Raw genomic sequence first — 144,179 nt, 5'->3', positions numbered from 1 at the left:
CCAACTATGCACCCATTGGAGCAGCTAAAAAGCATAAACGTTAATTTCTTATACTGAGTTAATATAGTGCCGAATTGTGATTTTTTAAAAAGAAAATCATGGTCAGAAACATGGGTTCTTGTGCCAATGTAATATTAGAATGGAAGAGGATTACAGAGCTCAGGAGCTTGTATCAGTGTGTTTGTGCTTCAGCAGTGATGGGAAGGAAGGGAAGGCACTCGTGTTACACTAAAGTGGCAAGATTCCCAGGAACTTTACCCTCCGAAAAAGACCCAGGCATGCAGACAATCCCCTTTCCTCATTTTCTCCTACAGAGTTTTAACTAGTATAACTTGGCAGCTGCTCCAAGGTTAGGATGACACTCAAGCTGCATCAGCACAAGCAAGTGTCATTTGACTGGTCCGAACTCTCACAAGGTGGGGGCATAGGGCAGTGGTCAAATACATGCTCTAGATGCAGAAAAGCCCAGGTTTAAACTGAGCTGTCAAAGCAGTTTGCCTCTCTGACCAATTTTTGCCATTTAAAAAAAAAATACAGCATTTTACTTTCTACTCGTGCAGTGCTTATAGCACAGTAACTTGACCTGCTCCTCATATAATGGGAATAAAAACTGTAATAGATGCATTGTAAAGAAGCAGGATTTGGGCTGAGGATGTCTGTGCTGTTCTGGAGAAAGAGAGCACAAAATGTGTGGGAAATTGGTTTGAAAATGGGAACGATTACTGGAAATATGAGGAGCTGCTCAAAAGTGGGGGATGTCATTTAAAACTCTGCTCAAGTGGTTCAAGATGGCAGGGCAGACACATTTTATAGAGTTGGTAATGGATGTATTTAAAGTAATCAGTTTAAAAGAGTCCACAATGGTCTTCTAGAGAGGAAATTGTATTCCTCAATACTGTGATTAAATGGGCACCTCCAGCAGAAATTGTGACTGCAATATGACCAGAGTTAGCAGTTATTAAGATAATTAGTTAGCGTCATCACTTATAGAACGCCAAATACTACCTCACTGGCTCCTAAGATCACATGAATCGCTAAACTGAAAAGCAGCAGTCCACTCTGTGGCCATCTGCAGATGAGACATTGCAAAGCCACAGAGACTGGTCAGCAATGCTCTTAACCTTGATAGAATCATACAAATAGAAGGAGACATTTAGGTCACTGAGTCTAACCCCTTGCTCAGTAAAGGAATCTGTCTAATCTCTGGCTAAACACATCAAGTGAAGGGGAGCCCTCCACCCCCAGGTAATTGATTCCACAGTTGAACTCCTCTGGATGTTAATACCAAATCTGCCTTTTTGTAACTTAAATTCATTATTCTATGACTTGCACTCTGGGGTAATGTGACCTTGTTTTGTATGACATCCTTTCAGTTATTTGGAGAGAGTAATTATATCCTTCCAAAGTCTTCCCATCTCAAGACTAAGCATACCTAGCTTCTTCAGTCTTTCTTCAGAGGCATTATCATACTTGTTGCCCTTTTTATGAACCTCTCCAAATTTCTCAAAATCCCTATCATCCCACAAGGCATACAATGACTGGATTCTGCTGTGAAAATTTATGTATGCCAAGAAAGGGAGGGAGGGAAGAAAGATAGATGGATGGGCAGGCTTTCCAAGGCAGGAACATCTACCTCACTCTGTCTACTAAGCAGGATGAAGGTGGAGACCTTAAGATGACTGTTGTTGTTTATTCGTTTAGTCGCTTCCGACTTTTCGTGACTTCATGGACCAGCCCACGCTAGAGCTTCCTGTCGGTTGTCAACACCCCCAGCTCCCCCAGGGATGGGTCCGTCACCTCTAGAATATCATCCATCCACCTTGCCCTTGGTCGGCCCCTCTTCCTTTTGCCCTCCTCTTTCCCTAGCATCAGCATCTTCTCCAGGGTGTCCTGTCTTCTCATTATGTGGCCAAAGTATTTCAGTTTTGCCTTTAATATCATTCCCTCAAGTGAGCAGTCTGGCTTGATTTCCTGGAGGATGGACTGGTTTGATCTTCTTGCAGTCCAAGGCACTCTCAGAATTTTCCTCCAACACCACAGTTCAAAAGCATCTCTCTTCCTTCTCTCAGCCTTCCTTATGGTCCAGCTCTCGCAGCCATATGTTACTACGGGGAACACCATTGCTTTAACTATGCAGACCTTTGTTGTCAGCGTGATGTCTCTGCTCTTAACTATTTTATCAAGATTTGTCATTGCTCTTCTCCCAAGGATTAAGCGTCTGCTGATTTCCTGACTGCAGTCAGCATCTGCCGTAATCTTCGCACCTAAAAATACAAAGTCTTTCACTGCTTCTACATTTTCTCCCTCTATTTGCCAGTTATCAATCAAGTTGGTTGCCATAATCTTGGTTTTTTTGAGGTTTAGCTGCAAGCCAGCTTTTGCACTTTCTTCTTTCACCTTCATCATAAGGCTCCTCAGTTCCTCTTCGCTTTCAGCCATCAAAGTGGTATCATCTGCATATCTGAGATTGTTAATGTTTCTTCCAGTGATTTTAACTCCAGCCTTGGATTCCTCAAGCCCAGCTTGTCGCATGATGTGTTCTGCGTACAAGTTGAATAGGTAGGGTGAGAGTATACAGCCCTGCCGTACTCCTTTCCCAATCTTAAACCAGTCCGTTGTTCCGTGGTCTGTTCTTACTGTTGCTACTTGGTCGTTATACAGATTCTTCAGGAGGCAGACAAGATGACTTGGTATCCCCATACCACTAAGAACTTGCCACAATTTGTTATGGTCCACACAGTCAAAGGCCTTAGAATAGTCAATAAAACAGAAATAGATGTTTTTCTGAAACTCCCTGGCTTTTTCCATTATCCAGCGGATATTGGCAATTTGGTCCCTACTTCCTCTGCCTTTTCTAAACCCAGCTTGTACATCTGGCAATTCTTGCTCCATGAATTGCTGAAGTCTACCTTGCAGGATCTTGAGCATTACCTTACTGGCGTGTGAAATGAGTGCCACTGTTCGATAGTTTGAACATTCTTTAGTGTTTCCCTTTTTTGGTATGGGGATATAAGTTGATTTTTTCCAATCTGATGGCCATTCCTGTGTTCTCCAAATTTGCTGGCATATAGCATGCATTACCTTGACAGCATCATCTTGCAAGATTTTGAACAGTTCAGCTGGGATGCCATCGTCTCCTGCTGCCTTGTTATTAGCAATGCTTCTTAAAGCCCATTCAACTTCACTCTTCAGGATGTCTGGCTCTAGCTCACTGACCACACCATCAAAGCTATCCCTGATATTGTTATCCTTCCTATACAGGACTTCTGTATATTCTTGCCACCTTTTCTTGATCTCTTCTTCTTCTGTTAGGTCCTTGCCATCTTTGTTTTTGATCATAACCATTTTTGCCTGGAATTTACCTCCAATGTTTCTAATTTTCTGGAAGAGGTCTCTTGCCCTTCCTATTCTATTGTCTTCTTCCACTTCCGTGCATTGCTTGTTTAAAAATAATTCCTATCTACTAAGTCCAGTCCCTTAAATCGATTCTTCACCTCCACTGCATATTCCTTAGGAATATTAGTGAGCTCATATCTAGCTGATCTGTGGGTCTTCCCTAATCTCTTTAGTCTGATCCTAAATTGTGCAATAAGAAGTTCGTGATCGGAACTACAGTCAGCTCCAGGTCTTGTTTTTACTGACTGTATAGATGTCCGCCACCTTTGGCTGCAAAGGATGTAGTCAATCTGATTTCGGTGTTGTCCATCTGGTGAAGTCCATGTATAAAGCTGTCTCTTAGGTTGTTGGAAGAGAGTGTTTGTTATGCAGAGTGAGTTGTCTTGGCAACATTCTATCAGCCTATGTCCTGCTTCGTTTTGTTCTCCCAGGCCATGCTTACCTGTAATTCCAGGTGTCATTTGACTGCCCACCTTAGCATTCCAGTCTCTCGTGATGAAAATAACATCTCTTTTAGGCATGTTGTCCAGTAGGTGCTGCAGATCCTCATAGAACTGCTCTACTTCAGCTTCTTCAGCATTTGTGGTTGGGGCGTGTATTTGGATCACTGTGATGTTAGAGGGCTTGCCCTGAATTTGAATTGAGATCATTCTGTCGTTTTTTGGATTGTATCCAAGCACTGCTTTAGCCACTTTACTATTAATTATGAAGGCTACTCCATTTCTTCTGTGGTCCTCTTGTCCACAGTAGTAGATCTGGTGGTCATTTGATGTGAAGTGGCCCATTCCAGTCCATTTCAGTTCACTGACGCCCAAAATGTCTATCTTTAACCTTGACATCTCACCAATAACCGCATCCAATTTGCCCTGGCTCATAGATCTTACATTCCAGGTTCCAATGGTGTGTTGATCCTTAACATCGGATTTGCCGTTCACCACCAGCACCGTTGGCCGCTAGCCGTCCTTTCGGCTTTGAGCTGGCTGCGTCATCACGTCTGGGGCTCGTTGAACTCATCCTCCATTCCTCCCCAGTAGCATTTTGACCATCTTCCGACCTGGGGGTCTCATCTTCCGATGGTATACCGAGATATCTCTGGTTGTACTGATCCATTTAGTTGTCAAGGCAAGAATACTGGGTTGGGTTGCCATTACCTTCCCCAGGTATTGCATTTAGTATGACCTCTCTGTCATGACCTTCCTGTCTTGGGTAGCCCTTCACGTTTTAGCTCATGGCATCATTGAGGTGCTCAAGCTCCAGCACCACAAGAAGGTAACGATCCTTTGCTGAAGTAAGATGACTAGAAAGAACCTATTTCTTCCTTCCTTGATTCCCTGTTTGGGAACAGAAACGATATGGAAAGAAGCAACAGCAGCAGCAGCAACAACACATTAAAAGAGGGCATTTCATTCCATCTGACAGGTAGGAGACTGGTACTGAGGTGAAACATCTTCACATTTGGACTGCCAAGTCCATGTTGTCAACCCAAGGATAGCCACTTTAGAATTGTTCTCTTATCCTGCCTTCCAGCTGGGGTAGGTCACTGACAGGCAGGAGATATCAAGCAATCCATTGGGTTGCATTGTTTAGTCATAGGTGGGATGTGGCTCATTCTCTCATAGGTGTATATTATAGAGGTCATAACAAAATATAAAAACATGAGAAAAATAAGTCATTGTTGTAATTAATACATAATTATTTTCTTACCATGGCCTAACATCGTAAGTTGTATGAAAACCTTCTGTACCTTGTTTCTTTAGAAAAAAGAGCAAGTAGCTGGAAAAAATAAAAATAAAAACCAGCAGCAGAGCTGAATACTGTTTTTCCCCCTCATAATGAAAATACATTTTCCAATTTCTTCTTCCTCTTCTGATAACTTACATTTTTTTTTCTCACTTGGAGGTAGTAAAACATGCTGGGTGCTTTATGAAACCATAACTTTAATTTCTGGTTCTTTTTGTTTTTCTTTTTTAATTCTCCCCTTTCAGTCAGCCAATGGCCTTTTCTAGTGGCACGCCAAGCATATTTAATCAGGCTGTTTACTGAAGATGATTCAGAGGAGAGCTATGGGTGACTCATTGCTTCTGGACTCACAGCCTGCTGAACGTCTCAGGGAGGGGGAGCAGTTGGTGTTTAAATCTGAACTAAAGTCAATTGAGACTAAAAGAACTAAAGTCTAAATTATATTGGTTGATCAGTTTTGCCAAGCACACCCCGAGTAACCCAAGTAAGGACAAACTTCAGAGTTGGAGATTTGCCCCATTACAGATTTTCTCCCCACTTCATTTCACATATCTGTTAGAAACAGTAACAAGACTGAATGTTGTCAGTGGCTAATGTTGCCGATAAGGTTAAAAGGTGGGAAAAGCTAGGAGTTTTCAAGTCACTAGAAAAATACTACAACAATTAAGTGTTCTAAATGCTTTGATGCACTAAACTTCAAATGCAAAAAAAGTTCAAGAGACAACAGGCCTTCCTTTTACTGAATTGCAAAACAAATACTAAATAAAACGATGGTATATCAAAAGCACTGCCAGCTTGCAGAATGCTAGCTGATTCATCATTTGCTGTAGATTGCAAGAACAAAACACCATATATGAAGCAAAGGTTGCAGTGCTCATTGTGAAAGAGAAAGGTGAAAGGTCACCTGTGCAAGCACCAAGGCATGTCTGACAAATAAATTATATCTGCCATCAAAATATACTGTATTGTAACTTAGAAGTTTTGTTGGTATATTAATATGATTTGATTACATAAATGAAATATATCTGGGGCATAGCCTGCCCCGAAGAGTTAAATTTAATTAGTAGTCACATTCACTTATTTGGTACAGATTCTACATATTATAATTATAGTACTATTAACTACAGAGAAATAAATTTAAATGTTAATTTCATATGTTTTAATCATTTGTATTTATTTTAAATGTTTAACAACACATAAACAAATACCTATATTCAAAAGTAAGATGTAATGGTTTCACTGTAAGTAAACCTACATAGCAGGGATAATATATATGTTAGGTTTTACTTAGCCTTTGAGTGGAATCATGGAAGCCGTACTCCAGAAAAGAGAAGGTGACCTGAAACAAAAATTGGATTTAATTCAATCTAATTAATTTACTTTTAATTAAGAAGATATAAGAGAGCTAGTTTGATATAGAGGTTAAAAGTACCAGGCTAGGAACTGAGAAACTGTGAGTTCTAGTCCCACCTTAGGCATGAAGCCATCTGGGTGACTTTGCGCCAGTCACTCTGTCTCAGCCTTAGGAGGAGGGCAAGGCAAACCACTTCCAAAAATGTTGCTAAGAATATTACAGGGACTTGTCCAGGCAGTCACCAGGAGTCAAGACTGACCCAAAGCTGCACACATGCACGTGCACACACACACACACTACCCCTAGTCATGTATTTTTAAGTATTTCCCTTCTGTCACATGAAAAATTATACTAAATGACTTTTTGAGGTTACTGAGAGATTTCAGGAACCTATGCATGGTGACTCCTGACTCAATTCTAAGTTAATAACAAAGTGGCTGCCGTTGAAGCTTTTTGGGATTTTTTTCAGCTGCATGGCCTCTCACCCAAGTACTAACCAGATCCAACTACTTAGCTTTTTGAGTTTAGCCAAGATTAGCTGTGGAATTGCAGAGAATTACACATATTTATTGAATGCATAAATAGAGCTGTTTTTCCTATAAAATTGCAGGTTCAAGTATTTCTCACATTATGAAAAGCAATGCCTTCCTTAATGTTTTCTATTTATTACCCATTTCTGATGCCATATGCACTAAGACCCTGCAGTTGCTCAGTGATCATATTTGCTGCACTTACTTTTATTCCAGCTTCAAAAGTTCATTGCTCTTTACATTAACTAAGGAACAAATAAAATGGTGAAATAAACATTTAAGATAGAGCAGGGACTCTTGAATATTGCTTTTGTGAGAATCTCTGGAGTCCCATTCATACACTGGAGTAATTGGAATGTATGAAATGGCCATAGTAAATGCCACCAGTTGGAGGTTATACTGCATGGTGGGCTATTCCAACATAGCTGCTCATTAGACCAAATGCTTACTATGTCACAGAGGTTTTGAGGCAACATGTCTTCTGGGAGATGCTCTACTATGATAACTTGCCAATTCAAGATTTGATGCTGCCTGAAACAAAGCACAACTGACACTGATCATTCTATGCATTTCCAGTTCATTGTCAAGTCAGCCCAGAAAAAGAAAATGGTGACAGGAAAGGGATTTGTAAAACTGTACATAGTGTGGAGAAATGGATCATCTTCAGATACAAACCTGGATCACCCAATGATGCTGATGGCTGAGAAGATCAGGACAATAAAAGAAGTACAAGTCAATCCTGATTTCCTGGTATCTGATTGACTAACTTTGCACAGAGTGCAAAATGTATTTATGCATTTATTTATTCATTCAATTTATATGCAGCTCCATTTTCAGAAATGCTGATCTTTAGAACTCTTTTTATATTAGAAAGTATTCTAACATAGACTTTCTTAGCACAAGATATAACAGTGAGAGTCAACAACTTGAATGTCTTTCAAAGGGGATTAGACAAATTCATGGAGGATAAGGTTATCAGTGCTACTGTTTGTGATAAATATAGAATGGCTGAGTTCCTTTACTGCATTAACTCATAAATCGTGGTTTACAAACTAAAGTGCCTGGAGTCACACATTGTGCTAAGCCAAAATGAAGCAAACCACATTATGGCTTAACACAGTGTAGAACCACAGCCGCCACCTCTAGAGTTGCAGGGAGCCTAAGCTGGAGAGGATTATTGTTTTTGTGTCACCTTCCCATAAGCATCTGGCTGGTACCGGGAAAACAGAACACTGCACATAGGCCTTCAGTCTGATTCAGCGTATCTTATACCTTTGTCATTTTATGTAAAACCCATAATTTTCGATAAATTAACATCCTTTGCAGTTCATGTTTACCTCTTTAAGGTCACACAGATATGGGTGTGGCATGAGAACAAAGGAAGCTGACAATTGTTCTAGGTGTACATGTTAGGAATTTATTGCCTTAACCTTGTGTGATTTGGCTGGTGAAACCGGTAGTTGGTTGTATTGTTTTTACCTAGCTTGTACAATAAAAGATACTGTTGGAAATATTGTCTTCATCTCTTGTTTTCATTAGTGGCTCTGAATCTGAATTATTGAGGATAATACATCTGTCTAAATGTTGTGTATTACCTTGTAAATGTTGTGTATCACCTTGAATATCAGTAATTAGAGAGGCAAATTATAAATATGTCAAAATAGTGGGCTGATTGATTATGATTACTGATCATAATGTAAAATTTGTAATAAAATTATTTGTGATTACTGTTCATAGAAATTTCATATCTTTGTACAGTTCTTAGCATTTATCTTTCTATTTATTTCTCTGCTAAAACATGGTTTAGATACACTAGGAGATGACCATTCTGCTTTATGATGGCTCCAAATCCATCTGGACATGCACCTACAAATTCTACAGAGAGTGGCTGGGTTCGTGCATCACAGTAAGCCATACTTTTCTTTAACCATAATTTGTAAACTACATCACAATGACTTTCAGTATAAGGCTAAGCTATCAATCATGGTTTATATATTAAAATGGTCATATTCACTCACTTTGCTAAAACCAAATCCAAACCCACCGCATTATGGATTAGAATAATAGGTGAACCCAGCCAGTTTCAATATATGTCATCAGTACTGAGCTGGTTAAATTTTTTTATTCCGCCTTTATTATTTTTTATAATAATATAATATAATGTATTTTTATATAATTCTTTTATTCTGCCTTTATTATTTTTATAAATAACTCAAGGTGGGGAACATACCTAATACTCCTTCCTCCTCCTCTTTTCCCCACAAGAACAACCCTGTGAGGTGAGTTGGGCTGAAAGAGAGTGACTAGCCCAAGGTCACCCAGCCGGCATTCAGGCCTAAGGCAGGACTAGAACTCTCAGTCTCCTGGTTTCTAGCCTGGTGCCTTAATCACTATGTTTGCTTTAGCCTGATTCCGCCAAACGTGGGTTTAGATATATTTGCAATGATATGGTATGTAGTAAAAAAAAAGCCTATGTCATAATAAATTCATCACCAGAGGGCTATTCAAACTACTTCTAGCTCCTAGCAGTTTGTTTAGAGCAGAGTTTTAATGTTTTTGGAATTCTGAGAGCTGACCTAAATATGCTATACTTTGCAAGTATGTCTTGCTAAGGATATAAACTGAATATATTATGATAAATATAAAGCTTGATGTATAATATTTGTATTGGAAATTTTTGTAGGGCCCGTAGGCAAACAATTGTTTCCTCATGTAGTCATAAGTTCTCTGTATGACAATGTATGACATTATTAGGTCTGGGCAGGTCTTCACAGTTTGCTTCCAATCAGTCATGCAGATAAGAATCAACTTATATTATATTATATTATATTATATTATATTATATTATATTATATTATATTATATATTACATTTATATTTTATGCATTATTTATGGCTTTATTGTATTTTAAATCTGTTAACCTTTATTGTAAACCGCCTAGAGTCCCTCCTGTGGGGGGAGATGGGCAGTGGCAAAATTTTATGAATAAATAAATAAACTTCCCTGAGAGTCCCACTCCTTGTTGTGCAACTTCTGCTAAGAATGGCTATGCAGGATGTCACCTGAAACTGATATGTCTAGAATATATAGGTCATCTCTGCATCTCTTCAGTTCATAAACCCCTGTATGGGCTGTAACTCCTCTAGCCCACTCATGCATATAATACATTCAGAAAACAGTAAGTTCCCTTCACTGTAAGCAGCTTGGTGCTGTTTTAAACAGTGAGACAAAAGCAAATAATGCATTTAAGTATTCTTATAGCATTGCTTACCTGATTAAGTATACAGCTTATAAGAAATAGGCAATAGCAAATAAAATTAGAAGCAAAGCATATACCAACATGCAGATCCATGAGTCAGTCAGCCAAATATGCTCTCTATCCAGTAAGCCTAGCTGGGAAAGAAAGATTGAAGCAGCAGCAGATGAAGAAATGAGGAAGCATTGAATGTCTATTTGAGAGGACAAGATGCATGTCAGGAGGTAGATGGTGAAGTCCCTCTGCCAGACAGGATGCACTTTTGCATCCTCAAAATTCTTTATTGACTTCAAAGCCTCTTGGTGCTGATTGGCTCAGTTCCATTCTCAATTTGGTTGTTCAGCTACTTCAGATTGGACTTTCATCACTTAATCCAGTTTGGGTTTGGCTTGGCAAAGAGGATGCCCCATCTTGGCATTCCAAGTGCCCATGCTCTATTGGCCTCAGTTTACTAGCCCTTTATGGATGTAAGTCAGGCTCCTTATCATTCCTTATTTCCAGGATATTATTTCATTCCCTTATTTATGTTCATGAAAGGGACCCAGGATCATAAACAGAACATATTAACCTTATTGTTTGTTTCTGTTTCATGAAACCACTATAATAATAATGCCTGTCAATCAGTATCTCATATCATGATTCCACAGTCAGCAGAAATAACACAAATCTAATCAGTCCAAGTAAGTATACAGCTTATAATTACCAAATAGGACCAGAAAAAAAAGGAAAAGAGAGAGGGACCTAATACAATACTACCAAACAATACATAACAAATACAAACAGGCCTAACTATATGATTTCCTTTATCATCAAATCCAAATTCACTTTCAATTATATTTTCATTTTTTTCACTTTCTTGACAGGTTCCTGGTATCTTTCAGTCATCCTTCTGCAGTCCCTATTTTCTTTTAAAGTGATAGAAAGCTAATGGTGTTTACATCTAACTAAAGAAAATGTGATTTATCTCAAGCCAATTAGCTTTTAGTGAATAAAAAATGTTTCCTTACAAGGAGATCAAGACACTCCCTTCTTATACAATGTTTGGAATTCAGACAGGCAACACCCAGCTAACTTGTCAAATACAGTACAACTCCCTTTTGAATTTCAAAGTGAACTCTTTCTATACATTATAATTTTTACCTGCCTCACATGTTACTCAGGGCTTCTTCTCAGTATGTCTGCTTGTTTATAGATTGTCGGGATATTTTGGTAAGAGGAACAACATCAGTGGAAAACATGATCAAACAGGTGTGAAAAAAATCCTATTGCTATGGCTGCTAACAATATTATATCAAGCAGAATAGGAATGAGTAAGGAAAGGAATGAATAACAATTGTACAGAAAATAAATAGGCCTTAATTCATTCAAGAGTCTAATTTCTTTTTCTTTAAGAATTTGTATTGAAGAAGTTTTTCAACAGAATTAAAAACAGTACAAATTTTGAATTAAAGAAGAATAAAGAAAAGTAATAAGAAAGTGAAAGAAATATAGAAAAAGAAATAGAAAAAAAGGAAAGAAAAGGAAAAGGAAAAGGAAAAAGAAAAGGAAAGAAATTATAAAGAAGCGGCTTCCGATCTTCTTGACAGCAGTTATAGATACATTTATATTTTACCCTCTCTATCTAAGGTTACATCATAATTTCTTTCTTTCCATAAGCTACCCTTTCTAATCTTCAAACCCATAAATCACAAGTTTGGTTTTCTCTTTCAGCAAAGAGTCCGTAAGGAGTTTCCAGTCACTAATAAACATAGTTATTGAACTTTCTCTAATCAAACAAGTTAATTTTGCCATCCCTGCTACTTCTACCATCTTCACCAACCAATCCTCTGATGAGTATTTCAGAGTCTTTCCATTTTTGCACATATTATAATATATTGCAGCAGTACTCATATATAAAAAATCTTCCATGGCTCTTTTCTAATTGACTGTCCATTAATCCCAGTCAAAAAAAAGTTCTGGTTTCAGTTGAACGTTGGTCTTTAAAATTCTTTTTGCCATTATATGTATTTGAACTCAAAATTTTCTGGCTTTTTCTGGTCTAATTTCTGAAAGACCTGACATTATGGATAAAGTTATCTGCCCACCTTGACTATGACATAATAAATGGAAACATCAGATTAATAACCAAGTACATGCTCACGAAGATTACGTGCCACATCGCTTTATGGAATGGATGGAAGCACTTTAGAGTCCACATGGAGGATCTCAAGATGAATTGAAATTTAGGATATATGGAAATTTACTGTTGTTCTTTGCAAATGCTTGCAGAAGACTTTCCATCACACTGCCTTGCGATAGGTATCTGGTAGAAGCCACAATGAAATCATCCATGTCATGGCATCATCTTGTGATGTTAGTTGCATAACATGACTAATGCAAATTACACAATTCACATCATTTGCATGATGATGTTACGATGTGCATGACATCACTTTTCCCCTTGCCCCCTTTCTTGATGGCTATGTGCTTTCCGGCTTGTTTCTGGAATGGGGCAGACAAAAGCAATTGTTCAATATATTTGATTTACAGGAGGTATGTGCTAAATTGAGTGAATGTAGAAGTGGGGGGATCTCCCATAAAATATTAAGAACAGGGCTTTTTTGCTGTCCTATTTGAGTCTGCTTAACATAATGTGATTGCCTTGGTTTTAGCTTACTGTATTGTGTGAACCTAATCGTCGTGATTTTGTTAACCCATGCTTTATTTTATATTTACTTTGTTTCAGTTTATGGCTTAGCCAGTTGGGATTGATTCAGTAAATCATCATCAGGCAAACTCAAAATACATTGTATTCATGATATGCAAATCTAGCGTATTCTTTTTTATTCTTTTATGTCCTATTTTATTCTTCTTCAAACACTTCTTTCAAATATTGTATGATTGTAGTTCCAGTTCAGAATTGCTCCCAGACCTGTGCAGTATTGTGCAGTGTTCACTGGTATTGGATCTGAGCTGATTTATTTTTTTAGGTTAGCTGGAGCAGAGCTTATGGACAGCCTTTTTTTCTGTTGGCATGAAGCCACTGTACCTCCAGCACATTATCCCACAGGGCAGCTTCAGTGCCCTGATTCTGATGGCTGTCTGCAGATGTTTTTAGAATATAGCTTCCCCTCTCTCCTAGTCCATCCACCAAGGACAATATGGATGTCCTTGGCTACAGCTATTGGGAAAATTGCCTGTTTACAAAGCTGTTGACATGCTACCCTTTTACCATCACAGCTTCCAGTAGGGTTTTAGTACAGAAGGAGAGATGACTTTGTGGCCAGGCAGCTCCCCTCATAGTCCCTGCCGACTGTTACTTCCTTTTACTAACCGTCAGACACATACACACCTGTGGGGACATGGCGGGGGACATTCTAGCATTTCAGTCTATTTCCTTTTTGTGTGGAGTGGGTGAAAGAATGTTTATTGCTTCATGACCAGTGATGGCTAAGGGCTTAAGGCACTAGCTGAATTGTTCTTTTAATTAGCTGGAGGGAACACTGATTGGCCCAGAATGTTCTCATCATTGTAACAATAGCCGACATTATGAGAGTTTTGATTCCAGCACATCTGGATGTACTCACTTAGGGAAGGCTGACCTATTTTGATACAGGTCACACTATTTGGAAATAGCTGATACCAGCAAATAAGTGTTCATAAACCACAGCAAGGCCTGGTCTATATAGCTGATACTGTATGCTTTCATCTTGTTCTTCTCCCTACCACACCTGTTTTTATGTCAGCCGCATAACTGATTCATGTTCATTAGGAGCCCTGCCTGGAGAAAAATAATTGGCAATCCTACTTGCACTATACAAAGAAGTTAAGATAATCTAAGGCCTCCAAACTGCTAGGGGCAAATCCAGAAAGGTAAGCCTATCATCACATTCATGCATGCATGGATAAATTAATGCTGTGTCTGGTTTCTGGTGTCATCTGAAACAAAGTGAAGTATGTATTGTTCATCCTTTATGGAAAAATCAAGAAATGTGCACCAGTTCTCAAGCACTAAGCTCACAGTGGCTATCACCAAAACAATTTCTAGTAATCTACATTCTGATTAGGTATATTGTGGATTATGTCCCACTAATATACTTAACAGTTTGTGCACCCCACCCTGGCAATGGCATTAGGGAACAAGGTTTCATTTTTTATTGGCTGTCACTGGATGAGTGCATGACAGTAGCTCAACCATCTATTTCTAAGCAGCAAGATACAAAGCACTGGAACAGTCTATAAAGATAGATTACTGGAAGTATATGCTATGAAAGAACATCTTATAGCACCATGGTGAACACCTGTACCCCAGAGTCAGTGGGGTTTCTAAACCCCTCTTTTTTATAACCCTTGGAGCCTTTTCAATGGTGCCACTAAATTTATGCAATGAAATTGCTGGAAATTGGAAGCACAATTACCACCCTTGAGGTAGGAAGACATGAACATTAGTATAAGTCCTAAAATAGACTTGAAACAGAAAATAAACACTGTCACTCTCCCTACAAAGAAAAAACAGCATTACCATTCAGACTTGCAAATAAGCATTTAAATGTGACTCCCAGCTACCAAAGTTTGCCCAATTCTGCTGTAGTCCGCAAAGGTGATTGAGGTTAGTGTAGCATACCATAAAGGCTTTTAGAAACCACAACCCAGCAAATGGCTGTTAAGAAAATATTTTGGGGTGGTGGGGTGGGGTGGGGGACAGAAAACTAGTTTGAGTCATGAGAAGTTAGTTGGTATGGAAATACTGTAATTAACTAATTTATTAACTCAACAATAATAAAGAAACAAACAATGATTGTCACAGCAAATCTGCTTACAAGGTTTCAGCATATGGTATACACCCTAAACTGGTATATACCCTAACTGTCCACAAGGTAGGGGTTTCCCATGAAGAGATGGCAAATTTCCTTGTGCCCACACCCAACAGGGCTTCCCAGTCACAATCCATACTTGCTTGTCTTCATGCCAGTAATTTTATTCCAGCACTTGGGGCCATATCTGAATCTTTAAATGTTCTTTATTCCAGAACCTTTTAAGAATTCTATTTTTGTTCATAAAACAGAAAAAAAGCATCAACATGCAGAGGCAGTTTAAAAAGGAAAAACAATAGGAAGATACATCTAACTTTGTAATTAACTCTCCATTGATGGCCTTATGAGTAATTGGGCCTCAGATTTAATTATTATATTATCTGTATCCCCAGAATTCATTGTCAAGTTAATATTGGCAATATGTTCTGAACTAATAGTATGTGACTTGGTATACAAAGTGCGAAAAACTCATAGTTCAAGCTTCCCTAGAATTTTATATCCTAATCAAATATCCATTTCTCCTTGCCTGACAAACACTGCCTGTGGGCTCCACTGTTATTTTCAGTGGAGGGTTCACAATTTTTTTCAAAGTGAAGGAAACTAAATAGGAATCCCTCTCTTGGCATGCCATGTAAAGTTGACAATGGAGTAAGAATGATGATGCCAGGAAAGATCAATATGGCATCTGTAGTATGTTTGTCTATCTAGGGTTCTATTGGTGGTGGCATTCTTTTTTCATTAAACAAATTCACTTCCAATAAGTTGGAGTTCATGATGACTCTTCATAAAGCTTAGATATAACATTCTTCTTCAATAGTGCTTTCAGATTCCCAGAGTTTCTGCTCCTCTCTTTCTAAATATCATGAAATGTGGCTCTTGATTTGAAAGTGCACACAAGGAAAATATATGCTGTAGCAATTATACAACTATATATGCAAAATATAGTTATATAACAATGGCAGCTTTGCCTCAGTCATGGAAAATTTCACATAGATAGCAATGTTTTCTAAGTACTTCACATCCTGATCTACCTGAATCAGAAACTGGAACCATGGATCTTTGCCTACCTCCACAAAGGGAGGCAAAACATACATTGCAACAACACAATGCAATTTCACTGTTTACAATACAAACTTGCACATAATGTCATGGTGCAAATACCAAGGGTCAGGGCTTTTATCATGACTTCATGATACACATATTGTCATTTGGTGTTACTATGGTTAGATACAGACTCATATAGAACTATGTGATCAGCAGTGTTGCTCTACCTCCATCTATCCAGGATGGCCCTCCACTACAGGAAAAGCTATAATAGATGACATCTGTATAGCTGATAGTCTTTGTGGCCATGGTCTGCTTCTGTCTTCTCCAGCTGTCTCTCTTAGCTTGGTCTCTCAGTTCCAACCTCCCTCCCACATGGGCCTGTGGGTCACCTGAACGATTGGAAGAATATACCACACATGGCCAAAGCCAGAAAAGCTGCCATTTGCTCCTGCATATATACATCAGCAAGGCTCCTTGCTTTTTTATGGAGCAACAATTTGCATAAGTTAAGAATGACTCCTCCTGGTGATCTCTATTGTATAGATAAACTGGACACCATATTTTTGTCATTTTGTCAATGGATTCACACTGCAGTCTCAAGTTGGATCATCATGGTTAAGTAAACAGTGACTTGGCACAATATGCAGCCTCCTACCACATAGGTGGTAAAGGTCTAGGACTACTTAAATCTAAGTTCTAGCTACTAGAAGATGCTTCCCCTTTTCTTTTGCTTCAATAGATTAACATAGGCACCTCTCTCAAAATGTTTAAAGTCAAGTATACTACAAGGCGACAGCCAGTTTGGTGTACTGGTCAAGGCAGCAGGCTAGAAATGTGAGTTCTAGTCCCACCATAGGCACAAAGCCAGCTGGGTGACCTTGGGCCAGTCACTCTCTCTCAGCTCTAGGAAGGAGGCAATGGCAAGCCACTTCTAAAAACCCTTGCCAAGAAAACTGCAGGACTTGTCCAGGAAGTCTCTGAGAATTGGACATGATTGAAGAGATTTTAAAAAAAATATTACAAGGCACTGGAATCAGAAGATCAATCATGGGAATATATATTTTTATAAAATAATTTGGGGTAGGGTTGGCATCTTGCCCATAATAGATAAATGTATATGTTCTAATATCTTGATCCTTCCAGAACCTCACTGTTTTGCTTATCAACCTTTTTGTAGCAGGGAGTAGTGCTCTGTGTGGTGAACCCTCAGGAATGCAGTACAGTCTGTCAGACCTGTTGGTTGACGAGGTTCAGGTATTGTTTAAGATTAAAAGTCACAAAGAGAATCCCATGAAAAAATTGTGTTTCAGGAATGATGCTCCCTTTCATTTGCCTGCTTCCTCTGTTCTTCCTTTCTAAACATATAATAGGTTAGTAGTTAGGAACATGACCTAGGAGCTGAAACTCTCAGTTTCAAATCTCAGATTTTAAAATTCACATTCATTCACTCTTAGTAGGTGTACAAGTTCAATAGCCATCTACTACTGGGAGATATATTATGACCTAATATTGAATTATTCTTTCTCTCTTCTCAGTCTGCTTATTTTTGTATTCTGCAGATGGATATATGGGCTAGATTGGATTAGTGTCAGTTTAAGGTCTTATATGAGCATGTGTAATATTTGATGAATGATCTCAATTCGAATTCAGGGCAAGCCATCTAACATCACAGTGATCCAAATATAGGCCCCAACCACAGATGCTGAAGAAGCTGAAGTAGAGCAGTTCTATGAGGATCTGCAGCACCTACTGGACAACATGCCTAAAAGAGATGTTATTCTCATCACGGGAGACTGGAATGCTAAAGTTATGGTTTCATACAGCACCTAGCATGTTTTAGTACCTCCAAGTGAGAAAAAAAAAATGTAAGTTATCAGAAGAGGAAGAAGAAATTGGAAAATGTATTTTCATTATGAGGGGGAAAAACAGTATTCAGCTCTGCTGCTGGTTTTTATTTTTATTTTTTACAGCTACTTGCTCTTTTTTCTAAAGAAACAAGGTACAGAAGGTTTTCATACAACTTACGATGTTAGGCCATGGTAAGCAAATAATTATGTATTAATTGTCATTAATATTAATATTAATGACTTATTTTTCTCATGCTTTTATATTTTGTTATGACCTCTATAATATACACCTATGAGAGAATGAGCCACATCCCACCTATGACTAAACAATGCAACCCAATGGATTGCTTGATATCTCCTGCCTGTCAGTGACCTACCCCAGCTGGGAGGCAGGATAAGAGAACAAATCTAAAGTGGGTATCCTTGGGTTGACAACATGGACTTGGCAGTCCAAATGTGAAGATGTTTCACCTCAGTACCAGTCTCCTACCTGTCAGATGGAATGAAATGCCCTCTTTTAATGTGTTGTTGTTGCCGCTGCTGTTGCTTCTTTCCATATCGTTTCTGTTCCCAAACAGGAAATCAAGGAAGGAAGAAATAGGTTCTTTCTAGTCATCTTACTTCAGCAAAGGATCGTTACCTTGTTGTGGTGCTGGAGCTTGAGCACCTCAATGATGCCATGAGCTAAACCGTGAACGGCCACCCAAGACGGGAAGGTCATGACAGAGAGGTCAGACTAAATGCGATCCCTGGGGAAGGTAATGGCAACCCACCCAGTATTCTTGCCTTGACAACTAAATGGATCAGTACAACCAGAGATATGTCAGTATACCATCAGAAGATGAGACCCCCAGGTCGGAAGATGGTCAGAATGCTACTGGGGAGGAATGGAGGATGAGTTCAACTAGCCCTAGACATGATGACGCAGCTAGCTGAAAGCCGAAAGGACGGCTAGCGGCCAACGGTGCTGGTGGTGAACGGCAAATCCGATGTTAAGGATCAACACACCATTGGAACCTGGAATGTAAGATCTATGAGCCAGGGCAAATTGGATGTGGTTATTGGTGAGATGTCAAGATTAAAGATAGACATTTTGGGCGTCAGTGAACTGAAATGGACTGGAATGGGCCACTTCACATCAAATGACCACCAGATCTACTACTGTGGACAAGAGGACCACAGAAGAAATGGAGTAGCCTTCATAATTAATAGTAAACTGACTAAAGCAGTGCTTGGATACAATCCAAAAAACGATAGAATGATCTCAATTTGAATTCAGGGCAAGCCATCTAACATCACAGTGATCCAAATATATGCCCCAACCACAGATGCTGAAGAAGCTGAAGTAGAGCAGTTCTATGAGGATCTGCAGCACCTACTGGACAACATGCCTAAAAGAGATGTTATTTTCATCACAGGAGACTGGAATGCTAAGGTGGGCAGTCAAATGACACCTGGAATTACAGGTAAGCATGCCTGGGAGAACAAAACGAAGCAGGACATAGGCTGATAGAATGTTGCCAAGACAACTCACTCTGCATAACAAACACTCTCTTCCAACAACCTAAGAGATGGCTTTTTACATGGACTTCACCAGATGGACAACAACGAAATCAGATTGACTACATCCTTTGCAGCCAAAGGTGGCGGACATCTATACAGTCGGTAAAAACAAGACCTGGAGCTGACTGTAGTTCCGATCACGGACTTCTTATTGCACAATTTAGGATCAGACTAAAGAGATTAGGGAAGACCCACAGATCAGCTAGATATGAGCTCACTAATATTCCTAAGGAATATGCAATGGAGGTGAATAATCGATTTAAGGAACTGGACTTAGTAGATAGGGTCCCGGAAGAACTATGGACAGAAGTTTGCAGCATTGTTCAGGAGGCGGCAACAAAATACATCCCAAAGAAAGAGAAAACCAAGAAGGCAAAATGGCTGTCTGCTGAGACACTAGAAGTAGCCCAGGAAAGAAGGAAAGCAAAAGGCAACAGCGATAGGGGGAGATATGCCCAATTAAATGCAAAATTCCAGAGGTTAGCCAGAAGAGATAAGGAATTATTTTTAAACAAGCAATGCGCGGAAGTGGAAGAAGACAATAGAATAAGAAGGACAAGAAACCTCTTCCAGAAAATTAGACACATTGGAGGTAAATTCCAGGCAAAAATGCGTATGATCAAAAACAAAGATGGCAAGGACCTAACAGAAGAAGAAGAGATCAAGAAAAGGTGGCAAGAATATACGGAAGACCTGTATAGGAAGGATAACAATATTGGGGATAGCTTTGACGGTGTGGTCAGTGAGCTAGAGCCAGACATCCTGAAGAGTGAGGTTGAATGGGCCTTAAGAAGCATTGCTAATAACAAGGCAGCAGGAGACGACGGCATCCCAGCTGAACTGTTCAAAATCTTGCAAGATGATGCTGTCAAGGTAATGCATGCTATATGCCAGCAAATTTGGAAAACACAAGAATGGCCATCAGACTGGAAAAAATCAACTTATATCCCCATACCAAAAAAGGGAAACACTAAAGAATGTTCAAACTATCGAACAGTGGCACTCATTTCACATGCCAGTAAGGCAATGCTCAAGATCCTGCAAGGTAGACTTCAGCAATTCATGGAGCAAGAATTGCCAGATGTACAAGCTGGGTTTAGAAAAGGCAGAGGAAGTAGGGACCAAATTGCCAATATCCGCTGGATAATGGAAAAAGCCAGGGAGTTTCAGAAAAACATCTATTTCTGTTTTATTGACTATTCTAAGGCCTTTGACTGTGTGGACCATAACAAATTGTGGCAAGTTCTTAGTGGTATGGGGATACCAAGTCATCTTGTCTGCCTCCTGAAGAATCTGTATAACGACCAAGTAGCAACAGTAAGAACAGACCACGGAACAACGGACTGGTTTAAGATTGGGAAAGGAGTACGGCAGGGCTGTATACTCTCACCCTACCTATTCAACTTGTACGCAGAACACATCATGCGACAAGCTGGGCTTGAGGAATCCAAGGCTGGAGTTAAAATCACTGGAAGAAACATTAACAATCTCAGATATGCAGATGATACCACTTTGATGGCTGAAAGCGAAGAGGAACTGAGGAGCCTTATGATGAAGGTGAAAGAAGAAAGTGCAAAAGCTGGCTTGCAGCTAAACCTCAAAAAAACCAAGATTATGGCAACCAGCTTGATTGATAACTGGCAAATAGAGGGAGAAAATGTAGAAGCAGTGAAAGAGTTTGTATTTCTAGGTGCAAAGATTACTGCAGATGCTGACTGCAGTCAGGAAATCAGAAGACGCTTAATCCTTGGGAGAAGAGCAATGACAAATCTCGATAAAATAGTTAAGAGCAGAGACATCACACTGACAACCAAGGTCCGCATAGTTAAAGCAATGGTGTTCCCCGTAGTAACATATGGCTGCGAGAGCTGGACCATAAGGAAGGCTGAGAGAAGGAAGATCGATGCTTTTGAACTGTGGTGTTGGAGGAAAATTCTGAGAGTGCCTTGGACTGCAAGAAGATCCAACCAGTCCATCCTCCAGGAAATAAAGCCAGACTGCTCACTTGAGGGAATGATATTAAAGGCAAAACTGAAATACTTTGGCCACATAATGAGAAGACAGGACACCCTGGAGAAGATGCTGATGTGCTAGGGAGAGTGGAGGGCAAAAGGAAGGGTGGGGCGACCAAGGGCAAGATGGATGGATGATATTCTAGAGGTGATGGACTTGTCCCTGGGGGAGCTGGGGGTGTTGACAACCGACAGGAAGCTCTGGCGTGGGCTGGTCCATGAAGTCACGAGGAGTCGGAAGCGACTAAACGAATGAACAACAACAACATTTGATGAAATGCCTAACACTTCATCCAACCAAAGTGAAGCAGGAATTATTTGGGTCCACTTTCTTTTATATTAATGGTGGAAATATGTCCCAACCTCACAGCGCAGGTGCAAGGCTATTTCAATTATAGTGGTCAAAAGCAAGGAAGTGTGATATGCAGCAATTCTGTGATTAAGCAAGAAACACTGTAATTTTGCACTATGACAGAAGGCAGTTAAAAGATTGTATCTTTGTAATCCTTTGTTGAAGATAGAAACATATTTCAAGATGATGCTTTATGTTTATGTTTCCTTAATTTATTAGACCTCCCACCCATGCTGGAAAACACGAGCCAAAGTTTAGGTTTTATGTGGGCACATTTCTCTCTTTTGGCACAGACATCCCCAAAATGGCCATGGAGGGCCCAACCAGTAACCACAGAGGAAGTTGGTCTGCTGGCAGCTCTTACAGCAAGCAATAGGAGCACAGACTTTGTTAGACTGAATTAAGCACAGGAGAGAAACCGCACATCCAGTCCCGTGCTGGCACAAATCTGAACGCACCATTTTTGTAGCAGAGCAGGAAAGCATGATTGCAGGTTGCCTCCATGAGGATGGTGAACTAAGGCCAATGTCATCCGTTCAAGCCATCTCAATGTGATTGTGAAAATATTGCCTGTGCTCAGTTAGCAGGTCATGCAGAAGAGCTCTTAATTCTGGGTAACAGCTTTATCTCTCCAGATGTTTTGTATGGCTAATGATGAGCCAGCATGCTGGGACCTTAGTGTGGAAATGTCTGGAGAACCAAACTGTTCAGCTGCATAGGATTGGGTCCTAAATCTGAAAGGTCCAAGGGATTAGAATATATAGTCTTATAACAATTTGTCTGCTTTTTTGGTTGTCTTTCAAGCCCCTTCTCTAAGAGGCATTTTTCAAAATTAAGATGGCAATGAAGTAAAGACTGTTTTTTGCACAGATATTGTAGTTAGAGAATAATTCCTAAGGAAACTTGGCTGGCATCAATGGTCTTTTCATTTGTATGCCAGGCAAAATTATTTGACCAGTCCTTTTCACTTGAAATGTTCTTTTTAACTTGCATTTATCTAATGTAATTATTGCATGCCTGTTTGTAATTGTATAAGTTGTCCTGGAATCTCTTTTGAGTAAGATCAATTACGTTTTAAATAACCTTGTTTTGCTGTTCTTGTTGACTCAGGAATGCCTATATAAGATTTGAACTCAGGAATGCCTATATAAGATTTCAAGTAAATTACACCAAGTTCAGTGGGAGAGGCTTCCTGATGAGTATGTAAAGGCCTGTCATGCTATAACAGCTGGACTCTCTTCCATCTGGATGGCATACCTGGAATTGCCAGATAATTGTTTTTCTCATCCAAGCACTGACCAGAATCAAACTTTGACCCTGTGGCTTCACATCTGGGTTTTAAGAGGAGAAGAAGGTAATATTGGTTTGTGCAGATTAAGTACCAAGATACTTAAATTTTTGAAAGGCAAGAAGAGGCCTTGCTTATACCAGGCCAAGCCAGTAAGAAACTGGACCAATAGATGGGGGTGGGGAGTGGGGAGGATGCTGAGCACCTTGAAACCTCGGCCAGATTTTAAAAAGAGGCTCACTTGAAACAGGATAGAATGGAACATCGCCCAGCAGGCTGTGTTAGCAGCCTATAAAGTCTACAAGGCATAGCCGGATCCGGGAATAAAAGAACGTGCCACCCAGCACCTTTCACTGAACCTCCTCCCCGAGAAATTCGGATTCCCAGTGACTGAAGCGGCGGCGGCGGCGGCCGCAGGAAGAGGAGGGACCAACGGTGCCACAGCTGCCTGACTTTGGCACGGGGTCCGTCGGAAAAGCTGTTTCGTAGCTCCCCGCCGGATCCTGCTCTTCCCCTCTCTTCCTTGTCCTGGAGTAATTGCCGAGTTCCGTCAACACGCCGCGGGGGTAAAAAGCCTGCGAGGAGCGAAAGCGTCTCCTCTGCTGTCATGTCGCAGCCAACGAAAGGCAAAAAACACCCCGCCAAGGGCTCCAGAGTGGTAAGTCGCGGGCGGGCGAAAACTAAACTAAACATCGTGCCTGCGAGTGCTCTCTCTACTTCCCTTTCGAATAAGAGGGGTGGGAAATGCAGCCCTGCGGCGTACAGTCGGGGGAAGGGGCTGAAGCGTATGTGTCAAAGCCCAGCAGGAATTTGCCAGCGCCCAGCGCGGCGAGGAGCCAAAATCGGCAGCGCGCAGAGGCGCGGGAGAGCTGAGCAGCAGAGCTAGGAGCGGTGGATAGGACTGGGTGGGGCGAAGCAGCTGCTGGATCGAGGGAACTTGGGGTGCGCGCGCGCGCTCGTTTGCGTAAGCAAAGGCTGCCTCCCTTCATGACGCCGCCTTTTTCAGTCTCCCCTTCCAGATGTGCTGGGCTACCGCTGTACTTTCCCCCTGGCAGCTGGGGGTGATAAGCGTTGTAGCCTGTCATCTCGAGGGCGCCCGCTTGAGGAAGGTTGGCTAGTGGACTTCAAAGGCCAGAGCCCCTCCCTATGGACGTGTGAAAAAACGGTGACTGTTATGCGAATTGCCCCTTTTAAATCGTTCAGCAGGCATTTTGTTCTACTTTAAATCCGGAGATGAAATCCCTGACAGTTTATGTGAAAGTGACTCTGTGTGTCCCGAAGTCTATCTGGGAGCGGTTTCTAAACTGCGAGGATTCAAAGCTGTCTTTGACTTGGAAACTCTCCCGTCCCAGGTTGTGTTCATGCAAGATGCCAAATTATAAAGCCATGATTCTTAAAAGTACAATACCAAATCAAATTGACTTTGTAGTGACAAATCGGGAAGCACATTTTAGTGCAGCACCTTCTGCAAACATAGCCTTACGGTTATGATTCAGTGCATCATGTGGACCCAGAAATTTGGGTAAACTGTGATTTAAGTTAACATAGATTGGTATATTGTGCAAACAGCCCAATATTGTATGTACCAGGCCATTTAAAACACAATGGGCTTTGTTTTGGATGAGCACCTTGTGCAAATACATTCATTATGGCTTGATTGTTTACAATTCAGTGTGTTGTATGAACACAGGCTCTGAGCCTCTGTATGTTCAACGGCATTCGTCTACACTGCCATCATTAAGTTCCATGTTATTCTCTGGTTTAAATGAAATCCAGTTGGTATCCTCTACTGGTTCCAATAGAAATCAGGGATTTCGTTAACAGATTGTCTTCAAGATTTTGGACACACCCCTTCCCCTTTAATGGAGAGAGGCTCTTACAATTTAGACTTCTCTGCCTAGAGAAGAGATGACAGGTGGATATGAGGTCATTGTTGATAAAAGACCTATATCTTATTTCTAATACTGGTGGGTGCCCCCCCACTTCTGTTTTGCCTTGCAGATGTTCCTGCTATGAAGTAATAGATACTAGAGTGGAGTTTCAGTTTGGAGCAGGTTTGATTCCTACCATTAACTGCCCAGTTAATTTATAGCGCCTGGGAAAGTATGGTGTTGGGCGACTGACCTTGCAGCCATCTTGTTCTTGGGTGCCAGGGCCAATGGCAGGTGGAGAGTCCTTGTACACATTCACAAAATTGGGGAGTAAATTGTTCCTAGTTGTGCCTTCTCCACACTGGTGCCCATTTTTCTTTTTATGCTGTTTACAATTCAGGTCTGTGGGGAAGTCAAGATATGGGGAAAGGTGTGTGCTGAAGATAAACCTCTGTGTGTCCCTTGACAGTGTCCTATTAGGTGCCCCAAGAAGAATAAGGCCTGTTTGTAATATCCCTCTCATAGTTTACAGTAGCTGACTTTAAACACACTTCAGGGCTCTCAAGCCATTGGCTACAAAATGATTCAGTATTCTGTGGGAACCAAACTAGTGTGGTTAGTTTATGGTCCACTGTATTGTGCAAACCCAGGCAATTCAATAAACCAAGATGCAGTTAACTCTAGGTTAGCATCTGTGGGAACATAGCCAGTTTATGGTAGTACTTAATTTCTGTCTCAGGCAAAGTGCATTTCTTTACCTGTGAATGCAACCCTGGGGTAAAATATGGCTTCTTGGCTAGCCTTTTTAAAAAAGATATTTGGGCAAAGCAGAAGGAGTTTTACCCAGAAAATGCTAGGGATTTAGAAAGAAAGGGAATGAGTGGAGACACGCCTTCCTTCTTCCAGGAACTGGGTCAAAGCAATGAAATCACCCTTCGAGGGCTTAGGGCGGTGCAGCTGGCACCAAGGGAAACTCGATCGAGACATCATTCCTGTCATTCCCTTCGTCTATCCTGGAGTAAAAAATGCCACCTTGGTTGGTTTGACTCGTGCGTAGTTTGTCCGCAGAGAGACGAGAACTTCTAGGCAACCCCTGCTGCAGTTACTTCAGAGCAGAAAGGCGTGGCTCCAGCAGGCGGACGCCAAATTAACCCGGGCCGTCCCCTTCAGGTTCGCTAGTCTGCCGTCTGTTTGGGGGCGGGCCGGCTGAAGGGAAGCCACAGCCTCTCCACGTCCCGCTCTTTACTCGCACATCTTCCCAGCCCTCCTGGCAGAGAGTCGCAATACCTTGAGCGCCTACCCCGGAGTTTCGTGCGCGCTCTTGGGACGCTGAAGCCGAACTTGGAAGGAGAACTGGGAGAGGCCCGGGCGATGGCGTTTGCGAGCTGGTGGTACGCGACGGTAAATACACGTGGAGTTGATCTCACAATAGTTGCTGCGCTTTTGGGAGATCCGGTATTTGATGTAGTTCGAGGGAGTGTCGGTCGCTAATACTCCCCCCAAGAAGGCTGAATGAAAACCCTTCCTCCTCTTGCTGAGGGCGTACCTGCGCGCTTTGCACCAGGGATGAATTGACGCAGGGAACCAGAGAGTTTACGCCTTTCTGGTATGCGCAGAATAGCTGGCCTGTTCTTGTGAACTTTTATGCTGTCTTTCACTATCTGACATGGAAGTCGGGGGCTTGATTAGAAAAGGAAAGTGGGCCTAGTTCTGAAGAACAGGATTATACCCTCCTTTGTTGAATAAATCGGATTGAAAGAGACCAATACCTTTTAAACAACTGCTTTATCTTGGAATGTATATAATAAACCAGATTTGGGAATAACAAAAGTAGCTACTTCTTCTAATTAAAGTTTCTGAAACATTTGGGTAACTCAGTTGATGGTTTAAGACAATGACATGCAAAACTTTTCATTTAAAGTCCATAATTTTCAATGTAGATTTGGTGATTTCTGTGTTTATGGAGGTTGGATCTGCAGCTCTTATCTAATTAAAATTAATATTAATTCTCCTGCCAACATTTATGGTTATATTATTGCATATGATTATTACAAAGTTGAATGGCTTTTCAAAAAGTCCTGTATGTTTTTCCTCCTCTCCAGTTCGTCATTGGAAAGGAATGACCAAGGCTTCTGAGATAAAGTAAAAGCTATTGAGGCTTTTTTTCTGAACAAGTGAACTATATTTTTGCTTTTAATGTCTTTATCACAGTGTATTTCTGGCTTATCAGAGGCTTTCTAAAAAATAGATTAAAACACTTTTTAAAAAAATTTGGCAGTCATTGTTGCGGCAGCTTCTGAATTAATCTGCAATACATTACAGAAGTCATCCATTCTATTGGCTGATCCGTCAAACTTTGAGAAGTGATCATAAACTTGCCAAAGGGATGGAAGGGGTCATGCAGCCCAGGTGGTATGTGCATAAGTATGTATCAATATATTCCACTACATAATGTGACCAGGTTGCTGAGTGGGGTACCTGACCACATGGTCAGTATTGAGCGTTACTGAGTATACCAGTCTTGAAGCAATTAATAAGTATTAATTAGTTAACTATTAGTTATCCAGCCAGTTTATGGTTTTGCTTTTAGCATGAAAGCCCTTAAACAGTTAGGGACCAAGAGACTTAACAGATCGTCTTCCTCATTTTAGACTTGGTTGATCACTAAGATTGGTAAAGGTCTGGAACTACTTGTGCTCTGACTGATAGACTGCTACGTTAGGGTTGCTGAAAACTAGGCCTTCTCTATGGAATGCTTTCCCCCTGATGTTTGGGAGGCCCTATCATAGTTTCCTTTTAGGTTTTCAAAAGGCACCTATGTGAATGTCGTGTATGCTTTCCTTCCTTTTTAGGCTGTACTGTAATTTGTTGTATTTTAATATTTTTTTCTTCTGTGCACACCATTTGTAAACATTTTGAATGTAAGAATGTGGTATTAAATGTATCACATGAACCATGATGCTCATGCATTGGCTGTTTCTTGTAGTACCCATGGCTCCTGAATGTGACATAAATCACATAGGCTGTAACTGGGTGGGGTACATAGATAAGAACCTACTTATCTAATGGCACACTGATTTTAGTAGTTTGGGTCGCTTAGGAATTTTTTTTAAAAAGTGTGTCCATATAATAGGAATTATCACTTTTTAATTGTGTAATGCAGTGAAGGTTACCTTTTCATCAATAAATATCATTCACAGCATATTCCCAAGCATAGCTACTAAGAAGTAATTTCTTGTAGGTTCAGTGAAACTTCCAGTGGCCACAGAGTTGCAGCTGTAATAAAAGAAGACATTTGAGCAAAGTACTGGAGTAGTCTTCGGCAAAGGATCGTTACCTTGTCGTGGTGCTGGAGCTTGAGCACCTCAATGATGCCATGAGCTAAACCGTGAAGGGCCACCCAAGACGGGAAGGTCATGACAGAGAGGTCAGACTATATGCGATCCCTGGGGAAGGTAATGGCAACCCACCCCAGTATTCTTGCCATGAAAACTAAATGGATCAGTACAACCAGAGATATGTCGGTATACCATTGGAAGATGAGACCCCCAGGTCGGAAGATGGTCAGAATGCTACTGGGGAGGAATGGAGGATGAGTTCAACTAGCCCTAGACATGATGACGCAGCTAGCTGAAAGCCGAAAGGACGGCTAGCGGCCAACGGTGCTGGTGGTGAACGGCAAATCCGATGTTAAGGATCAACACACCATTGGAACCTGGAATGTAAGATCTATGAGCCAGGGCAAATTGGATGTGGTTATTGGTGAGATGTCAAGATTAAAGATAGATATTTTGGGCGTCAGTGAACTGAAATGGACTGGAATGGGCCACTTCACATCAAATGACCACCAGATCTACTACTGTGGACAAGACGACCACAGAAGAAGTGGAGTAGCCTTCATAATTAATAGTAAAGTGGCTAAAGCAGTGCTTGGATACAATCCAAAAAACGATAGAATGATCTCAATTTGAATTCAGAGCAAGCCATCTAACATCACAGTGATCCAAATATAGGCCCCAACCACAGATGCTGAAGAAGCTGAAGTAGAGCAGTTCTATGAGGATCTGCAGCACCTACTGGACAACACGCCTAAAAGAGATGTTATTTTCATCACAGGAGACTGGAATGCTAAGGTGGGCAGTCAAATGACACCTGGAATTACAGGTAAGCATGGCCTGGGAGAAAGGACAAAGCAGGACATAGGCTGATAGAATTTTGCCAAGACAACTCACTCTGCATAACAAACACTCTCTTCCAACAACCTAAGAGACGGACTTCACCAGATGGACAACACCGAAATCAGATTGACTACATCCTTTGCAGCCAAAGGTGGCGGACATCTATACAGCTGGTAAAAACAAGACCTGGAGCTGACTGTAGTTCAGATCACGAACTTCTTATTGCACAATTTAGGATCAGACTCAAGAGATTAGGGAAGACCCACAGATCAGCTAGATATGAGCTCACTAATATTCTTAAGGAATATGCAGTGGAGGTGAAGGATAGATTTAAGGAACTGAACTTAGTAGATAGGGTCCCGGAAGAACTATGGACAGAAGTTCGCAACATTGTTCAGGAGGTGGATGGAGAGGGAGGGTGGAGGGCAAAAGGAAGAGGGGCCGACCAAGGGCAAGGTGGATGGATGATATTCTAGAGGTGACGGACCCGACCCTGGGGGAGCTGGGGGTGTTGACGACCGACAGGAAGCTCTTGCGTGGGCTGGTCCATGAAGTCACGAAGAGTCAGAAGCAACTAAATGAATAAACAACAACTGGAGTAGTAATTTATCTGGGATGGATTCTGTAGGGCATTAGATTATAACTATCGTCCATTCCATCAGTACTTAATTTTTGCTTTAATTGCTATCTTATAGAAAATATGGGATAGATTAGCAGGTATAGATGAAAAGTGCTTAGCATTCTTAGCTAGGGTTAAGAATTCAAACAAGAACAATGAAGCAGCTGTGAAATGAAATACACAAAAAATGCTTAGGGGTAGTGGTTTTTTTGTTTTTTGTTTAAAGAACTATCCAAAGAGTTTCAGTATGTAAAAAGAACTGAATTTGACATCTCTTACTAGCTTTAAAATGTCCAGGTATGCATTTAAACTGAATAAATTTTGTTATAGAAGACTTCATAAGGAAACTCAAATGTTGGGCTTCTATTTACCTAGCCAAAATTGGCTGCTTAGGTTCTTCTTAATCTATTTTTTGAGTATTATTTTTTGAGGATTCCTTGTTGAAAGAGGGCATAGGCCCATCTAATTTAGTATTTTTGTAACATGCATGAACCAATTGAATGCATTTGGGATGCTCACAAGTCTGGATTGTAGAGTGATAGCCCTGATGCACTGCTGCTTCCCAGGAACTATATTTAAGGAATGCTCCCTGTGATTCATGGGACAGTTTGCAATCCTTAGTACAGTATTAGTAACTTGATAACCTGATCTTCCATGAATCTGTTCCTTTTAGAATCATGCAAACTAGGTACAAAACCACAGTTTAATTATGTACTGTTTGAAAAAGTATTTTCGTATGTCACTCTGCAATCTCCCTGTGTGTGGTTTCAGTAAATGACCTTGAATTGTAACACTGTGAGAGGGAGATTGTGATGAACGCCTACCCAAGTTTCCAACCAGACTCACACAAGCAGCTTATGGATATCTGATTTATTATTGGATAGTATGCAAGTTCAAGAGCAAAGCTGAGAACGGCAAAAACGCAGGTCTTTCAAACAATTAAAGCTTAAACAGTTCCAATTCCTCCCCCCAGAGTCAGAGTCCACTCCCTGCAGCCTGCAGGTGTTCCTAATGGTTCCGGCTGGTCTTTGGGAAAATGTCCTTGAACAGGCGAGATAACCCAAATAGACATTCCAGAGTCTCTACATCAGTGCCTGGTACAAAAGAACAAGAGCAGCCCCCTCCCCAACAGTAACATGTGTCAACACCAAATGGCATGGGAACTAGTTACGATGTTCACAGGAACATTGAAACAGGAACCATGACAGAGATAAATTCTTGTTAGGTATGATTTTATGTACCTCTGTCATGCTCCCTCCCCCCCAATTTTACTGCAAATTAAAAAGTTTAGTTACCCAGAGGGGAGTTACTATAGCCCCCTAATCATTTTGGGTTGTTCTTTCTTGCCCTTTTTTTAACTTGACAATATCCTCCTTAAGATGCAGTGCCCAGAACTGTCTCCAACACCAATTGTGTTTCACTATAGATATGTGTAAAGATCATTATTGTATCAGCGGTTTTGGAATCAAACACTTAAACCAGTGTTTCTTAACCTTAACAACTTTAAGATGTGTGGACTTCAGCTCCCACAGTTCCCCAGCCATTCAAAGACAGCAGAAGATAATAGAAGCCCAAAGATAATGGGAACTTTCTTGTACAGCAGAAGTGCATTGACATCCCAAAGTCTTGGGTGCAGTTCCCAGATCCTCCAAAACTTCTATCAAGTTCTAAATTTAAGATAATCTAAAACACATGGAAAGTTAACATTTTGATTTTAATTAAATGTTACATCACATTTAGTTTTTATCTTGTCCCCACTTACTGGAGTGTGGACCTAGCATACCTCTCAAAGGCCCAGATCTGAAGAAGTTGTGTACTATTGCCACATCAGAAATTGCATGGATCAGATTCCAAGTTTTTTCCAATTAACTTCAGTGTAGCTCAGTGTAATCTAACTGTTTCTGCTCCTGCTAATCATTTATTTAGAACCTAATCCCTTTTGTCTTGTGGGGGTTGCCTTGGAGAGCAGGTCTCAGAGCTGAAGCATGTGGCCACTAAACATGCTTTTGTGGCATTTTACTGAACTTCACTAAACAGGAGTGAATACTCTGTTCTCTTGCATGCTGAACAGCTAATTTCTATATGTGTGTGTTAAGATCTATGTGGTTTTACGGAGTAAAAAATTACATTCCTCTACTCATACTAATATTTATAGTTGTCCATTTATATATCTCTTTACTTTGATATCTTCAGAAAAATGACTCTGATAAAACATTGCATAAGATCCTACTCCAGATGGAAATAATCATAACGAGAATTGGACAGATGCTGGACTTTGGATTTGTATTGTTACTTTGCATTTTTCCTACCCAAGGAGAACTTAGTATAGATTACATGTATGTACACTTTTATCCCCCCCCCCGCCACCACCAGAACCCTATGTAACTAATTGGAAGGGGGCATTAAGCCACCGCTTGATGCTGGAATCCAATTTAAAGCTTCTACAATAGATTGCTAGTTTCCTGTGTTTGAACATGTCCAGTGAAAGGGAGTGTAATAGTATGTGGGAATGACCTTGGGAGACAGGAGGAAGAGCCACACCCTAGACAATGGTCTGATAAAATTTGAATCTGAAGGAGGAGGGGTGCCAAAAGTGTCTCAGAAGGGACCCTCCCCAGTTTTCAAGAGAGTAAAAGTGAGGGACAGGAGAGGTCCTTTCAGACTTGCAAGATTCTCTTAATGTATCCTTACAATAAAGATAGAGCTAGTACTCCTGCTTGTACTTCTTGTCTGGACTACCTCACAAGGCTGACAAAGGAGTCTACTAGTTCTCTGGGTAACTGTTGCCATTATTGAACTGCTGTTACTATTACAAAGTCTTTTTCTAACATTCAGTTGAAATCTGCTCTCCTGTAATTTAAATCTATCATTCCTTGTCTTGCACTCTGGAACAATGGAGAGTAGGTCTTGATTTTCTTCTGTGTGATATCCTTTCAGGTATTTTGACAGTGCAAGGTAGATGGACTTGATCACAGTGGTGATGGATGCACTGTTGGAAGACCTGGGGACAGATCGTCCTGGAGACCTATTTACGTGGTTGCTAAGAGTTGACACTGACTTGATGGCAATAATCAATCGATCCCTGAATATCAAATAGCTAGCTGCAGTTAAGAATAGCAGCCATAAATAATCAGGCAGCCTTCACTGAAGTTTATTTTATTTATTTATTTATTTAATTTATAATGGATGAATAAACTGGAGATAGATGGTTTCTCAGCCAGGCCTTTCTAAAGAAATAGGTTTTCACATTGCCATGAAATGACATGTGAAAGGAATATGTCAAGCTCTTTACAAAACAACTTGAAGGGTTCATACTGAAGAAGATAATGTTTCAGAAGTCCTGTTTCAGTTATTTTCAGATATTAATATATGGCCTAGTTTACGTTTTGCCATCCCATTAAGGCATTTTGTTCTGGAAGGCATCTTCCCTGAATCTTTCCCTAATCATTGCTCTCATATGAAATTATTGTTATTCATCACCACCTTGTGTTTTATATTTGCTTCTTTTTTTTACATATTGGAGTTTTTAATATTCTAAATTTTAAGTGGTTATCTGTTTTGTTGGAATTTCTGGTAGTTGTGAAAGAAAAATTAAGAACGCTGAGGTTTTAGGTTCTTGTGGAAACATTCAGTATTGAAAGAACTTACCAAAAAACTTCCTTGTGATTTTTTTTTTCTTCTGTTTCATATCTTCAAATAGGAAAAGTTAGTTTCCCTTTCAGTTGTGCAAGGATAGTTAAGTTGAGCAATAGTCAGATAAACAATGCCTGTTGGTTTCTTTCCCTTCCTCCTGCCTTACTACAGTTTTGTGATAGGCAGATAATTTATAGGTGCCTGTTTAAACATTTCAAAATTACTTTCTCTACAGCCAGAGTAAAGCTTACCCTGGGAAAGTTAAACCTGGTAAAGTGTACCCTCTTATATATCTCTTTCTAAGAGCAAAATAAGTGCATGAATTAAGCTTGGCTGGAAATTTGTCAGGCTGGCAGGATGTTATTTTCCTTTATCTTCCTCTAGAACAGAATTCCTTGATGTAGATGATCTCTCCCCTTCTTTATCTCATTGTGGTCTTTGGGACTAAAGGGATCTTCTTCCAGGCCACCGTGGAACAAAACACCCTTCAACCGTTCCAAAGCTGCCTAGTTCAACCTGATCTGTCCACCACTTGCCTCTTTCTCCGCTAATTTGTCAGAGTGCTAGAAGGAGTATATGTATGGATGATTGTGTGACAGGATGGCAGACAGTACTGTACTCAGATGCTGCATTATGTCACACAGTAGGTTGGGGAAGAGAGTTTAAGTATAAATAATATAATAGTAAAAAAACAGTTCTAGCTACTCTCATAAGGGCTTCTTGAAGATTATGTCCTTGTAATGGATCATGAATTTTTGGAAGTAAGCTGCGTAATGGCGGCTGGGAAGTTGCTGTTCAAGAAACAGAAGTCCAGAGGTCCAGTGAGCTTACAACAGAGTGACATATCCTAGGTTCCCAGGGCCATATGTGGCCTCTCTTCTCTGTACTATGGATTACATTAGTGCCAGACAGGAAGTCCTTCAGAGGATGAAGGATATGGAGTATCATTTAGGTTAGTAGGATCCTATACCACAGTAGAACCTGGATTTCAATGAGTCCCAGCATGCTGGCCAAATACCTGACATCTCTAACTTTTCCTTGATTGAGGAAGGACTTCTTTTTGGGCACGGCATAATACTCTGCCATCCACTGTCTTGCTGGGTAGATACTCAACCCCTCCTTATTTGAATGGACTTGTCTATGCAGTTCAAGAAAAATTGAAATAATCACTCACGTAGTGCGGTATTGTAATTTGTATAGGGATTTAAGGAACTCATTTATTTTATCTTGCAACAACATCCCGGACAGATATTTGGTATACAAAGTTAATTGTGGCCAAATTTTCCATGACAGCAGTCAAGACACGTAATCAAATAATGTATCCCTGATGATCATATACTGTATTTAATTGTTTTTATATTTTTATATGTCAGTGTAAGTGAATCATTGATCATAATAAAGAATGTATGTATATGTGGCCTCTAAAATTTTGGATATGGCTAGCTATTGTTATATTGTAAATTTTAATGTGACAGAAGAGGAGAATGAATTAGGGTAAGAGAGAGGAGTACCTGTATTTGTTATATTTTGGTTTATTTAATTCAATTTCTATAGCTGCCCATCTCAGAAGTGACTCTGGGTGGCAACATTTCAATTTACATGAAAGGAAATACAATTTTGTCTCAGACACATCCCCTAGCTTTTGGAGCAAAACCCCTGGTACAACAAGGGGTGATCAAGTATGACCTGTGTTCCAGAAAAAATTGGACCTCCCTGATGTTGGACCAGGGGTTATGCTCCAGATATTAATGGATGTAGAAGAACAAAATCTGTATTGTATTTCCTTTCATTTAAATTTAAAGGATAAGCAACTTTTTGAAGCCAGTAAGAACATTTGGAATTTTGTAATTATATCATGTGAGCTCTTAATAAAGGGAGGATGGGGAGAAGGGAAGCTGTAGTAGGCCTGTTCAGTATAAAATCCCAGTTGATAAAGAGAGTCAGATCGGACATTTCCTTTGTCCTAGTGTGTTATTATCTTCATTGTAACTACCCCGTCCTTTTTAATTTCTAAATATGTCTGTGCAACCTATTGTGGGAGCTGGTAGAATTCTTGTAAAGGCAATACTCGAAGTCATTGGTGTGCTTTGCAGCCTGTTCTTGTTTTCTCTTTAGAGTGGGGCAAAAGGTCTAGTGAGTGCAAAGGGAGAGGTTTGTGGGCATGTTGCTTTTGAGAATTACGTTGCCTATTCTTGATGTAGAGAATATTGTGTGTTGTTTCAAATGAACGTTTGACATTTTAAACATTTCTTACAGCATGGTGATAAAAATGCAAGTGGAACCTCAAGAGAGAAGAAAGGAGCAGAAGCAACTGAGGTAAATTATAGCTATAATTTATAATAAGTTATAACTTATAAAAATGAGTCATTATTTAACTTCTGTACATAAGTTATCATTCACAGCTTTTATGAAGAAATTCTAGATGGTTAACAAACTTCATTAATGATTGTGACTTGGGTGAAAATAAAATGTTATTATTAGCCATCATTTGGGACTGCAGGTGAGTGATTGAGCACTCAGCTAAAATCTGGGCTGCTGTAATGAATAGTAAAGAGGTGTTGTGCTCATATAAGGTCTGAAATTATTCTCAAATCACATGAATCCCTTTCAAGCAGTATTGGGTAGGAATGGTTACACTATAGTGTACAACAACTTTCATCATCTGTCATTATCATCTCTGAATTTAATTTAATTTAGAGTCCTGTTCAAGCTGTTTATCAGGACTATTCACCCTAAGGCTGCAGACCCGCAAACAGTTTCCTATAATCCAGAATCTGTCTAAATATTGCTCACAACTTTGTTTTTGACAAGATAGTAAGTTATTAAACACACACTCAGTGAATTGTATTGTGTTAACTACATGTTAATTCAATTAAACCAAATGTAGTTTTTGTCATAGCCCTGCCTACTTTTAGGAGATTGCATTCTTCTGTGTTATACATAATGCATTGTCTGTTTGAGCTGCACGATATAGGCCTGACCCATCAGCACTGAAGGGATACAAACTGGCTTTTCTTTATGTCTGTGCAAATAGGTATGAGGGGGCTTTCATGAATACAACTGTAAATGCAGAGGCTCCTGCGTGCATAGGAATCCTGTAGTATTCTTGTTCTCACTTACATGGGAGCTTAATAGATCTCAAATAAGGCCTTATATCTCCCTTGATTATCCTGGAGAAGGTCTTTCTATGTTCTTGTTAAGAGTCAACACCAAGTGGATGGCATACAATCAATCAATCTGCCCTTGAATATAATGATCTGAATTTGATTTGAGCTGTAATGTTGAACTCTGTGTGACAGATGTGAGGAATTTAGGCCAGCATGGTAAAGATCAAGAGTGGTGGGAGTTGGTCTTCACAACACCTTGAGAGATATAGGTTTCAGTACTCACTTAAGATAATAGGTATAAGCTAAACAGAATTATACCTGATACCATGATCAGCTTAGTTCTTGATATATGTCATTTAATTCATAGGTTAGATACTAAGCTGCAAACTTATTTACATTAACTTATTTAGCACAGTGAGGCTTCCCTACTGAATCAGCATATATAAAATTATGCATTTAAGGCAGTAATTCTAAGCTATCTATCTGGATAACTGGAATATATAGGTGGATCTCATTTAGTGACTGCCTCGTTTAGCAACCATTCATAGTTAAAACAGTGATTAAAAAATAACTTTATGACCAATCCTCACATTTACAACCTTCACAGGTCTATAAAGCAAAGGAAAGCTGAAATGAGATCATAAACACAGTTGTGGTTTCACTTCGCTTAACAACTGAGTTGCCATTCCCAAGTGTGGTTGCTAAACGAGGACTACCTGTAATCACTGTTTGACCAATCTCTGTAAGAAAATTATGTTAAATTCTGACAGGTACTATTCAAAACAGGTATCCACCAATTTTTGTACCACCCAGCAGTATTCTAAGAGATGATTTTTATATAACCCAGAGCCTTAGGAGTGAGTCAGTTGGTGGCATTCGAAGTGTTATGTTCCTGCTAGGTGCAAGAAGACATACTGATGATGTTATATTGATGTTGTCATCAGAATGGAAATCATTAGCAGGCAGCAACTTTGGACTAATATCAGTTCATTTGCTATCTCTAGGACTGGCTGGACTTGCAAGCTGGAGATCTTGGTTAGGATGTACTCTTGATACAGCAGCTTCCTTTTGTCCTCTTTTCTGATTTAGGCCCTCAGAACAGAATGAGGTAGATTATCATTATCTGAAACTGAACAAGATGGAATCAGTTTTGGCTGTTTCAGGGTAGAAGGAAATCTGGGCTTGCTGGGGTATAGGTTGTTTTTCTTCTTTGGTGGAGTTGTTTGACTGCAGGATTCAGAGAGTTTATAATATTTTTTGTGTAGTTGCTATCAGATGAGAGGTCAAAAGACATCAGATCAATTAAGGTTTGGCTGCTGCTTGGGTTAACAGTGTTTGTTTCAATTCATCCAGTCTTCTCAGTATTTCTTCTTGTTTACAATTTGGTAGAACTTCAAAAGAGTTAATTAATCCTGTTTCTACAGCTGCATCCAGGCCAATTTTTTCTTGCATCACCTCAGTGTGATTATTTGAGCAAAGTTTTGTCAAGGATGCTAAAAGTGCTGGGTTGCTGTGGTTTTTATCATTTGGCATGCTGCCTGTAGCATGAGGCAAGGGAGTCTCTGCCTGAGATATTAAACCAAAGAGTGCAGTCCTTTTTCCATCTTGGAAAATGTGCAGTGTGAATATTTGAAAAGTAGAAAGAAAGGATTTCATTTTGAACAGCATGCAGGGGATTGTGGAATGGTTAAAGGATAGTAGAATTCATTTATGTCATGCTAGGAAGCCATTCAGCAGCACTTAGGTCAGTCATATGACACTGGCATCAAAGAAGAGTGCTAAATGATAGAATGGTAGACCAACGTCCAATATTAGTTCTGTTGAGTGTAATCCTTAAAGCAACTTGATTTGTTTGGCATGTATGCTTGTACTTGTTTGGATTTATCTCTTTGGTGTAAAGTGAGGTTGTAAGTTTTGCCTGTATTTGGTTGTCCTTTCTAATTTTAATTTGTTCTCCTGAGCAGTTTTGTTTCCTTTGGCTGTCCATAAACAGATTGGAGTTGGTGCCGGTGTTTTGATTTACTGTAAAAGCTGCTAGCTTATCTGCATAACTTTGCACAAAAATTTCAAAATCCACCTTTGTGTTTATAGAAGTAAACATAACCTCTGTAATTGAAATTATAGTTTGTGCAGTCAATCTCCTTAGTGGGGAGATGCGGCGCCGTGGATTTTGTAGATATGGGTGAGGAACAGGCGTGCCAGCTGTTGCGCAGAGGGGATGGATGCGCAGGGTATGAAGTGTGCCTGCTTGGAAAAATAGTCTTTTACCACCCAGATTACGGTTTTCCTTTGGCTGGGTGGCAGGTCGACTATGAAGTCCATGGAAATCTCCTCCCAGGGACGGGAGGGGCTTGCTACTTTCTGCAGCAGTCCTTGGGGTTTCCCCACCTTCCGTTTTGACCTTGCACATGTGGGGCAGGCCGTGACGTAGTCCTTGATGTCTCTTCTCAGGGTAGGCCACCAGAATTGCCTCCTAATTAAGTGTAAGGTTTTAACGAACCCAAAATGTCCAGCCGTTTTATCATCGTGGGAGCGGTTTAAAACCTCCGCTCTCAATGATTCGGGTACGTATAGGGTTTTTTGTTTCCAAGCAAGCCCGTTCGTAATAGATACATGGTGTTGGTTGTTTTGCAACCATGTATCCTTTTTGAGGGCTTGCGTGAGTCTTTGTTGCCAGTCCTGTGAAACTGACCTGCGTCTCCCTCCGTTTGCCAGTGGTTGCGCTGAGGCACGTCGGGTTTTAGTCTGGCTGCGTGTGACAGCAGGGCAGCCCAGCTGTGTGTCTGTCCACACAGTTCCCACAATGTCCGGTGCCTGGCCAGCATCTTGAGGTCGTTGTGAAAGGGCATCCGCCAGGAAGTTCTTTCTCCCTGGGATGAACTTAAGTTTGAAATTAAATCTGCTAAAGAATTGCACCCAGCGTACTTGCTTTGGGCTGAGGCGTTTCGGGGTGCTGAAAGCCTCCAGGTTTTTGTGGTCAGTCCAGACCTCGAAGGGGCAGGAGGCCCCTTCCAGGAGGTGCCTCCATGTTTCCAGGGCTGCCTTGACTGCGAATGCCTCCTTTTCCCACACATGCCATCTCCGTTCCGTCTCAGAGAACTTTCGGGAGAGGTTCGCGCAGGGCTTCAGCTGATTGTCAAAATCGCGCTGAAGGAGGAGCGCTCCTATAGAAAAATCTGAGGCGTCTACTTGCACAACAAAGGGTCTGGTAGGGTCGGGATGCTGTAATACTGGCTCTGCCGTGAAGAGGCTTTTTAGGCGTTCGAAAGCCATTTGACAATCAGCTGTCCAGTTTAATAGCGCCCCCGGGTTTCGTGATTTTCGGGTGTCTCCCAGGCCCTTTGTCCGGAGGAGGTTGGTCAGCGGCAGTACAATTTCTGCTAGCCCCTGGATGAAACCCCTGTAAAAGTTCGTGAACCCCAGGAAACTTTGAAGTTGTTTCCTCGTGTGTGGGCGCTCCCACGCTAGTATAGCCTGGACCTTGCTGGGGTCCATTTCGATTCCCCTTGTCGAGATCCGGTAGCTGAGGTAGTCGATTTGCTCTTTGTGAAACTCACACTTGGAGAGCTTGGCATATAGCTCTGCCTTGCGGAGTTTCTTGAGCACTGACTTTACAAGGCGTTCATGCTCGGCTTCATTCTCAGAATAAATCAAAACATCATCAAGGTAAACAAGCACCCCCTTAAACAAGTGGTTGTGCAAGACCTCATTGATTAGCTGCATGAATACGCCCGGTGCCCCTGCCAACCCAAAAGGCAGGACCCGGTATTGGAACGACCCCAGCGTGCAATTGAAAGCCGTCTTCCATGTGTCCCCCTCCTTTATTCGAATCCGGAAGTAGGCTTCCCTGAGGTCTAACTTTGTGAATATTTTGCCCTTTGCTAGGTGGGCTAAAATGTCCTTTATTATTGGCAGGGGATATTTATTTGAAACGGACGCGGCATTGAGCCCGCGGTAATCTGTGCAGAGTCGGAGGGACCCATCCTTCTTCTCCCTGAAGAGAACTGAGGCTCCGACTGGCGAGTTAGCCGGCTCGATAACCCCCCGCGCCAAATTCTTGTCAATAAAGTCCCTTAATGCTGCCAACTCCCTCTGAGTCATAGCATAAATTTTAGGCTTTGGTAAAGTTGCCCCTGGGATCAGATCGATGGTGCAGTCTGTTTTCCTATGGGGGGGAAGTTTGTTGGCCTCCATTTCACCGAAAACGTCGGCAAAGTCTGCGTATCTGGCTGGCAGGCCCTCCGGGGTTGCTGCCTCCAGGTGCATTGAGGTCGTTGTCGCCCTCCCCATTGCAGTGCGGGGAACTCGGCCCCCTGTGGGTGCTTGGTAACGGCCGTCCAAAAAGGTGATTTCTCTGGTCATCCAGTTTATTTGGGGGTTTTGATGCACCAGCCAAGGGATCCCTAAGATGAGTAGAGGTTGACTCACCGGTGCCATGATGAAGGGGAGGCTTTCCTCGTGGTCGCCGAGCCTCATCGCAACTCTGTCCGTGTAGTGGGTGACTGGGCCCCCTCCCGCTACTGATCCATCCAACTGCGTGAACACCAATTGGTGCTGAAGTGGATAGCAGCGGAGGTTAAGCGCGGCCACCAGGTCCGGGTGCATGAGGCATTTTGAGCAACCCGAGTCTATCAGCGCCCAAACCTTCTCTGCTTTCCCCCCGTGGGCCAGGGTGACTCTCACATATAGGGTAGGACAGTTGTCACTCACCCCAAAGTCGTTGCGCCCTTTGTTATTGTCCACCTGTCTTTTGGCGCTCTTCAAGGCAGGTGGCTGGCGTTTCCCGCCGGTTCATTGCTTCCACTTTCCTCATCATCGGTGACGTCAGGGAATTCCCTTGCCGAGGTTTCCCCCTTCGAGGCTGGCCTTTTCTTTGGTATTGGGGTTGGTTTGTCAGGAACCTTTCCCAGGCTGTCTCTTGCCTTTGCTTTCGGGCAAGCCGCCGCCTTGTGGTTCGCCTCTCCACACTTGAAGCACTGCCCCTGGGCAAACCGGCGCTCTTGTTCCTCCCCCCGGGGTCGGGGTGCCGGTGTCGCTGGAGCACCGCCAGATCGGGGTCCTCTTGCTGTTGCTGCAGGTTGTAGGGACCTCTGGACGTGCCGAAAGGTTTCTTGAGCATTCTCCGCCTTTCCCGCGAGCCAAATCCATTCGCGGAGGGTGGTGGGGTCATCCTGGTTTAGCGCCCATCTTAAGACGGTTAAATTAAGCTCCTCCTTGAATTTTTCCGTGAGGGTGGATTGTGACCAGTCCTGCACTTTGCCCGCAAGCACTTGGAACTCGCTGGCGTAGGCAGCCACGGAGCGCTGTCCTTGCCTGATTTCCCGTAGTGCTCTCTTCGCCGTTTCAGTCTCGAGGGGGTCTCGGAAATGGGAGTCCAGAGCACCCAGGAATGCGTCCACATGCTTGAGCTCTGGGGCGTCTGCCTGGCATAGATGGACGTACCAGTCAGCCGCCCTCCCCCTGAGTCTGTTTGCAATAGCGTTGTTCTTTCCCTGTTCCGTCCGGAAGCAGGGTCCGTATTCAGCCATGTAGTTCCTCGCGTTGATCAGGAAGAACGACAACGTGGCTGGGTTGCTGTTGAATCTTGCCGCGAGGTCTCACTCCCATCGCGGGTGGGCTCCAGGGCACCTCCGGACGCGTGGCCCTTCCCCCCTCCGGTAGAAAGCTGTAGTCCCGATGTGGGGATTCCCTCAACCAGGCTCCGGGTGGCATCGGCTCTGCATCCACTCGTCTCCAGCCTCTCCCCAGCTGATGCCCTGCGGAAGAGGGGGGGGGAACCCTCTCCCAGGCAACCCAGTGCGGTGTGCTCCGGCACGGTCGGCTCCCTCCTCCCGTGCTGCGCCCTGCCGCTGCAGCCACCATGCTTTGGGATCAAGCGGGGGTGGGGACGAGCTTCTCGCGCTCCGTTCACACTCACCCCGGTCGCTGCCTCCGTGCTCCAGCGCTAGTTCCACGAGTAGCCGCTCGATCCTTGCCAGGCGCGCTTCCGTGGCTCTGCAGCACGCGTTCTCCGGGGCGCCTCCCGCAGCTTGCCCGCTCCGCCGGCGATCTCCGCCGCTCGCTGTGGGTGCATGCCATTGCTCCCACACTGCTCCGACCATCACGGGCAGGGATTCCCCCGTTGCGTCGAGGGTGACCCATTCCGCCTGCGACTCACCGGTGGTCACCCAGGTAACGTTGCGGCTTGGTTCCTCCTCCGCTGGGCATCCGCTGGTTCTTTCCGCGAGGTTGCGGGTGCTGTCGCCGGTTCCTGGGTCGCCGCCGCATTGCACCGGGTGTCGCCTCATCGCTGCGTTGTTCCCTCACAGAAAAAGTCTGGAAAGGTGCTAGCGAGAAAATTTTTTTTGGGATTCCCGTCTTTATGTCAGGGCAGCCACGCTCTAAATAAAACACAGACTCACTTAGAAGGTCTAAGGATTTCTGGCTTTATAGAATGGAGTGCGTGCAAAGAAAAAGACGGGAATCCTTATGTGTTGACAGGGTGTCCTGTTTATACTTTGGTGGCGGACGTTGTGCTTCTCCACCCTCGAGCCATGACCGGATGGGTGCTTGGGACTGTGATGCGTCAGCTGATGGGTGATTCCGGCGATCTCCTTTGTCTCCCTGCCTTCGTCCGGACCAGGTGCGTGCCCTGGGGAAATGGGATGGCGTTCCCCCGATCCTCTGATGGGTGTTGAGTCTGGTCCGAAAGGTGCTCTCATTGTGTTGGAGATTCCTCTATGGATATGGGTGCTTGAGGGATAAGCGAGTGCATCCCCTGGGAAGGCGTTCCCCCTATCCCTTGATGGGTGCCAGTTCTGGTCTACGGGCTTTTCTATTATGTTTGTGATTCCCTTCTGGATATGGGTGCTTGGGGGATATGTGAGTGATTAAGGGATTATGCTTATCCCTTCCTCTTACCTAATGTGCGTGTTCCCCGTTGTGATGCACAAATGCCTTGCAATGGGGAACATGACAGGTGGTAAAATTTGACAAATAAATAAATAAATAAATGGACATTGTCTAGCAGCAAAGCCTGTTATGAATTCCTTTGGTGATTGCTTGACTTGCTCTTCCCCCTTCAGAGATATATTAACAGCAGGGGAGGCTAATAGAGGCAGGGATTCAATCAGTTGGTTCAGTTCCTCATGCATAGTAGGGAAGACCTCTAATAGTTGTTGTATTTCTTTTCTTTTTTATAATTTTATTAAACATTACAAATAAACAGATAAAAACTAATACAAACTACAAAAAGAAAAGAATAAAAAGAAAAATTAGAAAGTGCAGAAAAAAGAAAAAATAGAAAAGAAAGAAAAAATAAGAATGTGGCAGAGAAAAAGAAAAGAAATATATAACGAAATGACTTCCCACTTCGTTACAACAAGTATAAACAATTTTAACAACATCACCTTCTTTTAAAACACAACAAATGATCTCTTCTTCCCATATCTCATTTCTTATCTATAAACAGATCATTAACACCTTGCCATTCAGTCCTGATCAGCAAAAGCCCTTTAAGTGTTACCAGAAATAACAACGTATCTATCTTAACCTTGATCAAATAAACCCACTTTATATTCCTTCTTTTTACTTTTAACAATCTTGATCTTTAAGCCCTTCAAATAATGTCCTAAAGCTTGTTTTCTTTTCATTTTTTCTTTGTCCCTTTGCAAAAAATTCTTCAAAGCTTTAACAAGCCTGTTTTGTACATCCAATATAAAAAAAGTTATCCAAGTCACGGTTTAGGTTTGCCATTTGTATATCCCTTTTAATTATTAAGACATCAGCTGGTTTCTTTTGTATGTCCAGCGAAGCATCTTTTTCCATATCATTCTTGCAGCTTGTCATTTTTTAAAATCCACTTTCAAATCTTTCTCAGATTTGCCTGGTAAAACTTGTTCCTCTTCCTTAACATGTGAACACAGTCTATCTATAATGGCAGACACTTTTAAAATTAACTTCTGATCCATTGCTCAAATATCCTTCAATGCATCCAATGTTAAAGTATTTTGCTCCATTCTGTGTGAGTAAGTCAAATTTAAGTGTTATGGTTGGAATGATGTATGGATCCAACCATCTTTGTAGCAGTTTTAAGGGTATCTATAGGCACATACTCTATGTATGTGCCTATCCCAAGAAACATAATCTAAAAGACAGTCTTGTGGGAAGGCAGCAGGAACAGGAAGTGGGAAGGAAATAGGGACACAGGAATACTGAGTGATGCAGTGGCACTCTGCTTCAGTTCATGGTAAGAGAATTGTACTCTCTGAGTTCAAAAGAACAGGAATCTAACCTTTCAGTCAGAGTAGATGACATTTCTTCTAAAATTTGGTTGTCTTTTGTGTTGTCCTGGATGATGGCAATTTTGCTTGTAATCTTATCTTTTCTGCTTTTTTATTAGACAAATAAGTATATATCACATTTCTAGAAGAATAAGTGCTGCTGTAATATATCTCCTCTGACTCTGTCAGTTCACTACTTTCTTGCCTAAAGTTTTTTTCTTCCTGGCCTACTGGCATAAAGGAAGGTATTGTGTTCACTTTCATGTCCACAAAGATGCAGAGAGCAGAATGCTTGAATGAGTGTTCATAGACAGTGCTGGTTTGTTACATCAGCAGAACTGCGCAGTGTTTTTTGTCAACTACATAAATATATATGTGCATGTGGGTTCTTGGAATGCATTACAGTACTTGGTACACATGGTTAAGTAGTTCTTAGATCCTACTTTGCTGCTCTTTCATTCTGGAAAAGTAGACAGCTGTCTGATAGGAATGGTGGGTTTAGTATAGAATAGATGATATATTTACAATAAAAGTAAATATTACTCTCTTTCCTGTTCCACTTTCAGACAGTTTTCACAACTTTCATTTTACATTCCTTATTACATTTTTAGTAACCTTAACCCTTATTATATTTTTGGTAAGAGTTGTGCAATGATAGAAATAAGTATTCATAGCCTTAAAATAAATCTGTTTGAATAATTTGGGCATTTTTTTTTTTACTTCTCAACTCATCTTTCCTATTTTGTGCCAACTGTTGTTTCTTGATTTGGAAAGTAAACATTTTGTGGTATGAGCAAAGGCATCAATTTAAGTTAGGTTGTTCCTTTTTTGGGCCCATTTCTGAAAAGACAGATTTCTAAGTTATCAGTAGCATTATTATTTTTAAAGAAGTTGGGTCTTGTTTTTAAAAGATACTTTTTTTTCATGAGAAGTTTTATAATGAATTTAGCCTTTTTTTTAAAAATAAAAAACATTTAAACTCATGTTTCTTATTTTGGTATGGTCTTGCTAAAACACCAATTGTCAAGTTATAGCAATATATTTGTTAATATTCTTGGCCTTGCTGTGGCAATTTTTAGAATTAAAGTATGTTAAGTTAAAACAACTATATAATATTTATCATATTATACACACACAGATATAATGTTATCATAATGATATAAAAATGTAAGTTAGAAAAATAGAAATTTAATTTTCTGATCACTGCATTCTGTTCTGATGGGAGGATGGAAAAGAAGAATCTACAGCTAATTCATAATCTCAAAACAAACCTGTGATTCATCTGTGATAGGAGTATCATAATATGTGCATGCATATTTGAATCCTGAGAATATTATTGCTTGAGAAATCTCTATTCATGTTTCCAAATGGTGCTCCAGGCACCTCTTTTGGAACACTGTCTAATGTAATTGCATGAATATATTGCTTATAGATGAGTATTTTTGCAATATAGCAGGGAAATAAAGTTTTGGAAATAGGGTTCCGTGTCACTATTGAAGCATTTCTCCCAATGCTAATTTTTAATTATTTAATTCCTTTTTTTCCTTTATAGAAGAAACCTGTAAATACTAGCAATACTGAATCTCCTAAAACCCAGACAAGTGGAGTTTCCTCAGTCAGTAAGGTAATTTAAATGTTTGTAGACCTGTGAAACTTCCCAAAAGCAAAATGGCTCCCTATTGTTGTCAACTTCAATGCTTATGCTGCTGCCACTGTAACAAGTTTGTTGTTTTTGCAAAGAGGTAGAGAACTTCTGAGCTCACTAAAATTAAGAAAAGGGCAAAAACATTGTACTGCAATCAATAAATTAAACTATTAAACTATCGTTAGTAGGATTAATATTCACAGATTCTAAATGCTAGACTTTAGTATTGATGTTTGGGGGTTAATTTATGATTTGTAAATGAGGCTTCGTGTTGGTCATATTTCTGTCAGTGTATTGCTTCGTCTCAAATAGATATCTCCAAATATATTAATGTTGCAACCCTCCTGCCTTTTTCCACAAGGTTCTTTTATTTTGGGGTGCTTCTTAAAGTTTAAATGATTTTGATCTAATTTCAGTCAGCAAGTATCCTAAGATTTTAATGTTCTGCTCTCCTGCTTTTTAAAAATAACATAGAGCATATTAAGAAATGTACCTAAGGTAGATGTAACTCAGATAGTATAATGTAACTAATTTGTGTTTACCTAATTTACATCGATTGTTTTATAGAAAGCAAGAAGAGATGGGAGCTTAGATATGTCACCTTTGATCCTTTCTGCCTCTCCAGTGTTTCTCAACCTCGGCAACTTTAGGATGTGTGGACTTTAACTCCTGGAATTCCCCAGCCAGCATGGTAGCTGGGGAATTCTGTGTGTTGAGGTCCACACATGTTAAAGTTGCCAAGGTTGAGATACACTGCTCTATGCTAACAAACACCAAAACTCAGGGGTTTTCCATGGGACTTTTGGCCACCCCTTGTAACTGTATTTTTGGTAGAAAGGCAGGAAATAAATTCATTGAATACATAAATGCTTACATTTACTTTAAACAGAGATGTTTGGGATCTCTTGTGTTCTGAGACTTAGATATAATCCCTCCCAAAATGGTTACATTTGAATGTCACTAAACCATGATTCCTCATAGTGAAAATGAACCTAAGTTGAGCTCTGAGTTTGTTCTTGCCCTGTTTTCTTTCATCTGATGTAACAGAGATCAGACACTTAGGCTTCCAGTTACTATTATTCACAGCTTAATACGATACTGAAGTCCTAAATAGTGGTTAATACTAGCTATGGTTTGTTTAAACAAAGGTTGGGCATTAAGGGGTTATGAAGCTGGTTCAGTTTGTAGAAAAATGGCAGCCGGTTATTGTTTCTTATTGTATTTTACTGCTAGGAAGGTGGAAAGTTGCTTGTGAGATGTTCTGGCTCAGATGCCAGAATAATTTGGCTGGCTCTGATAGTGCTGTGGAGCTTGAATATCTGCAGAAAGGAGATTAACATTTGCTGCTTGGCCTCAGTATTTTGAGACAGCCTGCAGACAAATCATAATTCACATTAAAGGTAAAGGTTTCCCTTGACATTAAGTCCAGTCGTGTCTGACTCTAGGGGGCGGTGCTCATCTCCGTTTCAAAGCCAAAGAGCCGGCGTTTGTCCATAGACACTTCCGTGGTCATGTGGCCAGCATGATTACACGGAACGCCGTTACCTGCCCGCTGAAGCGGTACCTATTAAACTACTCACATTTGCATGTTTTCGAACTGCTAGGTTGGCAGGAGCTGGGACTAGCAACGGGAGCTCACCCCGTCATGCGGATTCGAACTGTGGTTGTTGTAAAGAAAGAAAAAATTCTAATTTCTTCTTTGTATCTCATCTAGATTGAATTCAAACATCAGCTGAGCTGATATGTTTAACCTTTCTTGCTGAGTAACTATACGGTGGCTGGGCTCACATAGCATACCAAACCAAAACCAAATAAATCATTCTATTTATTTACTTACTTATTTAGCAGATTTTTATAGCTGTCCATGTGTGAAGGTAGTTTTAGACTCATTTTTGTATTGATAATCTGAACAATAATTTAGCTTCATGTCTGAAAATCGTCAGTGGTTGAAGTTAGCATTCTCTAACCTTGGGCCACAAGGACTGCTGTAAGAAACATGTTATATATGACTTACTGCTTAGCATGCATTTAGGTTTATTGTGTTTCTAAAATAAAATGATCTTATGTGCTCTGGATTAGGATAAATATCTGATCAAATTCAACATATGCAGATGATATTCTTCTTTAAATATCTACAATATTTGTTTTAAAAGGCACTTGATAATGGTATATACCCCAGTATCATCACCTCGCTTTAAGTACGAAGTGAGGAAGAATCATGGTAGAAAGACCGCAAGATTTTTGTGTCTACAGCTTCTTCCTGATGAATGACTAAGAAGTGCTGAGAACTGTTTTGTGCATTTATAGAAGTGGAAGGGGGTTGAGGTCAGAATGAGGTCTGAATGGACTGTGCTCCTCTTGCTTTTAGAAAAACAAAAGAGTTGCAAATAATTTATTAGTGCTCCCACTTTAACCATTCCTGGTGCATTTGGTAATTTTGCTATGTTTAGAAATTACAGTGGCCTCTGTAAATTGTACAAACTAAGCAACAGTAATATCTAGAAACAACTGCAGTCTTTTTGCACTAGAATGACTGGTGTGAAGTAAGCACACTTGACTTAGGTAACGCTTTCCTTTCTATTTGACTGTGCTAGTTTTTGGGACTTTGCTGTCCTGGCTCTGTGGGCTGCTGTCAAGCACACAGCCTCTTACGTATTCATAGGGAGGTGGAGCAGAAAGGCAGTTTGGAGACTGTGCTGTTTGGCTTCACTCTACCATTCTGAAATGTCCCAGAGACTATGTTAAAAGCGCAGTCATTGGCAGACCTGATAAGTGGCGCAACGAAAACAAAGCTGTGCTAAGGATCTGAGGGGACTACGTCAAAGACTTGGAGTAGAGTAGATGAGCTGCGCAGAGTGAGTGCTCTTTTTCCAGAATGTTTGTGTGATTGTCAGTGTTCTGGGCCAGTTCTAGTGTGTACTTCCTCTTTTCTCCTCTGAGACTGCACTTCTCTATATTATAGAAACACGATCCTTCACTTCATAGGTTTGAGACTCGCTTAGTGAGTTGAAACACTGCTTTCCTGGGGTCTGTAACAAATTTGTTTTAAACTCTGGTTGGGTCTCTCATTTCATAACAGGAATAGTCTTTTCAAGAGTTGCTTGACTGTTTTCCTTAGCCCCCCAGAAAGGGTGTTACAAAAATAGTGGCTTGCAAGCTTTTAAAAGCAGAACAAAAGCTTTACAGATCTAAATATTTTTACTAGTAAGTCAATTCTGTGGAAGTCTTATAAATTTAAGCACTCATTTCTGGTTCTCAATATTTAGTGCATTTTTCAGGGTGTGGTAATCTCTGTAGCAGGATATGTTTGTTGAGACATGCCTAAGTAACTATTGCCCTTATAACCCATAGGTAGCATTTACTGCGATGTTATTTGCTGTTGTTCCTTAACAAAAGAAGTTGTTGCTAAACGAACTATAGCATATTCTCTGTCCCCATTAATTTAATAAATGTTTGTCATTGCAGATGTTAGAATATGATTTTGTTTGATTATGAGGTTTGGAGTTAGTTGACTTAAGTTGGGATTTAGTCCTGAGGATACTTATGTAGAAGTCAATCCATTAAATACAGTGGGATATAGTGCTACTAAGTAGATACACATAGAACTGTGATATCAAACACAAGGGGTACACAAGGGGTTTTATTGACATAATTTCCCCAGTTAAGTGAATTTAAAATGGTAATTTCAGAGAGTTGAGCCCAGGATTGCCAAAGGGATGGTCTTTATTGAAATAAGATTTGTTACAGTTTTCGTTTTTCGCACCATATATTTATGCTAAACAAGTTGAGAAAATGCTTCCAATAACTACTTTCTAAGGAAGAGTTGTTTTGAAAAATTGGATTGCTTATGAATTGCAAGCAATTTTATAGAATTATTCCAATGGAAAGTCATAGAAATTAATATGAGTGAATTTGAAAGTGAAATTTCGTCAGAGACAAATTTGTGCCTTTCTTCAGATTAAAGGATTAAAATTATTTTATTCTGAATTGTTTTATTTAGCCAGTACAGCAAATATGGGGAATCTATGGCTCTTGAGTAGTTCCTGAACCACAGCTCTCTACAGCTCTAGGCATTATGGCCATTGGTGAGATCATGCTCCATTAAGAGAATAAAGAACCAGCTTGAATGCCAGAGTGATGCCCTGAATCCTGAATTCAGTGATGCACAAGTTGGCTTTTGAATGGGATCCCACACCCAAGATTCAGAAGGCATCATGTGGCCCTGGGGCTCAGGGATGTATATTCTGCTCTGTACCCATTGGATGGTTTTCCCTTTTAGTTTTATTAAAATGTACAATTTGGCAATATTTTTTTGGATTGTGCCAAATTTTTTCTTGGGCTGTGTGTGTCAGTGGTAACTCAAGTTGTACAGTTTTGATCTAAGTTTAAACCAAAGGCTTACATAATTAGCATTATTTTCCTAGATCCTATGTCAATTGATAGTTCAATAATATTGCCTCTCTAATTACTTTAATTATGAACTAATTAAAGAATTAGGTCCAGTAATACTGAAGTTGCAGTTCCATGTAAATCCTGTTTGAATGCAACACAATTGTGTTGCAAGATTGAGGCACAATTAAGTTGTTCCATTGATTCATTGGGATCAAAATATCACTCTCTCTTGTTGCACTGGGGCCCTTAATTATTTTGAAATTGTGGCTCTGATCTGAAGTTCTTACAGGTGACAGAGTTTTTACTGCTCTGCCCTTTTCTTTGCAAAATTTCTCTCAAGGGTTATGGAACTGTAGCATGGTGTGGGAAAAGATGCTCTATATCCAACCTCTTTATTAGCCTTTTTGAATCTCATATTCTCCAGGTCTCTTGAGACTACAAGTTTCAGAATTCCCAGAAAGCTTGGATTATAATCCCAGTGTGTCTGGATACATATCTAGGATGCTGCATATTCTTAAAATACAAGATAACACATCAGTAAGAGGTCTTATATTTTAAAGAAGTCACCTGGTGTGTAGTAGTAGAAAAATAAATGTATTTAGCTGATGTGTGTGACATGTTATGAGCTGGAAGAAGCTGGGAAATTGATTCCTGTGATTTCAAATTTCCATGTACTGGACATACTCCATGCAAGGAAGGTTAATTGGTAAATTTTAAAAATGCAGAATATTTTTTCTTTCTCTTGGTATTACTGTTGGCCTGATGTAGCATAGTGAATAGAGTTTGCAACTCTGTGTCACTGTAGGAAAGAGCAACATTTTAAAAAAATTGTGGAAGTTTATATGCTCATGACAAGGTGGGTAATAGGATTGAAAACAATACTGTTTAAATTCTGAGAGCATGTTTAAGTGGGGGGAGAATTTATATTTATATTATTTATATTCACCTTGCTCACCACAAATCACAGTGGCTATATGATATAAGAGATGCCAGATCTCATCTGGTGGTATTTTCAATTCTTCCCCGCTCTACTTTTCTCACAAATAAATAAAAAAAACTTCCAGTGTTCTTGCTGCCACCAGCATGGGAGAGATAGTTCAGGGGTATTCCTATTAATTTTCTCTTTATGGAAACTGCAGGATCTTTGCTTGTCCCAGGTTCCACCCTTAAGATATCCTTTGCATGTGACGGTAGGCCACAAATTCTATTTAGGGTAGTCCTTTTCTATGCTGAAATTAAAAGAGCAGAAGGCTTTCTTTTCCTACTTTATTTATTAGCTTGAATCAAAGGAATAGTAAATTTATCGAGTTATTTCCTTAGATTGAAATTTCCCAGAGCAAGACAAGGATGTTTCAGTTTGAGCAAAAACGGTAAAGTAAAAATTCAACTCAGAATTCTCAGTCAGCATTAATGGCAATTTCAGGAGTGGTTCCAGTTCATGTGGAAAGGATCAGGTTGGGTCATGCTATCTTACATGCAGGAGGCTGCATTCTTTTGAGCACAGTTACAGTCATTTCATTTGCTACTAAGGCTTCTTTTGGGCAGATCCTAAAAAGGCCCAGCCAACCACTTTTGGGGCTCAGTTTCCTTCAGTATCTCAGAAGGGATACATGTAGGGATGTGCAAAATGTTCCAAGCTCACAACTTTTGTAGCTTAGGACAGCTTATTCAAATATTTTAAATTCAGAACAAAACAGTCCACTTTTTTTGAATTTTGTTCTAAATGTAGAACAAAGCAGTTGCCTTTGCTCCATAGGATGGAATGCTTGTTAGGATTTTCAGTTTTAGCCAGTTGGAGCCTAACTTACTTGACATGTTCTGATGGAACAATCCAAGGGAGGCTGTTATACCAGGCTCAATGTAAAACCTTTTTTTTTTTCTTTTATGCATCCTGATAGTGATATGTGCAGAAGCTAATGAGGCTTCGGGGAGAGTCCTTTTTATTTTTATTTGTTTGTTTGCTTGCTTGCTTGTTAGTTAGGCTTTTCTCCCCCCTTTAATTTTGGTCAATGCAAGGCAATGTACATACCTAACGCTCCAGCCTCCTATTCCCCCCACAACAACAGTCCTGCAAGATGGGTTGAACTGAGAGAGAATGACTGGCCCAAAGTCATCCAACTGGCTTTCATGCCAAAGGGAGGACTAGAACTCATAGTCTCCTGGTTTCTAGTGGCTCCAGCAGCTGGCCTGTGGAGTTGATAGAAGCCTGTACTTCTTGACTCTCCTCACTACCTGTCTGTCATTAGCTAATGCAAAAGTGGGTAGGTTGTATTAATATGCAGTTTTTACCATTGGACACTCCTGCATTTCATACTATGGCTCATTCCTACAGTGTACATGAAATCCCTTTCTTCTTTCAATGCAATCAGGAAGGGTTTTTTTCCTGTTGTCTGGGTGTGAATTCCTTAAAACATGCCAAAATCTCTCCAAATTTTATTTAGCTATGAATCATTCAGCTATTGTTGGTTACCAGGCAATACTTTAATATTTGCTTTGTGTACTCCTCAAGGGTCAGAGCTTTGATTTCTTCTGCTTATGAAATCTATGGCCAACCAAACAATAATTTTTTAAAAGAAAATAGTGGAGAACATTAAGTATTGTGTAAAGTGGTTTGTTTCACTTTGGAACTTTACATAGTTGGTCATCAGTCATATTGCTTTATCATTGCTTTGGTATTCAGTAAAGCTGGAATATCAAGCCCTGCTAACTTGCATAGTGAGATTCCCATGCCCTTATCTATCACCTCAGGAACAGCAGGTTTACAGAGCATGCAGAATTCCCAAATGTTAATAAAATATTTCAGTAATCCCTTTTTGCAATCTTCCTATCATAAGGTCAATGTTTTAATGAATTTACTTTTGAATTATATTTGAAAAATCTGGATCTTATATGAAGAATTGTATATTTGGAGGAAAGCAAAAAAAGATAATTCTTCTACATCAGAAAGATAATTTGATCCCAAATTTACAGTCTTGAAATGTGTTTGTGAGCAGGCTCTCTATCAATGTAGCAGAAATATGCTACAGTTAACATCATTTCATGTGGTTTAACAATGTGTTTAAAAATTAGGCTGAATGATAACGGTTATGATGCCAGCCTGCATTCATAAGAATGGCAGCCAGCTTCCTAGACTACTCACTCATACTCATTTCTTCATCTGAAGCAGAATAAACATTGGGAGAAGCATAATGTCTGTCATGAAAAGCAAAGGCAGATGCCCTACCCATCTCTCAGGAAAAAGCTTGTTCTTTTAAAATCAGATGCAGTCTTTAAATTTGTATTGTTTTTATTCTGTAAAGAATCTCTTTAATAAAATTAATTAAAAATAAAATCAGAGACAGAACTTTGGTGAAAAGAAAAAGATGTTGTTGTACCATCTCCCAAATAAACAACTGGAGGACTCAGAAACCAGGACAGGTCCAGGAAAAAGAAGTAGAGGACTTTGCTTTGGGAGTCAGCTTATCTCTAAGACGTAGACAAGTATTTTAGATAGAAGCTATGTTAAATTTTAATTTCAGTCTGTGTGTGCTTAAGTCCTGTGTGTGCTTAAGTGTTCTTCGTATTTCTGTACAAACTCAGTGACTGTATATACTCCAGTCTTTGTGTGTGTATCAGGTTGTTCAAGATGATACTTCCTTTCTTTCAAGTGTCTTGAGATCACAATTTTTTTTCCTGAGAAATCCTTTGAGATCTGTAAAACTTAGAGTCTAGGGGGTTTGTTAACAGTAAGTGCCATCTTGGGGTATTTGGGATTCTTAATTTAACTAATGTGCCAGCTGCTCTATATTGCAGATTTGGCAGCTCTAGTAGCTCATGCAGGGTTGCATAATTACAATTTTAAAGTTAGAAAGCAATTCTTTTCTCTCTTAAAGTTTGTTTTTTCTCATGAGATTGGTGGGGGAAGAAGAGCTGATACATCTAGTCACATAACTCAATGCCATATGGCTTGTAGTTACTTCATTTTGATCTGTCTACTTGCCAGAAAGACAGCATGGTGTGGTAGTGTGGCAAGGGCTTCATGAGTTCATGAGAATTGATTCCACAGACCTTCCTGTCCTTTCTTTTTCTCTTTGTATTAACAAAATAGAAGAAATTACTAGTTTCATTTTCAGGCATGTAAAGCACTTCGTAATGTATAACAGCTGAATAACAGCTGAGCAATAGTTAAACAGGCCAGGTTCTTTCCTTCCACTCCGATCTCCCTCCAGTGTTTGTGGTGAGTAGTAGCGAAGCAGCAGTAAATCAGTAAACATTTTTACTATTTTATATGCTTCTGTTCAAACATTTTAAAAGTGAACTCTTCTTCTACTGGATAGGCTTGTAGCTTACAGTGTTAACTAAATGTATCCATTGCTATTTTTAGATTCTCTTCCTACTTAGAGTTAAGTAATAGGGTCAATTATGCTGACTGGCTGTCTTCCTTGGACTGACAGAATGTGCTTTTCCTCTCTTCAGACTCTCTTGCAATCTTATTTATTTATTTGTCCAGTTTCAAGGCTGCTCAACTCCAAAAAAATTAAAGGAAATCCTTCACATCACTGAGAGATACTCTAACTTGAAGCCTGAGGCCAGAGCCATGTTTTTTGGGCTCTGTTGAAGGTGGATAGGGTGGGAGTTGAGTGAATCTCAAGGGAGGATGCTGTCACAGAGGGCAGGCACAGCAACAGGAAAAGGCTGCCTCCTGCGTCCTGCTAGATTATATTCCTTAATCAGCAGGACCCTGAAGTGAGCCAGTATGTCTCAGTGTACAGAACAGGCAGAAACCATGGAAGGCAGAATGTCCTTCAGTTAGCTAGGCCCTATGCCATGTAGGGCTTTCTAGTAATAATACCACCTTGAATTGCACCCAAAAATATACTGGTAACCAGTATAGCTCATGAAACAGATGTTACATGGGAATAGGGAGGCCTGTACATCAGTGCTTGTGCTACTGCATTCTGGACCACCTATACCTTCTGAGTGGCCTTTAAGAGCATCACTATATTGTGCATTGTAATAGTCCATTTGCAAGGTGACCAAAGCATGAATAACCACTGCTGCCACCTGCTTCTCAAGAAGGAGCTGAGAGTCCAGGAAGATTCTTAGATTATGTACTAGTCCTGAATGGGGGAATGCGATCTCATTTAGAGCCAAGGATGGAAAATCCCCTGCCAGCCTTCCCAAGTAAACCAGACAGGAAACATGACCAGATAAGTTACTTCTATTTTATTGTTAGGCTACATTAACACAATCTTGCAAGTCTGAAAGTACAAATCTCCCGCCCTCCCTATTTACTGCCTGATCAGTTAGGGTGGATCCTTTCTAAGTTTCTTTCTCTGCTGTTACTCAGTTGGAGGCTCCTCACCCTTTTATCTGATTGTTCCATAGGCAGCATCTCTTCCCCCCTTCTTCCAAGGTCATTCTCACATTCCATTACAGTTTCAGAGGGATGAGGGAGGGTCAGGATGTCTGCACCGCCCCTCTCGTAGCTTTGCCACAGATCATCAGTAAGTACCACCAAGAATGTCTCAGTTCTGTATTCTGGCCTGAATTCCTCCAGGGCCATCTGTAGCTTTAATGTGTAATTAACATGACCTGCTTTTAATTTTCTTAGGAGCTCACTGTTTACCCTGCCCTTCCAAATAATGATTAGGTTTACACATTGCATTAAGTGAGCCTTTCTCAACCTTTTGACCCTGGAGGAAACTTTGAAATATTTTTCAGGCCTCGGGGAACCCCTGCACACTTATATCATATTTCAGGCTCAAATGCAGGCCACAAGTTACAAAATTATTATATTGATTTCATGTGTAGACCTATATATATGCATTAACAGTGTTCTTAAACTAAAAATAAAGAATGAAACATCCCTCTTTAATGTGAAGTTGCCCATTTGAAATAATTTTTTAAATAAATTGTGATCTCCCAGGGAACCCCTAGTGACCTCTCATGGAACCCTAGGGTTCCACAGAACCCTGGTTGAGGAACACTGCATTAAATGGTTAAATAAGTGGTTTAGTGCAGTGCATGAACTCAGTTGCCGTTTGATGTGGGCTTGTTTAATTAAATAATAATAAAATCTATCTGGGGTTGTACAAGTGATATGCAGAATTTCCCAAATCTAATGTGCTTCAATTTGACATGTATTCAAGTGTCAATCTGTTCTGTCAAATTTTATGGAAGTGTTTAAAATGCATATTAAAAAAATGTAGGTACCATATGTGTCATTCCGTTAGGCATGCTTCAACTTTCCTTTAGGAATGGGCTGAGAAATAATCATTAGCAGAGTTGAACTGCACATGTATTGCATGGTGATGGATTCTGTTCTGGCAGATCATGCTATTTTCTTTGCAAAGTAATCTCTGGCGGATTTTACATCCTAGCAAAAATGTCTAAACTTCTCCTTGCAAATGCAGTATTTTTGAGTGTTATTGTTTGGGAGCCCAGCCAACTGGAAATGTTCTGATGGAATTTTTCAAGTTAGGCTGTTTGTTTTTTTTCTGAACTCCATACAAAATGCATTTTCTGTTTTGTTCATACCCCAGTGGATTAAAGTTTGTCGCACAGCAGTAATAAATGTGACTCATGTAAGAAAAGCATGGTACAGGATACTTGCTAATCCTATATCAAGAAAATAGGTGACTTTATGCAAGTAACTTCATGTGCTTATTAAGAGATGTAGAATGAAACTATGATGTAATTGTCTAGGGTTTTTTTTTGAAGAGATGATAAATATGTCTAAATGTTAATGAAAATCTTCTAGTAAGCTACTGAGTAATAATAAAATTGGGTCTGCCCTTCACAACTGTATAGAATTTGTGTGCCAAAACCTGTATTACAAAAGTCAAAGGTAACTGATCTTAGACTAAGGAAATAGGAATGTTAGGCAAATAAAGGAAGCATTTAGCAATGGCTGTTCCACAATCTAAAACTCCCTTAACTTTGACTCACCAAAGATAGAACCTGCATTTTTTCAAGACAGACTTTGGAACATTTATATTATGATTGGATTGTAAATGTGTAATTATTATTTAAGTATAAAACAAACCCTAACCATACTAGTTATTTACAAATTTATTTTTAAAAATGTATTTTCACTGTAGTTATATCATTCAGCTTCCCACATACTTTGCTTTTCTTGGGAAATTTATATAGATATCTTGGTTCTTGAACTGGTTTCTTAAACACATTTATTTATTTTATTTTTCCTAAACGAGTGTGTAATGTGTCCCTTTGAACAAATATTCTGTCAAAACTTAGATTACTCCCTGGTCCAGATGAGATTGACTGTCATCTGGGAGCTCTGTGGGGCAAACAGATCCGTTTAGATGATCTGTCCCAAATGATTAATGAATTTAGATAATTCTATTGGTGAGTTTCCTGTGGAGAGTTAAGAGGCTGTGTTTGTACCTACACTAAGGGAGGTGAAGTACCTTCACTACTCCCTTTTGTGTCGTCAGACTCTTTCCCAGTGGCTCTGTTTAGAGTGGCCAACTCCCTTTTAGGGAGAGGCAGACATGAAGATCTCCTGCCTGGCTGCTGTGATCAGTTTGCACAGCACTTTGCCAGGAAGGGCACTCAGATTTGCCAAACGTTTGACTTTTCATGAATAGACCCCAAATGTCAGCTGGGATAATGTTTGGCCAGTTTAGCCTTAGCTCCCTTTGGCCTGTAAACTCCAGTGAAGTGGATAGGATGCTCTCTAGAACAGTGTTTCTCAACCTTGGCAACTTTAAGGTAGGTGGACTTCAACTCCCAGAATTCCCCAGCCAGCTTGCCAAGGTTGAGAAACACTGCTCTAGAATGACCACCACCACCAGTGGAATTGATCCATGTCCCTCCTTTTTTAATGTATTTATTTCAAAATATCAAAACACAAAAAACCTGTATTACCAACAGTGAAAAAAGATAAATAGTTATTATACTGTGAAAAAAGGAAACCTAAATATAATTAGGTGACCAAAAAAAAAAAAGAAACCCCAAACCCAGGTAGAAGATCTATGTAATAAGTATAGATAACAGTATAGAATTAATTCAGTACTTAAGGTTAACATGAATTCTAGATCATTTATCAACATATTGCATCATCTCAATTTTAGAAATGTATATAATAAACTCATAACCTGGATCCATTCCTTAAAATGAGAGTTACTTTCTAATCTCCTTTAATATTTTTCAGTTGATTACTGCATATTGCATTGCTTTTTAATCCCAAAAGAAATTGCTAGCAGATGTTAAACATCAGTGCCAGATAAAACATGCTGATTCCTTTTGATTGTAGTCTATTTTTAGCATACATCCCAGAAAATTGTTGGGTTTAGATCCTACTACTTATAAATACACTACACTTCGTTTAATCACATTATGATTCTATGGATGTTGGTTATTTATTTAAGCAAAATAAGTTTTTCCCTGTGTGAAGTCTACTGTGGTTGAAGACTAAAAGAGCATAGATTATACTAAACTCTGCTGTCATTGAAAAAACCCATGCAGTTCGGTGGGGCCCAGTACCCTTTGAAATACAATGTGTTCTATTGGGATAGAATGTTCATTTTATTTTTTAAAAAAAAGATGTAGGATGGATAATTAATTCACACATTTTTGTTCCTTAATGCAGACCCAGACTTCTGTTGCATCAAAGACGCCAACTATGAAACCTGCTGAAGCAAAGGTATTTTTTCTGAAAAAGGACATGCACAGAGTCATCTATGCAAGTGGGACTTTTATATCAACTTTTATAGTGATGGTTGCGGCTCTTAATATTTTTTTGAAAAGTTTTAATAAGTGAAGTTGCTGGCTGAAGCTGGGAACAAAAATGAACTAGTCTACTATGATTATTATTATTAGAATTTTGCATAGATTATACTAAACTGTGCCGCTTAAGTTTTTCTAATTAAGGTCTGCAAATCATTCGTATGATTTTTATCATGATTTTCAGTGAAAAGCTTTCTGCATTTAACTTGTGGATTTGTTTTGTCTAAGTTTCCACTGTATTTGCTTTGGATGAGAGGTTAGCTCTAGTACATTAACTCCTTTCAGGAAGGTTTATATGAGAGGATATTGCTATACATATTAGCAGTATTTGAGAACTATGGTTTATGGGACAGCATTTCTGCCATTATCTACCACTGGCTTAGGGGAATTATGTCACATAATTCAGTAGGAATGATACTGCTGCTGAATATTGTGATGGAGTATGTCCAGAATCATTCCTCTTACACTCCTGAGATATATATCAGTTTCATAATATGTGAACAAAACTAGTTCGTCTCTCTCGTCCTACCCCTCCTCCCAATTAAAGAAGGAATAATTCCATATAGTGACATGTCGCATGAACTGAACAAGTTATCAGAGCCTCTGTTAACCACTTGGGACTTTATCTGGGGAACAATGCTTACTTTAATTTTTTAAAATTAATTAATTGATAACATTTCTGTTTAATAGTAGTTTTTGAAGTCTCCAGTTATTTTAACTGATCTTGAAAAAAATGTGACCCAAGAAATACTGTATTGTCAGAAATGATACTATGGTAAGACAGGATTGTCAAGGCTTATATATATACTGTATTTGTCACATGGTGGTTCTTCGACTTAGAGCCAGAATCTGAGAACTATTCCTCTGCTTTTAACATTTGTTGATCTTTATGAGATCGGTGCTTGCGTGGTCAACATATAAATAGACCAAGTGGTTGCCCTATTTATAGGTTGAAGTGATAACCAGATAGATTTAAAGAGACTGGCAGAGCCATGTACATTGTAAAATTGCTAAACGGTTAAGAACTTGGACTTGCACATATATTCTTTCCTTTGTAGGAACAGATCTATTTTACTTGGCTCTTTGTGAAGTGTGTTTAATATAGGAGCAAATGGAGTCACTGAGAAATTCAAGGGATGGTCAAGCCAACATTCAGAAGGCCTATTAATTATTTTTCATACAATCTGAAGTTGAACCTGTTGTCACTGAAATTAGATTTGGGTGTCTTGCTTTAGAATGAGGAATCTTTGCTTTCTTCTAAGGGGCTTCTATTGTATTCTTCCAACACTTGGAGAAATAAAATGAGGGGAAGTTGTATTTTAATCTCAGGTTTTATAACTCTTGGTTTACCTATTGGGGAGCTCTCTTATAAAAGCAGCATTTTGGACTTCAAGTTCATTGCGGGAACAGTTGTCTGAAAAATCCTTCTTCTGTGCTACTGTAACTACTGTAGCTGTCCTATTTGTAGGAAGCAAGATTTAGTATGATTTCCCCAATGATACCTGTTCCCATACTTGCTTTCCTTCTTAACCTAGAAATCAGTCACATCATATTATAGTAGGCACTGGTATTGCAATTAAATAGTATGAAGAAAGTTTACCAGAAGCTGCTACTATTATTTGTCAAGAACACAGTCAATAAGGTTAATTTTCTATATACTTGTATCATTAATTCTATCCCATGTACCTGTATATTGAGTGCAAATGATTCAAACAAGCATACAATTACCTTATATACTCACTGATAAGTTGAGAATTTTAGGTTCCAAAATACATCCCCCAAATTGGGTTCAGTTTATCTACAAACCAGAACTCAGATTTTTTAAAGCCCTCCACAGTCTTAAAGTTGTGTAGTTTTATAAATGATGATGTGACAGTTTGCAGTTTCCTGCCAGTCACTGTGGTTAAAAATGTGAGAGTCAGCTGTCTGCAGGTGACACATTTTTGTGGTATTTTGGTTGAAATTTTGAGGGTTGGTTTATTTGCAGATGGGCTTATCCACAATTGAAGACGGTAGTTCTCTGTGCCCAGTGGGATTCTGAGTTTGTGTTTCCCAAACCACAGTTAGTCGTGCTATAGAATCACATAAGAATAAGGACACCCTTGATGGCATCTGCAAAATTCTCAAGCACCAAATTATTAAAAATTCCAAAATGGTAGTAAACTCATGAAATTATCAAATCTAATCGGATTTCAGGCAGCTTTTTATTTTTAGGTGTCTGGCTTTGGACTGCAGCTTGTGGAATGGCCATTAAATATAGTTATTTACCTGTGACAAAAAACTTTATTGAATACATAAATATTACATCATTAACAGGATGTAATAACAATAACATGCAGGAAATGTTACTGACTTGAAAAAATATTAAATATATCCAAAGACAGTCTTGTGACTGTCTAGTAAATAAGCATAATCATACAAGTATCCGTAAGCGGAATGTGTAATCTGGAATACTTATACAGTAGTGGGATATACAGTAATGTGATAAAATACATTTGTATGGCAATATAAAAGCCTGGAAAATTACTGCACTAAATTTTCCAAGGAAAACAACCAAGATTGAGATAGCATGATGGCTACAAACTTCCACTAGGAGGTGGCACCAGAAATAAGAAGGTACCTGTCAAGGTTGCCAGCCTCTCAAATATGGCACAGTGGTTTTCGATTGAAAGAATAATCCTACAGGGTATGCTCAAGCCTTTAGATGTATTTAGCAATCTTGTGTCCTGAGTTATTGTGGAATTCAGCTTCCATCAGCTTCAATCAGCATAGCCAATAGCAAATGATTGTTCTGTGACTGGCCATTGTCAAACTTTTGACTCCCATCCAAATTTACCTAAATTACTCTCTTTCATCCAGCCATCTACAATGATTTTTGTTTCATTCTGCATATTCCTAAATTATTCAGTTCCGAGATGGTCCATGGTGTCAAGTTGCAAGTAGGCAAAACTTGCATTCATTAACACAAGGAAGATGATACACCTGATAGTATAAAATGAATTAAGTTTATTAATGATGTTTACCATATATTGTGTACTCAGTAGTACTATCTAGATCTTTTATGTATCGGTCTAGCAAATAAATTCAATTTTTTCATTTGAAAGGGCTTTCTAGGAATCTTTATATTCTGAAAACAGAAAAATCAGAATATAACCCACTCTCCAGTCCAAAGATACATCGGGATTTTTTCCCCAAAACCCAGACGCATCAAGCCTGATTTACTCCAATTTATAGAGTGAGCAGATATGATACAAAATTGTATATTAGTGGAATGAGATTTGGAATGAAAGAATTTTATCCTCTGCCTTCCCTTCTGCATCCACTAATATTTTTAGAATTTCTAGTGACCCAGAAAAGAGAGCCTAAAACTTTTTTTAAAAAAAGGGCAACCTTGCCATTTATATCATACAAACTTAAAAAAAGAGAAGATGTACCATTATAAATAATACACAATCATGTTTAAATAAAACACTCCTATCTGGAGTATAAAAATTGGGGAAACTTAATGTGAGTCTAGTTCTACTTCAGCGACCTTCAGGAAACTGTATTGGAAACTAACCATAACGCTGTAGTTGGGTCAAGTCAAGATAATTATCTCAGCATCACGTTTGTCAAGGAAACAGGTCTACAGTATGGCTGGGCAGTGCTGTGGATTTGAGCGGGAAAAGGTGCTTCAGAGCCTGAGGAGCCCTCATATAGCATCTGTCAAACTTCTTAAAGCAATTATTTTTTTTTCCCCCTGGGAAAAAATGTGTTTGGATTAAGGAGTTGCAAGAAGTGGTACAACTGCCTGCACATTAGTTTCGAAATACCTTTATCCCTTCAGATCCAAAGTGCTTCACAGCCCTAGTCTATAACTGAAACACATAATGTGATCTTTGTCCAGCTTGGAAAGAACCATAATATTTGCCTAATTGACACATGGGAGTAGGAGTATATTTTTAAAAAAAACAAAACTTCAACAAAGTAAGAAATAAGGATCCTGGATATTTTTGTATCAATCAACAGAGATACTTAGCTAGAACCCTTCCATAATTTCAAAGATTTAATTGTGGTCACCATTTCTTGAGGAGAGAAAGTTAAAAGTGAGGTTACTAAGACATTTCCTTATTATGTCTTGAGCAATTTCTTTCCAAGATCCTGAGTTTGTACTCCCAATATTAGGCTTCCTCAAGCCAACAACAGACTCGTGGAGGGGAATTCCAGAAAAGGAAAAGAAACAAGAAGAAGGTGACACAAACGCTGGGTTGTGTGTGTTTAGGCTTGTTAATAACAGCACTCACATCACCAGCATGTGCTCATTCATTAGTCCTCAACTAATCCATGCTAGTTTATTTCTGTCTTCTGTTTTGTATGATCACGTTGCAGTCTCTTCTCATGGCATGGTGCACCTTGAAAATGTATCAATGCAATCTGGTAGCATTCTTACCATTTAGTCTACTGTGTACAATACATCGTGGCTAATACTTAGGTACTGGAGGATGATATGGGCATTGCTTTGGCAGACTTCTTCTTAGCTAAAAGACAGAGCTAGAAATCCCTGCTTTTGCTTGTGTTTGATAGCAGCTGTACAATATTAAAATGTGTGGATGCCTCAGAGATATGCTTTCATTAAAATTTTAAAGAGGTCAGTTAATTGAGAGTATTTTCTGTAGGGCTTGAAGTGAGCAATTTAACCTGTATTGCTTACATAAGTCCGAATAAGTGCTTAATATTTATGAAGATGTAAAAGTAATCCTAAATTCCAGTTTGCTTTAAGTCCCACTTTCTGATTTGAATTTTCTATTTTCTAATCCATGATTTAAATTATTCTCATCAATACCACCCTAACATTTCATATTTCATTTGTTAACTGATACATTTAGATTTCATTTTCTTCATTCTGCTTTTGTCACCGATGGTAAGCAATCTTGCCTTTTGCACTATGCAGAGTTAAGTTGTTTTTGCACCATGCAGAGTTTTATTGTTTTTGGCTTTTTTCATGTGTATGTTACACATATTTATCATGTATATGTACATATTATATATATGTTGTTTTATTCTTGGTTGTAAGCCGCCCAGAGCTTGATTTAAGATGGGTGGCTATACAAATGTTTTAAATAAATAAATAAAAATAAATTCAGTTTTTATAAGTCAATTAAATGGTGTTCAGAGCCATGGAAATTGTAGTTTTTGAGCTGCTTAGTTATAACCTTCACATCATCTCAGAAGACTGTAACTTGTCAACAGTTTGCAGGAAATATTTCTGCTGTAACCAGTGAAAACTGTAAATTGTGCTTTTTTTTGTTTCCTTTGGAGGAAAAAGACTGGATTGATCCTGAAGGGACAAAAACATTCTTTCAGTTCTGGTCATGTTGTTATTGTACTCTGAATGTAAATCTTCATTATAGGACATCTTTTAAAGTTTTTTTTTTCAAAATTAAGTTTTTTTTAAAAAATTATTCATATTGCAGGCAGCACAAAAATCAAAGACAGAACCTGAAAAAGTACTACAGGACAAAAAGGTAGGATAAATATTTTTTATTCTGAATGTGAATTAAATATATACAATATAATTTTTTTCTTTAAAAAGCACTCCTTTGGTTTGTTCCTGTTTGTTTACCTGATTTTATTTTGTTTTTTAATCTTCTTTTATTCATACCACAGATAAATTCTCAGTGGCACATGAACCATTTAGGATTAGAATTAGAAAAGTCAGGGCATCCATGCAATTCCTGTTGCTGGCTCCTTAAAGAAGCTGTTCCTTGTCCTAAGCTGGCATGGTAGCCCTAAGGGCCCAGGAAAATACTGTAGGAGGAGGAAGGAGTATTAGGTATGTTTGCCGCCTTGAGTTATTTATAAAAATAATAAAGGCGGGATAAAAATAAAAAAAATAAATAAAAATACGTTTTTGAATTAAAGAGGTAGCAAATTTGTTGCACCAAGTCAAATGCATATTTTACTGGGATTGCACAGCTACTGTGTGAATCCAGTAAAATACAGATACTAGCCCACATTCCCTTTCCTCCCATCTTTTGATTGGAATAGCTGCATATCCCCTAGTTCTAGTTTTTAAGAACCCTAATTTTAATTATAATGGTAGGCGGAGTGTTTTAAATTTGTTTTCAGTTTTTCAATTTAGCTGAAAAGGTGTCTGTTGTAATTCACAATAACTTTTGAAAAGCTGTTTTCAAGAGAGTTCCAACAATGCGTATTTGTAGACTTGACTGTTCTTTCCAGACCTACATACCCGTACTTAGGGTCCAAACAAAGCAATTTTAAAGTTACTGCTCTGAAATCAGAAGAATGTGGACCAAACGATTCATTAATTAAAACACGGAAATAAGTACACACACACTTACATATATACCTGTTAAGAGATTCAGTCAGTATTAAAACTCTAATATAATATAATCATAATCTAATTATAATATAAATCAAGGTTTGGCCTGATTGTCCTCAACTGTAATCTTAATCCTGATTAGGCTCTGGAAGTCTTTAACAGTAAAACAAGTTTGATTCGGATTGTAGTAAGTGGTAAAAACTGATCTCCCTCCTATATAATGGTCCAATCTGTGTGTACTCTACAGTAAAGCAGAAAGAAAAAAACTAGTTGCCAGCTAGGTCTTCAGTGTAATACATAATTTGGCTGTAATTTAGCAGTTAAATTACAGTGTAGTTAGCAATGCAATTTAGCATCTTGGCTACAAGTGTGTGGATGACCACTGCATGTTAGCAAATGGTTAAAAATTTCTGTTTCTTTGTTGCCATTTAGTGATCATTTGGATTTTTGCAACATAAATTGAGTAACCCTACATTATTTTCAAGAATTTATGCTTAGGCCTTAAGTGTACCATGCAGAGAGCTAAGCTCTTAGGAAAAGACTGAACAGCAGAATAAATATTTCAGTTTTGTATTGAAACTTGTAGGAACAAGATTATTTAAAATTATATAGAAATGAATGGGCTTATATGAATTTAATGTGTTTGATGGATTGATGACTGAATGAATATAGGTATTTGCATAAGGTTCTGTATATAAGTAACTGAAAAATTCTGATTGGTTTATAAACCAGGTAGGCCCCTTTAGGCATTTATAACCTCTCAAGGGGGTTGCAACTGTTCTGAATGCTAGCAAAACACTGGTGGATTGTTGAATCCTCCTTTCTGTTTCATTTCCTTTCCAGCTTTCTTTTCAGTTCCTTCCTTAACTCAAGGGAGGGCATCGCTGTCCCTTGCTACTTCGCTTTCCCCAGGAGGATAATGAAATTTTCCCTTAGGAAAGATAACTGATGGAAAAGAAATACCTGAATGTTTAAAACAGTCAAATGGCTAATCAGCAAGCATTGCATAATGCAGAGTGCGCTTTCCTTGTCCAGGAGTAATATTTGAACTAGAAGTGCCAGACTTCTGGATATCGACAGAATCTTTTGCAACCTTAGATCCACAACTTCAACACTCTATTCAAGAATCATGGAATATAGTGCAGTTTTTAAGTATTTATTGTCATCCTTAGAGAAGTCTGATAATAGTGGAAAGTTAGAATGCAACTATTGCACTCCCCTTTGAAGGACTGTGCCCATCTTGGTGATAGGCTTTATATTTTGATAATCAAGCAGAGGCACCTGACTATTTGAATATATCCATTATAATGTAATTATGTTAGATCATTTTTGTCTGCACAGTATTGAACTTTGTATTGCTTAGGGAAAGTAACAATAATATTGATGATTACTTTGTTCCTCATGCAGATCATTTTGCTTTAGTTTAAAAATCAGTAAAAGAGGTTTGATTAAGTCTTTATATTACTGTGTGTACTACAGCCAGATGAATCTCAACCTGTCTGTCCAGTTGAAGGGAAGCAGAGAGATCCTGGAGGGGTAATTGATTTATATATTATGATAAAAATTATTTTCAATGCAAATTAGTATAAAGACATTCAGAAAGATTAAAAAGATATATATTTGTGCAGGCAAAAAGTCCAAGCAAACATTCTTTAGGGAAGGACCCTAAGCAACCAAGTTCTGGAAAAGAAGCTTCTGATCTGAGTACCAAGTCAACACAGTTGGCATCAACTGAAGAAGCAAAGGTAATGGGGGGATTCTTCTAATGAAAGTATACAAATAGGATTTCTTACGTTAAGTCTACAGTAGCCTTCCCCAAGGTGACACACTCCAGAAATGTTGGGCTTTGTTTACTCAACCATAGGCCTTGCTGGGTGGGAATTCTGGGAACTGAATTATGCTAAGAGAGCATCAAGTGATGAAAACTGGTAGAGAAGGAATCCCAAACTGGCTAAGAAGGACAAGTGGGGGGAAATGTATTTATACACAAATCAGTTCGATAAGCAGTTTGTACCTTTTCTGCTTTTTTAAAAACAGATGAGAATATATTCCAGATGTATGATTATGACGAGTTATATATAAACAAGAAATTACGGTTGTGTTTTGTGTTGTAAAAATATCTGCAGAACAGTAATGCAGTTTGAAGTATTTGGGTGATTTAGATTGAATAAAATGAGGTGAAACCTCATAGTTGGTCATTTTATTATATCACAGAATTGGCCAAAGCTCACTAGCAGGACATACTAGCCACTGTTTGATCCTGCCATAATACCTGAGTGCATGAACTTTTTCATAACTCAGTCTGGTTGTTTAAAAATGTATTTAAAAAGCTTCACTGTGATATAAGTTCAGAGTAGAAATAGGTTCAGAACAGAGTTTCCATTAGTAAACGTTGGTTAATATAAAAGCATTTTGCGGTACAGTTATTAGTATATTAACTTGGGTTTAAATCACATCCCTACTGTGAGATTATTGAATTATTTAGGAAATGCTAATGCCTCAGATTTAGTGCACCGCTATGTAGAACAGTATTGTGGATCACCAATAAAAGGAGGGTTTTTTTTCCTCTCAAATATTTATTTGCATGGCAGGGATTACACTGTTGATCTTTTCAGCAGGCAGTGGTCTAGTGTTACTGTATCTCAGAAACAATAAGATGTTAATAATAGAAATGAAAAATATATGCAAGTTATATTCTTACCGTAATTCTGAATTATGCTTGTAGTAAATAATTCCAAGTTATGCTTTTTATTTCAGACTAGTGTAAAGCCACATTTGAATGACAATTTCTTTTTATAATTTGGGCTGCTCTAAATATTAGTGGTACTTTATATTTGAGGATCTTACCTTTCTCCATGTTAGACTAAAACTGACAACAAGCCATTGGCTTCCAAGGCAGCTGTTGGCACAGCTGGAACAGTTACAGCTGCTGGCTTGACTGCTGCATCTGCAGAGGTGAGTTTAATGGTGATTAGTGTGTGTGTGTGTTTGTGTGTGTGTAATTGTGTACTAGCTTTCAGAAATACATTCTTGTTTTCAGACTAAAGAAAATAAACTGGCATCTCCAACTCTAGCTACTGCAGAGAGTAAACCCACAGGAAAGGTAACCAAAAGTTTATTTGCCGTGTATTCTACTGTTGTACCATCCTTTTTCTTTTTAAAGCCCTATTTTTAAAAGTAGCTATTCAGCATGGATAATCTTGATATTCTTTTTAAATATGCACAGATTTATTTCAAACTGTAATTTCCCCATTGTTGCTATTAATTAAGAGAATTGGTACTTAAATGAATTTAAAAAGATATTTAGATTAGCAGTGAGGATCCCATTCTATGTTGAATAGGCAGACTCCTAACTTAATCAGTGAAAGAGGACAGCACTTGCTTTTCCTGAGAAAATGAAATTTAGAGATGTCTTGTACTGCATATACAAATGTATATATGTACACTTGTATATGTGCTACATATTGAGCCTCATGTGGCGCAGAGTGGTAGGCGGCAGTATTGCAGCCGAAAACTCTCCCCGCGACCTGAGTTTGATTCCAGTGGAAGCTGGATTCTCAGGTAGCCGGCTCAGGTCGACTCAGCCTTCCATCCTTCCGAGGTCGGTAAAATGAGTACCCAGCTTGCTGGGGAAGGTGACGACCGGGGAAGGCAATGGCAAACCACCCCACTATATTCTGCCTAGAAAACGTCATGAAAGCGGCGTCCCCCCAAAGGGTCAGACATGACTCGGTGCTTGCACATGAGACCTTTCATCTTTCACATATGTGCTATATACACACTTGTATAAGCAAATATTCTTGTTGCACATATAGAGGAAGCATAGTAATTTAGCTATCAATGGGCATCAGACAAAAAACAAGCATATCAGTAGCAGAAAGAGAAATGGGTGGGTGTGGATTCTGCTATCCTGGGTAATGTAAGGAAAATATAATACTTGGAAATGAGTAAAAAAACATTGGACAGGTTGATGGCATGAAGACTTGGCATCACCAGTGTGGGAAGCTTAGTCTGTCCAATGGTGGAAACTTCTTTCTCCATGGATAAAATACGGGTATAAATTTTCTTACAAAAAAAAAGCATTGGAATAATACATTATGTTTCATCAGATAACCACAAGATAGGTTGATTCATCAAAATTATTAAATATTGAGTTGATCCAGATCAACGATAAATTTAGTTTGTTTTTTCAACAATAAAAAAAACTGTTGAAAATATTGAACCTAGATTCATTTCTGAACCCTTCTGAATTACTTTTAGCCTTTGAACTAGTTTTCAATAGCCAAGATCAAATTCTGAGGATTATGGGTATCAGCTAATCTGAAGAGTTGACAGTTTGTGCTTGGCAAGTCACAAGTTGCTTTCTTATTCAGCTCTGCTTTTGGAACAGAGTTGCTTGAGAATCTACACTGACTAAGTCAAAAGTAAAACTCAGAGCAGGAACTCGAAAGATGGGTTCCAGTCTTCTGAAGTGAATGGATACTTAGCAGTTTCTTTGATGGGAGGGCAGTTTCCATTAAACACTTCCTGTCAAAATATTTGATAAGAGACTCTGAGATCACAGGAATATAAAAACTTATAATGCTCTTCTATTTTCCCTGCCCAAGAATTTTAAAAGAAATAATGGTTTTGTTGAAAAATTAGAAACTTTGCTATTATTGGTCTTTTACTCCTAGAAGTATTCTGGCTAAGCCTATTTTAAGGATGCTTTTATGAAGTACTTGAATAAAATTGATTACAATTTTAGGAAATCCAGATAAATATTGGCAATAGTTTTCAAATGTACGATTAATGAGGACAATGTAGAAAATGTAGTTCTTTGGGTAGCCTTGTGTTTTACACAGTTAAAGAAAATGTTCCCAAAGAAACTCCCAGCTGTTGAGTCTCTGTCAGTTCCTTTGTTTAATTCCTCTCCAAATCTCTTGAACCCAGCCTATAATTAATGCTCCAGTAAGCAGGGGCTCTAAGGGGCATTCCACCTCCTAGATCAGCTAAGCCCCAAGACACTTCTGCTTATGAAGTGTCTACACAGTTAAGAACAGCTCTATTTTACTACTTGGATTAAACAACTGTACAGATCTACAACCACATTTACAAAGATACAAGAATAACTTTGCACAGCAGTAACTGTTGAACTCAATGGGATGGAATTTTAATGTCCATAGGCTTCCTCAACATCTCCCTCATCCATTTTTAAAGGGCCAGTGCATTTTCAACCACACACACAAACATTTAATATATACACAACATGGTCCAAGTCTTCCTTGCATGGACATTCAGCCACAGCTGCCTTACAAACAAGTTTCACTTTTGGTGACTTGAAATTTCTTGGATCTCCTCCTTTCTGGCCCCTGATCTAAAATCATGGCTGGCTCCCCCAACTATCATGCTTTGTGCCATTTGTTCTTATGGCTTCAGTCCTCTCCCTAGTTGATACACTTGTTGAATGTGTTCATATGTGGTACGTCTGGGCTGATCCATCTTCCTTGATCTGAAGCTTGTAGGAAAACATACCAGCAGGGCACAGACCTTGTGCGTTCACTTTTTACTCACAAGTAATTCTTCTGACCCTTACTTTCCTAAGTGAAAGGCTTTGTCTCTTCCTTTGGCTTTTTAAGCTGCCTGACTCATGAATAACCTTTCTCTCACTAAATTTTCCTTTTTGTGTGCTTGCACTTGAGTAATCTTTCTGTCTCTCTATAAATCTCTGAGTCCTTCTTACCTCCTCAGGTTCTTTACTAAACTATCTATGTCCTTTTCTTTTTCCTAGTCATTTCTTTTAGCTTTGGTCTCTCTAAGTCAAGCTTGCTGATGTCAAGCAGAGTCCCTAAGTCTGTATTATCTTTGCCTCTAGACATCTGTCTTCTTGTACTCACAGCACCACACCTTTATATCTTTTCAAATTCAACATTTGTTCCTTCCTCTCACCTCTTCAGGGTGATCTCCTGCCTCTTTCATTCCAATTTTCCTAAAGGTTTTCCTTTTTTGTGTACTAAAAAGCTCCTTATCTCATCCTATGATCAAATTACCCTATTTTCCACCCATCCCAACATTTATCTGTACATTCAAGGCCTATTTCCTACATCCTGCTAATTACAAAACCTGGATATCTGGATTTATAGCACCTAAATTATTTCTTTGCTTATATTAGCAAGTCTCTACCATATTGCATCAGTTTAACTTATTTCTCCAATGTTAAAATATATCCTGGGTTACATAAACTATAACTTTAAGTACTAATATTTCACTGAAACCTTTTAGAATTTAAATATTAAAGTTGTTAGATTTTACTGCATTGAATTTTTTATAATATTTGATTATAATAATTTTAAGCTGCACATACATTTACTAAATAAATAATGAATATCTTACCATAGTACACTGTGGTAGACAAGTTGACTACTCCATGTCAGTTAGAATGCTATATACTATTAAAGAAAATGTTTCCCTAGTCTGATTTAGATACTGCCTTAGACGATTTAATAGATACACTAGGAAGTCCTGAAGAAAATGAACCACCTGCTCCTGCATATACTGGACCGGAAGTTTCGGTATGGAATTTCTTCTGTAAGAACCTTATGTATGAAACCTGCATTTTTCTAATTACATCTTGTAAATATGCATGCGTGTAAAATGATGACAAGTTAGTCAAAGTTCTATATAGTGCTTTGTTCTTGTAGTTTCCTTACATAACATCCTTGAACATTGGTGTATGACCCTCTACCATGCATTTTTCAACTTTTTAAACCCATGGAAGCCTGGACTGGTTGTACTATGGCACTTTTTCCTACTTCAATTATGGGAGAGATTCCCCCTTCATTTTTTATTTTGCATTGCTTGTCAGCCTCTTGTTTCAACTCAGATGTAAGTTCAAACTAATTTAGGAGAATTTGCTTCCATGGGAATAGATCTCAGTAAAGTGACCGAATTGAATTTTCAGAATGTAGAACTGTTCCTCCTTTCCGTCATACACACATTTACTTAATACCATAGGTATGTATATTGAAAAGTGATTGTCATGCACAGGTTTTCAAAAGGAGCTGTTGTCATGAGTACTGATGGCGAGCAGGAGGGGGCCTCTATCCAGGGGGGAAAAAGCATGCGTAGTACTGAGGAATTAAGCAGCCATTCTAAGAGACACAGATCAGACCCGCCTTGACTTTTGGGGTTTATCTGTCTGGGTTTTTCCCACGCTTCTTCAGTTTGTTAGGATTTTCTGTCTTATGTAGTAGCAATAAACACTAGAGACCTATTCCTCGTCTCAGCGTGATTCCTGACTGTTAGGACAGCTGTTGCATTTTGAGAATCTCTGTGTTGTATTCCTGACTCACTTGCAACATGCTCTGAAACATTAGAAATAGGTTGCATCTGTAGCCTCTCTCCTTTCTTGAATATTCCCATTCCTCATGCTTTCATTTTCTGTTATTATCTTAGAATGGTAGACTGGTCTAGAATTAAATGCATACTGTTAGAGATAGCATTGTACTGTTGTGAAAAGATTACATGCTTTTTAAAATTTAAATATTAGAAAGCAGAGTGGTTGAATGACAGTCTAAGCTTCCTTCCCAGTTTCTGGGAAGGATAAAGTTACAGAATTAGAAAGAGAGAGAATTACTACAGATAATAACGTTTGGAAACATGAATGTGGCTGTGGAACTGTTCCCGCCTCTCTTCTCTGTAATTAAAATGCAGGAGAAAGAAGGTTTCTGTATTTACAATGAACTACGAATTACTCTAACCATCATTAATGTAAACTAGATAGGTATGCTTTTTTTTTTAATGCAGATAATGTCAGGTAGGGAAAGGCTAATAGTTGGATCTCAGGCATGGAAGAAGAATAATCCTTTTCTTCTTTGCTGCACTCTAAGGAAGGGATTTTTTTCAGAACTGCAGTGAGTTTATTTCCATTTCCAATAATTAATCCTAATCATTAAATTATCCTCATAATTATCACCTCCTTCCCAGGTGGTATGTTACTTTTAAAACCGGCATGTTTTAAATATTAGATAAAATGTTCATCTAATTTGTCCTTCTATTAAAATGAACTGCAGTTCTCAAGTATTAGGTGATTGAGGTAAACTGAGATTTGTTCTGTACAGCGGTGACAGAAAAGGAGAACAGAAAACACAGATTCAGATGCAGACATCAGCTTGTATTGACTTTTCCTATCATAAGCGTAGTCATTTTAACCAAATATTAGGGATCACTGTTATGCATAGATAACCAACTAGTACTGAAATGAAATTAAAATTATATTTTTTCTTAATAAATTGGAGTCTTATGGCAAGGTGTTGTGTAATTATGAATTAATTGTTGAGCTCAAGAATGAAGTGTAACGTTTCTTTTGATGTAGGACCCAATATCGTCCTTATATATAGAAGAGTTGGGCAAACGGGAGAGCACAATTCCTCCAGAATACAGGAAGTTATTGGAGGTATAAATTACTCAGAATTATGTTTCAGATATTTTCGATATGGCAAATTGCTTAAAAATATAATCACAAACCTGCTTTTCTGTTTCAGAGTAAAGGTGATGATAAAATAGCTTCTCCATCAGTTGCAGTGGGAGAATCCCAGGTATGGTTAGTTTATTTAGCACAAAATGTGAACAGAGAAAAATATTACTGTCCTTTTTAAGGACTCTTTAAATACGTTGTGTTGGATGGATTCAGATCAAGTTAAGCCATGCTTGTTTCAAACACAAATTAAATAAGCAAGTTTAGGCACATTTATTAGGGCTGTGCAATGGTTTGGATTTAATCTCTAATAGGTGCTTTGGGGTGCACAGCAATGCTGCTCTGCAGCACCTTAAACATTTTGGTGATGCTGAAAAAAGATGCTGCTGCTTTAGGATGTGGTAGTCAGGTGCCATATTTATGCTCCCACCTGCTCCAAAACACCTTCTGGAGATGGAATCTAATATCTAATCACAGAGTAACTGATTTGTTGGGATGCATTCAACTTACTATATATGAGTAGTCATGGTCTTATACAAGTGGCTAACTCAGTTAACTACAACTGTGCATGTTTAAATGATTTGTGTGACACAGTAAAAATGTACATATAGATAGTACTATTTTTGTTGAATTCAGTGGGTAATCTCTAGAAATAGATGCAAAATGTTATTTAGAAAAGATTTTTTTACTCTGTGTAGTGTGGAATGCAGTAATTTTTTTATGGACAGGAATTGTGGATGCAGACTATAAGGTGTGGTTTTTTCATTTCTAATGTAAAAATATGTAGGGCAAAATTAAAGGCAAGTGACTGAGTAAAACTCAGAATTCATTGTAATTCTGTAATTATTTTCCAAAATCTTTTGCTAAGTTAATGCATGTATAGCTTTATGTTGGTGACTAACCCCAGAGAAAATGAATCAAGGGGATATTTTCTAATAGAATAGAAGGGAAGACTATTGTATTTTCTCTATTAAAGTTCTGTTGAAATGAAATTTTTAACAAATAAGTAGTAATTTTGAAAAAAAAAAAAAAGGTAGCTTCCCAGCTTACATTAAAATAACAGCTACCTTTTCAGAATAACTAGAAATACCAGGTATCTGTATGGAAGAAAAAAAAAAAAACCTTCTCAGTCTAGTGTTTTAATGACAAGTTTCTCTTCAACTCTGTAACCACAGTTGCTGGAGTCATCCATTGTGCTAAATTATAATGGTGGTTTGTTTTTGGCATTGCATGTTCTCCATTATGCATTAATATTTTATTTGAACCAGGCTATTTTAAAAAAACCCTCTCCTGGTATTATGTGTGAATGCAACCATTGAATAGCAAAACCTGCTGGAAAAGTAAGCCATTGCAACAGCAAGGTTGCAAGCCATAATTTTTTTCCTGTTGTCTTCACTTTCGATGTTACTGCTTCTATTAATACAGAATGGTGGGTGGTGTCTCCAGATCAGGAAATAGCGGATTTAGCTATGTATCATTAAAATCTATGGTGCCCACAAACTATAAATTGCTATTGGGTAACTGGTATAAGCGTAACCCAGTTTATGTTTTCATTTAGCCAACAATGACAGATGATGACCTTGCAGATGCTCTGTCATCTGATTTTACTTGCAGTGCTGTACCATCTGCTGGAGAAAAGGAAGTCAGGCCAAAAGAGGTAACTGGTTTTACTGTCTTTTAAAGGAATATTGCCAAGCTTGAAATATTCATTTGGAAGGATAATTTTAATAAGTTGCTTTATAATTTATGCCAATAAATTTTGTGTTTATATTTGTTAATTATATATTTATATTTTTATGTTGTAAGCCTGCAGCAAAAGATGAGCTTTTACAAGCCCTTTCTACAACATCGGTCAGCAGTTCTGCTCCTCCCAAAGAGAAGAAACCAAAATTGGAAGAGGTATATATGTTACTGTTCTATAGTAAACGTTCTGATACTTCAAATAGGTGTATAAAATACTATGACTAAGGATTCTGGAAGACTGCTACAAAAGTTAGGTAACAAAGACCTTCTGAGCTTCCTTTTCAGTCCTAATTATACATGTTCAGACTACATCAAGAGAATTAGTATTGAATCATATTAGTTAATTGAATTGTATTTGAACTTCATTCATTGGATGAGTCCTTTTACACTGAAGAAAACATTTTCCTCTTTGTAGCTTTTTTCCCATAGCATTTGCCAAAATGGTTTTAAAATGAGGTCATACCGCCTCCAATCCCTTTTTTGCGTCCCATCTGACTAAATATCAGTGGCCCGTCCACCAGAAGGGTGACTGTGGGTTTGGATGAGAAAATTTCTGTAATCTGCAGCTCACTATGAGCTATTGAACAATTTGAGGTATATAGCCCTAATCTGTAGCTGATATCTAACAGGGGTTGAGTCTTTATCTGAAAATACACAGTATGTATAAAACATATATCCTTTAGTTGCCACAAGACCTCAAACACATATATGCTTGAATTTCAAATGTGAAGTCAGGATGTGATTTCCTTTCATTATCTATCAGAATGATCTGTTCTTTGTTTTCATTGGGGCTATTGTGTTTTCATTGGGCATGACTTCTGTTTTTCCTTCCTACCTGTGTTAAATGTTGTGTTATAATTATTTTTAATGTTTATTGATGCACAGGATCATAAACAACTATAAAAACACATTAGGATCACATTAATCTATCATCTAATGATGTTGAATAAAAATTGGTATAGCACTGATGCTAGAGAGAACATGTTTGTCACTTTACCTGGAGTATGGCAGTAATTACTCAATTTATGGATATTTTTTTCCTTTTTTTATTCAAATACAGTAAATGGGGATTAATTTTCCTGGGGTTTCTTATAATTGTTTCTTGTATAAATCACTCTACTTTCCTGAGATTGAACCAAGTTTCAAGACTCATGGTAGATTTATTACTATTAAGCTTGATGAGCCTGTATCATTATAGATTACTTGAAATTCAGTATTAACTAGAAAAAGAGAAAGACTCTGCAACCCAGCCTGAGGCAATTGCCCTGTAATGGAAGAATGTATAATTTACCATCCTGCATTCAAATGTTTTAGCTACCTTGCCTAGATTATACTATGTAACAATTGCCTAAAAATTGGAGTTGTCAATACAGCTTCATGCCCAATAATTTCAGCATGTGTGCAGATAGAAGGAATCACCTGTTATTTTTTAAATAATTACATTTTGGTTTTACAATATAGGTGACAATTAGTGATAGTGCTCTGGATGCTCTTGTGGATACACTTGGTATGCCAGAACCTGAACCCGAAGAAGATATTAGTGCCGTCATTGAAGTTGAAGAGGTATTACCTGTGCTAAAAACATTCTGGGAAAAATATTTTTTTTTGCTTGTTGCTAACAGAGTTGGAAAGTGAGAGAATGACTGGGAAGATTCTTGCAATGAAAATACCATACACATTTTTCTTAGAGATTTTAAGGCTACAGTTTTGTGCAACTAAATTTGGGGTAACTCCAATTAAATACTTTAAGAGATATTTGTGAATAAATATTAATAAGATTAGGTTGCAACTGCAGGGGAATAAAATGCTATTTAATTAAATATGGTATGATCAATAGTCATGAAATACTTAGGTGTATATGATTCATGAATATGATCCATTTAGACACTTATAAATCCCACTGATTTTAGTGTATCTGTTCAAATTTCCTAAGAATCATCTCTTATATTGATAAATTGTCTTTTTTCTTTTCCTTCAGCCAAAGGCCATAGAAAGGAAAGAAAAGAAACCTGGTGAACATGATGATACAATTCCTCCTGAATACAGATTAAAACCAACCTTGGTAATTAACGATCTCCAGGTTTAAGTGATATGCAATACATTATTTTTGTTAGTTTGGCAATTGCATTGGAATATTAAATTATTCAGTTAAGTAGTTGATGCCTTACTAGTTTTACCTTAAAGCCACCTGTTCCTAAATTTTGCCATATTGTGCCCAGATTAAGGGGCAGTTTGAGCACTGGGATTCTTGACATGGGTGGCTCTTTCATCTTTCAGTGTTGTGACGTGCCATGAAAGGCAAGAATAGGGAAAAGTTTGTTTGATCCCTTTACAACCAGCTGATGAAAAGGGAACATTATAAGACTTCCACCCAGCCATAATAGAGACATTCTGTTTTGCAGAGTTAGCAGTTATCCAAACTGAAATTGTTTGAGAAGAAACAATAAAACGCTAAATGGATGGATTTGCACGGGCGTTTATGTGTATACACCCATTGATGTGTACACACATGTATACATGTGTACATACCCATACATACATAGATTAAACAAATATGGAACCGACTAAGGTGCAAAACAGGTTTTTAAGGGAGATACAAGTGCACCATTGTGTTGTGTCTCTGTAATAATATTTAATTTAAAGTGTTGTGATATCAGCACATTAGATTTTCACTGGCCCTGAGGCAGCAGTTGGTAAAACGATAAAGCAAGAGAAAGTGAGAGAAGGAACTAAGATGAGGATGTTGTGTCATGCATTTTTAAAATATTATTATAAAGGGCTTAAGAACAGTGCCGTATCCATGTGTCTATCCTTAGCTGTGTAATTTGGACATCAGAAATACGTCTAGGAAGTTTCCAAATCATTCTTTGCTACACTGAGAGACATCTATTCCCACAATAAAATTCTGACTAATTTTTTTTGCAGCTTGGTACACACATTTTCAAAACGTGCTTAAGAGTATATGAAAGTGGAAGTTACCATTATTGGAAATACATGCTTTTTACCTTTAGCCCAGTAGAGGGGAATATTGGGGATATACATGTTGTTGAACTACAACTCAGAAGCTCCAGCCAGCATGGCCAAAGGGGAGGAATGCTGGGAAATGAAGTTCATTAAAATGTGATGACCATAGGCTTACTACAGCATCTTCTTTCAGTAATCAACTGTGCATCTTAATTATTGTTATAATATAGAACCATTAAATTATGGTCTCTGGGAAATTGGGAAAAATCTTTCTGTTCAGATTTGGAGGCCTTTTTATATCTTCACTATCTTAATATTGATTGAATATGAATTGCATACTTAACAATAGTTTTTTTTTAATATTAGGACAAAGATGGGAAGCCGTTGTTGCCAAAACCTGAAGAGAAACCAAAGGTTATTAATATTTTTTAAAATATTTTTTTTATTACTTCTGTTGAAAAAGAGAACAAGTTGAATGAAAATTGTATCAGTTCTTTTTTTCAAAACATATTGAAAATACATTCAATATGTTTTGGGGAAAGTCTAGTATATTACAAACAGAGGTTCTTAATAAAGATGTTTCATTTTTTTTGTTTTTTTGCAATAGCAAAAAATACAGTATCTTGTTAGATCAAATCAAAGACTCTCTAGTCCAGAACTGTAATTCACAGATGCCAATTCTTTATATGCAGAAAATTCAGAAAGAAGACTTGAAGTCAAAAGCACACTTTCATTGTTGATACCCAGCAACCGGCCCTTTAGGTGTGAATTTTTTATGAAAGTAATATACAAGAAATCCAGATGAACAGCTTTATTCTTACATCTTCACACATTAGTGGCTATTAGCACATTTGTGTTAATGTTTTCTACTACAGATTAAGGTTACTATGGTAACTAATCATTTTGGCCGGGTGCAGAGCTTGAATTCAACTGTCCCCTTTTCAGATGTTGATTTTTGCACCTGGGGGGAAAAACTTGCCTGGACTTGTTTTTAGTTTCTGTTTCTTTTCTGTGCAGGCATGTAGAGAGCCAAGCCGCTCTCACTGAGAGCCAAGCCTTTTAAATATGTTTTGCTTTCTGTAAATAAATTATTTTTATAGAAATGCCTTGTGTGTGACTTTTCTGATCTCCCCTGGGCCAAAGGCTTTCCCAGCAATCTGCCGACAATTTGATGGCAATGAATTACATAGTTTAACCACGTGTAGTTGAAGAAATTACTTCCTTTTATCATTCATGAATCTCCTCATACTTTACTTCAACAGATGAGTCCAGATTAATACTGTGGGGGAATGAGAAAAATGTCTTGCTATTGACATCTTTCTTATATGCATGATTTTATAAGCTCCTGTTATGCCCCACTCTTGATCCACATTCTTTCTTTAAAAACTCAAAAGATACTGTCTTCCTCCTGCATTTCTTACTTTAGTTTGCCTGTCCTTTTCTTAGAATGTAAGTGAAATAATCTTTTGCCAATGTTTATTACTCTGAAAGTTTCAGTTCTTCTCTTGATTTGCGGTGTAGTATAACAGAGGCATGCTTTGCATTGCAAATAAAATCAAGGTATTGATTTGTAGAAATCAAATCAAGATATTGATTTGTGGAATACATGATTAAGTGGACTAGAAGTCTTGGTTATTGCTAGCTGTATAAGAGGTGGGTATGCTATTGGTGTGGCATCAATTTGCATAAACGCAGGCTGACTGGATCTTCAGAGGGAAAGGGGTTCTGTTCAGGTTCCCTTTTTTCAAACACATTGTTAATGCAGTGCTGTTTTACATGAGGAGTACAGATTCCTATCTGTTGAAAAGGAATACCTGCACATTTCCAAGCAAATATCCAACCACCCAGTAGCCATTTTCTTCCCTCTGCTGAAAATGGTAACTTGATAAATGTTGGTACTATTGTGGTTGTCTTTTTGTGTATTTTTTAAATTGATAACACTGCATCTATTTTTCCTCTTTTGTTTTACAGCCAATTAGTGAGACTGAGCTCATTGATGAATTTTCAAAAGACCTTGTCTGTACTACTACTTCCACAGAAAAATCAAAACCAACTAAACCTGCTGATACATCTAAGGTATGCTTCTTTTGCCCCAAAGGCTACAGTAAAATCCAACATACATATTGTATTAGACTAGCTTTCCTCAAGTAAGTGTCTTTCTGATGTGTAGTGCTTGCTTCTGAGACTGTCTCTCAAACTGTTTCTACCCATTCTACCTGATCTTGGAGGAAGGGCATGCTCCGGGTACCGTCAGCTAAGGAGTGTCAGCTGGCAGGGCCCAGAAGGAGAGCCTTTTCTGCCATGGCGCCCGCCCTTTGGAACATTGTCCCCCCTGAGATTAGATTGGCCCATCCCTGTTGGCCTTTTGTAAGGCCTTGAAAACTTAGCTTTGTGCCCAGGCCTGGGGCCCTGGTATGGCTTAGACCCTGACTGCTCCTTGTGTGGATGATTGGTTAAATTATGCCTGGCTGCTATGTGTTTTTACTTTTATTTGTTTTCTATATTGTGTATTTTATGTATTTTATTTGTTATTTATTTGTTACAAGAAGTAAGCCGCTTAGAGTCATGTAGAAGTGCGATGAGCAGCTACAGTATATAAATCAGTCAAACAAACAAAACCTTCAGCCAGGAAGATCTTTTGGGAAATCTGAGAGTAGTATTTCTCAACATATCAGTAGAATTTCAGGTTGAGAAAGACTGTGTTAGATACAAGCAGATGAAAAAAGCTTCATAGCATGTCCTCCTCTCATGTTCTGCTGTTGTATAACTTGTCACCTGTTAAGTTTTAGGTATGTCACATGTGGAGGAGAGCAAGGGGAAGTCCCTACAAGTTAGACTGCAGCTATTACTGTGGGATTTTATTTGAGCAGACTGTTGGGTAGGTGGTTAGGCCATCCACACAGCAGGATCTTGTAAAGACAAGTAGCACACTGGGAATAGAAGTTTGGGCACAACTCCTTTTAATAGCACTCAGTCATATCTTTTCATGATTAAAACTCATTAGTCATTATTCTCCCCCAAGAAACCTGTGGTGGAAGAGCCTCCCAAAGCTCCCAAAGAAAAAGTAGCTGCATCTCCTATAGCTCTTCCTGTGCAGTCTTTGGCTTCATCAGAAGTCCCAACAGTGAGTTACCTCTTAAAGATGAAAAATGGGTTCACATTTGAGAGGGCGATAGCTGCTTGTGTGTGTGTGTGTGTGTGTGAGAGAGAGAGAGAGAGAGAGAGAGGGAGTGTCTGTGTGTGTGTGTGTGAGTGAGTGACAGAAATGGATCTATTCCTTGAATATAATATAATACAAAGATGAAATGTTAATATGTTTTCTAAACCAAATATTTTGACTATGCTGAGATTGATAGGAATCTGGTCCTATTTGTCTGTCAAACTCATAAAGCCTGGTGAATTATGCTGTGCAAAGGTAAATCTCGTAATCAGTGTCTGTTGCTGTCATCTTGCTTCAGAAGCCTAAGCCAGCTGAGCCCCAGAAGACATCTGCGGAAGAAGTCGTCTCAGTTGCAGCTGTCCCTTCTGTGAAATCTTCAGCTCCTACAGCTGCTTCTCCAGTGAGTAACCAGTTACAGAAATCAATACCAAACATCCCAAGGTGCACTTGGTCAATTGCAGTAATTTATTTTATAGCATCCTTAGAGTTGCTACAATTTAAATGATCAGTATAGACTATTTGGGGGTTGAGATAATCTGATTTTTTTCCCTTCTTTTTTGTGTTTGGGATAATTAGATTGAAGTTTTTCTCTGATTCAGCAAGGGGTGACCAAGACCAATTTAACTTAAGTTTGTGGCAAAGTAAAGTCTTTAATTTTAATTGGTCTAGGAGGAAATTCCATATAGATTTTGTCTACACTCAGTACTAAAAATTGGGTAATTAGTCTAACTAGTTCTGCATTCTTCAGCAAAGGATCGTTACCTTGTCGTGGTGCTGGAGCTTGAGCACCTCAATGATGCCATGAGCTAAACCGTGAAGGGCCACCCAAGACGGGAAGGTCATGACAGAGAGGTCAGACTAAATGCGATCCCTGGGGAAGGTAATGGCAACCCACCTCAGTATTCTTGCCGTGAAAACTAAATGGATCAGTACAACCAGAGATATGTCGGTATACCATCGGAAGATGAGACCCCCAGGTCGGAAGATGGTCAAAATGCTACTGGGGAGGAACAGAGGATGAGCTCAACTAGCCCCAGACGTGATGACGCAGCTAGCTCAAAGCCGAAAGGACGGCTAGCGGCCGACGGTGCTGGTGGTGAACGGCGAATCCGATGTTCTAAGGATCAACACACCATCGGAACCTGGAATGTAAGATCTATGAGCCAGGGCAAATTGGATGTGGTTATTGGTGAGATGACAAGATTAAAGATAGACATTCTGGGCGTCAGTGAACTGAAATGGACTGGAATGGGCCACTTCACATCAAATGACCACCAGATCTACTACTGCGGACAAGAGGACCACAGAAGAAATGGAGTAGCCTTCATAATTAATAGTAAAGTGGCTAAAGCAGTGCTTGGATACAACCCAAAAAACGACAGAATGATCTCAATTCGAATTCAGGGCAAGCCATCTAACATCACAGTGATCCAAATATACGCCCCAACCACAAATGCTGAAGAAGCTGAAGTAGAGCAGTTCTATGAGGATCTGCAGCACCTACTGGACAACACGCCTAAAAGAGATGTTATTTTCATCACAGGAGACTGGAATGCTAAGGTGGGCAGTCAAATGACACCTCAAATTACAGGTAAGTATGGCCTGGGAGAACAAAACGAAGCAGGACACAGGCTGATAGAATTTTGCCAAGACAATTCACTCTGCATAACAAACACTCTCTTCCAACAACCTAAGAGACGGCTTTACACATGGACTTCACCAGATGGACAACACCGAAATCAGATTGATTACATCCTTTGCAGCCAAAGGTGGCGGACATCTGTACAGTCAGTAAAAACAAGGCCTGGAGCTGACTGTAGTTCAGATCACGAACTTCTTCTTGCACAATTTAGGATCAGACTAAAGAGATTAGGGAAGACCCACAGATCAGCTAGATATGAGCTCACTAATATTCCTAAGGAATATGCAGTGGAGGTGAAGAATAGATTTAAGGGACTGGACTTAGTAGATAGGGTCCTGGAAGAACTCTGGACAGAAGTTGGCAGCATTGTTCAGGAGGCGGCAACAAAATACATCCCAAAGAAAGAGAAAACCAAGAAGGCAAAATGGCTGTCTGCTGAGACACTAGAAGTAGCCCAAGAAAGAAGGAAAGCAAAAGGCAACAGTGATAGGGGGAGATATGCCCAATTAAATGCAAAATTCCAGAGGTTAGCCAGAAGAGATAAGGAATTATTTTTAAACAAGCAATGCGCGGAAGTGGAAGAAGACAATAGAATAGGAAGGACAAGAGACCTCTTCCAGAAAATTAGAAACATTGGAGGTAAATTCCAGGCAAAAATGGGTATGATCAAAAACAAAGATGGCAAGGACCTAACAGAAGAAGAAGAGATCAAGAAAAGGTGGCAAGAATATACAGAAAACCTGTATAGGAAGGATAACAATATCGGGGATAGCTTTGACAGTGTGGTCGGTGAGCTAGAGCCAGACATCCTGAAGAGTGAGGTTGAGTGGGCCTTAAGAAGCATTGCTAATAACAAGGCAACAGGAGACGACGGCATCCCAGCTGAACTGTTCAAAATCTTGCAAGATGATGCTGTCAAGGTAATGCATGCTATATGCCAGCAAATTTGGAAAACACAAGAATGGCCATCAGACTGGAAAAAATCAACTTATATCCCCATACCAAAAAAGGGAAACACTAAAGAATGTTCAAACTATCGAACAGTGGCACTCATTTCACATGCCAGTAAGGTAATGCTCAAAATCCTGCAAGGTAGAATTCAGCAGTTCATGGAGCGAGAATTGCCAGATGTACAAGCTGGGTTTAGAAAAGGCAGAGGAACTAGAGACCAAATTGCCAATATCCGCTGGATAATGGAAAAAGCCAGGGAGTTTCAGAAAAACATCTATTTCTGTTTTATTGACTATTCTAAAGCCTTTGACTGTGTGGACCATAACAAATTGTGGCAAGTTCTTAGCGGTATGGGGATACCAAGTCATCTTGTATGCCTCCTGAAGAATCTGTATAACGACCAAGTAGCAACAGTAAGAACAGACCACGGAACAACAGACTGGTTTAAGATTGGGAAAGGAGTACGGCAGGGCTGTATACTCTCACCCTACCTATTCAACTTGTATGCAGAACACATCATGCGACAAGCTGGCCTTGAGGAATCCAAGGCTGGAGTTAAAATCTCTGGAAGAAACATTAACAATCTCAGATATGCAGATGATACCACTTTGATGGCTGAAAGTGAAGAGGAACTGAGGAGCCTTATGATGAAGGTGAAAGAAGAAAGTGCAAAAGCTGGTTTGCAGCTAAACCTCAAAAAAACCAAGATTATGGCAACCAGCTTGATTGATAACTGGCAAATAGAGGGAGAAAATGTAGAAGCAGTGAAAGACTTTGTATTCCTAGGTGCAAAGATTACTGCAGATGCTGACTGCAGTCAGGAAATCAAAAGACGCTTAATCCTGGGGAGAAGAGCAATGACAAATCTCGATAAAATAGTTAAGAGCAGAGACATCACACTGACAACAAAGGCCCGCATAGTTAAAGCAATGGTGTTCCCTGTAGTAACATATGGCTGCGAGAGCTGGACCATAAGGAAGGCTGAGCGAAGGAAGATCGATGCTTTTGAACTGTGGTGTTGGAGGAAAATTCTGAGAGTGCCTTGGACTGCAAGAAGATCCAACCAGTCCATCCTCCAGGAAATAAAGCCAGACTGCTCACTTGAGGGAATGATATTAAAGGCAAAACTGAAATACTTTGGCCACATAATGAGAAGACAGGACACCCTGGAGAAGATGCTGATGCTAGGGAGAGTGGAAGGCAAAAGGAAGAGGGGCCGACCAAGGGCAAGATGGATGGATGATATTCTAGAGGTGACGGACTCGTCCCTGGGGGAGCTGGGGGTGTTGACGACCGACAGGAAGCTCTGGCGTGGGCTGGTCCATGAAGTCACGAAGAGTCGGAAGCGACTAAACGAATAAACAACAAAGTTCTGCATTACTGTATTATCACAATAGTAACAAGTTTTCTTGACTGTTATTTTGTGTTAAATTTGAGATGCTGGAGATCAATAATATTATATTTCTCATTTTTCAATCACAGTTTTTTAAAATAACTCTTAACTGATTTGGGTTATGTTATAGAGTACACATGCATCTGATGAAGCACTCGAAGCCTTATCTGGAAGTCTGGGAAAAAGAGAGCCTGCTCCAGAAGAAAAAAAACCTGCTGTGGATAAAGTGAAAGTAATAAAACAGTTTGTCTTGCAGTATCTAACTTGCTGATTATAATGGTTGTGCCTTTCTTACTTTGTGAAGGTACCAAAATAGTTTGCTATGTAGGGTAGTTTTCTGTTTTTTATTAATTGCTAGCAATTAATTAATACTCAGATTTTTTAAAAAAGTATTTCTCCAATGATGGAACTGTGCCACAACAGTCGCCAGATTTCAACAGTGAACATTGGGGTATTATGCTATAATTCCATTTGTTTGTGGCTTCATGCATTGTGTGAAGCCAACCACCCTGGTTTATGGCTGAGCATGATGTGTGAACTCATCCAGTTATGACTTATTGAACAAACTATGCTTAAGGAATTCATAGCTTATCATGCATGATTCCAGTCATAACCAGAAGTATTCTAAAATAATATTTTGAGAGAGAGTGAGTGAGAGAGAGAAAGAGAGATGTTGCTGTGGATTTAAGGAATACATCTCAAAATAGGTCACTCATGGCATTCATGCTGTTCAGTCGTTCATGTGATGGGGAGTTGGCTAGAAGAATTTCTGAGGTAGTCAACAATAGATTTAGTCATTGTTTTATAAAGATAATACAAAGCAATGGGACAATTCCAGTAAATTACACTGAAACTGTATAACTAGATTTTTTTCTTGTTGAAAGTTTCTATTTCTTGTCTTTTTTCCATTATCCAGGAAAAAACAAAAAAAGAGAAGCATGAGAAACTTGGGGAAGATGAGGAAACCATCCCTCCTGATTACAGATTAACTGAAGTAAAGGTAATAGGCTTGTTTTTCTTCTATGTTTCACCTTTTTGTTAAAAATGTTTTATCTTTTATTAAACTTTCTTCAGAATTTAGGTGTAAAGTATCACAAATCACCAGTTTTTATATGTGTGTATTTGCACACTTTAGACACAAAATATAGAATATATTGGTGGTTTTGTAAAAGGTTTATTATTTTTAAAGATATAGATCACTCCGAACCATTTTTTCTCATGTTTTTCTTCTCTTACAGCAATATATTTTCTGGTTCTATGATGGCAAGGTCCCAACCCTACTTTAGTTAATTTTGTTCATTCTGTTCATTCATAACCAAACATGTGTCCTGAAATTGGGGAAATGTGCAGGAGTTAGGGGTGAAAAAAAGAGAAAACAGTAGCCATGACAGTGTGATAGAAGCCTTACCCCTTTTTATGTGCATTGTGGGGCTTCAATTGAGTGGTTGTGGCTGCCATATTGAGCTTTTTGACCATCCCAACACCCCTGCCTGATGCCTTTTCGGGATCTTACTTGCAATATTTCTGTACTATACATTTATTACTGAAAGTAGTACAGTTTGAGAAATTACTATGCACCTTGCCTTGCAAAAATCTCAGATTAAATTCCTGAAGGTTTCCAGTATATTGGAAAATCATTAGTTTTATCTCCAAAACTATGTTGCTTGAGAAACTGGCTTGCAGATGTAATGCAGGAATGCACAACTTCCATCAACTTGAGATCTACACCAGAAGTTGGTAGGGCCAGTGCTTGTTTTGGGAGGGAAGTTAAGGTGTTTGAAGTGGTGCCTTAGAGGTCTGAGACTTAAGGAACCAAAATGCAAAAAAGAAAAAGGGGAACCCCAAAGTTTGCCCACTCACACTGAGAGGCTCTGTGTCCAGATTTGGTTCATGGGCTCTACTTTTTGTACTGGTGGTATTGTGGCTATTAATGTTTATGTGCCACATTTGCCTTTGGTTTCCAGTAATTTGTGCATTGATGTCTGATTTAGAATTTGCAGGATGGAAACCAAAAAAAAGATAACGCTAAAGGAGGTGCCAGGATGTCAATAGTCCCGCCTTAGGCATAAGAGCCAGCTGGGTGACCTTGGGCCAGTCATTCTCTCAGCCCAACTCACCACATAAGGTTGTTGTTGTGGGGAAAATAGGAGGAGGAAGGAGTATTAGGTATGTTCACCGCCTTGAGTTATGTATAAAAATAATAAAGGTGGGATAGAAAATAAATAAAAATAAAAATATTCTAATAAAGGTTTATTGAAACAGTCCCTATACTTACAGTGTTGGGGTTCCTTTCATCTCATTACCGCAGCAAGGGTGGTGTTCCATGAAATACAACTCACAAAGGGTTTGCTTTTATTGGGCAATTTTAATGGCCCTTCAACCTCTCTCTCCCCCTCCACCCTTGGAATTGCTTAGTTTAGGCATCAGCAAGGGAAGGTTATGTATTAATGAAGATTAAGTGTCTAGCAGGTATTGGGAGACTGCTATGACAAAAGAGGGAAATACCTATTGGGGGTTAGAGCAGAACATTTGTTATCTTGTGAGAGTAAACAGGAAGAGCTAGCTTGTCTAAGCAGCTGTTTTTTCAGGTGTTAATTAAAAAATGCAGGTCACAGGACACTTTTTTATAAGCTCAGATCAGCTTATAAATTGATAAATAATAAAACTGAATAAAGTATTTCTGAAGTTCCAAAAGCAGAGTTCATTGACTGAAAACTCACCCGTTGGAACTTGTAACAGCTGGCCAGATACAGCAAAACACAGCTAAGAATGTTCCTTCTGCAACAGCTTCTTGCTCTGAAGCTGAATTTGGTGATACAGTTTTGGGAATGCTGGAAGCCACATTCAAGTCTGCATGTTGTTTACCTTAATCTAGACAGTAGCATTTTAAATTATATGTGGATTCTTGACTATGAACAGCTTTAATAGTTAAGATCAATATACTGAATTGGGCCTGTAGGCAGTATGAATGATGTAACTTGGTTACATATTGACTGTTCTCAAAATTTCTAAGTTGGTGGGAAAATGCATCCTGCAGTAGCTAAATCTTCCAGCTCATCTTTCAACAAGGGCAACATCATCTATTTCACAAACACGCATTGAAGAAGGAACAGAACCTAATTAAGAGATGCAGTTGATAAAAGCAGCTGCAGGCAGTTGCTTAGGAGAAAATTGTGGTCAGTCTAGAAACACTTCCAGTATATACTTGATCCTATGAGATGTGGTTGATCCTCTAAATTCGTGACAGAATTATGTACTATATAATTCATAGTGCAGTAATTGCTAGAGTCCTTTTTTCCCCTCTGCAGGATAAAGATGGGAAGCCACTTTTGCCAAAACCTGAAGAAAAGCCTCAGGTGGGTATAGAGATTAATCAGGAACCTTTAATAGATTGTTCTAATTTAGAAATAAATAATTTTAAAGCCCTTATTAATGACTTAACTTCTTTCAATTGGACACTTGTTTAACTGGGTCAGAGTATTTCTTCCATAATTAAGAGTTCTAAACTGGAGTGCTGTATTCAGTTACCTGATGAGGGAAAGAAAGGGACATTTAAACATGGATTAAACATTTCTTCTGATTTCTAGACCCTGAGTGAAAGTGAACTTCTTGATGCTTTATCTGGAGGGTTTTCTTGTTCTGCACCAACATCAACAGCAGAAGCACCTGCGGTAAGGTTTGGTTGAGTCTGAGAAAGTTTTTGACTTTGAGATGAAATTACATACATACTCTAGTTGTAAAAACTATTCTATTAATTGTGGTAGAACTGTATACACTATACTGTTGAATTGCATTCAGTATTATTTCAAGTACAGAAGCACATTGGTCTGTACAATAGCATAATATTTATAGGCTTATTTTTCAATACCTTCTTATATGCTCATTTTTCAATCCCTTCAATGAACTTGGGCATAAATTTTGCATTTTTTTCATAGCTGGTACACACTAGGTTAATCTTTTACTGTACCTGACATTTGTCATAACATTTTTGGATAAGCCAGAATTTTTAATCACACAGGACTTTTACAGAGGGGAGGCAGTACTGAAAGTTTTCTTTCTGTTAGCAGGCTTGGAAGGTTTGGTTCTCAGATGATGGCAGGTTGTATTCCATTTCCCTTCCAAAATCTTGATTTGAAAGAAAAAGGCACACATACGATTTTCAGGGGTTAGTTTAAAAAATGCAGTATTTAACTGAAGATAATTGAGAACTTAAAATGATGGTTCTAGAAAAGAAAAAAGACAGAAAAATTACGAACTCCATAGAAATGCTGTGTAATGCCTAGGTTCCTTGCCTTTCAATCTAGTATTGCCAACTGTAGCTGAATCCAGGCGTGAAGATTTCATATCCATAAATGTGTTCATAGGACACTCTTGTAGGTATGTCCGTGTATATGAATATATGGATATACACAATGGTCAGAAGTCTTGCTCAGAAAAGAAAGGTCAAAGATGAATGAATGAATGTTAGTTAATAATTATTGATTGAAATTTCTTGCCTATAAAGTAAGGCATAACCTTTGCAAGACTAATGAACCCCTGCTACATACACACACAAAACATTCTCTTTCAAACATATGGACACTTGTCCATCTATCCCTTCCAACTTAAAGCAGCAGTGGAAAAAAAAATAGGGAGATGAGGTGAGCAAAAGGTACAGCTGAACCGGGAGGAGAAGACAAGAGAAAGAGGAGGGACAAGCCTGAGTGGAAAAGAGAAAGGAAAATAAATGAAAGAAGCCCTGTTGAAGTATTATAAAAAGGTTTTAAAATCACCATGAGCAGCCAGCAGGAGCCTAACCCATCCCAAGTGCTGCTGGTGATCAGATTTCCAAAGATATTTGTGTTTTCAGTAGTCACTGGAACTTGAGAAGGGTGGAGCAAATTCTCTGTTGCTTTCCTAGTGAATATTAGCTCTTTCTGCAATACAGGAGAGGGGAGAAGCCATCCCACTTTGCAGCTGCTTCTTCCTCTTTGTCCGTGTATGGTACAGTTCTTGATTAGGTGAGGCTAAACGTGTGGCACTACTCCCTTTCAGCACTGCCTGTTCTCTGTAAACATCATCTCTCTTTCCCCCTTCAGTAGTAGTTACGGGAGGAAAAACTTGTACTTTCTGGCAAATCCCATACACAGTTTTAGAAAAGCATTTAGGGACAGGTCAGAAACAGTTCTCTGTGTAGCTGCTGTACTTCTTTTGGCCCTACTTTTACATGTATTGATGAATCCTTTACTTTCCTTGTAGAAATCTACCGCTGCCAGCAAGCCTGCTGTTGTCCCTATGGAAGAGGCTATTTCTTCTTCTGCTGCTGCTGCTGTGCATTCATCTGCTGCAACACAGGCAGTCATCCCAGTAAGCCCAGTAACACTTCCTGATAATTTAGTTATGGCTAAAACCTCAGATTTTAGCAGCCTTCACCAACCTATCAATCTCCTGATATATTGGCATTGCAATGTGTTTTTATTAGGCGGTCTGTTGTTTTAGGAATGTTGAGGATGATCTTCAAGTCCAGGTTCTTCTAGTTTGGAAGGAACTGTAAATTATTTAAAGATACATGCACATAGTCATTTGTTTGTACAGATTGCTGTTTATTGGCTAAGGGAGTAATCTGGTAGAGTGTTTTTGAGTTCCATTGGAAGTACTTTTATTAATGCTGAAGCTTCATTTGAGTTAAATGAAATTTGATTTACAACTACATTAAAACAGGGTTTTAGAAATATTGGAAGCTGAATTCCCTTGCTTGTAGCCAAACAGAAGTGCAGAAATAAAATGCTGACTGTAGTCTTCCCTGCAGCCTTTCAGCGATCTTTCACCTGGCTCTACATAATTTCTACCTCCCCAAAAGTTTGTGATTGTGGATATACATGTGGTTTTTGTTTTTTTTCTTAAATCTGTCAGGGTAGGAAGGAACTTGATGCTGCTGCAGACCTTCTTGCAGACTCACTGGGACAAAGAGAGCCTGACCCAGATGAAAACAAAACAGTTTTGGATAAAATAAAGGTGAGAAAAGAGCAGACTTTTCTCCCCAAACTGCTAATCAGTGCTGTGCTTGTCTTCCAGAGTTGCAAAGAAAACTAGATGCCCTAGCTAGGGAGGTTGGCAGGAGGACAGACGGATTGAGCCAGGGAAGTTTGCTGAAGAAGTCAGTAACGATTTTTTCTGTATCAGCTCTCTAAAGTCACTGCTTACTCCTGCTAGGAACACTTTTGTCCCCTTTGTTTGCCTCTTTAAATTTTGAAAATCAACAGAAAATCAATTAACGTACATTATTCTGATTATGAATCATTATCTAAAAAGGGGCATAGTTCCAACATACTTCAGCTTTTCAAAATGCAGACATTAGTCATGAAAGTAATTTTGTTCCTTTTAATAAAGCTTTACTGGAAATAATCTAAAACATCACTACTTTTTAGAATTGCACAGGACCAAGAAATAACTATTTTGCATTGGTTTTCATAGAGCCCTCAATATGCTCTAATCCCAAGCAGACAAATGGAAATTTGCAATTAAACCGTGAGTTCATTTTATTCTGTGGCTTTCTGGCATATTAGAAGATTTTGTCTTCTTAAGTATGAGGAAATAATTCTGGCTTTAGGATATTTCTATCTGCTTTCTGACTTATATGAGAGAGGCCCTCTAGATAAATGATAATGATAATCAGCCTATAATCCAATCCAATAATATTTATTCGGTCAATGACCAACACAATTTAAAAGGAGAAAAACAAAGTAAAACAAGGAAACACAATAATATACTACCAACTAATAAAATAGATCACATCATAATACGGCATTCACTCCTGTATTACTATATTAATACTTTCGTTACCCAGGTTGTGTGAGTCTAAAACATTAATAAATATAAAATAAAAAATAAAAATATATATCCCCTAACAATTTATTAATTAAGATATTTCAATTTAAAAGTAATATTTTTAAAAGGGTAATTGCTTCTTTAACCGGTTTTGTCTTATTTTCATTGCGGCAACACAAAATTTGGCTACTGCACCCCGAATGTATGGTTTTAGATCCTGAAGAAGGTGGTTCAACGTAAAAATTCCCTGGATTCCCAGGGGATTTATCTATTGGGGCAAGATGTAGATTGAGCTAATGTCCCTCTAAAATTTACAGTGTAATAGTACTTGTAAGTTGGTTTCAACTTCCTCCTCACCACATGGGCAGATATGCTTGCCTATAGGGATTTTGCTATACCTGCCTTGAAGAAGTGCAGGTGGAAGAATATTGAATCTAGCTTTAAAGAACGCAGTTCTCAGCTTAGGGAAAGTTAGATTTAGCAAACAAGTTGCTGGTTCTCATACGACCTGGTTTATACAAATTCTATTGTGTTCGGGCAGCCTGTTAACTTCAGTCTGGAACTCCATGTCCCTTATTCTTTGAATGATTAGTTGCTTAGCTTGATCCTAACTTAATGATATTAAGAATAGTGGAGAGAGCCCATATGAAGCCAGTTTATATTCTACCACCTGCTCCCAGGCTGAAGAGAAGTTATCTGTTAGGACTAGAGAGGTCAAACCAACTGGGAAGAATTGCATTTTTAGCCAATAATTTATCATCATTTTCCAGGCCCTGACCTGAATTGACGGCATTCCTGTCTTGAGCCTTAATTGAGCATTTGATGTGCCATTGGATGCAGCTAGAATTGATCGCAGGAATTTTGTTTGCACTGTTTCCTGCGGCTCCCTCTTCACATAACTTCTTATTTGTACCCCATAGAGAATTTGAGCCAATGTTTTGGCCTAAAAAAGTTTTAAAGCTGCAGGTACTAATTGTCCTCAACCAGCGTAAAAGAACTGTTTAATGGCATTCATTGACCTAAGGGCTGATTGAGCTACATAATTCTGGTGTACATTTCAAGTACCTTTCAAGTGGAAGACCACCCCAAGGTATTTAAATGCATTAACCCTAATGCATTTAACTCTAATTTATGCCCTTCTACTCTCCAGGAATGCTGCTTAGCTCTCTTAGCAAAAAACACAAAATTTCTTTTGTTTCTGGGGCTACCATCCAATTAGCAACAGCTATTGCATTATTGTCATTCCATTTAATTCGCACCTCAGTATTATTATTTTCAAGCATTGGAGGATAAATTATTAAGCCTGTAATTTTTATGCTTATTTGAAATATGCTTGAATTGCAGAGCTGTAACTCTGCAAGAAAAACGTTACTCAAAAACTGCAAATTTGTGTTTTATGTATATGTGTTGATTTAATTTTTACAGAAGATTTTGCACCAAGCCACAAATAAAAGAACTGAAAATATACACGTTTGACTTAAAAACGGGTTAAAATCTTTTAGTATCTCTTGAATTCATTTACAAAAAAATATATACGTAATGTTACTTTGTATTTAGCTGGCATTGTAAAATATTTCATATATTTGAACCTGTAATGTTTTGTGGCATTTTTATTTTTTCATTTTAATAATCTGTGACATACTTTTTTAACATTTTCACACTTCTGAGGAGGATACCAAGTGTGCTGCTGATTTATCGATGAGACCATCATCTATAAATCGTGGTTGGGATTCATTAGACTCTTCTAAAAGAATGTGTCTTTTTAAAAAAAACTTTTTACAGGAAAAAGTCAGATCTGAGCATAAAGACAAACTTGGAGAAAGAGATGATACAATCCCTCCCGAGTATAGGCATCTTCTGGACTCGGATGAGAAGGTAAATAGATACTTTTAAAGTCAAGCTTACCACTTTTTTTTTTTTTAAGAAATAAACATACCCATGGACTTTTGAATAACATATGAAGAACTAATAAATACAGGATTCCTCTAGTGTTTAATGTGTGTGTTACCTTTTAAACAGCACTCTTTCCCATCCTAGTGTCCTCTAAATGTGTTGAACTTGAACACCCCTTATCTCTAGTCACTATGGGTTCTGTTAACTGAGAATCATGGGAGTTTATGTCCAAAAGAGTCCAAAAGGTATATATACACTTAGGGAAGGTTGCTTTAGAGCAGCTAGGGCAGATTACTTGACACTGAAAGTATTTTGCTCCCGTCATGTTTTTTGAAATTATTTTGAACTGGAGAGACAGTTTTCTATAAACATAATACATTTCAAGTTTCAACATGCAGAGTGTTACTGTTGAAGGACATGAAGGTTATCTTGTACCAACAGAATTAGGAAATGCTGAACAATCCAACAAGCACTCTAGATAGTTTAAAATAGATAAATACAGATTAGGGTTGAATAGGCTGGTGGTGGAGTTACAGAATGAAACTACTATTTCATCATGTGTATGTTTTTCAAAGGGTAAACCTGTAAAGCCAACAGATAAAGATGGTGAGAAACCCAAAGAACAAACGGTAAGCATGTATTACTTCAAACTCTGTGCTGTGCTTGCTTGTTAGTACACTGGCTTAGTTTACTGAAATGTGAATGAGTCTAACTCCAGGACCAAAATGTTGGATATGAATCCCTTCATATCACACTTATATAGCACAATTTTCTATAATGGTCAGATGAAAAAGGGCCCTGATAAGTTTGCATAAGACCAATAATAAGTAAGATAGCTTCTATCTGGAATTGACAATATTGGAAACAACAACAATACTTAAAAGTTGCAGGATTCTTAAAATGACAAACTTGAATTAAAAACGAAATGGAGCTGTCCTCTGGTAGTGATAATGGAGCGGCCCTGTTTTCATTACTTAAGCTGCTGCAGCCTGGTGGGGTTTTCTTGTGTGGTGTTTCTCTGCTGTTTCATAACAATTAATCCAATGTACTATGGCAGGTGGGAGGCCCCAGGACGTAGGACCCAGTGGTAAGCATTAAAGAAAAGGATGATTTTAATCTTACAACAAAGACCTGTGGTACCTAAAAGATATTTCTGTATTTTGAAAGTTCTTGCTTCATTTGCTTTGTATTTTTCTACCAAATATGCTTGAAGCTCACAAATCATTGTTTCATAACTAAAATTTCTCCCATTTTGGCTTGGTTATCTTTTAAATTTGGCAAGGAGAGATGGCCTTTGAAAAGTTCTTGTTTTGCAGTTCTTTAAAATGTGGAGTAATTGGATAACTGTTTTTATTCCAGAAGCCAGACAGTGATTCAGCAGCCATAGATGCCCTCTCAGGGGACTTTGACCATTGTGGTAAATCTGCTGTTTCACAGGCATCTTCAACAAAGGTAGGTCTCTCTTCTGACAGGTGCACTTTAGTTCAGTCTTAATATTCTGTCATTAAGGGAGCAAATGTAAAAAAAAAAGGCAAGATTTGCAAAATGGACTTGCTTCTGTTTTATTAAGCAGCAAGTCAATGAAAGCATGTTGCTGTTGAGCAAGATTTGTGCTTTGTTATTTACTCTTGAATTGCTGTGAGCAAAAGTTTTTGCATCTGTGAACACTGTGGATTAATATCCTTTAAAAAGCATACTGCACAACATTTGCATTGTATTTATGAACACAAATCCTATTTAAGAAAGAATCCCATTTAAAGAGCCCAAGATGACCCAAATCTGAGTTGTACTATCAGCTATTTTTTAATGTACAATTATTTTTATCCCACCTTTCTATACATAACTCAAAGTGGGAGAACATACCTAATACTCCTGCCTCCCATTTCCCCCACAGTAACACTTCTGTGAATTGGGTTGGGCTGAGAGAGAGGGATTGGCCTAAAGTCACCCAACAGGATTTCATGCCTAAGGGAGGCCTAGAACTCAATCTCCTGCTTTCTAGGCTAGCACCTGCACCACTACACCACATTGCATATATGTTTGTAATGAATTTTTTTTATACTATTGTACATTCAAATCCATATTGATATATCAGAAGAAATCCAGCATGTACAGTTCAACAATCTTTATTAGAATCAACACCTTTATTATAAGTTTTAGTGTTTCAAGAATTCTTCATCAAGGAAATAGACTAGGAAAAAGAGGGAGAGAAAAACATTGGCTGATTTGAAAACCACCCATGTTCTTAATCATATAGCAAAAGTTTTTGAAACTTGAAAGCTTATTCTCTTCTATGTCATTTTGGCTGCTTGTAATAAACAAGGTTAGCTCTGGCTTTTCGTCATGGTCATTGTGTCAAGTGGCTGAGTAATTTCTAAAAAAATATATTCATGTTCTCTCTCATTCTGATCCAGTGAACAGTGTTTAATAGAAAAATAGTTTATAAATAAATGTTTTGTCAATTTAATACCACTCCTTTAAATAAGTAAATATCTCCATTTATACTCTGCTTATGTGTGGCGCAGAGTGGTAGGCAGCAGTATTGCAACCGAAACTCTCCCCACGACCTGAGTTCGATCCCAGCGGATGCTGGATTCTCTCTTGGGTAGCCGGCTCAGGTTGACTCAGCCTCCCATCCTTCCGAGGTTGGTAAAATGAGTACCCAGCTTGCTGGGGAAGGCGACAACTGTGGAAGGCAATGCCAAACTGCCCCGCTATAGTCTGCCAAGAAAATGTTGTGAAAGTGGTGTCCCCCCAGAGGGTCAGACAGGACTCGGTGCTTGCACAGGAGCCCTTTCACCTTCACCTACAATTACTCTAGAGCGCCATCTGCCTTTTTTAGGGTATACATTTTTTCCTGTTTTAACCTTGGTTGTATACTTTTACTTCCTATCCTATTTTCATGAGCATTTGGGGACTGGAGTTTTTCATTAAGCTTTAAAAAGGTGGAATTCATGGTCTCTCTATTCACAATATTTAGTATATAGTGTTATCACAACTTCTTTCTTTGGTAGGTTTGGCCTAATTTTTAGGTAACTGCAATTCTACCAAGTAAAGAAATGTAGCTGAGGTTAATTCCACATTGGCTTATAAGGCTAAGAATAGACTTGATAAACAAATGCTGTTTAGGAGTGGCATTTTCTTTCTAGTCTTTGCATATGAACATGCATCAATTAACTCAAATAATGGAGCAAAGTGTTGGCTGTTTTAAATGCTAATTCAGGTTTCTTAGAGTCAAATGGAACAAGTATTAAATGTCCTTTCTTGCATTTGTTTCTTAGTTGTAAATCTGAATTTTATTAGTTCTCAAGAATGTATCCAGTGCAAATACTGTCTCTAAGTTACCCAAAGAAACCCCTCTTCACTCATCAAAAATACAAGTTGTTTTAAATGTGTGTTCCTGGTAATAAAGCTTTTCTCACAACAAAGTTGTATAGGTTTCTCTTTGTTTGTTTGCCTCTCCAGGACAATACAAAAAGGGCAGTTTTTCTATGTGCATGTTTATATGCACTCACTGAAATGCAAGAATTTATTCTTACACCATGAATGAAAAATACAAATGAACTTGAATTTTAAATACTAAGCTACAGAAAACTTATATCTTTCTCAGGATGGATAAAGCAGAAGTAGAGAAAGGGGTGCTCGGCAGGAGGGCTTAGGAGCTTCTTATGCCCCACAGTCAACTGTTCCCTCAACTGAAGTCTCAGCAGCTGCATTATATAAAAACATAATGTCTCTTAAGCTTATATTATGGAACTATCTGGTACTCTACCGTTAACAATTAGTTTTAGGTCCTCCTTTCTGCTGCCTCTGGACATGCCTGAACCCTTGGTTCAGGTCACCATCTCAGAATCCACAAACTTCAGTTTTTCTGTATGTATCTCATGCCATTGCTCTCTGGAAAGATATTATTTCATTATGAACAGGCATTTTTATCTTTTGGACACAGGAGGACAAATCAAAAAGTGCTGCCTCATCTAAACCACCTAGGAAGGAGGAAAAGAAATCCAAAACTCCCAAGAAGGTAAGAGATTGTTTAGTGTAACGATTAGTGTGATTAGTTCCACTTTCATCTCTTTTATGAGCTGGGGAATTTCTGGAGCATCTTGTGTGCATTTTTAAAGTTTATTCCTTAATCCTGTATTGTGAGTCAGAAAGCCTGATTTTTATCTTATTTCATTACCACCACCTATTACTAGAATAGAAACTATGAAGCTGTTGTTGTACTGTTAGATGGGTGATGTGAAACTGGGGGGGTAAAAAGAAAGAAGAGTGAATATAATCAATTGGATATACTAACTGTACCTTAGCCTGAAGCATACTTATGAAAATGTTATTCCTAAATTTCATGCAGAAGCCAACATTTCAGTAGCCACTCTGGAGATTTTATGGAAGCTTTGTACATTATTTGCCTAAATTCATAGGCATATTTAATACTAGCTTCTATCTTAGTTACTTACTTAAATATGTAAATGACGACCGTTTTGCTCTTTCAGATGCTTGTATGATGTCCATAATCGCTTGTAAAAAGGCACTTAATATTTAACTTTTGATATTAAATCAGTATGAGTATTGGTGAACAAAATGAAATCAGCCAATTTGTAAAATGGGGAGAATAAATTCAGTTTCAGTATCAATTCTGTGGATCGATATATTCGAGGCAATGCTGATACCTAGATAATTGATATGTAGTGACTATTTTAACATGTCAAACTGAATGACATCCATATCAATTCATTTTAAGCCTGTTTATAAAGCCAGTGGTATGGGTGGTAGTATTAACACGTTGTCCTTGTATTGTTTTTTAAATCAGAATTGCTCTGCTTCTGTTACTGCTTTTAGCAGTGCAGGTTCTTTTATGTTCATTTCTTTCAAATAAGGTAAACAAATAAACACACCACCTGGGTACCACTGCACTGATCAAAAGTTGGATCCCCCTACATACATGAAAATACCAATTAACTTTAAGAGAGATGGTCATCTGCTTAAGATATGAAAAGCTTTTTACTCCAGTCCCCGATTTTTGATAACTCTGTATTTCAAACTTTTTTCCCCCAAGTTTTTTATTTTTCATTGTTTATTCAGTGACCTGATTAACACATGACTTTACTATGGTTTACTTAATAATGCCTTTTTGATTGGCTTCACATAACATGCTAAGCCAAACCCAAGCCTCTCACAACACATAATGGCATAACACAATACATGAACTCAGCCAGTGTTTACTACATGGATGCTGTAATTAATGTCATGATGCTTTTCCCTCTCTTCAAGGCAAAGGAGCAATCTTCCAGTGCAAAATCTGAGAAACAAAAAAAAAGTTAAATGTCACCAGGTAAGGCAGTTCTAAGCTATCCATCATGCATATATAATACACATGATTCAGAATGAATTAACATTTAGAAAATCAGTATTTATAAGCCCTGACTTCAGGATAAGTATTTGACTATTTCAGAGATTAGTTTGACTCATATATTCTGATGTCCTACAAAGCCTTCCCCAACATGCTGCCTTCTTTGTAAGATGTTCTCTTACATCTTTCCCATTAGGGATCCATTGCTGTACACTTGAAGTACCAGATGGATAACCTACAGGATGCATCAGCCCCTTTTTGCAGTCCCTGGAGGCCTCTCCTGCAAATATCAGCACCAAAATACAGAGGCACACTTTTTCCACGTTTCTTACAAACAAGTAAAATCAGGTCATTCATAAACAAACTTGCTGTCTCTGGTGATGATAATACATCACTGCCACAATCCTCAAAGTTGGAAAAAATCATTAAAAAAAAATCCCCCTGCCCCCATTGTTGGCTGTACCTGAGCTAATTTTTTCTGCAGACCTTTGCCTAATTTTGAAGCGTATCACAAGAGATCAGTTCAGAGCTACAGTAAGATCTCTTTCCTAGCTCCTTGGTAAGAGTGAGAGAATGAGTGTGCCCACTGCTACTATCCATCCCTTGCTTAAGCCCCAACTGGCTCCCTGAGAGAAGATAACCTTTGATTAAAAAAGAAAAAGAAAAAGTTGTCTGCTGGCCTTTTTAATGAAACACTAGTTTTTACTCTTGGGAGCAAAGCAAATTTGATTACAGCAAGGAAATGATGTTCAGTAAGAGGATTCTATTTACATGAAGCCTCGTAGATGTAATGTTACGATTTTCTTATATCCTGTATTGTATGGGTTTTTCTGTAGTGAGTCACAAAGTTGAGATGAACAGCTCTAAACATTCTATACACAAATAGCATTGGTTAGCTTAGGTCAACCTTGTTTGTCCTGCTAATTTGGATACTTTAGTTTTCTGTTTTTAAATTTCTGCCTCAGCTGTTGAATTTTATGACACACTTCCTTTTAAGAATATATTTTTATCTTTTCAGAATGTTTATCACCAGTGCAAAAAGTCTTTCTTTTGATGGACAGCCGCATTTGAACAAAAGCAGTTTCGCAAAAAAGATAGTACCTTGGACATTTTCTGGTATTGGGCTATTTTGGCATGCAAGGCATTTATTTTGGTATTTTCAAGGATGAACTCACATTTTTTAGACACTTACTGTCTTTATTGTCATTTTCTTAAGTTCTGAGAAGAAAAGAATGCTTTATATTTGTAAGAAATATATTTCTTATGGATTTAATAGCAGTGAAAAATGCAAAATTTTGCACATATCTACCCACAGTGCCTGTAAATCTCAGTGAAGTTCAGTGAATCTATGCTAGTTTGTTAGAAAAAGGAATGCTTTAAATGTGCATTGTGGTTTCCTACTTATTTAGGTCAATTGCCTATGAGTACTTTTGCTGGACACACATCTTAAAATTGCCAAGTTTGAGAAACACTGTCCTAGTTTATACATATATGGCCCAGCTGATTTTGGTATAGTTCTTAATCAGATTTCAGTGCTTTCTTTTCTTTTAGTATTCCCTGCAAGGTATGCGAGAGATAGATAGAGTTCCAGTTCCAGATTCAGATATGCTTGGAAATCTCTTTATTGACTTGCATGTTAAAATGGCCACACCTCTTCCTAGGTAGCTGGTTCTATAAACTTAACCAGTTTAGTTTCCCCAGGAATATTATCGTGCAATCCCTTTTCACCTGCATGGGAAATAAAACAAATAGCATGGCAGAAAGAGCATTTTCTACCACTGCTTTTACTTTTTTTCAAATGGATTCAATAAGGTATTTCCTTCTGGAGCCTATCTTTTGTACTGAAGACAATGAGACTGTCCTTGATAATACGTAATGTCAATACTGAACTGTATTTGACATTTTACTGTGGCACACTAATAAACATTTTGTGTATTACTTTATATTTGTCATTTTGTATTCTGTTGCATCATGACGTCTACAGAAAATACCTTAAATATATTTTGTTACATCTCATCAATTCCTGTTATCCGATTCTTAGGCATACACATTTCACAGTCCAGTCCAACCCTGCTTTTATGCACTGCTGCTGGATCACGGTCTTTTCACATATTTTACCACTAGGAATTGTTTCTTAATGACTGCAATTCAATGCTACTCATTGGTAAATGATCTCATTTAAAACACTGAAACTTCTTTCCAAGGTTAATCCTCTATCTGCCATTTTGTTACACTGAGAATACTAGTATTTCAGCATATTTTAGCAATGGAGAGAGGTCTTTGGAAATGGTACATTCCCAAGGCAAAAATACACCTCCAAGCTTTACTCCCAGAAATGGGGAATACTGTAGTCTATTGCAACAGGGTTGTGAAATCAATCAAAATGTTTCATAAATCCCTTTCACCACAACACAAATATATGACTTGTGGGTAAGTAGACAAATTAGTGAGGGTGAAATAAGGACATTAATGAGCAATGACATTCTTTTTTTAAAAACTTGATTTTATTAAAAGTTTTACAAAGAATAGAAGACCTAACACAAACTAACAAAAAGTAAAAGGAACACAGAAAGAAAGAAAGAAAGAAAAAAGAGAACGAAAAGAAATAGAAGCTTCTGATTTCTTCTGCAGCAAATATAAGTACAATTACAAAATTAACTCTTACTCTATAATTACAAAAAATCACTTTTTTCTATTATCCAATTTTTTTTTCTAATCATCAAAACCACAAATCATAAGTGCATTTTTTCTCCATTTCATGCAAAAAGTCTGTAAGGGGTTTCCAATCAGCCATAAATGTGTAAATGTATAAATCTTATAAATCTGTTTAATAAATAATGTGTTTCCTGCTGCCAGGGGGTGTCTATTGTGTTTTTATGGTTTTTAATTTTGTAAGCCACCTGGAGTCACCATGTGTGAGTTAGGTGGCCTTATAAATCTGTTTAGAGAAAAATCAGTATCTACATTTATTTATTAATCAAAGATGTTAATTTAGCCATCTCCGCAAGTTCCATCATCTTCACCAGCCTTTCCTCTACCGTAGACGGTGTTGAACATTTCTACTTTTGAGCACATGATAGTCTCACAATGACATTCTTGAGATAGACACCTCCTTCTACATTACTTTTATACTGTTCCTCCAAAAATAAGGTGTAAAAGCCTGTGGTAACATATCCTAATTAAAATTTCCCCAATGAATAAACTTGTTGAAAGTGATCTTTTTTGCCAGATGTCATCAAGAAAGAACTCTACAAGCATCTTCATACAGGTAGTCCTCACTTAACAACAGTGATTGGGATTAGAATTTCTGTCACAATGCGGCTGTAAAGTGCAATGTCACGTGACCACAATGCTTAGGAATGGCAGTCTCATTGCCGTCATTAAACGAGGACTACCTTGCAACTTCCTGCCAGCTTCCAACAAGCAAAGTCAACAGGAAAGCCGGCAGGAAGTCACAAGTCCCAGGCGACTTGCAAACAGGCTGGTGGGTGGTTAAGTGGCTGCCGTGGTGTGGTGCAAGCAGAGTGGGACCAGCTACTGCCAGGTGGGGGAGGATGTGCAAGTGACCACCGTGGCACAAGCATAGCTGGGCCAGGGATGACTGCTGCCAGGTGAGGGAGGGTGCACAGAGGGTGGCTGCAGGTAGGGGGTGCTACAGGCATATGCAATGGAGTACGAGATTTCCAGGATCTCATACTCCATAGCCAGATCCCTCGGAGAAAAAGCTGCAGGAGTGCGAGCGACTTACAGGAGTGTCTTGCGACCTTCCCTGCTGGCTTCCCAATTGACTTTGCTTATGGGAAGCTGGCAGGGAAGGCTGCAAATGACAGTCACATGACACGGCAACCATCGTATGTGTAAGCTGGTTGCCAAGTGCCCGGATCATGATTACATGACCGTGGGGATGCTAGGACGGTCAGAGCTTCGAGGACCAGTTGTGAGTACCCCTCACTCTGTGCTATTGTAAGTTCAAATGGTTGCTGAATGAATGGTCTTTAACCAAGAACTACAGTGGAATTACCACAATGGTGTATATAATTGTGTATATTTTGGAGATAATACAAAATGGATTTTTCCCCCTCTCTCCTTGAAATTGCACTAGAATGGACAAGAGGGAGGCAGTGTATAAGTGAAGTTTACCCTGTGCTCATATCCATGCTGGTATTTTATAGTTTATACCTGCCCTGAGTAGCAAAGCAACTCTATTATGCTCATTTTAACATTGAGTTATTGGTAAATACGATTTAATTCTAGCCTCCAGAGTCTTTACAATTGTTTTAAAATAGTAGTTATTTTAAAATAATGGCCTATATAAACTTATTTGAAGGTTGTCTATATAAGCATTACAAAAATACTCTTGTAGGACATAGCAGTTATAGTGGTAAAAAATTGGTGTACTTATCATTGATTAATATACATGTAGGTCTGCAATACTATTTTCTTGCCTTTAATTTTTTTTCCCCACAAACCCCAACTTAGTCCAAGTGGAATAAATTTAAATATATTAAGGAATAATCCTGTTGCAGAATTTTCTATCAGTTTATAGACAGTATTTATATGCTTGAAAACTTACTTCTGTTAATTCTGAATCAATAGTTCACATACAGTTTTACACTCTGCTATTGATCTGTAACCATGTCTTGATTTTTTCAAGGTTCTTATCCATCCACTGCATATTTTCCTCAATAGTTTCTATTGCTTGTTGAACAACACGGAGTTCTGAAGTTTTTTTGCCCATTGAGCTGAAGTAGTTTTTTACCTATTGAGGAATACACAGAGAAACACAACTGATTCTTGCAGTATTATTTCTAATAGGATTTGAAAAAGAATGTTTTAGAAATCACTCCATCAAACCACTTGGGGCATTCCGTGCTATCAACAGGAAACTAGTTTTCCCAAGATATACATACTACTGAATATACTGTGCAAAGCACGGCATACAAAACTATTTGGTTATGCTTCTCTCTCCTTCACTATGCATTCTGCCTTCAGCCAGAAAGGTGTTGAAAATAAAAAAATATCTTCCAGTTGACAAGATGGAAGAGGAGCCTGGTTAGCGATGAGACACTCCCTAAGAGATATGGACCATCCTCACATGATTCCCCTAACTGGATGGACGTGGACTCCATTGCAGGCAGCTGTCAAACTGGGCATATGTGCAACTTTTTTCCTCCTTCCTGTCAGAGGCTGCAGCTATCTCAGAAGTACTCATTCTCAAGCCCCACTCAGTTCCAGATGGAACTTGTAGGAACACACACACACAACATGTAATAAGTTGGGTGTTAAAACATTTTCATGGGTGTTGACAGCATACCATTTCAAAACTAGATATTTGTATGTCGTGCACCCTATCAAAGCATAAACTTTTTGTGCATTTATTTTTTCATGTCAGAAGCACCTACCAAGGCACTTCTGTATTGAAAAGATTTGCCGATGATGTCACCGTTGCCCAGGGGACGCCCGAGAGGGCTCCTTTCATGTCCCTGTTATTTTCCCACCAAAGTGGTACCAATCATCTACTTGCATTTGCATGCTTTCGAACTGCTAGGTTAGTAGGAGCTGGGACAAACTGACGGGAGCTCACTGTCACGCAGCTCACGGGTTTTGAACTGCCAAGCTGCTGACCTTAATGGTCCTCTGACTCAGCATCTTAACCACTGAGCCACCGTGGCCCCTTTTTTTGTGCAGTAACTGAGCAAAAAGGCAAAAAGGTCAATGAGAGGAGGAAACATGGACCTGTACACAGACCACCTTCATCAAGTAGTAACTCTCAAATTGCAAGTATAATGCTCTGCAAGGCCCATGTTCACATGGAGTGTGTGCTTGCGTTCATGACAATGTGAGTACAGCTTTTCTTCAGACATCCAGTCCAAATATGTGGAGGCTGTAGAGAGTGGAAGCATAAAACCATTCTTTTCCTATCCAGAGTGCTCCACGTATTCTGGCAAATGGCTGAATGGAGCTAGAAATGCTGTTAAGTTGTCTGCCACAAACGTACAAACAAAAAAGCATTACCAAGAGAGTTGGCAGGCATACTTCGTGTCCAGCCTAGAATTCTGGATCCCACAGGTTGAGAATTAAAATGTTGTATCTTAATCATCTTGCAGTCCCTTCATTGAAAGCTTGCTGGTTTTGTCATGAAGTAGCAGTAAAGGTAAACACGGCTTCTAGTCACGACATGAGCACATCCATGTAGTCTTCTTAGTGACAGTACAGGAGTAGTGTGCCATTGTTGCCTTCTGCAATTGTTTCTTATCACATCTAGTTTATCTGACACACTGGAATTTCCCGGTAATCGCCAATCCTCATATTAACCAGGTCTGGCCTTGCTTAGCTTTTTCAAAATCAGCCAGCGACATGGTTTTGTCATGAATGTTGCGTTAAGCAAAATTGTGAAGACTTACCTCAATTATAAACAAGCAGCAAGTAACTTCATATAGTTTAGTTACCCCCATTTGGCTCCTCCACAGAAAAAATAGCTAAATTCTGTCTTGGTTCTTTCTTATAAGTGTGACAAAAATGTTTGACTAATTGTTTCATATGCTTTCAAGGATGTTTGTTTTTTATTCAAATTGACAAACATTTGAAACTAAGCAGGGTATTTTTTGTAACATAGAGAATTAAATGACTAGTTCATTGATTTCACTGATAATGTTCTAAAACGTAGCAGCGCAAAATGCTTTGGTCACTTCACACAAACTTTGTGAGGCCTATATTAGTTATCAATTTGTTTCCAGGTGCAATTCAAAGTCCTAGTTTGGACTTATAAAGCCCTACACGGCTTGGCAGCGAGTGACCTTCAAGGCCACCTATTCCAACTACAATTAACCCTCCACCACCCATGGGCATCTTGCCAGGAGAAACTGCTTTTGGTCTCCCATTTTCATGAGGGAAGGGGACTTGGCAGCCAGAAATGCTGTTTTTCCATCATGGCCCCCATACTCTTAGTGAAGAACTCCTAAAAGGTAATGAAACTATACTATTCCAAAGGGTCTTTGGAGGTCGGAATCTGGATTTTGTTACTGTATTAATTAATTGATTAGTATTGTGCTTTATTGCTTGAAGTGATTTTGATCTGCTGATGTAGTGATGTTGTGTTTTGTTGTAAGCTGGCATGAGTTAATCATTTGGCGGTCTCAGATAGATAGGTATGTATATGTATACGTATGTGTATGCACACATACAGTATATATATAAATAAATAAAAAGAGCCAGTTTAGTGTAGTGATTAAAGGTAGTGGACCAGAAACTATTCTTAAATATGGAAGCCAGCTGGGTGACCTTAGACCAGTCACTCTCTTTCAGCCTTAGGAAGAAGGCAATGGCAAACCACTTCCAAAAATATTGCAAAAAAGAAAAAAAGAAAGAAAAATAATGCATGGACTTGTCTTTATAGTTGCCATAAGTCAAGACTGTCTTGAAGGCACAAATGTGTGTCCATGTACACAAACACAAAACTAGAGTATAAACATTATTACTAAATACTGTACCAATTTGAGTCTATATAAATTGTTTGAATTGATTTTAGATAAAAATATTGTGTCACAGTTATTTATGTAATATAGACTATCAAAGCTATATTTACCTCAGCAAGCTGTTCCTTTGTGGAATATTGATTTGTTATTCCTGTAATTATGTGTGCCAGTGAGGCTGAGCCAAGTTCAAATCTACAGAAAAAACAAAACCAGTAACAAACATCAATGAAGTTTTGTAGGCTTCCAAAATAAAATAAAATAATAAAATAAAATAAAATGCAAGAATTGGAACAATACTTAAAGGTCACACATACTTTGTTACAAGTTTCTGCCAGTTTTGTTTTAAAAACTTCCAAGCTAATTGATATCCATAAGGATTCCTTCCAACACTCAAAAGTATAGAAGGAAGTTCCTGAGTCTTTATTATGTCACCTTGCAGTGATTGATCCATTAACCTAAAAAGAACATGATCAAACAAGTTTTTCAATTAAACACAGATACATGAAATATTTGCATGTTTGTTAAGAAAAAGCTTATTGAAGGGAGCATGGAGTGCAACATCAAAAGTAATACAGTCTCTTAATTTATTCTTCCACTGATCCACTCTGGTGGATAGCTAGTATTCCCCAAGAGTAATGATGCTCTAATTTTCTTGTCTAGCCCCATTAGCCATTCTTGGTAAGTATTGTTTCACAAAGATAGTATTTCATTTATCCCATGCTTCTAAGTGACTTACATGCAAAGGAATCAATTTCAAACAAATAACTATTTTTCTTTTCTTTTCTCTCTCTCTGTATGCATGTTAGAATATATGCACAATATGAAGAAAGTTTAGACTACTTTATCCATTTCTTTTTTTCTAGTCCGGTAGGTGCTTCCTAATTTCATTAACCTTCCCTCTCTCCCACTTTGTATTTAGCTTGGCTTAACATTTTAATAAACTTCCAAAACATTAATACTGTTATATGTTTCAAATAGGAAAAAAATACATTAAAGTTTGAAAGTTTCCCATTTTAGAGAAGGACAAACGTATCAGCCAAAGTTGTCATTACTGCCCTTTTGCTGAGTATTTGTACCATCCCAAATTTGACTTTTTTTTCCAAAAAGGGAAAAGAATGGAGGAAAAAACAAATTGTGCCAAGTTAGCACAAGTGGAAGGGCCTGGGCAACTTTTGAAGAATCTGTTCCAACAATCAATAGCCATAATCAGAATTTTTTTTGTAAAAATGGCTGAGAAAAACTTTCTTGTTTCTTAGAGACTTAATAATTTCTTGCATTTTTAAAATCTTCTCGAAGACCATAGTAACACAGTAGAAATACAGGTACTGAAAGGAAGTATTTTACTATGTCAGACACTGGACAACTTTTCCCCCCTTTACTCTGTTTACAAAGTATAAAAGATTATGGAATGTAGAAGAAAGAAAACAGAAGGTTGACTGAAATTTAGTTAGAAGCAGAGAAAAAACATGTTTTGGAAAAGCTGATTGTGAATGTGGGTTAACATATAAGACTTGCTAGCACAGGAAAATGGGGAGGTTAAGATGAAATCAAGAGAACAACTGGCTGCAGAGGGATTTAGTTTTCAATGGTTCTCATATGCACAATTAAGAGAAAGACTTAATATAGATAAAAAAGTACCAGGAATAGAATGTGATAAAATGGAATTTGAAAATGAATTACGTACAAATGATAAACATGTGATTGCTGAAATGTATAAACTTTTGTTGAGATTTGAAACAGAGAAAGAGCAAGTTAAAGAATGTATGGTAAAATGGGCCAAGAATTTTGGTTACAATATTCAAATGGCTCAATGAGAGGATGTGATTAAAAGGTCTGAAATTCATATTGTCTTACAATTTAAATGCAAACTTTTTAAAAATGATGTTCTGTTGGTATATGACACCAGATAAATTGTCTAAGATGTATAAAGGTACTTCTAATCACTGTTGGAAATGTAAAAAACGTGAAGGGACATTTTATCATGCATGGTGGACTTGTCAAAAAGTGAAAAGATACTGGACACAAATACACATGGTGATGCAGAATGTTTCAAAAATTAGCATTCAGGTGAAACCGGAACTTTTCTTATTAGGACTTAAGCTAGAAAAGGCTCATGGATGATTGGTTTTATATATGGAAACTGCAGCAAGGCTATTATACGCACCAAGACGGAAGACTACAGAAACACCAGTAATGGATGAATGGATGGTGAAGATGGCTGAGTTTGAAGAAATGGCTAAATTGTCTTGTTTTATAAAAGCAGTTGTAGCTCCCTCTTTAATCAAAGACTGGAAACCCCTTATAGACTTTTTACTGAAAATGGATAAAAGCCAACTGCTGATTTTGGGATTTATTGATTAAAAATAATATGGGATTTGTTTATGGGAAGAACGGAACTGTGATATGTAATATGAGAGGGTAGAGATGGTAATTGCTATGTTTGTAACTGCTGTAAAGAAGATCGGAAATCTCTTCTTTAGATAACTTTCTTTTTCTTGCTTTCTTGTTATTCACTTTTTCTTTTACCCTTTTGTAATCTTTTTCTATTTCTTCTATGTTTCGGTAGTTTTTAAATCTTTGTAAAACCTTCTAATAAAAATTATTCGTTAAAAAAAAAGCTGATTTTGAATGGCAAGTGGCTTTTTTTAATGAAAGAAAATTCTAGTGATTAAATATTAATAAAAACAACTAAACTAAACAGGCCAAAATGTAAAGGTGAAGAAAATACAGTCTGGAACAGAAGATTAAAAGCTATTGCTCAGCTGTTTCCTACTCCTTATTGAACAATCTGTCTATTCTTCCTTGTTCCATCCAAGTCTGAGCTGCCCCCCCATCCCAGTGGAACAGTAATGTAAAACTGCATTTCTGTCCAGCACATATTAACAACATGCAACTAATGTATAATTAAACAATTATACTTCCATTATAATTGTTGTCCCCCAGAAACAGTTATTGCATAACTATTAAATGGTCATGAAAATGTATGAAATGAGTGTGGAGGGAGCTGTAATGTTATTATATGAACTAGTTCCTTGGAATTTAAAATACCCATGCTATTTGAAGAATACTTACCACTGAAGCTTTTCTTTATTTTTGCTCAGACTGAGTACAACTTCAATCTGATTCTTTTCAGTGTCAAATTCAGGTAGTTGATACTTGCTAAAAAGGAAATCCCAGCCTTCATCAGTTTGTATTCCAACAGCATATATTGCCATTTTAATATTATTGGGCAACCTGCAACAAATTGTGCTCATATTATTCTCTGAGAAAAAAATACTAATAAATTATTGTTAGTTATTTGATTCAACTGCAAAGTACTACTCCCACCAACCAGGGTTACAGGACCCCTGTACGGATGAGTTCCCCCTGAAGATGGAAGATATTGTTTAAGACACGCCTTAAAAAGTGAAATACATACTTGAGAGTTCCATCCGACTTCTTCCATTTCATGAAGTACTCTTTTGCCTTGTCTACACATGGTTGGTATTTGCGTATACACGCAAAAGTAAGTAGGGAGCTCCGAAGCATTTGTTCAGACACTGTACCTTTATCATCCCATGACTGTTTGTCAATCATATTTTTAAATAGATTGACTATGTATGCCTAGAGCGATTTGTGAAATAAAGAAAAATCAGCTTGTAATAAATGTAAATCAGTTATTTAAAGCAGTAACAATTCTGTTATTCAATCAAAAATCATATTGCTTCTTTCTTCCATAAACCAGAAACAGAAACCTGGATAGAATGTATACTCCCTATGGTTTAAGGAATGATTTATTTATTTTAATAAACAATGGAGATAGAAATTATTTCAGATTATATGTTATTTTGTTTATAAAATTGTGATCACATGTACATATGCATGCCTATATATTTGTATGTTAGAGTCCTAGTCTATACAAAGGGAAGGGATTCCAACAGAAGAGAATATATCTGTAGCTCAGGGTTGAACTGTGGAGTCCTTGGTGCTCTCTGAGCTTGGTTGTTTGCTTGCAGACATTTCATTACCCGACTGGGTAACATCATCAGTGCTTTAGGGGTTGTTAAAAAAGGGATTATTAAAAAATGGGATTATTAAAAAAAAGGGTTAAAGGATATTACAAAAAGAAATAATTGGAAACTCCATGCCATGCAGCTTTTATATTTACTACCTTATCTGCCATACTATAAAGGAATGGAAGATACTCAATTGTCTCTGTCTAGGGAATTGGAGACTGTTCAGAATTTATATGTAGAAGATGTGCATGGTTATTTTTTTTAAACTCACAAGTTATTTGATTTCTTGAAACTGAGAAATATCCAAACAGTCACAGAATTATAGGGTTGGAAGGGACCTTGCAGGTCTTCCACACCAACCCTCTGCCCAGGGCAACGTTATGAGGTGCACATAATATATAATTAATTTAGTGCCTTACATGTCAACCGTAACTTTATTTTGAAGATTATTCTTAACCAATGCATATTAATTTCCTATTTCTGTACATCTTCTAAAGAGCAGAAAATTGGCTGGAAGTTTATCAGCTGATTCTGTATCTAGAAGGAGCTCTAGTAAAAGTACTTTGACTAAGAACATATTCCAATAAAGAACAAGTCTAGTAATACTGTTTCCTGGAATGTGTTTATATTGGTGTTAACAGTGGCTACAGTGTTGATTAGGACTGGGAAGGTCTAAGTCCATCCTCTGCCTTGAAAACTCATTGGGTGGCATTAGTCAAGCTTCTCTCACACGAGTATTGTTGTGGGGATAAAATGAAGGGCGATTCATTTTGATATCCATCCAATCAATCAATCTTGATGAAGAATCCTGATGATCAATCCTGATCCTAGAATATTCTGCCAATATGTTGTTTGTATGCATGTGCGTGGGTGGGATTTTCAGTTTTCAGTTTCCTGTTTCAAAAATTTGCCTCAGAACCTCAAAGATTCTGGAGGATATCACAAGATGGCAATGGGCTCCATGGAGAAGAACGTATGAAAATTACCACTTTCCAACAATGATGTCTGCCTAATTGAAATATCTTGCATGACTGGAAGGATTATTCCAGTTTACAAAAATACAATTTGGGGTTAAAGACTATGGGTTGATGTGCAATAAATCCCTCCCCCCACATTTGACTGCCACAATCCTGATCTACTTCATTAATATCCTGAGACCCATTTAGATCAGCAATACATTTTCCCCTCATCAGCACAATTCTGTTGTAATTTTATGCTATTCTTGGAATCCATCTACAAAAAGATGTGTTATTATGTAAAGAATTTGCCTTGAATTACTCCATCTTGGAATTATTAAGTTTAAAAAGAAACAAAATAGAATTCATTTTACCTTTAATTGTTGTTCTGTGTCACTTAAGTTTGTCTTCTCCAGCAGTTTATACAGAGGGATTAGCTCATTCAGGCCTTCATATACAGGAGTAACTTCAGATTCATGTTTTAAGTATAATGTTAAATCAAGAGCTTTTGTAATTGACAGTTTTCCAGCACTGAGGAAATAGAAAATGTCTGTTTTAACAAATAAAAATATTTTGAAGGGGCTGAATAATCTTCTCTATGAATTTTCTAATTAACAATCAATAAATGGATATATTTTAGTTTTTTCTTTTTGTGATGGCTAAACATAAATCAAAATTATTATCAGGTGCTAAAATCCAGATATCTTTTTGTAGTGATGTATTTGTCTAAAAAAGCAAACTAATGTGGTGTTCCAGATATCAGATGCACTGAAACTAAGCAATATGGTAGTGTTTACAGCTGATACACTACAGCTACTCCCATGAAAAAAGTCTGAATTCTTGAACAATAGCTGCACTGGTATAATTCTGTGGCCTTCAGCATACTTTCAGCTCAATTTTCATCTACTTGTGCTTTTTATACTATGTTTTACATGGTCTTGGATTATCTCCATTTAAATCCCTTGGCACAATTCTTAGCTTGGGAAATCGGATACAAGGGTGCATAACTTCTGCCTTACATTCTAATTTTATTTCTCAATATATAACAGTTATTTCCTTTCTTAACTTACATTGTACCCTGCCTTTGGCTAGATTCAGATATCCTGTATATTTCAACCACTGCCTCTTGCACAAACATGGAATAAGCTTGTTTTTCAGGGGAAAGTACTCATCCTTCTTTTAAAGAAGTGTCTCCTAAATGAGATGCTTCTTAGAGCATGTTTGCTTGCTTGCTTATTAATTTCCTTCCTCCCCAGTCCCAAATATTAGGCCTCTGCAAATCCTTTAATCCCTTACCTCACCAGCTGGAATGCACTGTTAATGAGGCTTGCTCGATCATTGCTGCTTATTGTTTCATGATTTTCTTTTAACAGGCGAATTAGAGCATCCCAGCCATGATCTCCATAATGCACAATATAATAACCGTTCATTCCTACATTAAATTTTATCCACTCCACTTCTTCTGGGAGGACTATATCACCTAAAAGCAAAATACACAACCCACAGAAACACCTGAGTTTATTTACATTCATCACATCATTAAAAATAAGGATTTGCTACATTAATACTGTTTTAAAGATATACCTTCAATATGTACCACACAATTGCTTTGTGGATATGCACCTGGTTTTCAGTGACTGAAGAGATACCACAATCCTTAAAAAGTATTCTCTACTTTTTAAACTCTCCCACAATGTATTACATGTTTCAATAATGGATTGAAATATATTATTTAACAGAATTATGCAAAATGCTTTGTGAGCAAAAAAAAAAAAAAAAGCAACCTCAGAATGTCCATTCCAGTCTCTGTTTCAAGTCAGAATGGTATATTTCATGGTTGAGCCAACTTAAACATTTGGAACGTTTTGACTACAAAAAGTTTTGCACACTTCTATTGTTTAATGTTTGAAATCTTATACAGGCCTCTACCATTTGAGTTAAACTTACCTGTTTCGGTTGTCAGCAAGAACCTCTGAACTTCATTACATTTACTGGTAATATATGTCAATGGAATATGCCATAGATTCCTAAAAAAACAGACTGGATTATTTTAAGCAGCTAAAATGAATGCATTTCAAAAAAAAAACAGCAGCTGAGCTGCGTAACTGTGGGATAAATAGAGGTTGTAAACGTTAACTTGGAGAACGTTGTAGAAACAAGGATATATTTATGAAGCTGAAAATAAGCTTGTGTTTCTAAAAAGTGCTTAAATGGTTGACTCAACCTTCCTCCCACATTAATGGAAATTATTACTGTTTTAACATCTATCTGCTGTTTACTCTGGAGTAAATGTATGAGTAATTCTCTGTAAGAAAGACTGTGCAAGTAAATTTGTCTATATAACTATTTAACTTATGCTGATGTTAAAAGGAATGAAGGAAGGCTGATATCCACTGTTATTTCAGCATTTAAAGGAATATCATAGATACATTTCTTTTAATAGCCCATATCATGAAGTAGAATCAATCAAAAACATAATCAAAACAAGCCTCATTTGCTCCTTTGTCATTACCCAGTTGATGAAGAAAAGCTAGAGTTCTTTGAATAATGTTCTTGTTGTAGATGGACATTTTTTCCTTTAGTAGTAACTGTCACTACAGGAAACCCTTTTTGGAGCGTCCAAGTATTCATTATTGCCTGCACATCATGGAGCACAACTTTGGTCCAGTGCTATATATATGTTAGAAAAATATGAACAAAAACATACAAAGATATATGCATTGATAAAGAAGCAGTAGATGTAGAAATTAAAAAATACAAGTGTGCCATATTTCAATAATTTGCCATAATCAACAATGCAATGTCCTCAACTGTGATACTATCTTTTCAGCATAAGGAGGGATTTTTTTTTTGGGTGATCATTATTGAAGGCTTCTTGTAACAATCAAATGATGCCACTAAGAAGTACCAGATTCTTCATTTTTATTTCCATCTATGTATCAGAGGAACAAGACTTCTTTTTGAATTATTTTCTCTAGGTGTACAGTTCTAAACTATGTCCCAACTCAGTTATTATAAGAAATTATTATTTGCTACATGCCGAACAAGTTAAACTTGTGTATCCCTGCCTTTTCCTCCCCTTCCACACCAGAAAAGTAACCAGGCTCTGTCATTTTTTATATTTTAATCAGCTGTAATTCTCAAAATAAGTTGATGAACTTTTAAAAATTCCATTTAAATAATGCTTTATTTAAGTTATGGCTTGAGAACGAGACCAATACAGTACTTCAATCATGGGCTGTTCTTATTAAGCATTATTTTTTTTTAAAAAAAACAAGTTTTCAAACATATGTGGCCATGAAAGAAATCTTCACTATGTTTCATACATTGGAAATGTTTAATTTATATTAGGAGTGAACTAGGGCAATATTCAACTGATAGGGAAAATGTAAATACTTTTTTAAAAAAAATTATAACTGTCAGGGCACCCATAGGATTTGTTTTGTTTTGCCTACATGCTAAAAAATTATTTGTTGAAGCAACCTGATAAAACTTTACTACAAGTTTTTGAGAGAACTGGTTGTGAATTCAACCCCCCAAAAAAACCTGTGATTCTTTGCAATATTTCAGAACATTGTCTAACATATCTTAGCTCATAAATTGGTGGTGCTTCCCTCAGACACTGGCTTTTGTTAAAATGACTGCATAGCAGCAATCAGTTTTACTGATGTAAATTCTTGGTCCCCAAATAAGTTATTATACAATGCAACTTTTAGTGGCACGCAAAACAATTCAAAATCCATGGTTGAACTTGAAAGACCCTGTTTTGAGTTTGGAACAGCTGTTCTGAGTTCAAAACAGAGTCACTTTGAGTTCAGACTTTTTCAGAATGGTTGGAACAGAACTTGGAAGTTTCCAGTGGATAAGGCTGAAATAACCTGTTCCAGTCGCAAAGTCTTCCAAATTTTGCATACCTCTAGCAACCTTACAAATGAAAAAAGTCTATCACACGTTTAGTGACATAAAATTACTAATGAATAGGAATATGTAATACATAATAAAAATTTAGCTCACTGAATTTAAGACTCTCTCCTTGTTTCTGATACAAACTTCATTTTGTATTTGACTTCCATCAGCCGCTGGACAAACCTAACCAATAAAGTTATTAAAGATATTACAGCATGAACATCAGTGCTGCTCAAGAACATTTTAAAATTAGATATTTTGGTAGAAGAAATGTAAGAAATACTTGCATCTGACAAGCTGTCCCACAGATCTTTGTTTTGTGTGTTCTGATAACTGAATCGCAACAAATATTGTATAAGACCAGCTTTAAAAACTTCTGGGCTGAGATAATCCTGTAGCATATTGAGAATACAAGCTCCCTGTAAAGAGAATGAAATAATCTTTTTTTTTTCATGCTCAGGAATTCATTTATTTATTCTGTAAGAACTTTATTAGAATTTCAAAGTAAAGTTAAAATACAAAGTACAGAACAGCTTGAATACAGAACTAAAAGAAAAAAGAAAAACTCAAAAGTGCAAGAATAGCATGTTCTCCAACACAGATATAAATGCTTATTGTATTAACTTAATCTCTTACTCTTAATTAAACCTTAGTTAACGTTACTTCTATAAAAAAAACAATTTAATCGTCAAAACCCAAGATCAAACTTCATTTTTTTCAGTTACAAGCAAATAGTCCAGAGTGGTTTCCAAGTAGAAACAAGGCCAGTCATGGTATTTCATGCTTAGGAATTCAGACTAATATGATATCCATGTGGTCTTTGATTATAGCACTAAATCCTGTTTTTTTTTGTCTCTGCAGATTGAGATAAATGACTCTACAATTGTTTCTCACAGAGAGATTTCTATTTTTCTTGCACCTTAAGTTGGTCAACATTTCGTTGGCCTTTAAAGCTCAATGAATTGTTGGGTTTAACGTAATGGATAGACACTCACGTATAAATGGTTAACAACAGATTAAAGTGAATGGTGACATGACTTGTTTATAGGGATAATAAATGAAGAATATGGATAATCTTTGAAATAAAAACATGCACTCACAGAGCCTGAATTCATAAAAATTACATCAGAATCAAATAAAGTATATTTAAATAACATATTTGAGCAATACTGAATTGCAGATTTGTACTGTTTGCACATCCATAATCTTAAAATCTGTATAGTTAATATTTTAGTAACGGTGGCACAGTCCATTAACAAAGCAATTATTCTGCTGACCAAACCAAAATTTCAGGAGCAAAATTTATTAAGTACTTTAAAAATTTTGCCAGTTTTTTCTCTCTCTCTCTCTTTCTGTATGTGTATATGTGGGGGGGGGGGGGGAAGAGGGGGAGGTGCTGTATTTAAATAAAAAAGGAAGGTTAAAAAAAATTAAAGGGAGGACTCGCCCTTCTAATCTCCCACAGCCCAAGGAGGATTGCACATGTTTAGCTGACTAGATTGGTGATTATCTACTGTGAAGAGAGAAGGGGAAAACCAGGAGAAATGAAACAGAGAATCCTGGGACACAAAAGGGCTAATTACAGATTTAACTTATTTTTCTGTAACAGAAGTGTAGCATTCCTACAGGTGTGAAATTTGAGGCAGCCATACACTCAGAAGCATTTAACTGAACATCAGGATATCATATAGTCTGACCATCTTAAAAGTGAGTATGAAATTCACTTTTGGATTTAAAATACAGTACCCAGATTTATTAAACTTAGCCAAAATTTCTTATTTTACCTTATCATAGGAAACATCATCAAACATTTCTAGAATCTGAGCTGGATCTTCAACAGGAGTCGATATAGGATGTGAAGAATTTAAAGCATCTACCTCCATGGCATCAAAATACTTGTTTAAAAAATAATCTTCCTAAACAAAAGAAAAAGAATCCCAAACTAGTTTTAGGAGATTTGGAGCTCATTTCTAAATTCAGCTTTAAGAGACGTGAACTTAATTCTTTATACAGAATTAGTACTTTATTTCTTCATTTATGACTTCAAGCTGCCTTATACTACACATCATTGAGTAACATTACCTTTGGTAACTGTAGACAGTTATCGTTATGTAGACCTTCCACCATAGATCATTTAGGTAAACCAGGTGGTCAAAGCAAAATGAAACTTTAATCCCCCACCCTCCAAATTCAGACTGTGGTAATTTCACTAAAACGTAAATTATGTAAAGTAATTACTATATCTATTTACAAAATACTTCTGCTGATAGCATGATTATCTTTATTATTACTGGGATAAAACCTTACTGTTCTAATTCAGGTATTAAGTTAAATATTGATAGGCTAATATTTCATCCACATGATGAAGTGAATTCTAGTCCATAAAACCTTATGCCATAATAAATTAGCTAGTCTTTAAGATGTTCCAGTATTATCTGTCTGATAATATTGGACTCAGTTGAACGTAGAAGGAAGATAACGTGGTACCTTTATGAGCTGAGAACAATTGGAATGTCGGGGGACTCCATTCAAACATCCCAACTCCCCCCCCCCAAGCAAAAGGGAGGACAGGAATAGCAGGAAATAATCCTCTTAAGCCCTAACTTCACAAGTAGCTTAGAAAATAATAGAATTAGTGTTATGGGGAAGTGCATATCCCTCATTTTGTAATTAGCAAATCTACAAGGGAAGGAAGGTGTCTATCTCCAGTCCTGGAACTTTCCTGGTGTATTATTAAAAATGGGGGGGGGGGAAACAATACTCACAACTTTCAGCTCTGGGTGGGTCTTGTTTACTGACACAAATTCCATAAACTTTGCAAAACCTTCATTAAGCCAAAGATCATTCCACCATTCCATGGTGACCAAATTTCCAAACCACTATAAAAAAGAACACATAGCAGGATTGAGACAATTCTTGAGACAATAACCAACTTGAAAATGTCCACATTTTGTGGATGGGGAACAAAGTAAACGTATAGCCTGGCACTGTTCTGTGCCCACTCAACAGACTCTTCTTGAAGAACAGAATTTTTTTTTTGTGGCAACAGCTAGTGCCTTTCATAAGAAGTCTATCTAACATTTGTTGCTTATGCAAAAATCAGATTTGTTGCTTATGCAAGCTAGGGATGCTCAACATCTCCAATACAAACACTAGCAGCTAATTCCAGCATTATGAACCTCTAGGCTGATTACTTGGCATTGATTGGGCAGTTTTTAAGGAAACAAATGGAATTTCCACAGGAATGTATTTAGGAGAACCAACACTCTTACTGAATTTCTGTAGGACAGACAGCCCAACTATCTCAAATAAAAGCACTAATATTCACATCTAATCCAATCAAAAATAACCGGAATATGAGCAGGTGCCTATTTTTCCTTTTGTTGAAATCACTAAAACGTAAATGCTTATTTATGTAGTATCTAAAACTGAACATAGCTTGTTCACTGGTGAATGCAAAGTATGCATGTGTATCTACTCTCTCTGAAAGTTCCAGTGATTCAGAAGATAGGATAATTCATGTCTTTTCTAAAGTACATAAACCTGTTCATCTAATGTTGTAAATTCTGTTAGCTATTATGAGAACAGAATTTCATATACACTGGTTTGTGTCATTTATATAAATATGTCACAATGTAGTAGCCAACTGATGTTATTTCTCTGACTTCAGAGGGAGATGGTGTCCAGATAATTAAAATATAATACTCAATTTCATCTGAAACACAAACCACAATTTACCTGATGAGCAAGTTCATGGGCTACTACCAAAGTAATTCCAAGTCTCCTTGATATTGAGGACTTTTCAGGGTCATATAACAAAGCAGATTCCCTGTAAGTGGTTAATCCCCAATTTTCCATTGCACCAGACTGAAAATCGGGAATAGCTGCTAGATCTGTAATTAAATTAAATCTGTTTACACCATATATTAACAAGTACACCTTGAAAAAGGTATGTATGCATGTGTGTTCACACCCAGTCACCCACCCACTCAAAGACACTTAATATCAGTTCAAATATTTAGTGATACAACAATTTTTCAAAAGTGCTGTTGGTAACTTTTAAACTTTTTGGCCTTTTAAAAAACATTCTTTGGGAGATTTTTTAAAAATAAATATTTCTGGCATGCTCTAGGTAAATGTTTATTCCTAAACAGAAACATTGGTGTTACTTTGTGTAATGTGAACTGAAAAAGAACATGTGATTAAAAACAATACAATGAAAAATGATAGCAACATCTAGATACGCATAACGCTGGAGAGTCTGCACACAAAACGTTTTCACGTAAGACTGCATGCATGATTTACATCTGGAACTCTTTATGTGGGGGACTTTTCTGACAGAACTACATCATATTAAACTCAGTAACACTTCAAAGTATGTAGGATTGCAAACTGGAATTCCATATTGCAGTGAGTTAGTTTATATCATGGCAACATTATCAGTCAGTAATGTAAAGAAGGTTAAAACTATCTAACTTCCTAGCAGGGAACTTATCACAAAGTGAAGAGAACTTAGACCTTAGTAAGAATTTATTTTGTATATACGTACATAAAAAAGAATTTTTTTTTTTAATCTAACGCATACGTAAAGGATTTTTTAAACATTTAGAGCAGCCTTTCTCAACTTTTTGACTATGGTGGATTCCAGCGAGAGTGCTGGTTCCCAGGGGGAGAGAACATTCCAGACTGATAAACAGCTTCACAGCCCAGACCTGGTGGCTGGGAAGGTTAAGAAGTTCAAGGCAGCCCCTCCTTAGGGCCCTTTTGGGTTATCTCCTTTAGCTTAGTGCAGGAGTCTCTGTTTGGCAAGATTCTGTCTGTAGAATAGGAGCAATGAAGAAGTAGAGTTGGAATACCGTCTCAGCATGGTTTCTATCCCCAACGACCTGACCCTGACCCTGGAAGAACCCCTGAAATATTCAGGCCAAAAATATAGGCCAGAAGTTATAACATTATTGTATTTGTTTCATGCGTAGGCCAGTATATATGCATTGACCGTGTTCTTAAACTAAAGAATGAAACTTACTGCTTTAATGTGAAGTTGCCTGAATTTGAAACTATTTTTTAAATAAATCATGATCTCCCAGGGAACCCCTAGTGATCTCTTGTGGAGCCCTAGGGTTCCACGGAACCCTGGTTGAGAAACCCTGATTTAGAGAATTAATTTCACTGGTTAACATACTTTTCGGCTGTTAAAGTATCTCAGAATAATACATACCTTGTTTTGGCAAAGGATATGGAATGCTAAAATACTCCTCAAAGAAGTCTAAAAGTTTCACTGCTGCATCCAAAGCATATTCTGCTTGTTTGATCTTGTGTGGCACAGCATATACTGAAACCTAAAAGACACAAGCATGAATGGATTTTGAACGCACTGCTAAGATGCATCAAGATAGGTTTCTCAGAACACAGTCCCAAGCTACTCAAATCAGCACCTGGCAATTGCAGTAGGCAGTTCAAAACAGGTAATTCTGTTGTATTTGCTTTCAACTCTGCCTTGTTAGGATGGGGACAAGCCAAAGCTCCTAGTTTTCATGTCATGCTAAACAGATTATAGAAAGAGTTTTGTTCAGCTGCTCCTGTTAGCAGAAGCCTGATATGAACAACTGAGAAGAGTTCTGAACATGCAGCATTGCTGTACTGCTTTGCAAACAATATCCACATTTAAAAAAAAAAAATCCTATGCAACCCTTGCTCGAATACAACCAGTACAATTCAAGCATTTGCTTGTTGTATTCCATCAATAGCCTTTGGGATTTCTGGAAAATTATTTAAAAGCAGATTGTTGTTGTTTTTCAAAACCATTTTCTAACGTCTAGCTTGTGCTTGAATCTGTATAAATGTTTATACAGATAAAATCAGCCAACAAATAAGTCAGCTGATGCTAAATGATTACCTTAATTCCCCGGGAGGTCCTCTTGGTAACTGATTTAAAGTCTGAAATAACGAAGGCTACTAGGTAAGTGCTCATCTTTACACTGATGTCGAACTGGTCTTCAATAAGCCATTCATTAATGTTTACTGATTTCACCTAAAATTAAAAAAAAAAAAACAGTTACTTTTTGCCTCTAGTTGAGAACTTTAAGATCGTTCAGAATTAAGAATTAATTCTATACAAACTCTCTCACTGCACAAAGCATTGATTACAATAACCTTATTCTAACGTTACAAAACCTTTTTTTGGAGCAAAGGCTTGCCCTTTTGAAGGGCCACTAAAATGTAAGTTACAAATGTATGTCTATGCAACTAATTAATAGTTATGCATTAGCATGTTCTACAGAGGAATTCTATCCAAATTTACCCAGAAGAAAGCCTCATTAAGTTCAACCAGCCATCTTTCAAGAAAAGGATTTAAATGTTGCAGCTCAAAATAGGAAAGGATACCATTTTTGAGTATATAAGTACAGTAATCTAGATTTCAAACTTTCCTTACTTTTTTCAGTATATTAACCTTGAATTTTCTGTTTTGATTTTTTGTGAACATTCTATGCATAATATATGCACAAACTCTGTATATTAGAGTCTTCTTTTAAAAAAATATTTTTCTTTCTTTTACTCTGCCTTCTAAATTATGCAAAATGTACATATACCAAAGGCATGTTAGATAGTGCTAGGTGCTTTGGGCCTCTTCTGATCTTAATAGAAAATGTTGCTTTTAGTGCAGGTTCATCAAAGCAAGGAAAGGCCATACGTGCAGCTGTTGCCTCGAACTGTGTTGATGCAAGCACCCTGGAATTAAGAAAAAAAAATAGGTTACATTTAAATTGATCATGCATACATAGTAAAATGTTTACTGGTGCACATTTCACCTCAACAATATAATTTACCTTTTTCATCAGAAAAATTATAAAGCATTGCCATTAATATGGCAAGCCTACACATGTTTTTTTGGAAATAGGCTCCTCTGCATAGTGGGCTGTACTCTCAGATACATGTACAGAAAATTATAGTCTGTATCGCAACCTGCTTTTCTAGAATTTACAATCTGAAAAGCTCCTCTCAGACTGCCTTTCTAATAATGCACTTGTTTTTATACTGGATTCCTTGGTTAAAGATATTCCAAATATTTATTTTTTTGAGAAAAAGAAATGCTTGAAAATAAATAAGCAATTCTGGGCTTCCGGTGGGGGATATGGCTGACTGACCAGCTGTGTCCATGAGCTCCGTGGACAGAACTGACAACACGGCGCTTTTTTGGGCTCAGACAGGCTTTTACCTGAAGCCCAGAGCTGTTTCATAAAAAAAGAAAAAGCTCAGAATCATCCCATCTGTCCTCAAGAATGGCACCTTGTAGCCAGAGAATCACAAACAGCATATTAGGTCGAGCCACCCCATTTCTAAATCACCCACTTTATTTTTTTAAGTTTACGTACCCTAAGAAAGGCTTTCTACAGCAAGACTCTTTTGGTGCTTATTGTTATTTCTGGATTAAATCTTTAAAAATCTTTTTAAGTTTTGGCTTCTTTTCCTGTTTAAATACTAAGGAGAACCGAGAATAGAGAATTGCCTCCCTACCATTATTTCTGTGTTGAATTTGAAGGATTTAATATTTTCCTACATGTTGAAGCTGCCGTTTTGAATCTTTAGCTTTCTGTTTTCACTTTTCCTTGGGAGTTGCCTGCTAGTTTGTTAGCACACTTCTCTTGTGTCAATTTCATTTGGAAATTTTCCATTAACCTATTAACTCCTAACTTCATGAGTCAAGTATCTAGGGGGTGCCGTAATCTACTGTCTGTAACATGAGGATTTCAAGGAGTCTTTTTCAGACTTCTGTTGTGAGCTTAAGCAGATCCCCAAAGAGATCTTTTCAGAATCATGTCAAGCTATTCTGCAAGATATTCGGGTCATTAAGGAAAATATTATTTCTAAAATGTGTCATCTAGCTGAGAACATTATGGAAGAAGATGAAGATTTTAACAAAGTTAGAGATGCTTCTGCTGACAGAGAGACTCAAGTTTTTGTTTAAATGCCAGGCAAAGATTACATTCTGGTGCTGAAGTGGTTAAACGGACAGTCTGAGCTGCAAATTACAAAGGGAGTTGTTTTTCCAAGGGAATGTTATGGGAAAGAAGAGGCACTGTTCTGTGGGAGATTCTTTGCTGAGAAGTCGGAGTTTCTAAGGGGGGCGGTTCGGCTGTTTGATATCTGTATGAATAATGCTTTGTGTGTAATATGGAGATATGTAAATGTTCTGGTATATTTTGAAGTGGGGTAAAGATTTAAGGGACGCGGTGGCGCTGCGGGTTAAACCGTTGAGCTGTCGATCGGAAGGTCGGCGGTTCGAAACCGCGCGGCGGGGTGAGCTCCCGTTGCTCGTCCCAGCTCCTGCACACCAAGCAGTTCGAAAACATGCAAATGTGAGTAGATTAATTGGTACCGCTTCGGCGGGAAGGTAACGGCGTTCCGTGAGTCATGCTGGCCACATGACCCGGAAGTGTCCTATGGACAACGCCGGCTCCAAGGCTTTGAAACGGAGATGAGCACCGCCCCCTAGAGTCGGACACGACTGGACTTTACGTCAAGGGAAACCTTTACCTTTACCTTAAAGATTTAAGAATGTTTAATGGGATTGATATTGAGGTTTGTATTTCATTTTTCTTTAATGATTTAGATTAAGATTTATCAGATTATTTTTAAGGTTTGTTTGATTCTCATGATTTATAAGGTATAATAATAATTGCTTGGCTTTAGGTTTAATTGGATGAAGATTATTATAGTATGAAGTATAAAAGTAGACATTTTATATGTTTTTATAACTGATTTTTATTATAGTGGGCAGAAATATATAGCATACCGGTGGGAAGGAAATAATTAAATGTTTTTGGGGGGAGAGAAGTTGATATACAGTGAATATAAGGGGAAAGAGCAATTGTATTTAGTGATTTTTACAATGTGGTAATGGTATGATTTATAGAAATAATGCAATCTTGGTCTGACATAGAATATGGGTTTAATTATGGAAATTGTTGTATATTCTTGTTGTTGAAAGTCGGAAGTCACTTCTTATGTAATCTTTCAAAATTCTTTTTTCTTGTGTTTCACACTTTTTTAGTTTTTTTTCTTTTTGTTGTTTTTTTTTTGTAGTTTTTATCTTTTTTCCAAACTTAATAAAATTCTTAGGAAAAAAAAGAAAATAAATAAGCAATTCTAGAATACTACATATACTCCTTTATGAACTAGCATTAAGCTGAAGAATAAGTTTATAGTTGTATGATGATGTGCTATTAAAGAAAGGGGCAATAAAATCAATGTCCCAAATCTATTTCAAGAAGAATTACATGAATACAGCAGGAGAGAAGCCACAAGTCAGTAACAGAAGACCTACTTTGGACACAGTAGATCCCAAATTCGTAATTTAAAGTATCCAGGTACCACTGTTGTAATTGAAATATTAAGCTAAATATGAATGTCATACTGTATTGCCTTATTATAAGAGGTATTGCATCTGGACCTTGGAAAATATTAATTGGAACTTTCTGGGGCATGTTTACTGGGCAATTTGAAGAAAATTCCCTAGCATTTTACCAAAGAAGATATCTTAAACATTATCTGATCCTATCTGGGGAATCAGTTTTCAGTTGTTTTAACTTAAGGATGATGAAAATGATTGTGATATTACACAGCCACCAGTATTCTCAGCCTATGACCATCTGGTTTCATACAGAGAACTAAGTTACATTAGGTGGGTTCAGGAAGTCACATAGGCTTTAAAGCATTAAAAGAGATATTGTGAGATCTCTTCTTAAAAAATCCTAATTGAAGCTGGCAAACTGCAACAACTATCACCCATCTACAAATACTTTCCTTTGGAGCAAAAAGTTTGAGGACACATGATCCAATTTCAGGCTGGTTGGCTGAAATCAGCAAGATCAATTTCATTTGAAGCTCAGGCCAGAGTCTGGCACTGAAACAGGTATTATCCTGATGACCCTGTTGATTTTCCTGGATTTCAACACACTTCTTAATAAAATCAACCGGAGTATTTTACTAGTTCAGGTTAGGAGATATGGTGATTTATGCTTAACCTTATGGCAGCTGAGCTGTAGTAAATCCATCAGGGGCTATCTTATCTCACATCTCTCTTTAAAATCTGTATGAAATCATTATATGAGATAATTGAAGGGTTTAGGGTGAGGCCATCCAGTTTGTAGATGGCACCACTTTAATTGCATTTTGTCATCAATCAGGTAAGACTATTGTAATGTTGGACTGCCATCTTGATTTGTTAACAGGCTAGTTGAGACTAACGAACTAATGCTAAATCTGGTAAGATTTGAGATATTATTGATTATCAGTAACCTTATTCTAATCTCTGAGTTGTTTTGGTGGGGTTGCAATCATCCTGAAGGAATATTGAGCATCTTGTGGATGTTTCTTGATCTGATATCATCATTAGACTCCCAAGAAACCTCAGTGTAATGAGACCAGCCTTGAAATCAGCACAGATACTAGAACTACTACAGAATTTAACTGCTAGAACTCTAGAGGATTATGTAGTTTAAAATATGTTAATAGGTCCCACTTAACACTCAAATCATTGAAAAAAAGGTAAGTATTATATCAGTATTAACTATTATACAAAATGTCTATGTTAAAAGGTATACGATCATTTAGCTTTTTCATCTAGAACGGAATATAACATTAAAAAACCACTGCAAATTACGTCAAAATATTTGTTGTGCAATAGGAGTGTCGGTCTTAACCTGATTACTTAGTATTAAGATCTCTACTGTATTGTTACTTATTATTATGTGTGTTAAAAAAAAGATAAACCAAGCAAATCTAATGACTAAGAAAAAGAGAAAAAAGAAAAAAGGCTTATTTGTAAGCTACATAGAGGTACAAATGCAAGTGGGCTGCAGATACATTTTCAGAACAAATAAATAAATAAACAATAGAGTTAATGGAGCTTGCTTTAAAGCACTAAACAATTTGAGGGCTAAATATCTGAAGAAATTCCTCTTTCCATGTCAATATTATTGTTCATCAAGATAATCAGAGATGAGGTTTTTCTTATTCTTCTTTTAGGAACAATGGATTATGCCTATTCTTTCAAAAATAAGCATATTTTTCTTGTCCAATGCCTGTTCTTTGGAATGCTATCCTAAAAGAAGCATATCTGGTGCTGCCCCACTATTTCTTTTCTGATGCCAGATTCTTTTCTTCTCAGAAAAGAAGAAAATTATAATTATTTATTATAATTTTTTTATAAAACAGTTTTGCTGCTTTTTAATGGAGTTATAGTCTTTTAATTTTATATGTATAATTTCAGATGCATTTTTCCAATTATAGCATTGTTTTGTAAGAATTCATAAAAGCTATAAAATCTGGATTTTATAAATTCCCAATTCAGTTGACTTTAGATGCAGTGGACAAAATCTGAGTTTGTACATTTTACATATATGACATAAAGTCTATGTATTTTAGGTACATTTTATGTAAATTACATAAATTACACAGAATACATTGATTTACATGATGTATGTAAATTACTAAAATGCACAATATTTACATATGTTATATAATGTCAGATTTATTTCACCTTTGACTTTTATGGGCATCCCTTTCACCACAAGTACTCCTAAAATCAGTTTTAGTATAGACGCCAAATAAATAAATGGCAACCAAAAATTATACACATTTAAAATAAAATGTTTTCTCTTTCATAGGAGAGCCACCCCACAAACTGTCCACCAGTCTTTCAAACTGAACAAATACATTTCTAAAAATATTGTTTTTCTTAAATGTGTTAGCCAGTTCAGCCATATTTGTACCATAATGTATGATATCTCCTTTACCAGAAAGATGAAAGGGCTCCCCACAGTCCTTCATTACGTAAAAAAACATATAAAAACCAGAAAAGCACCATCCTTGACTTACAACAGCAATTGGGACCAGCATTTCCGCTGCTAACCAATGTGATCTTAAAGTGTGACTGCAATCCTTGGTGATGGCAATCCCTGCAGTCCCAGTTGCTGTTGTTAACCAAATGCCATGGTCATTATGTGAGACAACTTCCTGCCGGCTTCCCACCACCAAAGTCAGTGGGGAAGCTGGCAAGAAGTGGCAAGTCCCAGGCTGGCAGACAGGTAAGTGGCTGCTGCCAGGTGAGGGAGGGAGCAAGTGGGTGCGTGGGGCTGCCAGGGATGGTGCACAAGAGGTTTGGCATGGGTCAGAGAGGGTGTGTGAGAATGTGAGGGGGTGCGCAAGAGGCAAGGCATGGGTTGGGAAAATTATATACCCAAGTAATAAATACAATATATCAGTGTAATATAGAACTTACCTTATTTCCCCTTCCAGAGTTCTGTATGTGCTTTTATAGAAACCATGAAAGCTGTCAGATAAATTAGCAGAGTACTCAATGCTAATAATGTAGCTGTGCCCAACTTGTAGAGGTTCAGCAGAAACAAGTGCTATCTGCTCAAATGTTGGGTGTTCTAAAACCATTATTCCTTTAGCTGTATCAACACTGTCCTCTGCTTTGTGGATAGTAGTTTTGGTGATCTGAAGATATTTGCTGTGGAGGATGATTGTACTAGTTTGCTGGGTTATTAAAATCTCTATTTTGGATAATCCAGTAAAAGATAGAGTAGTGAGATTTGGATGAATAAGAAGATCGTAATGAATTGGAATAACATGCTTTGGAAGTCTAATTTTATTCCAAGGAAAAGGATTGCTTTCATTTTTGGCAAGTGAATATGATGTCTCACTACAGCATAGAAAACTTAAGATGCCTAGCAATAAGAACATTTTACTCTTCTTCAATGTAAAAATCTGATCAGGAGACAGCAATCTGATGCCAGGTTGTTATGGGAGCCAGAGTTAGAAATCTGATAAAGAAAAATTAGTAAATTGAGACAATATAAACACATTTAAATGAAATATTGACTATATTGACTATCATCTATATAGTATAGATCCCGCCATCTCCATAGCTGAACACTTCTGTTCCTCCAGAATTAGAGTGTCAGGAATAAGTGGAGCTTTCCTTTATTGTCCATCTGTCTCCAAAGGCCCTCTCCTCTTTGTCTGGAGCCAACAAGACACTTGTGATTTCAAAACTCTCCCCCTCTTCTTCTAGCAATGAAATGTCTTTCAGTGCAGGAATTGTAGGGGCAATGGGATAGTCTATTCTTATATCTCCCCCCTCAGCTACCCAACTCCCAGCCTCTCCCTCCAGGCTGCCTTTGAATAGTCTAGTTCAGGCTGGGGAATTCTGGGAGCTGAAGTCCACACCTCTTCAAGTTGCCAAGGTTGAGAAACACCGAGCTAGACATTGAGTGAGTCTCAGGCTCTTGCCTCGTACATAAATAATTTTTAATAAGAGATGCAAATAGTCCTAGCTGTGTGATTCATCTACCACAGAAAGAAATAGGTGGGGCTTAACTATCACAATGGCTTGCATTTTACTTTGATAATAAACACCTATTCGAGTAAGAGTGTTTAGCATTTCCACGTTTATTTTGAAGGAAAAGCAGTCAATTGTGATAGGAGGGAACTTGTCACTTGGGGCTGCCACAAATCAGGAAAGTGAAGGCAGTGGCTCCTCCTTTCTTCTCTCACCTACTCATGCTCTGGAGAACAACAAGGAAAGGAAGGCTGGACCTAACCCTTTGGCCTGCTTGTTCACCGTTGCAGGTGAACAGCCTGAAGACTCGAACACAGAAATAGCAGCTACCTCAGTCTCTTCCTTACTTGAGCTCTTCTTTGGGGTAACCAAGTCATGGAGTTTGGGGAGTAAGAGGAGTTAATTTCCTACTGCTCACCTGTCCTTGCCCTCCAAAATGCTCTACACAACTTAACAAACATGTGGGTTAGAAATGAAACAATTACGTTTTTGCCTTAAGATGTCTGGAGCAGAATGAACCAGCCACTGCCATCTGGAACACATACCCTCTGAGATACAGCTGACTCTGACTCTGCTAGCATTTCAGACAGCCTTGAAAATTTGTCTGTTTCTCTGTGTGAGGATTGAGAGGTTATTGGGGCCTGAGGTTGAGGTTATTGTAGTGACTGTTGTTGTCCTTGGCTGCCATTATCTGTATATTAGTATTGTTGTTGGCTCTTTAAAAAATTGTGTTATGTTAGCCACCTAGTGGTGTTGTTGTGAGATGGGTGGCCATATGAACTGATTGAAATAAACAATGCAGAGAACGACAGAGGCAAGCCACCCAGAGAAGCAGCAACTACAGTACCTCTGCCTGTTCCTGTTCTTATTTAACTGGGCTGTAGTGACATCACCATCTCTGCCTGCTTGTCTACCTTCTCATATTTAGTGGTTTGGAAGCCTGACCTCCCTGGTCCTAGTCCCATAATACACTTCTCAGAAACTGAGTGGAAGAGAGGATGAAGGGAGAGCCAATTTTTCCTACAACAGTCCCTGCTGATAATGGGTAATATAAAGTCTAATTAGTAACAACAGGAATATGCTGCGCTTTCCAATAAGAAGCAAGCATTTAGCCTCTGGACAGCACTGTAGGCCAATCTTCCCTCTCATAATACCCAGAGTAAGCAGAAGAGGTGACAGGACTAACTATGGCTTTGTCTTACTTGAAGCTTCTCTGTTTCTGTCTATCATAGAATCATAGGTTGGAAGGGACCTTGGAAGTCTTCTAATCCAACCCCTTGCCCAGTGCAGGAATCCTCACACCATCCTAGACAAATGGCTGTCCAATCTTTTCTTGAATACTTCCACTGATGGAGCACCCACAACTTCAAGAAGCAGGCTGTTCCACTGCTTAATGGCTTTCAGTCAGGAAATTCCTCCTTATTTGAAGTTTGAATCTCTCACTGTAAAGCTGGTCCTTGTCTTACCCTTAGGTGCTATGGAGAATAAATCCACACACTGCTCTGTGACATCCTTTCATGCATTGGAAGACTGCTATCACACCTCCTCTTAGTCTTCTCTTCTTTAGGCTAAACATGCCAAGTTCCTTTAACCATTCTTTGTAGGAGTTAGCCTCCAATCCTCTTACTATCCCTGTTGCTCTTTTGTGCACTCATTCCAGTTCCTGAGTGTCCTTTTTCTGTTTTGGTGACCAGAACTGGACACAGTATTCCAGGTGTGGTTTGACCAGCACAGCATACAGTGGTACAATCATTTCCTCTGATCTTGACACCATACCTTTGTTGATGTAGCCCCAAACTGCATTGGCTCTTTTGGCAGCTGTGGCACATTGCTGATTCATGCTTAATCTGTGGTCTATCAAGAAACTCAGATCCTTCTTGCAAATACTGCTGCTAAACCAGGTACTGCCCATCTTGTACCTGTGCATTTGGTTTTTCCTGCCCAAGTGCAGAACCTTACATTTCTCATGATTCAACAGCATTTTGTTGCATATGGCCCAATGTTCAAGTCTATCAAGATCCTTTTGAATCCTGAGCCTGTCTTCTGTGGTGTTAGCAATTCCCCCCTTCCATTCTGTGTAATCTGTAAATGGTATGAGGATCCCTTCTGTTCCCTCACCAAAGTCATTTATGTATTTATTTATCAAATTTATATGGCCACCCATTTCACACAAGGTGATTCTGGGCAGCATACAATAAAACCACCAAATTAAAACCATTATATAATTAAACATACATAGGAACAAGATGGTGACAGGTAAAAATTAAAATGTTATACATGGTGCAGCCTACATATGGGCTCTTTGCTGCCAGGGGATCCCCAGACCTGATGAAAAAAACACTTTTTGAGGGCTTTCTTGAAGGCTACCCTCACCTCAAGGGGGATGATGTTCCAAAGGGTGGGTGCCATGGGAGAAAAGGCTCATCTCCTGGGTCCCGTCAGATGGAACTCCTTAGCAGCTGAGACCCACAACATGCCTCTCCTACTGGCGAGGCAGGATTTACAGATTTATACAGATGCTAAAGAGTGCTAGGCCCACTGAGGTTCCCCACTGCATTCCTCCCTCCATTTGGATGTAGACCTATTAAGGGCTATGTGTTGGATACAGATGTTCAGCCAACTGCAAATCCATCTTGGTAGTGGGACCATCCATCCATCCCACATTGTTCCAGTTTATTGAGAAAGAGGCTATGATCTACTTAAAAATAGCTGATAGTACTAAAGAGGATCTAAAGCTTCCTATCTGGAGATACCCTGCTCTTTCCCAGTACAAAAGTATCAATTTCTTTTTAATCTGTTTGATCATCTTTCCTTCAAAATAACACCAGCAGTGTTAAACACTGTATGTATGTTAAGCCCTCTCGCGCCAGTGAATTCCGAAGCTACGTGCGGCTATTATTAATCCCATTTCAACTTCCTGATTCCACCAACGGTTTCAACAGGTAAGCTGGAGTTTAAACATCATCGGAGAGCGTAAACTTGTCCATTCGTTTCCTTTCATACTGTTTTGCAATTTTATTTGTGAGCCACCGGAGATCCTCTGTACGGACTCCCGGAACCCAAATGGACTGCGTTTGAACGAAATGCACGGATCCACTTTTCTAGCTTCTCGCGATAAACTGAATAATCCCACCGCTCGCGTTCACACCGTATGATGCTGTACGCTACAATGCAATTAAGTACCTTGTAGTTCAGTGTGCCATGAGAACACAACCACTTGGAAAAAGCAGAGGGAAGCGCCGTCCCCAAAAGCCCACAGGGAATAACCAGAAAGCCACTTCCGTTTTTTCGTCGGTTCCTGTACCGGTCAAAGACGAAGCCGACGCGCATTGGCGGGGCCGTCCTTACAGAGGAGGGCCTAACTGACCTAAGCCCTTAAACTGAGGACTAAAATTCAGGGCAACGCAGCGGCGCTGAAAGCCTCGCAGTCCCTTTTCCCCCTTGAGAGCGTTTTGGAGACAGGCAGCGGATGCTTCGACAGGCGCGAAAGTGAGCGTGCGCAATGGAGTCGTCACTCTTAGAAATGAAAGCTGCTGATTAAACGGTAAGGAAATTAAGCCTCGGCTTTACAGCTGACGTCCTCCCTCTCTCTCCCCTTCCCTTCCCCTCCCTGAATATTATTTCCTTCTCCTGGCTTCGTTCCCCTGCTTTAGGACAAGCTTTTAATAGGAACACCTTTTCTACCTGCTCGAACACCAAGGCCGCCGCCGCCGCCACTCTGCTCCCCCTCGATTTAGGAATGAAAAGTGAAAGCGAAACGGCCCGGAAGTAACGTGCCCCACTCCAGCCTCTGAGGCGCCTTTGGCCCTGCGCGAGCGAGCTGTAGTGTGAAGGGCAATAACGCATCACCAGTGAATCTTCTTATTCCTTGTTACTAATTACGCTGCCCAGTGAGTTATAGGGACACCTGTTTCATTCATTAGACCAGTGTTTCTCAACCTTGGCAAGTTTAAGATGGGTGGACTTCAACTCCCAGAATTTCCCAGCCAGGAATTCCCAGCTGGGGAATTCTGGGAGTTGAAGTCCTCCCATTTTAAACTCACCAAGGTTGAGAAACACTGCACTAGACAGTGCCCACTTTGGAGCATATTGTTCAGCAATTCTGCATCACTTGGGTAAGATTCGTTGGATTAAGTTTTACCAACACTTTTATTCTTTCACCCAACAGAATGTTCAAAAGAAATTGTGTAAAGTGGCTCAGAATTCTGCCCATCCTTCTATCGGCAGAAAAACTATCTGAAAACAGAACTGGATGCAACTGAACTTGGTATGGGGAAAAACCCGGCAAAAGAAAGATCAGCTTTAAAAATGGGCTGAACGCTAAGAAGAAAATCAGTAAAGCATAAAAAAGCAAACAAAGCAAATTCGCAGCGTACAGTATCCCTTTGGGAAAGGCAGTAGGGCAGCAGCTTGAAGTACTGCTTCCAGCCTAAGTCTCCTTCCTCCTAGTCACTGACCCAGAATGAAGATACGATTAAGTGGTTGGAAAAAATTCAGAAGCTGTGCTCAGCATACTTTCCCTACTTTATTTTTTAAAAAGCCATCCTATCTGTAGTGGGGCTACAGTTCCAGATGATTAGTAAGCATCAGCAAAGCACTATAGAAGCCTTTAATCCATAGCTGGTTTTTGGACTCACTCTGCTAGGAACTCACATATGTATACCCACACATATTTATCTATTTTTGCAGATATTAAAGGATCTGATTAGTTTTGTTGTATGTTTTTGTGTTTATTTGCAATGTTTTCTTTGATTATTATAAACAATAAGAAGTGATTATTTAAAAAAAAAAAAGTTGCACAGTCACTTCATGCTTACTGCCAGAAGGGGTAGCTGTTTTGCTGCTTTGATTCAGTCAAGTGCTGAAGTTAATAAATTAAAAAGAAAATACTCAGTAAAATAAAATAGAAGTAGAAAAACATAATATTTTTATATTTAGTATTTAATATTATTGGAAGAGTGTATTTCACAAGTTAAACATTTAATGTGATTGCTTTTCAAAAGTTAAACAATAGCATCATTTGAAAAAGTAGTAACAGTAGTACTCATGGTTATGTGTAGCCCAAAGTTTAGTGAATATATATTTCACAAAGAAACTAGTTGACACACTGTTACCAACAAATTAATATTTACTATTATTCTGGGAAACACTAGTACAGTCTCTTTACAGGCCCAGAGTGAATCAGAATTAAACAGCCTGCTATGTACAAATAAAATTATGCTACAGATATTAGTCTGAGCATTTTCCCCTCATTTTATGTTCATCTGCTTTTGCAAACCCTGTGGCTTTTATTCTGGCAATAGATTTCAATAAATTTGATCATAATGAGCATGCTGTAACAGTTTCTAAGACTCACTGATTTCAGAAGCAGTTTTAATACAATTTATGTCATAACACGTGCTTTATAAAAGATTGCCACCAGCCTTGTACATCAAGAACAGCACATGTTAAAAGGAAGGCTAGGGTGGTGAAATTGCATCTGTGACTAGGTCACGTGCAGTGGCTTGCCACTATCAACATAGCATTACTATCATGAATAAAATACAATTTGCATGCAAATGTTTCCACAGTCCATACTTTTCTGCACCAGGATTCCTAGAATAAGGAAAATTGTCATATGATGTTAGAGGGGGATAAAAAGCTTTTCCTCACCTTTCAAGAAAATCTTCATTTTGTTCACTTGTACAGAGTGTATATCTCTGGGAGGCCAAGATCAGCATTCTATAGACAGTCTAGGAATATTGTCCTGTTCTTTGTGTAGCTGTTTTTCATTTAGAATGTGTACAGTGAAGTAGAGATGAAAGTTCCTTTTCCACAGAACTATTTCCTGAAGTGAGGAGGTCAGAACATTCATGAATTTCAAAAGGGATCATTTGAACACTAAGGCATCATTAAACATTATTATTTTGAAATAGTTTTATGCTGTGGTCTTGTCAATTACCTGACAATCTTTTCCAGGGGAGAAAGCAAAATCAGTTCAGAGCTCATAAAAACCATTCATCTGGGAGTTGTCTGTCACTGTTTGAAAGTAATTATGGTTTTTCCCAAGGCATGAAGAGATTTAGGATACTCTGAACTTAAAAACAATAGAACCATTTGGACTTCAATACTGATATAAATTCACCTCTGGCTATCTGGTTAAAGCATATTTGGAAAGATCAAAAATGCCTTCTTGCGAGTAAACCGTGATTAACATATAGCACTAGTAAAAATGTATGATACTATATTTGTGTGTGTGAATAAGTATATTGTCCCTGTATCCATGATTCTGTTATAGTTTTGATAAGTGGATAATCTTTTCTTATGGACTGCTACTGAAAGGAATGACATTTGTGCTGTAAAGGTTCCTGTCGAGTCGTGTCTGACACTAGGGGGCAATGCTCATCTCCATTTCTTGGCTGGAAGAGCCAGCGTTGTCTCAAGACACTTCTGCAGTCATGTGGCCAGCATGACAGTCATGGAACGCTGTTACCTTACCGCCGAAGCAGTACCTATTTATCTACTTGCATTTGCATGCTTTTGAATTGCTAGGTTGGCAAGAGCTGGGGCAAGTGCGGGAGCTCTGTCTGTCACGCAGCACTCAGGTCTCGAACCGCCGAACTTGCAGCCTTCCAGTTGACAAGCCTGGCGTCTTAAACACTGAGCCACCATGCCCCCTATTTGTGCTGTACTCCTAAGTAATTATCCATTTCAGTAAGGTACTCCAGGACATAAGCATACAACTCTTGAATACATCACTGAAGAAACACTGTAGTTGAATTCTGAAGCTTTGAGTTGGATTAGGCCTATGGACCAGATATTCCCCCTTTCCTCCATCCCATTTATGTTGGGAGTTTGCACCATAACAGCTACAAGTACCACCCCACCTGCTGCAACTTGGATGGTGTCCTGTGACTTCTAATTAAAAAAAATGATAAAAAATGATAAACATCTGACAATTCTAATGAGATTTTATCCATTTTTATTTTATTTAGTTTTTGAATTATTTTTGTCCTATCCATGAAATCTTGGAAAATTGCATGATGCTGACCACCTGAAAAGGTGGCTGACTCCTGGCATATTTACATGGTGAAATGATGTATGAAAACTAGAGAGAGAAAAGCCTGAAAAATTACACACCGGATTGTTAATCATTTTTATGTGGTTTAAGATATAAGCATGTCCCAATTTTTGGAAACATCTACAATCAAGAGTGAATTAAATGACAGAAGGAAAGGAAACATTGTCTTGAAGCTTTTGTTTGGGCTGCTCTTGTCAGTATCTTGTATTGTATAATTATCATTCATAGGAGTAATTATAGACCAGGATTACTACAGAAAAATTAATGTCTTAAGAAATTAGTCATAAAAATTAACAGAAATATTAAATGCAAAATAACAGTCTACATTAGGACAGCTTCTAGTCTTTTACAGTGTTAACTATCAATTTTTATTCTATGTGTGATACATTAAAAACTCATCTTACCTGCACATTGTCAGTTATTCTGAATCAAATGCTGTCTCTGGGGGCGTTCCTACCATATCTACTTTTAAAATATCCTACAAAGCTCAATGAGTATTTACATGAGAAAAAAGTCTTGGTGAACTTTTTGCAACTGGCAAGTCAGTGGAACCCCACTAGAACCATGGAATACACTAGGAAAACTCCATGGATTCCCCTGGTATCTTTGGCTCACTTGCTGTCACTCATGCTTAGTTCTCTTTCAGTAAAACTGCCACAGCATCTTATTGCTTACTCACTACAACTTAGCTGTTTCAGAAAGTTGAGATCCTACTGCAATGAAAAGAAATATTATATGAGAAGAATGGAGACCAACTATTTAATAATAATTTTTAATATAATTTTATTAATTTTAAGAAAAGATAAAAACTAATAATACAGACTGAGAAAAAGAAAAAAAAATCAAAGAAAAAGCTAAAAATGTAAGAAAAAAGAAAATAGCAAAGAAAGAAAAATAATAATAAATTGAATGCTAACAGAAATGCAGTAAGGTTACTCCAAAAGCACTGGAAAGCTTACCATATTTTGGAGAACTCCAAAATTTGCAGGGGTGTGTGTACACACACACACACTTAATGAAGCCAACTGTTTCCTCCTCAAAGATAATTCATAAGAATTAAATGTGCTTGATAAAAGTTGTTTACAATTGAGATTGTAGTATGGAATGCTGTCCTAGAAACTCTCTAGGTGTTCTCACCTTGGCTCCCATCCTGCCACTTTAGGAAAGTGGGTTGGTAGTTCACAGTGCTACCACTTACCTTTCAGGTAGTGCCTTACTTGGCATCTCCTCCACCCCCCAGTTTAGGGGTGTGAGAGCAATAGGAATCTCATCAATTGTGCTGCCTTTTCAGATGAAGAGAGAAAGAGAGAGAGAAGGAAAAATTGTATACAGGTAGTCCTCAACTTACAACAGCAATTGGGACTGGAATTTCTGTTGCTAAGTGATGCAGTTGTAAAGTGCAACCACACCGTTTACATGATAGCAATCCCTGCAGTCCTGGTTACTGCTGTTAACCAAAACTCATGGTGGTTAGGCAAGGCAACTTTCTACTGGCTTCCCACAACCAAAGTCTGTGGGAAAGCTGGCAGGAAGTTGCAAGTCCTAGGCCAGCAGGTAGGTAATTGGCTGCTGCTGGGTGAAGGAGGGAGCGAGGGTGTGCACAAGAGGTGCATCGTGGGTCAGGGAGGGTTGGAGAGGGTGCACAAGTGTGGCACAGGTCAGGGTGTGGAGGGTGTGCGAGAGGCATGGTGCAGGTCGCGGCGTGCAAGGGTGTGAGAGGCATGGTGCAGGTCAATAGGGGTCAGGGAGGATGCACAAGGGTGCACAAGAAGCATGGTGCTGAGTTGGGGAGGGTGCGCAAGAGGCACTGTGTGGGTCAGGGAGGGTGCCCAAGGGTGTGACGGAGTGCGTGGGAGGTGCTGTGGGTTAGGTGTACGAGAGGCACCACACAGGTTGAGGAGGGAGCACAAGGGTACAAGGGGGGTGAATGGGAGGCACTACACGGGTCAGGGAGGGTGTGTGAAGGTGTGCAAGTTGCTGGTGGAGTGTGAACACAGAGGGCCTGGGAAAGAGTGCACAGGTATGGTAGACTTACCCCAGCAACTTGTGACCTTCCCTGCCAGCTTCCCCATTGACTTTCTGGGGAAGCCAGCAGGGAAGGTTGCAAATGGCGATCACATGATCACGGGGCACTTGGCAACTGGCCCTAAGTGTTGCCAAGCACCCAGATCACGATCATGTGACCGCGGGGGTGCTGGGACAGCCAGAACTCTGAGGACTGGTCGTAATCACCATTCATTCAGCCCCATCCTAACTTAGAATGGTCACAGACTGAATGGTCATAGGTTGAGGACAATCTGTAATGCAGTACTACTAGCAAATTGGTTAAACTGAAAGAAATCCCAAAGACTACCAGATGGCTACCATTTAAAGAGAAATTGGCTGTAGAGGAGCTGTAGCAAAGGATTTCAGGTATTATTTTAAATTACAAGAGAGATTAAATTATTTATTCATGCACAATTGGAGATATGCATAAAAAAGCTGATGTACACATAATTACTGAGTTTGTACAGAGAAATAAAAAACAGGATTCATTCAGCATAGATGTCATGACCTCGTTGCAAGGCACAAAGAGCCTCACAACGTGGATCATGATCATTAAGGAAAAGGGGGAAGAAGATAATCAAACCAGGGATTAACACAAGCACCCAAAGACACCCACACCCATGATCCCATAAACAACTGAAAGGAGAGACGTCAGAGGAGTGAAGATAAGGAGCACATGGTGGACACAACTGTTGCAGGGAGACAAAGAGGACACCGGGGAAAACGCCCAAGCAGCCATCAAGGGTCCCATCAAGAGGGATCGGGGCATTGAGGGGTGGGGAAGCCCGGGGCAATACAGGAGGGTATAAAAGGGGCACCCCCACACTACCTACCCCGTTCCCGTTTTTCGTTCTGTCAGCTATCATTCCAATAAACCAGAAATCCTTAATATCCATTAAGTGAGTCTGTGTCTTATTGTGAAGCGAGGCTGGCCCTGACATAAAAACGGGAACCCCCAAAATTTTTTTTTCCACCTGGTACCTATCCAACAAGTTTGTGAGGGACCCAGCCAGGCATGGAGAACCAGGAACCGAGGAGGCGCAACCCTTCGGCGCCCGGCGACGAAGCCCCGCTCTCGCAGGGCGGGATGCAGCTGAGGTCCGGGCGATGCAACGCCCCGGTAAGTATGGGACCCAGCTGGGGGGAAGCAGCGGGGGAGGGACCCACCCCGGCGCCCCGGAGCCCGCGAGGCACCGGGGGCGAGACGAGGGGACCCTCTCCAAGCCCGCAGGCAACCCCGGAGGAAGCGCGAGACGAACCGCCACCTTGGGCGCTCGAAGGCGAGGGCGCGCCTGGCACCGCGGCGGGAACGAGGGACGATCCGTCCTCTACCATGGCCAACGGTGAGGGCGAGCGGAGCGGCGAAAACCTCGGCGGGAAGCCGGGGACGGCGGAGAGGCTCGACGCGTTGGAGGAAGGGATGCAGGCGGTGCGGCAGATGCTCCAACAGCTGACGGCGGCGCAGGGACTCTGCGACAGAGGCGGCGCAGAGGCACCCCCGGACGAAAGGCGGCAGGGCGAGCGGGGCGGCGGTGACGGCGGAACCCGACCCAAGGAGCCCAACCGACGACCGGAGGCGCACCGGGAGGCGAGACGGGGTGGAGACCCAGCGGACGGCGGCGACCACGGCGGGACCCGACCCCAGGAGGCCACCCAACGAGCGGAGGCGCGCCCGGACGTGAGACGGCGGGACAACCTCGGCGGCGGCGGCGTCCGGCCCCAGGAGCCCACCCCACGACGGGAGATGCGCCAGGCTGAGAGGCGGAGGGACGACCCGGCGGGCGGCGACGGCGACGGCGGAGCCTGGATCCAGGAGCCTGACCGAGGGAGAACACCCCGCCCTCCCCCCCGAGCGACGGGACGACGACCTTGCGAGGAGACCCAGAGAGAGGCACCAATGCCGCAAGAGAACCGGAGACACCCCGACCCGGAGCAGCTCCCGCAGAGCCCGAGGCACGATGCAGAGGGGGCCAGGAGCCAGACCAGGACACCCGCCAAAGACTTTGGCATAAAGTTCGATGGGGACCCCTCGAAACTTTCCTTTTTTTTGACTAACGCGAGGTACTACCTCGAAGAATGGGGTCCCTGCTTCAGAACTGAGCGGGGAAAAATCAATGCCCTGGCCATAAAATTAAAAGGGCGGGCCGCCGATTGGTACGTCCAATTGTGCCAATCAGGCGCCCGGGCGCTGCAGGACAGCACTGAATTCCTGCAGGCACTAGAAAGGCACTTCAGGGACCCCCTGGAGCAAGAAAAGGCAAAAAGGGCGCTAGAGACACTTAGACAAAGCCCGCGCTCCGTGGCTGAGTATGCCATGGAGTTCCAAGCCCTAGCCGGAAAAGTGGACACTTGGTCTCAATCGACACTGATTGAGAAGTTCAAACACGGACTCAACTTAAACGTCCTCCGGTGGGCACTTGGCCGCGACAACCCCAGCTCCCTCACGGGGTGGATCCAGCTGGCAGCGGAAGCGGAGAACGCTCACGACACGTTCCTCCGCGCAAGGAGGGAAACGCAACAGATGGAGACAGCGAGACCCCCACGCACCAGCGCAAGGCAGGTGAGGGCGAGACCCCAACCCTGGAAGGAGGAACGGGACAGACGCTTCGCTAAAGGGCAATGTTTCACGTGCGGCAGGGAAGATCACAAAGCAGCCGCATGCCCCAAAACGACGCCCAGAGAGAGCCCAAGGAGGGCACAAACAGCACCAACCCCAGCGCCAAGAAAGCGACCAGCAGCAAAGGGGGAGTACCGACGCAGACACGGCCCCTACAGTTCAGAGGAGGAGGAAAGCAACCCCGATGAGGCGGCGGGAAACGACAACCACCTGGCCTAAGGGGCGCCGAAGGACAGGTGGAGGACACTGACAGGCGCTTCGACAAAGGGGTGAGTGAGGAATGCCCCACCCTCTACGTCCGTGTCACCCTCACCCATCGAAATAAAACCGAAAAGGTCTGGGCACTCATTGATTCGGGTTGCTCCAAAAGCCTCATGCACCCTGACCTGGCAGCCGCACTCGACCTCCGCTGCTATCCACTTCAGCACCACCTGGTGTTCTCGCAGCTCGATGGATCTGCAGCGGGAGGGGGCCCGGTCACCCAATACACCGGAGAAACCGCGCTACGGCTCGGCAGCCACGAGGAAAAATTGGCTTTCATCGTGGCACCAGTGGGGCAACCCCGACTCATACTGGGAATCCCATGGCTCGTGCAGCAAAACCCAGTCATCAGCTGGAGAACCAGAGAGATTAAGTTTGCTGACGGGCGTTACCAAGCACCTTCAGGGAACAGGGTTCCCCGAGCAGCCATGGGGGGGGCGACGACGACTGCGGAACACAGAGAGACAGCACTGCCAGAGGGACTGCCAACCAAATACGGGGATTTCACCGACGTTTTCGGTGAGAAAGAGGCGGACAAACTCCCCCCCCACAGAAAGACGGACTGCACCATTGAACTGGTCCCGGGGGTACCCCTACCCAAACCAAAAATATATGCTATGACCCAGCGAGAGCTAGCTGCATTAAGGGACTTCATAGACAAAAATCTGGCGAGAGGTTTTATCGAGCCAGCAAACTCTCCAGTGGGAGCGCCAGTCCTCTTTCGCGAGAAAAAGGACGGGTCATTGCGGCTCTGTACAGACTACCGCGGATTAAACGCAGCAAGCATTTCAAATAAATACCCCTTACCCTTAATAAAGGACATTTTGTCCCACCTGGTAAAGGGTAAGGTATTCTCCAAACTGGACATAAGGGAAGCCTACTACCGCATACGGATACGGGAGGGGGATGAGTGGAAGACTGCTTTCAATTGCCCATTGGGGGCGTTTCAATATAAAGTACTCCCATTCGGATTGGCAGGAGCACCGGGGGTATTCATGCAGTTAATTAATGAGGTCCTGCGTGACCACCTTTTTAAGGGGGTTTTGGTTTACCTGGATGATGTATTGATCTACACAGAAACAGAACGTGAGCACGAACGCTTGGTAAAGGACGTGCTCAAGAAACTTCGCAAGGCAGAGCTGTTTGTAAAGCTCTCCAAGTGCGAGTTTCACAAAAAACAAATTGACTACCTAGGGTATAGGATTTCTGCTAAAGGGATAGAAATGGACCCCAGCAAGGTCCAAGCCATCCTGGCGTGGGAACGCCCACGCACGAGGAGACAGCTGCAAAGCCTCCTGGGATTCACTAATTTCTACGGGGGTTCACGCCCAGGCTGGCAGAGACTATTTTGCCCCTAACTAACCTGCTAAAGACTAAGGGCTTGGGGGACACGCGCAAATCGAGGAACCCGGGGGCGCTACTGAATTGGACAGCTGACTGTCAAACGGCTTTCGAGAGACTGAAAAACCTCTTCACAGCTGAGCCAGTGTTACAACACCCCGACCCCACCAAGCCTTTTGTGGTGCAGGCAGATGCCTCCGACTTTTCCATCGGAGCCATCCTGCTCCAAAAAGACTCCGACAACCACCTAAAGCCCTGCGCCTACCTTTCCCGCAAATTCTCCGAAACGGAGCGGAGATGGCACGTATGGGAAAAGAGGCGTTTGCAGTGAAGACAGCCTTGGAAACGTGGCGACACCTGCTGGAGGGGGCCTCCTGCCCCTTCGAGGTCTGGACGGACCACAAGAACCTGGAGGCACTCAGCACACCAAAATGACTCAGCCCGAAGCAGGTGCGATGGGCTCAGTTTTTCAGCCGGTTCAATTTCACGCTGAAATTCATACCGGGCAAGAAAAACTTCTTGGCAGATGCCCTTTCCCGACGGCCACAGGACGACACGCAAGCCTCCGACATCGTAGGAACAGTATGGACCGAGAAACAGCTCGGCTGCCCAGCTGTCACGCGGAGCCAGACAAGGAATCAGCGCACGCCAGCACGAACGGCGGGGAGCGATCGGAGCCGACGCTCAATTTCACCGAACTGGCAACAAAGACTCACACAAGCACTACAGCAAGATACATGGTTGCAGAATAACCAACAACATGTATCTTTCAAAGACAACATCGCCTGGAAAGAGAAAGCCTTGTACGTGCCCGAATCACTGCGGGGGGAAATCTTACACAGAGCGCACGATGACAAATCTGCAGGGCATTTT

General features: G+C 39.0%; 2 protein-coding genes across 2 annotated transcripts; one reads left to right on the top strand and one right to left on the bottom strand.

Moving 5' to 3' along the window:
• Positions 1–26,309: 26,309 nt before the first annotated feature.
• CAST (calpastatin) lies at positions 26,310–102,244 on the top strand. The gene is made up of 33 exons (XM_063295400.1): positions 26,310–26,451; positions 35,737–35,796; positions 46,401–46,472; positions 59,482–59,535; positions 63,783–63,848; positions 65,072–65,122; positions 67,420–67,476; positions 67,569–67,685; positions 68,803–68,895; positions 68,981–69,043; positions 72,393–72,491; positions 74,294–74,374; positions 74,463–74,516; positions 75,954–76,052; positions 76,202–76,294; positions 77,600–77,701; positions 78,117–78,200; positions 79,469–79,516; positions 81,074–81,178; positions 82,125–82,226; positions 82,561–82,662; positions 86,379–86,480; positions 87,165–87,248; positions 89,557–89,604; positions 89,836–89,919; positions 91,487–91,594; positions 92,141–92,242; positions 94,838–94,930; positions 95,524–95,577; positions 96,308–96,400; positions 98,898–98,972; positions 100,223–100,283; positions 100,498–102,244. Exons 1-32 carry the CDS (start codon positions 26,422–26,424, stop codon positions 100,271–100,273), a joined length of 2,526 nt encoding a protein of 841 aa, XP_063151470.1. The 5' UTR covers positions 26,310–26,421; the 3' UTR covers positions 100,274–100,283; positions 100,498–102,244.
• On the bottom strand, positions 97,074–129,440 carry ERAP1 (endoplasmic reticulum aminopeptidase 1; the record flags this gene model as incomplete). The annotated part of the gene is made up of 19 exons (XM_063293133.1): positions 97,074–100,250; positions 104,875–105,060; positions 107,887–107,968; positions 108,091–108,231; positions 110,849–111,010; positions 111,195–111,379; positions 113,102–113,258; positions 114,024–114,207; positions 114,675–114,754; positions 115,240–115,397; positions 116,742–116,816; positions 116,921–117,052; positions 118,418–118,549; positions 119,399–119,512; positions 120,372–120,526; positions 121,852–121,972; positions 122,530–122,664; positions 123,224–123,362; positions 128,917–129,440. Coding segments are annotated over 18 exons (2,826 nt in total), but the record flags the coding sequence as incomplete, so codon positions are not given.
• Positions 129,441–144,179: the final 14,739 nt, after the last annotated feature.

This window comes from Candoia aspera, chromosome 2 (genome assembly GCF_035149785.1).
Source record: "Candoia aspera isolate rCanAsp1 chromosome 2, rCanAsp1.hap2, whole genome shotgun sequence".
Classification (NCBI taxonomy): Eukaryota; Metazoa; Chordata; class Lepidosauria; order Squamata; family Boidae; genus Candoia; species Candoia aspera.
Note: the sequence above shows the minus strand (reverse complement) of the source record. Positions and strands in the feature narration are given on the sequence as shown.

Bases quoted from the DNA above. Each gene is read 5' to 3' on its own strand.
- CAST (XM_063295400.1), top strand. From the start codon at position 26,422: ATGGCGTTTGCGAGCTGGTGGTACGCGACG. The intron at 74,517-75,953 runs GTATGGTTAGTT...GTTTTCATTTAG, and splicing joins TTGCAGTGGGAGAATCCCAG to CCAACAATGACAGATGATGA. The intron at 82,663-86,378 runs GTGAGTAACCAG...GTTATGTTATAG, and splicing joins CTCCTACAGCTGCTTCTCCA to AGTACACATGCATCTGATGA.